At 43.5% G+C, this 144,179-nt stretch overlaps 2 protein-coding genes and 1 long non-coding RNA gene across 4 annotated transcripts; 2 read left to right on the forward strand and 1 right to left on the reverse strand.

Moving 5' to 3' along the window:
* The first annotated feature begins 5,635 nt into the window (after positions 1-5,635).
* On the forward strand, positions 5,636-7,035 carry gcnt3 (glucosaminyl (N-acetyl) transferase 3, mucin type). The gene has a single exon (XM_055910105.1). It carries the CDS (start codon positions 5,636-5,638, stop codon positions 6,959-6,961), a length of 1,326 nt encoding a protein of 441 aa, XP_055766080.1. The 3' UTR covers positions 6,962-7,035.
* A 2,876-nt stretch (positions 7,036-9,911) lies between these two features.
* On the reverse strand, positions 9,912-105,646 carry bnip2 (BCL2 interacting protein 2). 2 transcript variants are annotated; one of them, XM_055910114.1, is made up of 10 exons: positions 104,643-105,646; positions 94,885-94,980; positions 85,972-86,051; positions 78,281-78,475; positions 62,087-62,269; positions 56,078-56,180; positions 33,385-33,516; positions 25,129-25,215; positions 18,077-18,175; positions 13,544-14,384 (listed from the first exon to the last, which is right to left on the reverse strand). In XM_055910114.1, the coding sequence occupies exons 1-10, from the start codon at positions 105,020-105,022 to the stop codon at positions 14,327-14,329; spliced, it is 1,413 nt and encodes a 470-aa protein (XP_055766089.1). In that variant the 5' UTR covers positions 105,023-105,646; the 3' UTR covers positions 13,544-14,326. The 2 variants fall into 2 exon arrangements, with proteins under 2 accessions (XP_055766088.1, XP_055766089.1); XM_055910113.1 differs by lacking the exons at positions 18,077-18,175; positions 25,129-25,215; positions 33,385-33,516; ... (4 more) ...; positions 94,885-94,980; positions 104,643-105,646 and adding an exon at positions 17,378-17,587 and having other exon boundaries at positions 9,912-14,384.
* LOC129841820 (uncharacterized) lies at positions 57,062-57,764 on the forward strand. Its single transcript, XR_008757373.1, has 3 exons — positions 57,062-57,103; positions 57,322-57,379; positions 57,708-57,764. It is a non-coding gene; the product is annotated as an uncharacterized LOC129841820 (long non-coding RNA).
* Positions 105,647-144,179: the final 38,533 nt, after the last annotated feature.

Raw genomic sequence — 144,179 nt, forward strand, 5'->3', positions numbered from 1 at the left:
ATGGTAGTAGTAGTAGTACTAGTAGTAGTAGTAAGAGTAGTAATGCTAGTGGTAGTAGTAGTAATGGTAGTAGTAACGCTAGTGGCAGTAGTAGTAATGGTAGTAGTAACGGTAGTATTAGTAGTAGTAGTAGTAGTAATGCTAGTGGTAGTAGTAGTAATGGTAGTAGTAACGGTAGTAGTAGTAGTACTAGTAGTAGTAGTAGTAATGGTAGAAGTAGTAGTAGTAATGGTAGTAGTAATAGTAGTAGTAGTAGTACTCAGTAGTTTGCTGATGACACAACAGTGGTAGGCCTGATCACCAACAACAACGAGACAGCTTATAGGGAGGACGTCAGAGACCTGGCTGTGTGGTGCCAGCACAACAACCTATCCCTCAACGTGATCAAGACAAAGGAGATGATTGTGTACTACAGGAAAATGAGGACCGAGCACGCCCCCATTAACATCGACAGAGCTGTAGTGGAGCAGGTTGGGAGCTTCAAGTTCCTTGGTGTCCACAATAACAATAAAATAACATGGTCCAAGCACACCAAGACAGTTGTGAAGAGGACACGACAACACCTATTCCCCCCCAGGAGACTGAAAAGACTTGTCATGGGTCCTCAGATCCTCAAAAGGTTCTACAGCTGCACAATCGAGAGCATCCTGACTGGTTGCATCAATGCCTGGCGACCGCAAGGCACTTCAGAGGGTAGTGCATATGGTCCAGGATATCACCGGGGCCAAGCTTCCTGCAATCCAGGACCTCTATACCAGGCAGTGTCAGAGGAAGGCCCTACAAATGGTCAAAGACTCCAGCCACCCCAGTCATATACTGTTCTCTCTGCTATCGCACAGCAAGCGGTACCGGAGCACCAAGTCTAGGTCCAAGAGGCTTCTAAACAGCTTCTACCCCAAAGCCATAAGACATTGCCCCCCCCCCCCCCCCCCCCCCCCCCCCTTTTACGCTGCTGCTGCTACCCATATGTTCAGACATCATTTACCCATATGTTCAGACATCATTTACCCATATGTTCAGACTTCATTTACCCATATGTTCAGACTTCATTTACCCATATGTTCAGACTTCATTTACCCATATGTTCAGACTTCATCTACCCATATGTTCAGACTTCATCTACCCATATGTTCAGACTTCATCTACCCATATGTTCAGACTTCATCTACCCATATGTTCAGACTTCATCTACCCATATGTTCAGACTTCATCTACCCATATGTTCAGACTTCATCTACCCATATGTTCAGACTTCATCTACCCATATGTTCAGACTTCATCTACCCATATGTTCAGACTTCATCTACCCATATGTTCAGACTTGATTTACCCATATGTTCAGACTTCATCTACCCATATGTTCAGACTTGATTTACCCATATGTTCAGACTTGATTTACCCATATGTTCAGACTTGATTTACCCATATGTTCAGACTTGATTTACCCATATGTTCAGACTTGATTTACCCATATGTTCAGACTTGATTTACCCATATGTTCAGACTTCATTTACCCATATGTTCAGACTTCATTTACCCATATGTTCAGACTTGATTTACCCATATGTTCAGACTTCATTTACCCATATGTTCAGACTTCATTTACCCATATGTTCAGACTTCATTTACCCATATGTTCAGACTTCATTTACCCATATGTTCAGACTTCATTTACCCATATGTTCAGACTTGATTTACCCATATGTTCAGACTTGATTTACCCATATGTTCAGACTTGATTTACCCATATGTTCAGACTTGATTTACCCATATGTTCAGACTTGATTTACCCATATGTTCAGACTTGATTTACCCATATGTTCAGACTTGATTTACCCATATGTTCAGACTTGATTTACCCATATGTTCAGACTTGATTTACCCATATGTTCAGACTTGATTTACCCATATGTTCAGACTTGATTTACCCATATGTTCAGACTTGATTTACCCATATGTTCAGACTTGATTTACCCATATGTTCAGACTTGATTTACCCATATGTTCAGACTTGATTTACCCATATGTTCAGACTTGATTTACCCATATGTTCAGACTTGATTTACCCATATGTTCAGACTTGATTTACCCATATGTTCAGACTTGATTTACCCATATGTTCAGACTTGATTTACCCATATGTTCAGACTTCATTTACCCATATGTTCAGACTTCATTTACCCATATGTTCAGACATCATTTACCCATATGTTCAGACATCATTTACCCATATGTTCAGACATCATTTACCCATATGTACAGACATCATTTCAAACCATACGGATTAAGTTAAAAGAACAATCTAATGCAGTCTTCACCAACCTGTTAATCCTGATCGACTGGTTGATCTCCAAAGCATTTAGATTCGATTTCCAAACATTTCTGTTTTGTCTCACACTGTTGCTGGTAGATGTACCCGATTCAGCTGTCCTGCGTGCCGGGAAGGCAAATTGTTGTCCGATTTTGGACCATTTCATGTGTCTGAAGGTTCTAACTGCCTTTCCGGCGAGCCCAGCAAATCAAGTGCACTATAGGCCTAACGCTGGCCAATCGGATGGATCAGATGACCGTGTCTGCAGTAAAGTAGCAGGTATAAAAGAAAGCTACAGCAAAGTTGATACTGTGAGATTTCAAACCATGACTAGAGAGAGACTGTCAACGAATACAGCCAAGAGCGGCCGGTTTTATGTTTTTCTTACTCAGCACTGTCAACACTTTTATAAGCCATAAAATGTTTGTTCTTCCTACTTCCACTCGCGCTACAACCAGCACTGCAGCTTTAGTGAATTTGGAGGAAAATGCATCGATTGGCTTGTTGTTAGCGGGTCTTTTTTAATATCAAGGAATATTTCTCCTCCCATAGAAACATGCATGAGATGAATTTGTGCATGAGGAGACTCGAGTTTTGACATCAGCTGGAAGACGGTGTCCCTTTTCGGTCAGTGTCAGCGGAGGAAAGGGAGTGCGAAGGGACGTTGACAGATGGACCCTCAGTCTGCTGCTCTCTCCCTCCGCTGACACTGACCATCAGATGAGGCACCATCAGCCCAGTAAAATAAAAAGCTAATTATATAAATGTATGCTCACTCAGCTGTTCCTCACCAGTACGACAACAACGGATCATAAAGCCTACCTCACATTCCTATTTATAGATTTAAAAATGGTCCGAACAACAGGGCAATTCTAGCAAAGCCAATATGAGGTGACAATGTATTGGGCCTATAGCTTACGGCACAAACCTCATTGCTACAGTACTGTTTTTTAATAGGTTAATGTTGCATAGGCTTACGGTTTTTAAGTTGCATTTAAAACAATCTGAGTTGTAGTTTTTCGGCTTGCATTTTATCTCAGATAGTGATCTGGGCTCAGAAAAGGTTGGTGCCCACTGATCTGGACTCAGAAAAGGTTGGTGCCCACTGATCCGGACTCAGAAAAGGTTGGTGCCCACTGATAGTGATCTGGGCTCAGAAAAGGTTGGTGCCCACTGATAGTGATCTGGGCTCAGAAAAGGTTGGTGACCACTGATAGTGATCTGGGCTCAGAAAAGGTTGGTGACCACTGATAGTGATCCGGACTCAGAAAAGGTTGGTGACCACTGATAGTGATCTGGGCTCAGAAAAGGTTGGTGACCACTGATAGTGATCTGGGCTCAGAAAAGGTTGGTGACCACTGATAGTGATCTGGGCTCAGAAAAGGTTGGTGCCCACTGATAGTGATCTGGGCTCAGAAAAGGTTGGTGACCACTGATAGTGATCTGGGCTCAGAAAAGGTTGGTGACCACTGATAGAGATCTGGGCTCAGAAAAGGTTGGTGACCACTGATAGTGATGTGGGCTCAGAAAAGGTTGGTGACCACTGATAGTGATCTGGGCTCAGAAAAGGTCGGTGACCACTGATAGTGATGTGGGCTCAGAAAAGGTTGGTGACCACTGATAGTGATGTGGACTCAGAAAAGGTTGGTGCCCACTGATAGTGATGTGGACTCAGAAAAGGTTGGTGCCCACTGATCTGGGCTCAGAAAAGGTTGGTGCCCACTGATCTGGACTCAGAAAAGGTTGGTGCCCACTGATCTGGACTCAGAAAAGGTTGGTGCCCACTAATCTAAAGATCTGGGCTCAGAAAAGGTTGGTGACCACTGATAGTGATCTGGGCTCAGAAAAGGTTGGTGCCCACTGATAGTGATGTGGACTCAGAAAAGGTTGGTGCCCACTGATCTGGGCTCAGAAAAGGTTGGTGACCACTGATAGTGATGTGGACTCCGAAAAGGTTGGTGACCACTGATAGTGATCTGGGCTCAGAAAGGTTGGTGACCACTGATAGTGATCTGGGCTCAGAAAAGGTTGGTGACCACTGATAGTGATCTGGGCTCAGAAAAGGTTGGTGACCACTGATCTAATGATCTGGGCTCAGAAAAGGTTGGTGCCCACTGATCTGGGCTCAGAAAAGGTTGGTGCCCACTGATCTAGAGATCTGGGCTCAGAAAAGGTTGGTGCCCACTGATCTGGGCTCAGAAAAGGTTGGTGCCCACTGATAGTGATCTGGACTCAGAAAAGGTTGGTGACCACTGATAGTGATCTGGGCTCAGAAAAGGTTGGTGCCCACTGATCTAATGATCTGGGCTCAGAAAAGGTTGGTGCCCACTGATAGTGATGTGGACTCAGAAAAGGTTGGTGACCACTGATAGTGATCTGGGCTCAGAAAAGGTTGGTGACCACTGATAGTGATCTGGGCTCAGAAAAGGTTGGTGCCCACTAATCTAAAGATCTGGGCTCAGAAAAGGTTGGTGACCACTGATAGTGATGTGGACTCAGAAAAGGTTGGTGACCACTGATAGTGATCTGGGCTCAGAAAAGGTTGGTGACCACTGATAGTGATCTGGGCTCAGAAAAGGTTGGTGACCACTGATAGTGCTCTGGACTCAGAAAAGGTTGGTGACCACTGATAGTGATCTGGACTCAGAAAAGGTTGGTGACCACTGATAGTGATCTGGACTCAGAAAAGGTTGGTGACCACTGATAGTGATCTGGACTCAGAAAAGGTTGGTGACCACTGATAGTGATCTTGGCTCAGAAAAGGTTGGTGCCCACTGATCTAGTGACTTATTAAACACAGCAGACAACTGTAACACAGTAGATCATTGTTATTTAATCTGCTGCTGCTCATGGACATATTCTCCACTCTCACCTTTATATACATTATAGGTTACATTATATGTTACATGTTTTATTCTTAACCTATTGTTCACTGTTTCTAAACAGGTTCTAGAGAAGAAGGAAGAAGTTTATATTTCTGCTTATTCTACTTTACAGTTCCAGTATCAATGTGCTACTTCCGTGTCACGATGTTGATGAGGAAACTATCCACTTACAGGTGCCACATGTTGAGCCACTCCTAGTGTATACAGTAGGTTTCTGCCAACTCGTGAATACACCATGCCTATAAACCATGCCCACTAAAGTAAATGATCACACCTCTCCTTTTAACGTGTGAGAGATGCGTGTCATTTATTTGAGCTGAGGTCGAGGTGAGACACATTCAATTGAGCAGCAGTCTTCTTAGCTGTGGTCTCCATTGATACTAATATCAGATAAAGAATACTAACAAGACATCATAGAAAGAGAATACTTAGACTAGTAATGGCTGCAGTTTCCTTGTCCAGATCTCAGAGAGTGTTCAGGAACTTGTCTCTGATCCTATTGAGTGGATCAGTCTCTCTGCTCCTGTGGATGGCTCTCAGGCACCCGCCTGGCTCAGACAGGGGTCCTCTCCCCGCTCCGGAACTCCTCCCGTCGGACTATGCTGCCGACCTGCCGGCCTGCTCAGCCATCATCCGAGGAGACATGGAGGGTCCGGAGTGGGAGCAGCTCAGCCTCCTGCTGAAGACCAAGAAGAAGCAGCAGCTGCTGTCAGAGGAGTTCTACCACAACGTAACTCAGGACTGTCAGAGGTACGTTGCAGACAGAGGGTTCATCACCGTTCCTCTGAGCCAGGAGGAAAAGGAGTTCCCCATTGCCTACTCCATGGTCATCCACGAGAGGATCGAGATGTTTGAGAGGCTCCTGCGTGCCGTGTACACTCCTCAGAACGTCTACTGCGTCCACATCGACCAGAAATCATCCAAGGACTTCAGGAGTGCAGTGAGGGCTATCGTTTCCTGCCTACCCAATGTGTTTGTGGCCAGTAAGATAGAGAGCGTGGTCTACGCCTCCTGGTCCAGAGTGCAGGCTGACCTGAACTGTATGGAGGACCTGCTAAAGTCACCTGTCCAGTGGCGGTACCTTCTCAACACCTGTGGAACCGACTTCCCCATTAAGACCAACGCTGAGATGGTTCAGGCCCTCAAACTGCTGAACGGGAAAAACAGCATGGAGTCAGAGGTCACCAACGGCTACAAGAAGGGCAGATGGGAGTTCCACCACAACGTGACGGACACAGTGGTCAGGACAGCGGTTAAGAAGACCCCTCCACCAATCAACACCCCCATGTTCTCTGGCAACGCCTACTTCGTGGTATCCAGGGCCTTCGTCCGTCACGTGATGAAGAGTCAGGAAGTCCGGGTCCTGCTGGAGTGGGAGAAGGACACCTATAGTCCTGACGAACACCTGTGGGCCACTCTGCAGAGGATGCCCGCTGTCCCAGGCTCCAACCCCCCCAACAGTAAGTACCAGCAGTCGGATATGAACTCCATGGCCAGGGTGGTGAAATGGAGCTACCATGCTGGGGATGTGAGGAGCGGAGCCCCTTACCCACACTGCTCCGGGGCCTACAGGAGAGCTGTTTGTGTCTATGGAGCTGGAGACCTGCAGTGGCTCCTAAATCAACACCACCTTATCGCTAACAAGTTTGACCCCGAGGTGGATGATGTGGCGATCAGGTGTCTGGAGTCCTACCTGCGCTTTAAAGCAACGTACAGTCTATCAGTAAAGACAGTGGAATCTAGGAATACCTTACAAAAACTATGAAAGGTTGTAAATACAATAGTGTAGCTGTTTTTAACTCTTTAACTCTATTCTCAACCGGCTAGAGGGTGTTCTATTTCTGACGTTACTGTAAACTTCTGACGTTACTGTAAACTTCTGACGTTACTGTAAACTTCTGACGTTACTGTAAACTTGTGACGTTACTGTAAACTTGTGACGTTACTGTATACTTCTGACGTTACTGTAAACTTCTGACGTTACTGTAAACTTCTGACGTTACTGTATACTTCTGATGTTACTGTATACTTCTGACGTTACCGTAAACGTCTGACGTTACCGTAAACGTCTGACGTTACTGTAAACGTCTGACGTTACCGTATACTTCTGACGTTACCGTAAACTTCTGACGTTACTGTAAACTTCTGACGTTACTGTAAACTTCTGACGTTACTGTAAACTTCTGACGTTACTGTATACTTCTGACGTTACTGTATACTTCTGACGTTACCGTATACTTCTGACGTTACCGTATACTTCTGACGTTACCGTATACTTCTGACGTTACCGTATACTTCTGACGTTACCGTATACTTCTGACGTTACCGTATACTTCTGACGTTACCGTATACTTCTGACCGTATACTTCTGACGGTATACTTCTGACGGTATACTTCTGACGTTACCGTATACTTCTGACGCTACCGTATACTTCTGACGTTACCGTATACTTCTGACGTTACCGTAAACTTCTGACGTTACTGTAAACTTCTGACGTTACTGTAAACTTCTGACGTTACTGTATGAGGGTTGTAAATAAAATATTGTCGTTTTTTTTTTAATGTTGGGGTTGCACTGTATAGTTGTGATTGTATATTCCAGACATACGTCCTCCTGTAGTATTTATTTAGTACTCCATCTAGTCCAATGACCAGTGTCACTGAACACATCAATTCTGTAACAGTTATACCATCGTTATTACAGTTCTACATGTAGTCACCAATGCCGGGCTATTAAGTTTTATAACATTATATATACATACTGTGTGTATGAGGGCACGAAAAAACCTGTGTGTATATATGACTAGTGTGCCTGGAGTCTTTCACAATTTTTAGGGCCTTCCTCTGCACTACTGCCTGGTATGGCAACTGCTCGGTCTCCGACCACAAGGCACTACAGAGGGTAGTGCGTACGGCCCAGTACATCACTGGGGCCAAGCTTCCTGCCATCCAGGACCTCTATACCAGGTGGTATCAGAGGAAGACCATAACAATTGTCAAAGACTCCAGCCACCCTAGTCATACACGGTTCTCTGTGCTACCGCACGGCAAGCGGTACCGGAGCGCCAAGTCTAAAGAGGCTTCTGAACAGCTTCTACCCCCAAGCCATAAGACTGCTGAACATCTAATCAAATGGCTACCCAGACTATTTGCATTACCCCCCCCCCCCCCCATTTACACTGTTGCTACTCTGTTATTATCTATGCATAGTCACTAATAACTCTACCTACATGTACATATTACTTCAATTACCCTGACTAGCCCCCAGTATACAGACTCGCTATTGTTATTTTACTGCTGCTCTTTAATTATTTGTTTCTTTTATTTATTTATATTTTTCTTAAAACTGCATTATTGGTTAGGGGCTTCTAAGTAAGCATTTCACTGTAAGGTCTACACCTGTTGTATTCAGCATTTCACTGTAAGGTCTACACCTGTTGTATTCAGCATTTCACTGTAAGGTCTACTACACCTGTTGTATTCAGCATTTCACTGTAAGGTCTACACCTGTTGTATTCGGAACATGTGACAAATAAAAGCTGATTTGATTTATGTATTTAATATATACACACACACATATTTACACTGAACTATAAATAATATAAATGCAACAATGATTTTACTGAGGTACAGTTCATAGAAAGAAATCAGTCCATTGGAATCAACTCATTAAGCCCTGACCTATTGATTTCACATGGTGGGCAGCAACCATGGGTGCCCATCCAATCAGAATGAGTTTCCCCCCACAAAAGGGCTTTATTACAGACAGAAATAGTCTTCCGTTTCCTGAGGAGCCGGATGTGGATGTCCTGGGTTGGCGTGGTAACACGCTGCGGTTGTGAGGTTTGTTGGAAGTACTTCCAAATTCTCTAAAACGACATTGGGAGGCAGCTTATGGTAGAGAAATTAACGTTCAATTCTCTGGCAACAGCTCTGATGGACATTCCTGCAGTCAACATGCCAATTACACGCTCCCCCAAAACTTGAGACATTTGTGGCATTGTGTTGTGTGACATAACTGCACATTTTAGAGTGGCCTTTTATTGTCCCCAGCACAAGGTGCACCTGTGTAATGATCATGCTGTTTAATCAGCTTCTTGATATGACACACCTGTCGGGTGGATGTATTGTCTTGGCAAAGGAGAAATGCTCTCTAACAGATGTAAAATTTGTGCACACAATTTGAGGGAAATCATATTTTTGTGCGTCTGGAAAAGGTCTGGGATCTTGTATTTCAGCTCACGAAACCAACACTTTACCTGCTGCGTTGATATTCTTTGTTCAGGATATTTATATATAGATTGAGCAGAAATCTGCCATTCAGCATACGTCTTTATCCAAAGTGTCGTCCAGTCAGAAATGTTCTTATTAATTCAGAAGCAACTCATCTTCTCTGTGTTTTAATTAAAGCCTCTCTAATGTAAAACAATATCTTAAGTCACATCACGGTATTAAGGCAGCTTTTTCACTTGACTCTTCATTTAAGAGTCGTTTTTTGTTGGAACGATGCCATTTTTACTGTAGCATACCTTAGACATGATTGTAACTAATTTGAGTCAAACATGAAACTAAACCCAGTCTTACCATGTAATGTATTGTTAGTATAGTATAGTATAGTATATCATGTATTAACAATCTGTTTTGTATGCCAACTACTGTTGTAAGTATGTGTGTTCTGTTGTACCTGAAAATTCTTCCTAATGAATAAAGACACATTTGGATTTGGACATTTACTTTAGAGAAATAAATGTACAAGAAAGTCCCCTCCAAAAACACTTGACAAAAAAACCAACATTCTGATTGACAGTCAGACTGGTATCACATTCCAGGATCAACCAATATGTCTTTAGGTTCTCTGTTTTCACACGGTATACCTTGTCGTCGCTACAGACAGACATGAATCTGGTACTTCCAGACAGGGGACAGTAACTTTTTTCATGTAGGATTCTTTCAAAGACATTAGCAGTAAACCGTTTCCAGGTGATGCAAAACCTGCCGTAAAGCGTTTCCAGGTGATGCAAAACCTGCAGTAAAGCGTTTCCAGGTGCTGTGAAACCTGCTCTATTTAACATCACTCTGTGGGGGTCATGTGACCTAAAATAAGGATCAAATCAAAAACCCATAAAAATATATTAATCTTTGTCCTTTCTCACCTGTTGAATATAAATATATAAATGTAATGAAGAATAAGCATCAACCCTCAGTAACAGAGTGACTTAAATACATTGCAGATACAAAACGTAACTATGACAACATCTCTATGTTTGGCTTGATACATAAAAGTTACAGAGCAGAGACAGCAGGAGGTTACAGAGCACGGTGGAGAGATTGACCAGAGACAGCAGGAGGTTACAGAGCAGAGACAGCAGGAGGTTACAGAGCAGAGACAGCAGGAGGTTACAGACCAGAGACAGCAGGAGGTTACAGACCAGAGACAGCAGGAGGTTACAGAGCAGAGACAGCAGGAGGTTACAGAGCAGAGACAGCAGGAGGTTACAGACCAGAGACAGCAGGAGGTTACAGAGCAGAGACAGCAGGAGGTTACAGAGCAGAGACAGCAGGAGGTTACAGACCAGAGACAGCAGGAGGTTACAGACCAGAGACAGCAGGAGGTTACAGAGCACGGTGGAGAGATTGACCAGAGACAGCAGGAGGTTACAGAGCAGAGACAGCAGGAGGATACAGAGCAGAGACAGCAGGAGGTTACAGAGCAGAGACAGCAGGAGGTTACAGAGCACGGTGGAGAGATTGACCAGAGACAGCAGGAGGTTACAGACCAGAGACAGCAGGAGGTTACAGAGCAGAGACAGCAGGAGGTTACAGAGCAGAGACAGCAGGAGGTTACAGAGCAGAGACAGCAGGAGGTTACAGAGCAGAGACAGCAGGAGGTTACAGAGCACGGTGGAGAGATTGACCAGAGACAGCAGGAGGATACAGACCAGAGACAGCAGGAGGTTACAGAGCAGAGACAGCAGGAGGTTACAGACCAGAGACAGCAGGAGGATACAGACCAGAGACAGCAGGAGGTTACAGAGCAGAGACAGCAGGAGGTTACAGAGCACGGTGGAGAGATTGACCAGAGACAGCAGGAGGATACAGACCAGAGACAGCAGGAGGTTACAGAGCAGAGACAGCAGGAGGTTACAGAGCAGAGACAGCAGGAGGTTACAGAGCAGAGACAGCAGGAGGTTACAGAGCAGAGACAGCAGGAGGTTACAGAGCAGAGACAGCAGGAGGTTACAGAGCAGAGACAGCAGGAGGTTACAGAGCACGGTGGAGAGATTGACCAGAGAGAGAGAGTCGTAACAATGAGAAAGGGAGGAAGAGAGAGAGGGTCGTAACAATGAGAAAGAGAGAAAGAGAGAGAGGGTCGTAACAATGAGAAAGAGAGAGAGGGTCGTAACAATGAGAAAGGGAGAAAGAGAGAGAGGGTCGTAACAATGAGAAAGGAAGAAAGAGAGAGAGGGTCGTAACAATGAGAAAGAGAGAGAGGGTCGTAACAATGAGAAAGAGAGAGAGGGTCGTAACATTGAGAAAGGGAGGAAGAGAGAGAGGGTCGTAACATTGAGAAAGAGAGAGAGGGTCGTAACATTGAGAAAGAGAGAGAGGGTCGTAACAATGAGAAAGAGAGAGAGGGTCGTAACAATGAGAAAGAGAGAGAGGGTCGTAACAATGAGAAAGAGAGAAAGAGAGAGAGGGTCGTAACAATGAGAAAGAGAGAGAGGGTCGTAACAATGAGAAAGAGAGAGAGGGTCGTAACAATGAGAAAGAGAGAAAGAGAGAGAGGGTCGTAACAATGAGAAAGAGAGAGAGGGTCGTAACAATGAGAAAGAGAGAAAGAGAGAGAGGGTCGTAACAATGAGAAAGAGAGAAAGAGAGAGAGGGTCGTAACGATGAGAAAGAGAGAAAGAGAGAGAGGGTCGTAACAATGAGAAAGAGAGAGAGGGTCGTAACATTGAGAAAGGGAGAAAGAGAGAGAGGGTCGTAACAATGAGAAAGGGAGAAAGAGAGAGAGGGTCGTAACAATGAGAAAGGGAGAAAGAGAGAGAGGGTCGTAACAATGAGAAAGAGAGAGAGGGTCGTAACAATGAGAAAGAGAGAGAGGGTCGTAACAATGAGAAAGAGAGAAAGAGAGAGAGGGTCGTAACAATGAGAAAGAGAGAAAGAGAGAGAGGGTCGTAACAATGAGAAAGAGAGAAAGAGAGAGAGGGTCGTAACAATGAGAAAGAGAGAGAGGGTCGTAACATTGAGAAAGGGAGAAAGAGAGAGAGGGTCGTAACAATGAGAAAGGGAGAAAGAGAGAGAGGGTCGTAACAATGAGAAAGGGAGAAAGAGAGAGAGGGTCGTAACAATGAGAAAGGGAGAAAGAGAGAGAGGGTCGTAACAATGAGGAAGGGAGAAAGAGAGAGAGGGTCGTAACAATGAGAAAGGGAGAAAGAGAGAGAGGGTCGTAACAATGAGGAAGGGAGAAAGAGAGAGAGGGTCGTAACAATGAGAAAGGGTCGTAACAATGAGAAAGGGTCGTAACAATGAGAAAGGGAGAAAGAGAGAGAGGGTCGTAACAATGAGAAAGGGTCGTAACAATGAGAAAGGGTCGTAACAATGAGAAAGGGTCGTAACAATGAGAAAGGGAGAAAGAGAGAGAGGGTCGTAACAATGAGAAAGGGAGAAAGAGAGAGAGGGTCGTAACAATGAGAAAGGGAGAAAGAGAGAGAGGGTCGTAACAATGAGAAAGGGAGAAAGAGAGAGAGGGTCGTAACAATGAGGAAGGGAGAAAGAGAGAGAGGGTCGTAACAATGAGAAAGGGAGAAAGAGAGAGAGGGTCGTAACAATGAGGAAGGGAGAAAGAGAGAGAGGGTCGTAACAATGAGAAAGGGTCGTAACAATGAGAAAGGGTCGTAACAATGAGAAAGGGAGAAAGAGAGAGAGGGTCGTAACAATGAGAAAGGGTCGTAACAATGAGAAAGGGTCGTAACAATGAGAAAGGGTCGTAACAATGAGAAAGGGAGAAAGAGAGAGAGGGTCGTAACAATGAGAAAGGGAGAAAGAGAGAGAGGGTCGTAACAATGAGGAAGGGAGAAAGAGAGAGAGGGTCGTAACAATGAGAAAGGGTCGTAACAATGAGAAAGGGAGAAAGAGAGAGAGGGTCGTAACATTGAGAAAGGGAGAAAGAGAGAGAGGGTCGTAACAATGAGAGAGGGTCGTAACAATGAGAAAGGGAGAAAGAGAGAGAGGGTCGTAACAATGAGGAAGGGAGAAAGAGAGAGAGGGTCGTAACAATGAGAAAGGGTCGTAACAATGAGAAAGAGAGAGAGGGTCGTAACAATGAGAAAGGGAGAAAGAGAGAGAGGGTCGTAACAATGAGAAAGAGAGAGAGGGTCGTAACAATGAGAAAGAGAGAGAGGGTCGTAACAATGAGAAAGAGAGAGAGGGTCGTAACATTGAGAAAGGGAGGAAGAGAGAGAGGGTCGTAACAATGAGAAAGGGAGGAAGAGAGAGAGTCGTAACAATGAGAAAGAGAGAGAGGGTCGTAACATTGAGAAAGAGAGAGAGGGTCGTAACAATGAGAAAGAGAGAGAGGGTCGTAACATTGAGAAAGAGAGAGAGGGTCGTAACATTGAGAAAGAGAGAGAGGGTCGTAACAATGAGAAAGAGAGAGAGGGTCGTAACATTGAGAAAGAGAGAGAGGGTCGTAACATTGAGAAAGAGAGAGAGGGTCGTAACAATGAGAAAGAGAGAGAGGGTCGTAACATTGAGAAAGAGAGAGAGGGTCGTAACAATGAGAAAGAGAGAGAGGGTCGTAACATTGAGAAAGGGAGAAAGAGAGAGAGGGTCGTAACAATGAGAAAGGGAGGAAGAGAGAGAGGGTCGTAACATTGAGAAAGGGAGAAAGAGAGAGAGGGTCGTAACAATGAGAAAGGGAGTTAGAGGGTTGTAACAAAGTAACAGGGAGAATGGTCTCAGAAAGGTACTTATCTTCTCCTGCACCTGGGCTAGCTCTCTAAGTCTCTCCAGTTGCAACACACATTATCAACAGTAAAGGCTGATCAGCTGTGGTTCTGAACATTCGTCATCGGTCTGGAGCTGTGCAGAGCAGACAGACCAGAGCTAGCAAGCCGCCCAGGTAGTCTTACTCTGTCTCTGGCATGGCTGCCATCTCCACTCTGACGGGTTTCTCCTGGTCGAGCCTGTGGAGAGAGAATAATCGTCAGAGCTCTGGGACTGTAACCAAACCCCTAACCGACCTCCACTACATTAAGTAGAACACCGTGGGGACTGGAACCAAACCCCTAACCGACCTCCACTATATTAAGTAGAACACCGTGGGGACTGGAACCAAACCCCTAACCGACCTCCACTATATTAAGTAGAACACCATGAGGACTGGAACCAAACCCCTAACCGACCTCCACTATATTAAGTAGAACACCGTGGGGACTGGAACCAAACCCCTAACTGACCTCCACTATACTAAGAAGTAGAACACCATGAGGACTGGAACCAAACCCCTAACCGACCTCCACTATACTAAGTAGTAGAACACCGTGGGGACTGGAACCAAACCCCTAACTGACCTCCACTATACCAAGTAGTAGAACACCATGAGGACTGGAACCAAACCCCTAACCGACCTCCACTATATTAAGTAGAACACCGTGGGGACTGGAACCAAACCCCTAACTGACCTCCACTATACTAAGTAGTAGAACACCGTGGGGACTGGAACCAAACCCCTAAACGACCTCCACTATACTAAGTAGTAGAACACCGTGGGGACTGGAACCAAACCCCTAACTGACCTCCACTATACTAAGTAGTAGAACACCATGAGGACTGGAACCAAACCCCTAACTGACCTCCACTATACTAAGTAGTAGAACACCATGAGGACTGGAACCAAACCCCTAACTGACCTCCACTATACTAAGTAGTAGAACACCATGAGGACTGGAACCAAACCCCTAACAGACCTCCACTATACTAAGTAGTAGAACACCATGAGGACTGGAACCAAACCCCTAACAGACCTCCACTATACTAAGTAGTAGAACACCATGAGGACTGGAACCAAACCCCTAACTGACCTCCACTATACTAAGAAGTAGAACACCATGAGGACTGGAACCAAACCCCTAACAGACCTCCACTATACTAAGTAGTAGAACACCATGAGGACTGGAACCAAACCCCTAACAGACCTCCACTATACTAAGTAGTAGAACACCATGAGGACTGGAACCAAACCCCTAACAGACCTCCACTATACTAAGTAGTAGAACACCATGAGGACTAGAACCAAACCCCTAACTGACCTCCACTATACTAAGTAGTAGAACACCATGAGGACTGGAACCAAACCCCTAACTGACCTCCACTATAATAAGTAGTAGAACACCATGAGGACTGGAACCAAACCCCTAACTGACCTCCACTATACTAAGTAGTAGAACACCATGAGGACTGGAACCAAACCCCTAACCGACCTCCACTATATTAAGTAGAACACCGTGGGGACTGGAACCAAACCCCTAACAGACCTCCACTATACTAAGTAGTAGAACACCATGAGGACTGGAACCAAACCCCTAACTGACCTCCACTATACTAAGTAGTAGAACACCATGAGGACTGGAACCAAACCCCTAACTGACCTCCACTATACTAAGTAGTAGAACACCGTGGGGACTGGAACCAAACCCCTAACAGACCTCCACTATACTAAGTAGTAGAACACCATGAGGACTGGAACCAAACCCCTAACTGACCTCCACTATACTAAGTAGTAGAGCACCATGAGGACTGGAACCAAACCCCTAACTGACCTCCACTATACTAAGTAGTAGAACACCATGAGGACTGGAACCAAACCCCTAACTGACCTCCACTATACTAAGAAGTAGAACACCATGAGGACTGGAACCAAACCCCTAACTGACCTCCACTATACTAAGAAGTAGAACACCATGAGGACTGGAACCAAACCCCTAACTGACCTCCACTATACTAAGAAGTAGAACACCATGAGGACTGGAACCAAACCCCTAACTGACCTCCACTATACTAAGTAGTAGAACACCATGAGGACTGGAACCAAACCCCTAACTGACCTCCACTATACTAAGTAGTAGAACACCATGAGGACTGGAACCAAACCCCTAACTGACCTCCACTATACTAAGAAGTAGAACACCATGAGGACTGGAACCAAAAACCCTAACAGACCTCCACTATACTAAGTAGTAGAACACCATGAGGACTGGAACCAAACCCCTAACTGACCTCCACTATACTAAGAAGTAGAACACCATGAGGACTGGAACCAAAAACCCTAACAGACCTCCACTATACTAAGTAGTAGAACACCATGAGGACTGGAACCAAACCCCTAACTGACCTCCACTATACTAAGAAGTAGAACACCATGAGGACTGGAACCAAACCCCTAACTGACCCTCCACTATACTAAGAAGTAGAACACCATGAGGACTGGAACCAAACCCCTAACTGACCTCAAGGAGAACTTCAAGGAGAGCGGTTAAATTGTTGTGAAGAAGGCTTCAGGGCACCCAAGAAAGTCCAGCAAACGCCAGGACCGTCTCCTAAAGTTGATTCAGCTGCGGGATCGGGGCACCACCAGTACAGAGCTTGCTCAGGAATGGCAGCAGGCAGGTGTGAGTGCATCTGCACGGACAGTGAGGCGAAGACTTTTGGAGGATGGCCTGGTGTCAAGAAGGGCAGCAAAGAAGCCACTTCTCTCCAGGAAAAACATCAGGGACAGACTGATATTCTGCAAAAGGTACAGGGATTGGACTGCAGAGGACTGGGTTAGAGTCATTTTCTCTGATGAATCCCCTTTCCGATTGTTTGGGGTATCCGGAAAAAAGCTTGTCCGGAGAAGACAAGGTGAGCGCTACCATCCGTCCTGTGTCATGCCAACAGTTAAGCATCCTGAGACCATTCATGTGTGGGGTTGCTTCTCAGCCAAGGGAGTGGGCTCACTCTCAATTTTCCCTAAGAACACAGCCATGACTAAAGAATGGTACCAACACATTCTCCGAGAGCAACTTCTCCCAACCATCCAGGAACAGTTTGGCGACGAACTATGCCTTTTCCAGCATGATGGAGCACCTTGCCATACGGCAAAAGTGATAAGTGGCAGAGATATACTACATAGACTTACTCTTTAATGCAGTCTGGTATAGAGATATACTACATAGACTTACTCTTTAATGCAGTCTGGTATAGAGATATATTACATAGACTTACTCTTTAATGCAGTCTGGTATAGAGATATACTACATAGACTTACTCTTTAATGCAGTCTGGTATAGAAATAGACCTACTCTTTAATGCAGTCTGGTATAGAAATAGACCTACTCTTTAATGCAGTCTGGTATAGAAATAGACCTACTCTTTAATGCAGTCTGGTATAGAAATATACCTACTCTTTAATGCAGTCTTGTATAGAAATAGATCTACTCTTTAATACAGTCTGGTATAGAAATAGACTACATAGACTTACTCTAATGCAGTCTGGTATAGAAATAGACCTACTCTTTAATGCAGTCTGGTATAGAAATAGACCTACTCTTTAATGCAGTCTGGTATAGAAATAGACCTACTCTTTAATGCAGTCAGGTATAGAAATAGACTACATAGACCTACTCTTTAATGCAGTCTGTATAGAGATATATTACATAGACCTACTCTTTAATGCAGTATGGTATAGAAATAGAATACATAGACTTACTCTTTAATGCAGTCTGGTATAGAGATATATTACATAGACCTACTCTTTAATGCAGTCTGGTATAGAAATAGACTACATAGACTTACTCTTTAATGCAGTCTGGTATAGAAATAGACTACATAGACTTACTCTTTAATGCAGTCTGGAATAGAGACGTATTCCATAGGAACCAGTTCAGAAAGGTCTGTCAAGTTGAACACAAACTGGATCTTCTGGCTGAACTTTGAGCTGAAACAAGGAAAGCAGAAGACATTCAGGGTCTTTACTGTCCAACATCTTCATTATGAAAACACAGAGGCTGTACCTTATGAAAGGTTATTACCTATCGTAGGAAGGGTTTGATGAGGGTTATAACACATGACCACCTACCTTATAAAGGGTTTGGTGAGGGTTATAACACATGACCACCTCCCTTATAAAGGGTTTGGTGAGGGTTATGAAGTTATAACACATGACCACCTACCTTATAAAGGGTTTGGTGACGGTTATGAAGTTATAACACATGACCACCTACCTTATAAAGGGTTTGGTGAGGGTTATAACACATGACCACCTACCTTATAAAGGGTTTGGTGAGGGTTATAACACATGACCACCTACCTTATAAAGGGTTTGGTGAGGGTTATAACACATGACCACCTCCCTTATAAAGGGTTTGGTGAGGGTTATAACACATGACCACCTCCCTTATAAAGGGTTTGGTGAGGGTTATAACACATGACCACCTACCTTATAAAGGGTTTGGTGAGGGTTATAACACATGACCACATGACTAGTCACTCAACTGAGACTGCTCTTCTCTGTATCACGGAGGCGCTCCGCACTGCTAAAGCTAACTCTCTTTCCTCTGCTCTCATCCTTCTAGACCTATCGGCTGCCTTCGATACTGTGAACCATCAGATCCTCCTCTCCACCCTCTCCGAGTTGGGCATCTCCGGCGCGGCCCACGCTTGGATTGCGTCCTACCTGACAGGTCGCTCCTACCAGGTGGCGTGGCGAGAATCTGTCTCCTCACCACGCGCTCTCACCACTGGTGTCCCCCAGGGCTCTGTTCTAGGCCCTCTCCTATTCTCGCTATACACCAAGTCACTTGGCTCTGTCATAACCTCACATGGTCTCTCCTATCATTGCTATGCAGACGACACACAACTAATCTTCTCCTTTCCCCCTTCTGATGACCAGGTGGCGAATCGCATCTCTGCATGTCTGGCAGACATATCAGTGTGGATGACGGATCACCACCTCAAGCTGAACCTCGGCAAGACGGAGCTGCTCTTCCTCCCGGGGAAGGACTGCCCGTTCCATGATCTCGCCATCACGGTTGACAACTCCATTGTGTCCTCCTCCCAGAGCGCTAAGAACCTTGGCGTGATCCTGGACAACACCCTGTCGTTCTCAACTAACATCAAGGCGGTGGCCCGTTCCTGTAGGTTCATGCTCTACAACATCCGCAGAGTACGACCCTGCCTCACACAGGAAGCGGCGCAGGTCCTAATCCAGGCACTTGTCATCTCCCGTCTGGATTACTGCAACTCGCTGTTGGCTGGGCTCCCTGCCTGTGCCATCAAACCCCTACAACTCATCCAGAACGCCGCAGCCCGTCTGGTGTTCAACCTTCCCAAGTTCTCTCACGTCACCCCGCTCCTCCGCTCTCTCCACTGGCTTCCAGTTGAAGCTCGCATCCGCTACAAGACCATGGTGCTTGCCTACGGAGCTGTGAGGGGAACGGCACCTCAGTACCTTCAGGCTCTGATCAGGCCCTACACCCAAACAAGGGCACTGCGTTCATCCACCTCTGGCCTGCTCGCCTCCCTACCACTGAGGAAGTACAGTTCCCGCTCAGCCCAGTCAAAACTGTTCGCTGCTCTGGCACCCCAATGGTGGAACAAACTCCCTCACGACGCCAGGACAGCGGAGTCAATCACCACCTTCCGGAGACACCTGAAACCCCACCTCTTCAAGGAATACCTAGGATAGGATAAAGCAATCCTTCTGCCCCCCCCCCCCCCCTTAAAAGATTTAGATGCACTATTGTAAAGTGGTTGTTCCACTGGATGTCATTAGGTGAATGCACCAATTTGTAAGTCGCTCTGGATAAGAGCGTCTGCTAAATGACTTAAATGTAAATGTAATGACCACCTACCTTATAAAGGGTTTGGTGAGGGTTATAACACATGACCACCTACCTTATAAAGGGTTTGGTGAGGGTTATAACACATGACCACCTACCTTATAAAGGGTTTGGTGAGGGTTATGAAGTTATAACACATGACCACCTACCTTATAAAGGGTTTGGTGAGGGTTATAACACATGACCACCTACCTTATAAAGGGTTTGGTGAGGGTTATGAAGTTATAACACATGACCACCTACCTTATAAAGGGTTTGGTGAGGGTTATAACACATGACCACCTACCTTATAAAGGGTTTGGTGAGGGTTATAACACATGACCACCTACCTTATAAAGGGTTTGGTGAGGGTTATAACACATGACCACCTACCTTATAAAGGGTTTGGTGAGGGTTATAACACATGACCACCTCCCTTATAAAGGGTTTGGTGAGGGTTATAACACATGACCACCTACCTTATAAAGGGTTTGGTGAGGGTTATAACACATGACCACCTACCTTATAAAGGGTTTGGTGAGGGTTATAACACATGACCACCTACCTTATAAAGGGTTTGGTGAGGGTTATAACACATGACCATCTCCCTTATAAAGGGTTTGGTGACGGTTATGAAGTTATAACACATGACCACCTACCTTATAAAGGGTTTGGTGAGGGTTATAACACATGACCACCTACCTTATAAAGGGTTTGGTGAGGGTTATAACACATGACCACCTACCTTATAAAGGGTTTGGTGAGGGTTATAACACATGACCACCTACCTTATAAAGGGTTTGGTGAGGGTTATAACACATGACCACCTACCTTATAAAGGGTTTGGTGAGGGTTATAACACATGACCACCTCCCTTATAAAGGGTTTGGTGAGGGTTATAACACATGACCACCTACCTTATAAAGGGTTTGGTGAGGGTTATAACACATGACCACCTACCTTATAAAGGGTTTGGTGAGGGTTATAACACATGACCACCTACCTTATAAAGGGTTTGGTGAGGGTTATAACACATGACCACCTACCTTATAAAGGGTTTGGTGAGGGTTATGAAGTTATAACACATGACCACCTACCTTATAAAGGGTTTGGTGAGGGTTATGAAGTTATAACACATGACCACCTACCTTATAAAGGGTTTGGTGAGGGTTATAACACATGACCACCTACCTTATAAAGGGTTTGGTGAGGGTTATAACACATGACCACCTACCTTATAAAGGGTTTGGTGACGGTTATGAAGTTATAACACATGACCACCTCCCTTATAAAGGGTTTGGTGAGGGTTATAACACATGACCACCTACCTTAAAGGGTTTGGTGAGGGTTATAACACATGACCACCTACCTTAAAGGGTTTGGTGAGGGTTATAACACATGACCACCTACCTTATAAAGGGTTTGGTGAGGGTTATAACACATGACCACCTACCTTATAAAGGGTTTGGTGAGGGTTATAACACATGACCACCTACCTTATAAAGGGTTTGGTGAGGGTTATAACACATGACCACCTACCTTATAAAGGGTTTGGTGAGGGTTATGAAGTTATAACACATGACCACCTACCTTATAAAGGGTTTGGTGAGGGTTATAACACATGACCACCTACCTTATAAAGGGTTTGGTGAGGGTTATAACACATGACCACCTACCTTATAAAGGGTTTGGTGAGGGTTATAACACATGACCACCTACCTTAAAGGGTTTGGTGAGGGTTATAACACATGACCACCTACCTTATAAAGGGTTTGGTGAGGGTTATAACACATGACCACCTCCCTTATAAAGGGTTTGGTGAGGGTTATAACACATGACCACCTACCTTATAAAGGGTTTGGTGAGGGTTATAACACATGACCACCTCCCTTATAAAGAGTTTGGTGAGGGTTATAACACATGACCACCTCCCTTATAAAGGGTTTGGTGAGGGTTATGAAGTTATAACACATGACCACCTACCTTATAAAGGGTTTGGTGAGGGTTATAACACATGACCACCTACCTTATAAAGGGTTTGGTGAGGGTTATAACACATGACCACCTACCTTATAAAGGGTTTGGTGAGGGTTATAACACATGACCACCTACCTTATAAAGGGTTTGGTGATGGTTATGAAGTTATAACACATGACCACCTACCTTATAAAGGGTTTGGTGAGGGTTATAACACATGACCACCTACCTTATAAAGGGTTTGGTGAGGGTTATAACACATGACCACCTACCTTATAAAGGGTTTGGTGAGGGTTATAACACATGACCACCTACCTTATAAAGGGTTTGGTGAGGGTTATAACACATGACCACCTACCTTATAAAGGGTTTGGTGAGGGTTATAACACATGACCACCTCCCTTATAAAGGGTTTGGTGAGGGTTATAACACATGACCACCTCCCTTATAAAGGGTTTGGTGAGGATTATAACACATGACCACCTACCTTATAAAGGGTTTGGTGAGGATTATAACACATGACCACCTACCTTATAAAGGGTTTGGTGAGGGTTATAACACATGACCACCTCCCTTATAAAGGGTTTGGTGAGGGTTATAACACATGACCACCTACCTTATAAAGGGTTTGGTGAAGGTTATAACACATGACCACCTACCTTATAAAGGGTTTGGTGAGGGTTATAACACATGACCACCTACCTTATAAAGGGTTTGGTGAGGGTTATAACACATGACCACCTCCCTTATAAAGGGTTTGGTGAGGGTTATAACACATGACCACCTACCTTATAAAGGGTTTGGTGAAGGTTATAACACATGACCACCTACCTTATAAAGGGTTTGGTGAGGGTTATAACACATGACCACCTACCTTATAAAGGGTTTGGTGAGGGTTATAACACATGACCACCTCCCTTATAAAGGGTTTGGTGAGGGTTTATGAAGTTATAAAACATGACCACCTCCCTTATAAAGGGTTTGGTGAGGGTTATAACACATGACCACCTCCCTTATAAAGGGTTTGGTGAGGGTTATAACACATGACCACCTCCCTTATAAAGGGTTTGGTGAGGGTTATAACACATGACCACCTACCTTATAAAGGGTTTGGTGAGGGTTATAACACATAACCACCTACCTTATAAAGGGTTTGGTGAGGGTTATAACACATGACCACCTACCTTATAAAGGGTTTGGTGAGGGTTATGAAGTTATAACACATGACCACCTACCTTATAAAGGGTTTGGTGAGGGTTATAACACATGACCACCTACCTTATAAAGGGTTTGGTGAGGGTTATAACACATGACCACCTACCTTATAAAGGGTTTGGTGAGGGTTATAACACATGACCACCTACCTTAAAGGGTTTGGTGAGGGTTATGAAGTTATAACACATGACCACCTACCTTATAAAGGGTTTGGTGAGGGTTATGAAGTTATAACACATGACCACCTACCTTATAAAGGGTTTGGTGAGGGTTATGAAGTTATAACACATGACCACCTACCTTATAAAGGGTTTGGTGAGGGTTATAACACATGACCACCTACCTTATAAAGGGTTTGGTGAGGGTTATAACACATGACCACCTACCTTATAAAGGGTTTGGTGACGGTTATGAAGTTATAACACATGACCACCTCCCTTATAAAGGGTTTGGTGAGGGTTATAACACATGACCACCTACCTTATAAAGGGTTTGGTGAGGGTTATAACACATGACCACCTACCTTATAAAGGGTTTGGTGAGGGTTATAACACATGACCACCTCCCTTATAAAGGGTTTGGTGAGGGTTATAACACATGACCACCTCCCTTATAAAGGGTTTGGTGAGGGTTATAACACATGACCACCTACCTTATAAAGGGTTTGGTGAGGGTTATGAAGTTATAACACATGACCACCTACCTTATAAAGGGTTTGGTGAGGGTTATAACACATGACCACCTAGCTTATAAAGGGTTTGGTGAGGGTTATAACACATGACCACCTACCTTAAAGGGTTTGGTGAGGGTTATAACACATGACCACCTACCTTATAAAGGGTTTGGTGAGGGTTATAACACATGACCACCTACCTTATAAAGGGTTTGGTGAGGGTTATAACACATGACCACCTCCCTTATAAAGGGTTTGGTGAGGGTTATAACACATGACCACCTCCCTTATAAAGGGTTTGGTGAGGGTTATAACACATGACCACCTACCTTATAAAGGGTTTGGTGAGGGTTATAACACATGACCACCTCCCTTATAAAGGGTTTGGTGAGGGTTATAACACATGACCACCTACCTTATAAAGGGTTTGGTGAGGGTTATAACACATGACCACCTACCTTATAAAGGGTTTGGTGAGGGTTATGAAGTTATAACACATGACCACCTACCTTATAAAGGGTTTGGTGAGGGTTATAACACATGACCACCTACCTTATAAAGGGTTTGGTGAGGATTATAACACATGACCACCTACCTTATAAAGGGTTTGGTGAGGGTTATAACACATGACCACCTACCTTATAAAGGGTTTGGTGAGGGTTATAACACATGACCACCTCCCTTATAAAGGGTTTGGTGAGGGTTATAACACATGACCACCTCCCTTATAAAGGGTTTGGTGAGGATTATAACACATGACCACCTACCTTATAAAGGGTTTGGTGAGGATTATAACACATGACCACCTACCTTATAAAGGGTTTGGTGAGGGTTATAACACATGACCACCTACCTTATAAAGGGTTTGGTGAGGGTTATAACACATGACCACCTACCTTATAAAGGGTTTGGTGAGGGTTATAACACATGACCACCTACCTTATAAAGGGTTTGGTGAGGGTTTATGAAGTTATAACACATGACCACCTACCTTATAAAGGGTTTGGTGAGGGTTATAACACATGACCACCTACCTTATAAAGGGTTTGGTGAGGGTTATAACACATGACCACCTCCCTTATAAAGGGTTTGGTGAGGGTTATAACACATGACCACCTACCTTATAAAGGGTTTGGTGAGGGTTATAACACATGACCACCTACCTTATAAAGGGTTTGGTGAGGGTTATAACACATGACCACCTACCTTATAAAGGGTTTGGTGAGGGCCAGGAGGGTGCGGATAAACCAGGAGGGGTGGACGATAATCAACGACTTCAAATTCTTCCTTAACCTGAAAGAGGAGAAAGGGCATGTCCTTAGTGAACATCCCATTAGGGCAATGGGCATCGCCGGTAGCTAGGGCAATGGGCATCGCCGGTAGCTAGGGCAATGGGCATCGCCGGTAGCTAGGGCAATGGGCATCACCGGTTGCTAGGGCAATGGGCATCACCGGCTGCTAGGGCAATGGGCATCACCAGCAGCTTAGGCAATGGGCATCACCAGCAGCTTAGGCAATGGGCATCACCAGCAGCTTAGGCAATGGGCATCACCAGCAGCTTAGGCAATGGGCATCACCAGCAGCTTAGGCAATGGGCATCCCCAGCAGCTTAGGCAATGGGCATCCCCAGCTGCTTAGGCAATGGGCATCCCCAGCTGCTTAGGCAATGGGCATCACCAGCTGCTTAGGCAATGGGCATCACCAGCTGCTTAGGCAATGGGCATCACCAGCTGCTTAGGCAATGGGCATCACCAGCTGCTTAGGCAATGGGCATCACCAGCTGCTTAGGCAATGGGCATCACCAGCTGCTTAGGCAATGGGCATCACCAGCTGCTTGGGCAATGGGCATCACCAGCTGCTTGGGCAATGGGCATCACCAGCTGCTTAGGCAATGGGCATCACCAGCTGCTTAGGCAATGGGCATCACCAGCAGCTTAGGCAATGGGCATCACCAGCAGCTTAGGTCTGAATGCCAAATCTCTGAAAGGTGTAAGTAATATATATATTTTTTTATTTTTTATATGACCTTTATTTAACCAGGTAGGCCAGTTGAGAACAAGTTCTCATTTACAACTGTGACCTGGTCAAGAATAAAGCAAAGCAGTGCGACAAAAACAACACAGAGTTTCACATAAACAAACGTACAGTCAATAACACAATAGAAAAATCTATGTACAGTGTGTGCAAATGTAGAAGAGTAGGGAGGTAAGGCAATAAATAGGCCATAGTGGGGAAATAATAAAAATGTATCATGAACACTGGAGTGATAGATGTGCAGATGATGTGCAAGTAGAGATACTGGGGTGCAAAATAGCAAGAAGCTAAATAACAATATGGGGATGAGGTAGTAGGGTGTGCTATTTACAGATTGGCTGTTTACAGGTACAGTGATCGGTAAGCTGCTCTGACAGCTGATGCTTAAAGTTAGAGAGGGAGATAAGTCTCCAGCTTCAGTGATTTTTGCAATTCGTTCCAGTCATTGGCAGCAGAGAACTGGAAGGAAAGGTGGCAAAAGGAGGAGTTGGCTTTGGGGGTGACCAGTGAAATATATCTGCTGGAGCGCGTGCTACGGTTGGGTGTTGCTATGGTGACCAGTGAGCTGAGATAAGGCGGGGCTTTACCTAGCAAAGACTTATAGATGACCTGGAGCAAGTGGGTTAGTCGACGAATATGTAGCGAGGGCCAGCCAACGAGAGCATACAGGTCGCAGTGGTGGATAGTATATGGGGCTTTGGTGACAAAACGGATGGCACTGTGATAGACCGCATCCAGTTTGCTGAGTAGAGTGTTGGAAGCTATTTTGTAAATGACATCGCAGAAGTCAAGGATTGGTAGGATAGTCCGTTTTACGAGGGTATGTTTGGCAGCATGAGTGAAGGATGCTTTGTTGCGAAATAGGAAGCTGATTCTAGATTTAATTTTGGATTGGACATGCTTAATCTTGTCAATAGGGGGGCGCTGTTTTCACTTTGGAAACAATCGTGCCCAAATGAAACGGCCTCGTACTCTTTTCTAGATCATACAATATGCATATTATTATTACTATTGGATAGAAAACACTCAGAAGTTTCTAAAACTGTTTGAATTATGTCTGTGAGTAAAACAGAACTCATTTTGCAGCAAACTTCCATGTAGGAAGTGAAAAATCTGAAAACGAGGCTCTGTTTCAGGGCCTGCCTATTCAATTGCCTTATATTTTTCGATATGCATGCACTTCATACGCCTTCCACTAGATGTCAACAGGCAGTGGAATGTGGAATGGGGTGTCTAGCTTGATCTGAGGTCGAACAAGAGCTTTTGGAGTGGCAGGTCAGGAATTTCCTTTGTCTACCAAGGTGCGAAGTACCTCGATATTGTCTTCTGATAAGCGTTCGGTTTACACGGCGAATATCTCCGGCTCTGATTTTATTTGATACATGTGATAATAACATCGTAAAGTAGGTTTTTTCAACCGAGTTTTATCAGTTTATTCAACGTTTATTGGGACTTTGAGTTTTCCGTTCTTTGCGTCGAGAGAAGATGGGAAAGTTATCAAGCTTGGCTAGCATTGTGGCGCGAATTCGACAGAAGAAAAGGACATTCTAAAACCAAACAACGATTTATTCTGGACCAAGGACTCCTTGTACAACATTCTGATGGAAGCTCAGCAAAAGTAAGAACAATTTATGATGTTATTTCGTATTTCTGTGGAAAACGTTGATTCCTAATCTCCGCCGTTTTGGTGAGCGCTGTCTCGCAATAACGCAAGCTGTATGTTATGGTAAAGTTATTTTAAAAAATCGAACACGGCGGTTGCATTAAGAACCAGTGTATCTTTCATTTGCTGTACAACATGTATTTTTTAGTCAAGTTTATGATGAGTTCTTTGGTCAGATTAGGTGAGTGTCCAAAATAGCTCCGGACATTCTGGGGAAATGTTGCTACATATTCACAATGTATAACCACGGTTTGCAGCTCTAAATAAGCACATTTTCGAACAAAACATAAGTGTATTGTATAACCTGATGTTATAAGACTGTCATCTGATGAAGTTGTTCAAGGTTAGTGATTAATTTTATATCTTTTGCTGGTTTTTGCGAAAGCTACCTCTGCGGTGAATAAATGCGGTTGTGTGTTTGGCTATTGTGGTAAGCTAATATAATTCTATATTGTGTTTTCGCTGTAAAACACTTTTTAAAAAATCGGAAATATTGGCTGGATTCACAAGATGTTTATCTTTCATTTGCTGTACACCATGTATTTTTCATAAATGTTTTATGATGAGTATTTAGGTATTTCACGTTGCTCTCTGTAATTATTCTGGCTGCTTTGGTGATATTTTTGATGGTGGCTGCAATGTAAAACTATGATTTATACCTCATATGCACATTTTTGAACAAAACATACATTTATTGTATAACATGTTATAAGACTGTCATCTGATGAAGTTGTTTCTTGGTTAGTGACTAATTCTATCTATTTTGTCGGTTTTGTGAAAGCTACCTATGCGGTAGAAACATGGTGAAAATATGCGGTTGTGTGTTTGGCTATTGTGCTTAGCTAATAGAAATACATAGTGTTTTCGCTGTAAAACATTTTAAAAATCGTAAATGATGACTGGATTCACAAGCTGTTTATCTTTCATTTGCTGTATTGGACTTGTGATTTCATGAAAATTATATTATATGATATCCCTGTCCCGTTAGGCTAGGCTATGCTAGTCAGCTTTTTTGATGAGGAGGATCCCAGATCCGGGAGAGAGAAGTGGTAGATTAATGTGAGTCTGGAAGGAGAGTTTACAGTCTAACCAGACACCTAGGTATTTGTAGTTGTGCACACCTTTTCTCAATAGGGGGGCGCCATTTCGACTTTGTAAAAAATCGTTCCCAAATTAAACTGCCTCGTACTCAATTCTTGCTCGTACAATATGCATATTATTATTACTATTGGATAGAAAACACTCTCTAGTTTCTAAAACCGTTTGAATTATATCTGTGAGTAAAACAGAACTCATTTTGCAGCCAACTTCCTGTCAGGAAGTGAGAAATCTGAAATCGGGGGCTCTGTTCCAGGGTCAGTTTATTAATTTGCCTGTAATCTATGGGTCTACATGCACTGCATACGCCTTCCCCTAGATGTCAGTAAGCAGTGAGAATTGGAATGGGGTGTCTAGGTAGATCTGAGGCCGAACAAGAGCTCTTGGAACCGGGGGTGCAATCTTTTCAACGTTCGTCATGACGCGAGACAGACCTCAGGATTGCGTTCTGAAAAGCTGTTGTTATAGGCGTTAGATATATCCGGCTCTGATTTTATTCGATATACGTGTTAAAAACATCATAATGTAGTTATTTTAAACCGAGTTATATCAGTTTATATCAGTATATTGCGATTTTCGGGATTTTCTTTGTGCTGCGTTCTGGGGATTTGGACACGTCTGCACCACATGGCTAACGTTTGCTGCTAATTCCACAGTTGAAGACGACATTCTACAACCGAGCAATGATTATTCTGGACAAATGACAACTTGTACAAGATTCTGATGGAAGCTCATCAAATAGTAAGAACTATTTATGATGTTAATTCGTAATTTCTGTCGAAAAAGTTAAACTATTATTCCGCCATTAATTTTGGCGCGGTCTCGATTTAACGTACGCTGTATGTCGTAGTAACGTTAATTTAAAAAAACACAGTGGTTGCATTAAGAACTAATGTATCTTTCATTTGCTGTCCAACCTGTATTTTTTAGTCAAGTTTAGGATTAGTTACTGATTAGATTAGGTGCCTCTCCCAAGATTTCTCCCGACATTTTGTTTGCAGTTTGGCTACTATTCACAATGTATAACCACGATTTGTGCCGCTAAATATGCACATTTTCGAACAAACCATATATGTATTGTGTAATATGATGTTATAGGACTGTCATCTGAAGAAGTTTGAGAAGGTTAGTGAAAAAATTTATATCTTTTGCTGGTTTATTCGCTATCGCTAACGTTATGTTGAATGAATGGGGCTGTGTGGTAGGCTATTGTAGTAAGCTAATATAATGCTATATTGTGTTTTCGCTGTAAAACACTTAAAAAATCTGAAATATTGGCTGGATTCACAAGATGTTTGTCTGTAATTTGCTGTACACCGTGTATTTTTCATAAATGTTTTATGATGAGTATTTAGGTATTTCATGTTGGTTTCTGTAGTTATTCTAGCTGCTTTGGTGAGAGTTGTGATGGTGGCTGCAATGTAAAACTATGATTTATACCTGAAATATGCACATTTTTCTAACAAAACATATGCTATACAATAAATATGTTATAGGACTGTCATCTGATGAAGTTGTTTCTTGGTTAGTGACTATTTATATCTTTATTTGGTCGAATTTGTGATAGCTACCTATGCAGTAAAAAAATGGTGGGGAAAAAAAGTTGTCTTTTGCTATCGTGGTTAGCTAATAGAAATACATAGTGTTTTCGTTGTAAAACATTTTAAAAATCAGAAATGACGGCTGGATTCACAAGATGTGTATCTTTCATCTGGTGTCTTGGACTTGTGATTTCATGATATTTAGATGCTAGTATTTACTTGTGGCGCTATGCTAGGCTATGCTAGTCAGCTTTTTTACTGATGAGGGTGCTCCCGGATCCGGGATGAGTACCAAGTAGAATTAATGTGAGTCTGGAAGGAGAGTTTACAGTCTAACCAGACACCTAGGTATTTGTAGTTGTGCACATATTCTAAGTCAGAACCGTCCAGAGTAGTGATGCTAGTGGGGCGGGTGGGTAAGGGCAGCAATCGGTTGAAGAACATGCATTTAGTTTTACTATCAGTTGGAGGCCACGGAAGGAGTAGTGTATGGCATTGAAGATCGTTTGGAGTGTCCAAAGAAGGGCCAGATTATACCGGATGGTGTCGTCTGCGTAGAGGTGGATCAGAGAATCCCCAGCAGCAAGAGCGACATCATTGATATATACAGAGAAAAGAGTCGGCCCGAGAATTGAACCCTGTGGCACCCCCATAGAGACTGCCAGAAGTCCGGACAACAGGCCCTCCGATTTGACACACTGAACTCTATCTGAGAAGTAATTGGTGAACCAGGCGAGGCAATCATTTGAGAAACCAAGGATATTGAGTCTGCATATAAGAATGCGGTGATTGACAGAGTCAAAAGCCTTGGCCAGATCGATGAAGACGGCTGCACAGTACTGTCTTTTATCGATGGCGGTTATGATATCGTTTAGGACCTTGAGCGTAGCGGAAACCAGATTGCATAGTGGAAAAGAGGGTAAAACAGTAACTGGTCTACTGGGTAACAGGTCTACTGGGTAACAGGTCTACTGGGTAACAGGGTAACTGGTCTACTGGGTAACTGGTCTACTGGGTAACTGGTCTACTGGGTAACTGGTCTACTGGGTAACTGGTCTACTGGGTAACAGGTCTACTGGGTAACTGGTCTACTGGGTAACAGGTCTACTGGGTAACAGGTCTACTGGGTAACAGGTCTACTGGGTAACTGGTCTACTGGGTAACTGGTCTACTGGGTAACTGGTCTACTGGGTAACTGGGTAACAGGTCTACTGGGTAACTGGGTAACAGGTCTACTGGGTAACATAGTAACTGGTCTACTGGGTAACTGGTCTACTGGGTAACTGGTCTACTGGGTAACTGGTCTACTGGGTAACTGGTCTACTGGGTAACTGGTCTACTGGGTAACTGGTCTACTGGGTAACAGGTCTACTGGGTAACAGGTCCACTGGGTAACAGGTCCACTGGGTCATTGATCTACTGGGTAACAGGTCTACTGGGTAACAGGTCTACTGGGTAACAGGTCTACTGGGTAACAGGTCTACTGGGTAACAGGTCTACTGGGTAACAGGTCTACTGGGTAACTGGTCTACTGGGTAACTGGTCTACTGGGTAACAGGTCTACTGGGTAACAGGTCTACTGGGTAACAGGTCTACTGGGTAACAGGTCTACTGGGTTACTGGTCTACTGGGTTACTGGTCTACTGGGTAACTGGTCTACTGGGTAACAGGTCTACTGGGTAACTGGTCTACTGGGTAACTGGGTAACAGGTCTACTGGGTAACATAGTAACTGGTCTACTGGGTAACTGGTCTACTGGGTAACTGGTCTACTGGGTAACTGGTCTACTGGGTAACTGGTCTACTGGGTAACAGGTCTACTGGGTAACAGGTCTACTGGGTAACAGGTCTACTGGGTAACAGGTCCACTGGGTAACTGGTCCACTGGGTAACAGGTCTACTGGGTAACAGGTCTACTGGGTAACAGGTCTACTGGGTAACAGGTCTACTGGGTAACTGGTCTACTGGGTAACTGGTCTACTGGGTAACAGGTCTACTGGGTAACAGGTCTACTGGGTAACAGGTCTACTGGGTAACAGGTCTACTGGGTAACAGGTCTACTGGGTAACAGGTCTACTGGGTAACAGGTCTACTGGGTAACAGGTCTACTGGGTAACAGGTCTACTGGGTTACTGGTCTACTGGGTAACTGGTCTACTGGGTAACAGGTCTACTGGGTAACTGGTCTACTGGGTAACAGGTCTACTGGGTAACAGGTCTACTGGGTAACAGGGTAACAGGTCTACTGGGTAACAGGTCTACTGGGTAACAGGTCTACTGGGTAACAGGTCTACTGGGTAACTGGTCTACTGAGTAACTGGTCTACTGGGTAACTGGTCTACTGGGTAACTGGTCTACTGGGTAACAGGTCTACTGGGTAACAGGTCTACTGGGTAACTGGTCTACTGGGTAACTGGTCTACTGGGTAACTGGTCTACTGGGTAACTGGTCTACTGGGTAACTGGTCTACTGGGTAACTGGTCTACTGGGTAACAGGGTAACTGGTCTACTGGGTAACAGGGTAACTGGTCTACTGGGTAACAGGGTAACTGGTCTACTGGGTAACAGGGTAACAGGTCTACTGGGTAACAGGTCTACTGGGCAACAGGTCTACTGGGCAACAGGTCTACTGGGTAACAGGTCTACTGGGTAACAGGTCTACTGGGTAACAGGTCTACTGGGTAACAGGTCTACTGGGTAACTGGTCTACTGGGTAACAGGTCTACTGGGTAACAGGTCTACTGGGTAACTGGTCTACTGGGTAACAGGTCTACTGGGTAACAGGTCTACTGGGTAACAGGTCTACTGGGTAACTGGTCTACTGGGTAACTGGTCTACTGGGTAACTGGTCTACTGGGTAACAGGTTACCTGGACTACTCGGTAACAAAGTAACTGGTCTACTGGGTAACAGGTCTACTGGGTAACAGGGTACCTGGTCTACTGGGTAACAGGTCTACTGGGTACCATGGTAACAAAATAACTGGGCTACTGGGTAACAGGTCTACTGGGTACCAGAGTAACTGGGCTACTGGGTAACAGGTCTACTGGGTACCATGGTAACAAAATAACTGGGCTACTGGGTAACAGGTCTACTGGGTACCAGAGTAACTGGGCTACTGTGTCTCACCTGCGGTCGATCTGCTGGTAGCATTTCCTGAGCCAGCCCACACTGGGCATCTTCTTCCTGGACGTGGCACCGTTCAGATACACTATCATATAGTTCTCTGCTACCAAGAGCTCCAAAGTGCCGATCACATACCTGATAACAGAGAGGGGTGAGGGTTAGGTTACAGAGAGATAATTGTCCACATCGGTTCAGCTGTAGGAGATGTGAGTGTTAAATGTGTCAGGTCATTGACTGAATATAGGCCTACAGCCCTAGGGATCCACTGCATAATAACTATTCTATATAATAGGAGAAGCCTCGTACCTGGGATCCACTGCATAATAATATTACACTCTTCTACTACTGCTATACAGATACAGGCTACTACTACTACAGATACAGGCTACTACTAATACAGATACAGGCTACTACTACTACTACTAATACAGATACAGGCTACTACTAATACAGATACAGGCTACTACTACTACTACTACAGATACAGGCTACTACTACTACTACAGATACAGGCTACTACTAACACAGATACAGGCTACTACTACTATACAGATACAGGCTACTACTAATACAGATACAGGCTACTACTAATACAGATATAGGCTACTGCTATACAGATACAGACTACTACTACTACAGATACAGGCTACTACTAATACAGATACAGGCTACTACTAATACAGATACAGGCTACTACTACTACTACTACTACAGATACAGGCTACTACTACTATACAGATACAGGCTACTACTAATACAGATACAGGCTACTACTAATACAGATATAGGCTACTGCTATACAGATACAGGCTACTACTACTACAGATACAGGCTACTACTACTACAGATACAGGCTACTACTACTACAGATACAGGCTACAACTAATACAGATACAGGCTACTACTAATACAGATACAGGCTACTACTAATACAGATACAGGCTACTACTAATACAGATACAGGCTACTACTACTACTACAGATACAGGCTACTACTACTACAGATACAGGCTACTACTACTACAGATACAGGCTACTACTAATACAGATACAGGCTACTACTAATACAGATACAGGCTACTACTAATACAGACTACTACTACTACTACTGCTATACAGATACAGGCTACTACTACTATACAGATACAGGCTACTACTACTACTATACAGATACAGGCTACTACTACTACTATACAGATACAGGCTACTACTACTATACAGATACAGGCTACTACTACTACTATACAGATACAGGCTACTACTACTACTATACAGATACAGGCTACTACTACTACTACTATACAGATACAGGCTACTACTACTAATACTATACAGATACAGGCTACTACTACTATACAGATACAGGCTACTACTACTACTAAACAGATACAGGCTACTACTACTACTATACAGATACAGGCTACTACTACTACTACTACTATACAGATACAGGCTACTACTACTACTACTACTACTATACAGATACAGGCTACTACTACTACTACTACTATACAGATACAGGCTACTACTACTACTACTACACAGATACAGGCTACTACTACTACTACTACTATACAGACTACTACTACTACTACACAGATACTGGCTACTACTACTGCTATACAGATACAGGCTACTACTACTACTACACAGATACAGGCTACTACTATACAGATACAGGCTACTACTACACAGATACAGGCTACTACTACTACTACTACTATACAGATACAGGCTACTACTACTACTACTACTATACAGACACAGGCTACTACTACTACTACTATACAGACACAGGCTACTACTACTACTACTACTATACAGATACAGGCTACTACTACTACACAGATACAGGCTACTACTACTACACAGATACAGGCTACTAATAATACACAGATACAGGCTACTACTACTACTACTACTACACAGATACAGGCTACTACTACTACACAGATACAGGCTACTACTACTACTACTACTACTATACAGATACAGGCTACTACTACTATACAGATACAGGCTACTACTACTACTACTACTGCTATACAGATACAGGCTACTACTACTACTACTACTATACAGATACAGGCTACTACTACTACTACTACTACTACTACTATACAGATACAGGCTACTACTACTATACAGATACAGGCTACTACTACTATACAGATACAGGCTAATACTACTACTATACAGATACAGGCTACTACTACTACTATACAGATACAGGCTACTACTACTACTATACAGATACAGGCTACTACTATACAGATACAGGCTACTACTACTACTACTAATACAGATACAGGCTACTACTACTACTATACAGATACAGGCTACTACTACTACTATACAGATACAGGCTACTACTATACAGATACAGGCTACTACTACTACTACTACTAATACAGATACAGGCTACTACTAATACAGATACAGGCTACTACTAATACAGATACAGGCTACTACTACTACTATACAGATACAGGCTACTACTACTACAGATACAGGCTACTACTAATACAGATACAGGCTACTACTACTACTATACAGATACAGGCTACTACTACTACAGATACAGACTACTACTATACAGATACAGGCTACTACTAATACAGATACAGGCTACTACTAATACAGATACAGGCTACTACTAATACAGATACAGGCTACTACTAATACAGATACAGGCTACTACTACTACTATACAGATACAGGCTACTACTACTACTATACAGATACAGGCTACTACTACTACTACTACTACAGATACAGGCTACTACTACTACTACTACAGATACAGGCTACTACTACTACTACTACTACTGCTATACAGATACAGGCTACTACTACTACTACTACTACTATACAGATACAGGCTACTACTATACAGATACAGGCTACTACTATACAGATACAGTCTACTACTTATACAGATACAGGCTACTACTAATACAGATACAGGCTACTACTAATACAGATACAGGCTACTACTAATACAGATACAGGCTACTACTAATACAGATACAGGCTACTACTACTACTATACAGATACAGGCTACTACTACTACAGATACAGGCTACTACTACTACTATACAGATACAGGCTACTACTAATACAGATACAGGCTACTACTATACAGATACAGGCTACTACTAATACAGATACAGGCTACTACTAATACAGATACAGGCTACTACTACTACTATACAGATACAGGCTACTAATACTACTACTACAGATACAGGCTACTACTACTACTACAGATACAGGCTACTACTACTACTACTACTACTGCTATACAGATACAGGCTACTACTACTACTACTACTACTATACAGATACAGGCTACTACTATACAGATACAGGCTACTACTACTACTACTATACAGATACAGGCTACTACTAATACAGATACAGGCTACCACTAATACAGATACAGGCTATTTCTACTACTATACAGATACAGGCTACAACTACTACTACAGATACAGGCTACTACTACTACTACAGATACAGGCTACTACTACTACAGATACAGGCTACTACTACTGCTATACAGATACAGGCTACTACTACTACTACTACTACTACTTCTACTATACAGATACAGGCTACTACTATACAGTTACAGGCTACTACTAATACAGATACAGGCTACTACTACTACTACAGATACAGGCTACTACTACTACTACAGATACAGGCTACTACGAATACAGATACAGGCTACTACTACTACAGATACAGGCTACTACTAATACAGATACAGGCTACTACTACAGATACAGGCTACTACTACTAATACAGATACAGGCTACTACTACTACTACAGATACAGGCTACTAATACTACAGATACAGGCTCCTACTACTATACAGATACAGGCTCCTACTACTATACAGATACAGGCTACTACTAATACAGATACAGGCTACTACTAATACAGATACAGGCTACTACTACTACTATACAGATACAGGCTACTACTACTACAGATACAGGCTACTACTACTACTATACAGATACAGGCTACTACTAATACAGATACAGGCTACTACTATACAGATACAGGCTACTACTAATACAGATACAGGCTACTACTAATACAGATACAGGCTACTACTAATACAGATACAGGCTACTACTACTACTACTACTACTACTATACAGATACAGGCTACTACTACTATACAGATACAGGCTACTACTACTACTACTACTATACAGATACAGGCTACTACTACTATACAGATACAGGCTACTACTACTACTACTACTACTACTACTACTACTACTATACAGGCTACTACTACTACTACACAGATACAGGCTACTACTACTACTACACAAATACAGGCTACTACTACTACTACACAGATACAGGCTACTACTACTACACAGATACAGGCTACTACTACTACTACTATACAGATACAGGCTACTACTACTACTACAGATACAGGCTACTAATACTACAGATACAGGCTCCTACTACTATACAGATACAGGCTACTAAGACTACAGATACAGGCTACTACTAATACAGATACAGGCTACTACTAATACAGATACAGGCTACTACTAATACAGATACAGGCTACTACTAATACAGATACAGGCTACTACTACTAATACAGATACAGGCTACTACTACTAATACAGATACAGGCTACTACTACTACTACAGATACAGGCTACTACTACTACTACAGATACAGGCTACTACTACTACTACAGATACAGGCTACTATTAATACAGATACAGGCTACTATTAATACAGATACAGGCTACTACTACTACTACAGATACAGGCTACTACTACTAATACAGATACAGGCTACTACTACTACTGCTAATACAGATACAGGCTACTACTACTACTACTATACAGATACAGGCTACTACTACTACAGATACAGGCTACTACTACTACTGCTATACAGATACAGGCTACTACTAATACAGATACAGGCTACTACTACTACTACTACTACTATACAGATACAGGCTACGACTACTACTACTACTACTACTGCTATACAGATACAGGCTACTGCTAATTCTGCTATACAGATACAGGCTACTGCTACTACCACTACTACTGCTATACAGATACAGGCTACTACTAATACAGATACAGGCTACTACTAATACAGATACAGGCTACTACTAATACAGATACAGGCTACTACTAATACAGATACAGATACAAGCTACTACTACTACTACAGATACAGGCTACTACTACTACTACTATACAGATACAGGCTACTACTACTACTACACAGATACAGGCTACTACTACTACTACACAGATACAGGCTACTACTACTACACAGATACAGGCTACTACTACTATACAGATACAGTCTACTACTACTATACAGATACAGTCTACTACTACTATACAGATACAGGCTACTACTACTATACAGATACAGGCTACTACTACTATACAGATACAGGCTACTACTACTATACAGATACAGGCTACTACTACTATACAGATACAGGCTACTACTAATACAGATACAGGCTACTACTACTACTACAGATACAGGCTACTACTACTACTACAGATACAGGCTACTACTACTACTACAGATACAGGCTACTACTACTACTACTACTACTATACAGATACAGGCTACTACTACTATACAGATACAGTCTACTACTACTACTACTACTACTATACAGATACAGGCTACTACTACTATACAGATACAGGCTACTACTACTACTACTACTACTACTACTACTACTACTACTACTACTACTTTACAGATACAGGCTACTACTACTACTACACAGATACAGGCTACTGCTACTACCACTACTACTGCTATACAGATACAGGCTACTACTAATACAGATACAGGCTACTACTAATACAGATACAGGCTACTACTAATACAGATACAGGCTACTACTAATACAGATACAGATACAAGCTACTACTACTACTACAGATACAGGCTACTACTACTACTACTATACAGATACAGGCTACTACTACTACTACACAGATACAGGCTACTACTACTACTACACAGATACAGGCTACTACTACTACACAGATACAGGCTACTACTACTATACAGATACAGGCTACTACTACTATACAGATACAGTCTACTACTACTATACAGATACAGTCTACTACTACTATACAGATACAGTCTACTACTACTATACAGATACAGGCTACTACTACTATACAGATACAGGCTACTACTACTATACAGATACAGGCTACTACTAATACAGATACAGGCTACTACTACTACTACAGATACAGGCTACTACTACTACTACAGATACAGGCTACTACTACTACTACAGATACAGGCTACTACTACTACTACTACTACTATACAGATACAGGCTACTACTACTATACAGATACAGTCTACTACTACTACTACTACTACTATACAGATACAGGCTACTACTACTACACAGATACAGGCTACTACTACTACACAGATACAGGCTACTACTACTATACAGATACAGGCTACTACTACTATACAGATACAGTCTACTACTACTATACAGATACAGTCTACTACTACTATACAGATACAGGCTACTTCTACTATACAGATACAGGCTACTTCTACTATACAGATACAGGCTACTACTACTACTACAGATACAGGCTACTACTACTACTACAGATACAGGCTACTACTACTACTACAGATACAGGCTACTACTACTACTACAGATACAGGCTACTACTACTACAGATACAGGCTACTACTACTACAGATACAGGCTACTACTACTACAGATACAGGCTACTACTACTACAGATACAGGCTACTACTACTACTACTACTACTATACAGATACAAGCTACTACTACTACTATACAGATACAGGCTACTACTACTACACAGATACAGGCTACTACTACTACACAGATACAGGCTACTACTACTACTACTACTACTATACAGATACAGGCTACTACTACTATACAGATACAGGCTACTACTACTATACAGATACAGGCTACTACTACTACAGATACAGGCTACTACTACTACTACTGCTATACAGATACAGGCTACTACTACTACTACTACTACTATACAGATACAGGCTACTACTACTATACAGATACAGGCTACTACTACTACTATACAGATAAAGGCTACTAATACTACTATACAGATACAGGCTACTACTACTACTACTGCTATACAGATACAGGCTACTACTACTACTACTACTACTATACAGATACAGGCTACTACTACTATACAGATACAGGCTACTACTACTACTATACAGATAAAGGCTACTAATACTACTATACAGATACAGGCTACTACTACTACTATACAGATACAGGCTACTACTATACAGATACAGGCTACTACTACTACTACTATACAGATACAGGCTACTACTAATACAGATACAGGCTACTACTAATACAGATACAGGCTACTGCTACTACTATACAGATACAGGCTACTACTACTACAGATACAGGCTACTACTACTACAGATACAGGCTACTACTACTACTACAGATACAGGATAATACTATACAGATACAGGCTACTACTAATACAGATACAGGCTACTACTATACAGATACAGGCTACTACTAATACAGATACAGGCTACTACTAATACAGATACAGGCTACTACTAATACAGATACAGGCTACTACTACTACTATACAGATACAGGCTACTACTACTACTACTACTACTACTATACAGACTACTACTACTACTTTACAGATACAGGCTACTACTACTACTACACAGATACAGGCTACTACTACTACTACTATACAGATACAGGCTACTACTACTACTACTATACAGATACAGGCTACTACTACTACTACTACTATACAGATACAGGCTACTACTACTATACAGATACAGGCTACAACTACTACTACTACTACTACTATACAGACTACTACTACTACTTTACAGATACAGGCTACTACTACTACTACACAGATACAGGCTACTACTACTACTACACAGATACAGGCTACTACTACTACTACTACACAGATACAGGCTACTACTACTACTACTACACAGATACAGGCTACTACTACTACTACACAGATACAGGCTACTACTACTACTACACAGATACAGGCTACTACTACTACTACACAGATACAGGCTACTACTACTACTACACAGATACAGGCTACTACTACTACTACACAGATACAGGCTACTACTACTACTACTACACAGATACAGGCTACTACTACTACTACTACACAGATACAGGCTACTACTACTACTACTACACAGATACAGGCTACTACTACTACTACTACTACACAGATACAGGCTACTACTACTACTACTACACAGATACAGGCTACTACTACTACTACTACTACTACTACTATACAGATACAGGCTACTACTACTACTACTACTACTATACAGATACTGGCTACTACTACTACTATACAGATACTGGCTACTACTACTACTACTACTACTACTACTACTACTACTACTATTACACAGATACAGGCTACTACTACTACTACTACTACTATACAGATACAAGCTACTACTACTACTATACAAATACAGGCTACTACTACTACACAGATACAGGCTACTACTACTACACAGATACAGGCTACTACTACTACTACTACTACTATACAGATACAGGCTACTACTACTATACAGATACAGGCTACTACTACTACTATACAGATAAAGGCTACTAATACTAAAATACAGATACAGGCTACTACTACTACTATACAGATACAGGCTACTACTATACAGATACAGGCTACTACTACTACTACTATACAGATACAGGCTACTACTAATACAGATACATGCTACTACTAATACAGATACAGGCTACTGCTACTACTATACAGATACAGGCTACTACTACTACAGATACAGGCTACTACTACTACAGATACAGGCTACTACTACTACTACAGATACAGGATTATACTATACAGATACAGGCTACTACTAATACAGATACAGGCTACTACTAATACAGATACAGGCTACTACTAATACAGATACAGGCTACTACTAATACAGATACAGGCTACTACTACTACTATACAGATACAGGCTACTACTACTACTACTACAGATACAGGCTACTACTACTACTACTACTACTACTGCTATACAGATACAGGCTACTACTACTACTACTACTACTATACAGATACAGGCTACTACTATACAGATACAGGCTACTACTACTACTACTATACAGATACAGGCTACTACTAATACAGATACAGGCTACTACTAATACAGATACAGGCTACTACTACTACTACTACTACTATACAGATACAGGCTACGACTACTACTACTACTACTACTGCTATACAGATACAGGCTACTGCTAATTCTGCTATACAGATACAGGCTACTGCTACTACCACTACTACTGCTATACAGATACAGGCTACTACTAATACAGATACAGGCTACTACTAATACAGATACAGGCTACTACTAATACAGATACAGGCTACTACTAATACAGATACAGATACAAGCTACTACTACTACTACAGATACAGGCTACTACTACTACTACTATACAGATACAGGCTACTACTACTACTACACAGATACAGGCTACTACTACTACTACACAGATACAGGCTACTACTACTACACAGATACAGGCTACTACTACTATACAGATACAGGCTACTACTACTATACAGATACAGTCTACTACTACTATACAGATACAGTCTACTACTACTATACAGATACAGGCTACTACTACTATACAGATACAGGCTACTACTACTATACAGATACAGGCTACTACTACTATACAGATACAGGCTACTACTAATATAGATACAGGCTACTACTACTACTACAGATACAGGCTACTACTACTACTACAGATACAGGCTACTACTACTACTACAGATACAGGCTACTACTACTACTACTACTACTATACAGATACAGGCTACTACTACTATACAGATACAGTCTACTACTACTACTACTACTACTACTATACAGATACAGGCTACTACTACTATACAGATACAGGCTACTACTACTACTACTACTACTACTACTACTACTACTACTTTACAGATACAGGCTACTACTACTACTACACAGATACAGGCTACTGCTACTACCACTACTACTGCTATACAGATACAGGCTACTACTAATACAGATACAGGCTACTACTAATACAGATACAGGCTACTACTAATACAGATACAGGCTACTACTAATACAGATACAGATACAAGCTACTACTACTACTACAGATACAGGCTACTACTACTACTACTATACAGATACAGGCTACTACTACTACTACACAGATACAGGCTACTACTACTACTACACAGATACAGGCTACTACTACTACACAGATACAGGCTACTACTACTATACAGATACAGGCTACTACTACTATACAGATACAGTCTACTACTACTATACAGATACAGTCTACTACTACTATACAGATACAGGCTACTACTACTATACAGATACAGGCTACTACTACTATACAGATACAGGCTACTACTACTATACAGATACAGGCTACTACTAATACAGATACAGGCTACTACTACTACTACAGATACAGGCTACTACTACTACTACAGATACAGGCTACTACTACTACTACAGATACAGGCTACTACTACTACTACTACTATACAGATACAGGCTACTACTACTATACAGATACAGTCTACTACTACTACTACTACTACTATACAGATACAGGCTACTACTACTACACAGATACAGGCTACTACTACTACACAGATACAGGCTACTACTACTATACAGATACAGGCTACTACTACTATACAGATACAGTCTACTACTACTATACAGATACAGTCTACTACTACTATACAGATACAGGCTACTTCTACTATACAGATACAGGCTACTTCTACTATACAGATACAGGCTACTACTACTACTACAGATACAGGCTACTACTACTACTACAGATACAGGCTACTACTACTACTACAGATACAGGCTACTACTACTACTACAGATACAGGCTACTACTACTACAGATACAGGCTACTACTACTACAGATACAGGCTACTACTACTACAGATACAGGCTACTACTACTACAGATACAGGCTACTACTACTACAGATACAGGCTACTACTACTACTACTACTACTATACAGATACAAGCTACTACTACTACTATACAGATACAGGCTACTACTACTACACAGATACAGGCTACTACTACTACACAGATACAGGCTACTACTACTACTACTACTACTATACAGATACAGGCTACTACTACTATACAGATACAGGCTACTACTACTATACAGATACAGGCTACTACTACTACAGATACAGGCTACTACTACTACTACTGCTATACAGATACAGGCTACTACTACTACTACTACTACTATACAGATACAGGCTACTACTACTATACAGATACAGGCTACTACTACTACTATACAGATAAAGGCTACTAATACTACTATACAGATACAGGCTACTACTACTACTACTGCTATACAGATACAGGCTACTACTACTACTACTACTACTATACAGATACAGGCTACTACTACTATACAGATACAGGCTACTACTACTACTATACAGATAAAGGCTACTAATACTACTATACAGATACAGGCTACTACTACTACTATACAGATACAGGCTACTACTATACAGATACAGGCTACTACTACTACTACTATACAGATACAGGCTACTACTAATACAGATACAGGCTACTACTAATACAGATACAGGCTACTGCTACTACTATACAGATACAGGCTACTACTACTACAGATACAGGCTACTACTACTACAGATACAGGCTACTACTACTACTACAGATACAGGATAATACTATACAGATACAGGCTACTACTAATACAGATACAGGCTACTACTATACAGATACAGGCTACTACTAATACAGATACAGGCTACTACTAATACAGATACAGGCTACTACTACTACTACTACAGATACAGGCTACTACTACTACAGATACAGGCTACTACTACTACAGATACAGGCTACTACTACTACAGATACAGGCTACTACTACTACAGATACAGGCTACTACTACTACAGATACAGGCTACTACTACTGCTACAGATACAGGCTCCTACTACTACTACAGATACAGGCTCCTACTACTACAGATACAGGCTCCTACTACTACTACAGATACAGGCTCCTACTACTACAGATACAGGCTCCTACTACTACTACAGATACAGGCTCCTACTACTACAGATACAGGCTCCTACTACTACAGATACAGGCTACTACTACTACAGATACAGGCTACTACTACTACAGATACAGGCTACTACTAATACAGATACAGGCTACTACTAATACAGATACAGGCTACTACTAATACAGATACAGGCTACTACTAATACAGATACAGGCTACTACTAATACAGATACAGGCTACTACTAATACAGATACAGGCTACTACTAATACAGATACAGGCTACTACTAATACAGATACAGGCTACTACTAATACAGATACAGGCTACTACTACTACGAATACAGATACAGGCTACTACTACTACGAATACAGATACAGGCTACTACTACTACTACAGATACAGGCTACTACTACTACTACAGATACAGGCTACTACTACTACTACAGATACAGGCTACTACTACTACTACAGATACAGGCTACTACTACTACTACAGATACAGGCTACTACTACTACTACAGATACAGGCTACTACTACTACTACAGATACAGGCTACTACTACTACTACAGATACAGGCTACTATTAATACAGATACAGGCTACTATTAATACAGATACAGGCTACTACTACTACTACAGATACAGGCTACTACTACTAATACAGATACACGCTACTACTACTACTGCTTATACAGATACAGGCTACTACTACTACTACTATACAGATACAGGCTACTACTACTACAGATACAGGCTACTACTACTACAGATACAGGCTACTACTACTACTGCTATACAGATACAGGCTACTACTAATACAGATACAGGCTACTACTAATACAGATACAGGCTACTACTACTACTACTACTATACAGATACAGGCTACGACTACTACTACTACTACTACTGCTATACAGATACAGGCTACTGCTAATACAGATACAAGCTACTACTAATACAGATACAGGCTACTACTAATACAGATACAGGCTACTACTAATACAGATACAGGCTACTACTAATACAGATACAGGCTACTACTAATACAGATACAGATACAAGCTACTACTACTACTACAGATACAGGCTACTACTACTACTACTACTACACAGATACAGGCTACTACTACTACACAGATACAGGCTACTACTGCTACACAGATACAGGCTACTACTACTATACAGATACAGGCTACTACTACTATACAGATACAGGCTACTACTACTATACAGATACAGGCTACTACTACTATACAGATACAGTCTACTACTACTATACAGATACAGGCTACTACTAATACAGATACAGGCTACTACAGATACAGGCTACTACTAATACAGATACAGGCTACTACTAATACAGATACAGGCTACTACTACTAATATACAGATACAGGCTACTGCTATACAGATACAGGCTACTACTACTACAGATACAGGCTACTGCTACTACTGCTATACAGATACAGGCTACTACTAATACAGATACAGGCTACTACTAATACAGATACAGGCTACTACTAATACAGATACAGGCTACTACTACTACTATACAGATACAGGCTACTACTAATACAGATACAGGCTACTACTAATACAGATACAGGCTACTACTACTACTACTATACAGATACAGGCTACTACTACTACTAATACAGATACAGGCTACTACTACTACTAATACAGATACAGGCTACTACTAATACAGATACAGGCTACTACTAATACAGATAAAGGCTACTACTAATACAGATACAGGCTACTACTACTACTATACAGATACAGGCTACTACTAATACAGATACAGGCTACTACTACTACTATACAGATACAGGCTACAGATACAGGCTACTACTATACAGATACAGGCTACTACTACTACTACTACTATACAGATACAGGCTACAGATACAGGCTACTACTACTACAGATACAGGCTACTACTACTACAGATACAGGCTACTACTACTACAGATACAGGCTACTACTAATACAGATACAGGCTACTACTACTACTACAGATACAGGCTACTACTACTACTACAGATACAGGCTACTACTACTACTACAGATACAGGCTCCTACTACTACAGATACAGGCTCCTACTACTACAGATACAGGCTACTACTACTACAGATACAGGCTACTACTACTACAGATACAGGCTACTACTAATACAGATACAGGCTACTACTAATACAGATACAGGCTACTACTAATACAGATACAGGCTACTACTACTACTAATACAGATACAGGCTACTACTACTACTACTACAGATACAGGCTACTACTACTACTACTACAGATACAGGCTACTACTACTACTACAGATACAGGCTACTACTACTACTACTACAGATACAGGCTACTACTACTACTACAGATACAGGCTACTACTACTACTTTACAGATACAGGCTACTACTACTACTACTACACAGATACAGGCTACTACTACTACTACTACACAGATACAGGCTACTACTACTACTACTACACAGATACAGGCTACTACTACTACTACTACACAGATACAGGCTACTACTACTACTACACAGATACAGGCTACTACTACTACTACACAGATACAGGCTACTACTACTACTACACAGATACAGGCTACTACTACTACTACTACACAGATACAGGCTACTACTACTACTACTACACAGATACAGGCTACTACTACTACTACTACTACTACACAGATACAGGCTACTACTACTACTACACAGATACAGGCTACTACTACTACTACTACTACTACTACTACTACTACTACACAGATACAGGCTACTACTACTACTATTTTACAGATACAGGCTACTACTACTACTACACAGATACAGGCTACTACTACTACACAGATACAGGCTACTACTACTACTACTATACAGATACAGGCTACTACTACTACTACTACTACTATACAGATACTGGCTACTACTACTACTATACAGATACTGGCTACTACTACTACTACTACTACTACTACTACAGGCTACTACTACTACTACTATTACACAGATACAGGCTACTACTACTACTACTACTACTATACAGATACAAGCTACTACTACTACTATACAGATACAGGCTACTACTACTACACAGATACAGGCTACTACTACTACACAGATACAGGCTACTACTACTACTACTACTACTATACAGATACAGGCTACTACTACTATACAGATACAGGCTACTACTACTACTATACAGATAAAGGCTACTAATACTACAATACAGATACAGGCTACTACTACTACTATACAGATACAGGCTACTACTATACAGATACAGGCTACTACTACTACTACTATACAGATACAGGCTACTACTAATACAGATACAGGCTACTACTAATACAGATACAGGCTACTGCTACTACTATACAGATACAGGCTACTACTACTACAGATACAGGCTACTACTACTACAGATACAGGCTACTACTCCTACTACAGATACAGGATAATACTATACAGATACAGGCTACTACTAATACAGATACAGGCTACTACTATACAGATACAGGCTACTACTATACAGATACAGGCTACTACTAATACAGATACAGGCTACTACTAATACAGATACAGGCTACTACTACTACTATACAGATACAGGCTACTACTACTACTACTACTACAGATACAGGCTACTACTACTACTACAGAGACAGGCTACTACTACTACTACTACTACTACTGCTATACAGATACAGGCTACTACTACTACTACTACTACTATACAGATACAGGCTACTACTATACAGATACAGGCTACTACTACTACTACTATACAGATACAGGCTACTACTAATACAGATACAGGCTACTACTAATACAGATACAGGCTACTACTAATACAGATACAGGCTATTTCTACTACTATACAGATACAGGCTACAACTACTACTACAGATACAGGCCACTACTACTACTACAGATACAGGCTACTACTACTACAGATACAGGCTACTACTACTGCTATACAGATACAGGCTACTACTACTACTACTTCTACTATACAGATACAGGCTACTACTACTACTACAGATACAGGCTACTACTACTACTACAGATACAGGCTACTACTACTACTACAGATACAGGCTACTACTAATACAGATACAGGCTACTACTACTACAGATACAGGCTACTACTACTACAGATACAGGCTACTACTACTACAGATACAGGCTACTACTACTACTACAGATACAGGCTACTACTACTACTACAGATACAGGCTACTACTACTACAGATACAGGCTCCTACTACTACTACAGATACAGGCTCCTACTACTACTACAGATACAGGCTCCTACTACTACAGATACAGGCTCCTACTACTACAGATACAGGCTCCTACTACTACAGATACAGGCTACTACTACTACAGATACAGGCTACTACTACTACAGATACAGGCTACTACTACTACAGATACAGGCTACTACTACTACAGATACAGGCTACTACTAATACAGATACAGGCTACTACTAATACAGATACAGGCTACTACTAATACAGATACAGGCTACTACTAATACAGATACAGGCTACTACTAATACAGATACAGGCTACTACTAATACAGATACAGGCTACTACTAATACAGATACAGGCTACTACTACTACAGATACAGGCTACTACTACTAGGAATACAGATACAGGCTACTACTACTACGAATACAGATACAGGCTACTACTACTACGAATACAGATACAGGCTACTACTACTACTACAGATACAGGCTACTACTACTACTACAGATACAGGCTACTACTACTACTACAGATACAGGCTACTACTACTACTACAGATACAGGCTACTACTACTACAGATACAGGCTACTATTAATACAGATACAGGCTACTATTAATACAGATACAGGCTACTACTACTACTACAGATACAGGCTACTACTACTAATACAGATACAGGCTACTACTACTACTGCTAATACAGATACAGGCTACTACTACTACTACTATACAGATACAGGCTACTACTACTACAGATACAGGCTACTACTACTACAGATACAGGCTACTACTACTACTGCTATACAGATACAGGCTACTACTAATACAGATACAGGCTACTACTAATACAGATACAGGCTACTACTACTACTACTACTATACAGATACAGGCTACGACTACTACTACTACTACTACTGCTATACAGATACAGGCTACAGCTACTACTGCTATACAGATACAGGCTACTGCTACTACTACTACTGCTATACAGATACAAGCTACTACTAATACAGATACAGGCTACTACTAATACAGATACAGGCTACTACTAATACAGATACAGGCTACTACTAATACAGATACAGGCTACTACTAATACAGATACAGATACAAGCTACTACTACTACTACAGATACAGGCTACTACTACTACTACTACTACTACACAGATACAGGCTACTACTACTACACAGATACAGGCTACTACTGCTACACAGATACAGGCTACTACTACTATACAGATACAGGCTACTACTACTATACAGATACAGGCTACTACTACTATACAGATACAGTCTACTACTACTATACAGATACAGGCTACTACTAATACAGATACAGGCTACTACAGATACAGGCTACTACTAATACAGATACAGGCTACTACTAATACAGATACAGGCTACTACTACTAATATACAGATACAGGCTACTGCTATACAGATACAGGCTACTACTACTACAGATACAGGCTACTGCTACTACTGCTATACAGATACAGGCTACTACTAATACAGATACAGGCTACTACTAATACAGATACAGGCTACTACTAATACAGATACAGGCTACTACTACTACTATACAGATACAGGCTACTACTAATACAGATACAGGCTACTACTAATACAGATACAGGCTACTACTACTACTACTATACAGATACAGGCTACTACTACTACTATACAGATACAGGCTACTACTACTACTAATACAGATACAGGCTACTACTAATACAGATACAGGCTACTACTAATACAGATACAGGCTACTACTACTACTATACAGATACAGGCTACTACTAATACAGATACAGGCTACTACTACTACTATACAGATACAGGCTACAGATACAGGCTACTACTATACAGATACAGGCTACTACTACTACTACTACTATACAGATACAGGCTACAGATACAGGTTACTACTACTACAGATACAGGCTACTACTACTACAGATACAGGCTACTACTACTACAGATACAGGCTACTACTACTACAGATACAGGCTACTACTACTACTACAGATACAGGCTACTACTACTACTACAGATACAGGCTACTACTACTACTACAGATACAGGCTCCTACTACTACAGATACAGGCTCCTACTACTACAGATACAGGCTCCTACTACTACAGATACAGGCTACTACTACTACAGATACAGGCTACTACTAATACAGATACAGGCTACTACTAATACAGATACAGGCTACTACTAATACAGATACAGGCTACTATTAATACAGATACAGGCTACTATTAATACAGATACAGGCTACTACTACTACTACAGATACAGGCTACTACTACTAATACAGATACAGGCTACTACTACTACTGCTAATACAGATACAGGCTACTACTACTACTACTATACAGATACAGGCTACTACTACTACAGATACAGGCTACTACTACTACAGATACAGGCTACTACTACTACTGCTATACAGATACAGGCTACTACTAATACAGATACAGGCTACTACTAATACAGATACAGGCTACTACTACTACTACTACTATACAGATACAGGCTACGACTCTTACTACTACTACTACTGCTATACAGATACAGGCTACAGCTACTACTGCTATACAGATACAGGCTACTGCTACTACTACTACTGCTATACAGATACAAGCTACTACTAATACAGATACAGGCTACTACTAATACAGATACAGGCTACTACTAATACAGATACAGGCTACTACTAATACAGATACAGGCTACTACTAATACAGATACAGATACAAGCTACTACTACTACTACAGATACAGGCTACTACTACTACTACTACTACACAGATACAGGCTACTACTACTACACAGATACAGGCTACTACTGCTACACAGATACAGGCTACTACTACTATACAGATACAGGCTACTACTACTATACAGATACAGGCTACTACTACTATACAGATACAGTCTACTACTACTATACAGATACAGGCTACTACTAATACAGATACAGGCTACTACAGATACAGGCTACTACTAATACAGATACAGGCTACTACTAATACAGATACAGGCTACTACTAATACAGATACAGGCTACTACTACTAATATACAGATACAGGCTACTGCTATACAGATACAGGCTACTACTACTACAGATACAGGCTACTGCTACTACTGCTATACAGATACAGGCTACTACTAATACAGATACAGGCTACTACTAATACAGATACAGGCTACTACTAATACAGATACAGGCTACTACTACTACTATACAGATACAGGCTACTACTAATACAGATACAGGCTACTACTAATACAGATACAGGCTACTACTACTACTACTATACAGATACAGGCTACTACTACTACAATACAGATACAGGCTACTACTACTACTACTAATACAGATACAGGCTACTACTAATACAGATACAGGCTACTACTAATACAGATACAGGCTACTACTACTACTATACAGATACAGGCTACTACTAATACAGATACAGGCTACTACTACTACTATACAGATACAGGCTACAGATACAGGCTACTACTATACAGATACAGGCTACTACTACTACTACTACTATACAGATACAGGCTACAGATACAGGTTACTACTACTACAGATACAGGCTACTACTACTACAGATACAGGCTACTACTACTACAGATACAGGCTACTACTACTACAGATACAGGCTACTACTACTACAGATACAGGCTACTACTACTACTACAGATACAGGCTACTACTACTACTACAGATACAGGCTACTACTACTACTACAGATACAGGCTCCTACTACTACAGATACAGGCTCCTACTACTACAGATACAGGCTCCTACTACTACAGATACAGGCTACTACTACTACAGATACAGGCTACTACTAATACAGATACAGGCTACTACTAATACAGATACAGGCTACTACTAATACAGATACAGGCTACTACTAATACAGATACAGGCTACTACTAATACAGATACAGGCTACTACTAATACAGATACAGGCTACTACTAATACAGATACAGGCTACTACTACTACTAATACAGATACAGGCTACTACTACTACTAATACAGATACAGGCTACTACTACTACTACAGATACAGGCTACTACTACAGATACAGGCTACTACTACTACTACAGATACAGGCTACTACTACTACAGACACAGGCTACTATTAATACAGATACAGGCTACTATTAATACAGATACAGGCTACTACTACTACTACAGATACAGGCTACTACTACTAATACAGATACAGGCTACTACTACTACTGCTAATACAGATACAGGCTACTACTACTACTACTATACAGATACAGGCTACTACTACTACAGATACAGGCTACTACTACTACAGATACAGGCTACTACTACTACTGCTATACAGATACAGGCTACTACTAATACAGATACAGGCTACTACTAATACAGATACAGGCTACTACTACTACTACTACTACTATACAGATACAGGCTACGACTACTACTACTACTACTACTGCTATACAGATACAGGCTACTGCTACTACTGCTATACAGATACAGGCTACTGCTACTACTACTACTGCTATACAGATACAAGCTACTACTAATACAGATACAGGCTACTACTAATACAGATACAGGCTACTACTAATACAGATACAGGCTACTACTAATACAGATACAGGCTACTACTACTACTACAGATACAGGCTACTACTACTACTACTACTACTACACAGATACAGGCTACTACTACTACACAGATACAGGCTACTACTACTACACAGATACAGGCTACTACTACTATACAGATACAGGCTACTACTACTATACAGATACAGGCTACTACTACTATACAGATACAGTCTACTACTACTATACAGATACAGGCTACTACTAATACAGATACAGGCTACTACAGATACAGGCTACTACTAATACAGATACAGGCTACTACTAATACAGATACAGGCTACTACTACTACTATACAGATACAGGCTACTGCTATACAGATACAGGCTACTACTACTACAGATACAGGCTACTGCTACTACTGCTATACAGATACAGGCTACTACTAATACAGATACAGGCTACTACTAATACAGATACAGGCTACTACTAATACAGATACAGGCTACTACTACTACAGATACAGGCTACTACTAATACAGATACAGGCTACTACTAATACAGATACAGGCTACTACTAATGCAGATACAGGCTACTACTACTACTATACAGATACAGGCTACTACTACTACTATACAGATACAGGCTACTACTACTACTATACAGATACAGGCTACTACTACTACTAATACAGATACAGGCTACTACTAATACAGATACAGGCTACTACTAATACAGATACAGGCTACTACTACTACTATACAGATACAGGCTACTACTAATACAGATACAGGCTACTACTACTACTATACAGATACAGGCTACTACTATACAGATACAGGCTACTACTACTACTACTATACAGATACAGGCTACAGATACAGGCTACTACTACTACTATACAGATACAGGCTACTACTACTACTATACAGATACAGGCTACTACTAATACAGATACAGGCTACTACTACTACTATACAGATACAGGCTACAGATACAGGCTACTACTACTACTATACAGATACAGGCTACAGATACAGGCTACTACTATACAGATACAGGCTACAGATACAGGCTACTACTACTACTATACAGATACAGGCTACTACTAATACAGATACAGGCTACTACTACTACTATACAGATACAGGCTACAGATACAGGCTACTACTACTACTACTACACAGATACCAGCCGGTGGTCACTGCCTTCATAGGCCTACATAGCTAAGCCTAATAACAGCTAGCCGGTGGTCACTGCCTTCATAGGCCTGCATAGCTAAGCCTAATAACAGCCAGCCGGTAGTCACTGCCTAAAAGCCTAAAATATAAAATACCAGGTTTACTCAGGAGAAAAGTGATTTATTCTCGGGATTGAACATTTGTAAAATAGCGGGAAAATATGAAATATCTTTTTAGCATTGGTGTCCAAAAACCAATGTAAGTCAATATTCCGTTTCCCAGGGTTTGCACCAGGGTTTGCACCAGTAGGACTCACTTGAAGAGGTTGTCCATGATGTAGCGGTAGTTGGGTTGGTTGCTCTCAGGCATGTAACACACGGCAAACACTATGACGGCATTCAGGCCGTCTCCATAGTAACCTGGAACACATCACAGGTTCAAACACAACCTGCTCTGCATGGGACATTGTTACTGTAGGGTTATGGGTTAGGGGTCAGGGGTCAGGGGTTCAAACACAACCTGCTCTGCATGGGACATTGTTACTGTAGGGTTAAGGGTTAGGGGTCAGGGGTTAGGGGTCAGGGGTTACCTCGTGGTTGATGACCCTCTTGTAGGACTAGGGTTATGGGTTAGGGGTCAGGGGTTACCTCCTGGTTGATGACCCTCTTGTAGGACTAGGGTTATGTGTTAGGGTCAGGGGTTACCTCGTGGTTGATGACCCTCTTGTAGGACTAGGGCTATGTGTTAGGGGTCAGGGGTTACCTCGTGGTTGATGACCCTCTTGTAGGACTAGGGTTATGTGTTAGGGGTCAGGGGTTACCTCGTGGTTGATGACCCTCTTGTAGGACTAGGGCTATGTGTTAGGGGTCAGGGGTTACCTCGTGGTTGATGACCCTCTTGTAGGACTAGGGCTATGTGTTAGGGGTCAGGGGTTCCCTCGTGGTTGATGACCCTCTTGTAGGACTAGGACTAGGGGTCAGGGGTTACCTCGTGGTTGATGACCCTCTTGTAGGACTAGGGCTATGTGTTAGGGGTCAGGGGTTACCTCGTGGTTGATGACCCTCTTGTAGGACGAGGGCTATGTGTTAGGGGTCAGGGGTTACCTCGTGGTTGATGACCCTCTTGTAGGACGAGGGCTATGTGTTAGGGGTCAGGGGTTACCTCATGGTTGATGACCCTATTGTAGGACTAGGGGTCAGGGGTTACCTCGTGGTTGATGACCCTCTTGTAGGACTAGGGGTCAGGGGTTACCTCATGGTTGATGACCCTATTGTAGGACTAGGGGTCAGGGGTTACCTCCTGGTTGATGACCCTCTTGTAGGACTAGGGCTATGTGTTAGGGGTCAGGGGTTACCTCGTGGTTGATGACCCTCATGTAGGACTAGGGTTATGTGTTAGAGGTCAGGGGTTACCTCGTGGTTGATGACCCTCTTGTAGGACTAGGGTTATGGGTCAGGGGTTACCTCATGGTTGATGACCCTCTTGTAGGACTAGGACTAGGGGTCAGGGGTTACCTCGTGGTTGATGACCCTCTTGTAGGACTAGGGTTATGTGTTAGAGGTCAGGGGTTACCTCGTGGTTGATGACCCTCTTGTAGGACTAGGGCTATGTGTTAGGGGTCAGGGGTTACCTCCTGGTTGATGACCCTCTTGTAGGACTAGGGTTGTATGTTAGGGTCTGGGGTCAGGGGTTACCTCGTGGTTGATGACCCTATTGTAGGACTAGGGTTATGTGTTAGGGGTCAGGGGTTACCTCATGGTTGATGACCCTATTGTAGGACTAGGGGGTCAGGGGTTACCTCGTGGTTGATGACCCTCTTGTAGGACTAGGGTTATGGGTCAGGGGTTACCTCATGGTTGATGACCCTCTTGTAGGACTAGGACTAGGGGTCAGGGGTTACCTCGTGGTTGATGACCCTCTTGTAGGACTAGGGTTATGTGTTAGAGGTCAGGGGTTACCTCGTGGTTGATGACCCTCTTGTAGGACTAGGGCTATGTGTTAGGGGTCAGGGGTTACCTCCTGGTTGATGACCCTCTTGTAGGACTAGGGTTGTATGTTAGGGTCTGGGGTCAGGGGTTACCTCGTGGTTGATGACCCTCTTGTAGGACTAGGGTTATGTGTTAGGGGTCAGGGGTTACCTCGTGGTTGATGACCCTCTTGTAGGACTAGGGCTATGTGTTAGGGGTCAGGGGTTACCTCGTGGTTGATGACCCTCTTGTAGGACTAGGGCTATGTGTTAGGGGTCAGGGGTTACCTCGTGGTTGATGACCCTCTTGTAGGACTAGGGTTATGGGTTAGGGGTCAGGGGTTACCTCCTGGTTGATGACCCTCTTGTAGGACTAGGGCTATGTGTTAGGGGTCAGGGGTTACCTCGTGGTTGATGACCCTCTTGTAGGACTAGGATTATGGGTTAGAGGTCAGGGGTTACCTCGTGGTTGATGACCCTCTTGTAGGACTAGGGCTATGTGTTAGGGGTCAGGGGTTACCTCGTGGTTGATGACCCTCTTGTAGGACTAGGATTATGGGTTAGAGGTCAGGGGTTACCTCGTGGTTGATGACCCTCTTGTAGGACTAGGATTATGGGTTAGAGGTCAGGGGTTACCTCGTGGTTGATGACCCTCTTGTAGGACTAGGGCTATGTGTTAGGGGTCAGGGGTTACCTCGTGGTTGATGACCCTCTTGTAGGACGAGGGCTATGTGTTAGGGGTCAGGGGTTACCTCATGGTTGATGACCCTATTGTAGGACTAGGGGTCAGGGGTTACCTCGTGGTTGATGACCCTCTTGTAGGACTAGGGTTATGTGTTAGAGGTCAGGGGTTACCTTCGTGGTTGATGACCCTCTTGTAGGACTAGGGGTCAGGGGTTACCTCGTGGTTGATGACCCTCTTGTAGGACTAGGGGTCAGGGGTTACCTCGTGGTTGATGACCCTATTGTAGGACTAGGGTTATGTGTTAGGGGTCAGGGGTTACCTCATGGTTGATGACCCTATTGTAGGACTAGGGGTCAGGGGTTACCTCGTGGTTGATGACCCTCTTGTAGGACTAGGGTTATGGGTCAGGGGTTACCTCATGGTTGATGACCCTCTTGTAGGACTAGGACTAGGGGTCAGGGGTTACCTCGTGGTTGATGACCCTCTTGTAGGACTAGGGCTATGTGTTAGGGGTCAGGGGTTACCTCGTGGTTGATGACCCTCTTGTAGGACGAGGGCTATGTGTTAGGGGTCAGGGGTTACCTCATGGTTGATGACCCTATTGTAGGACTAGGGGTCAGGGGTTACCTCGTGGTTGATGACCCTCTTGTAGGACTAGGGTTATGTGTTAGAGGTCAGGGGTTACCTTCGTGGTTGATGACCCTCTTGTAGGACTAGGGGTCAGGGGTTACCTCGTGGTTGATGACCCTCTTGTAGGACTAGGGGTCAGGGGTTACCTCGTGGTTGATGACCCTATTGTAGGACTAGGGTTATGTGTTAGGGGTCAGGGGTTACCTCATGGTTGATGACCCTATTGTAGGACTAGGGGTCAGGGGTTACCTCGTGGTTGATGACCCTCTTGTAGGACTAGGGTTATGGGTCAGGGGTTACCTCATGGTTGATGACCCTCTTGTAGGACTAGGACTAGGGGTCAGGGGTTACCTCGTGGTTGATGACCCTCTTGTAGGACTAGGACTAGGGGTCAGGGGTTACCTCGTGGTTGATGACCCTCTTGTAGGACTAGGGTTATGTGTTAGAGGTCAGGGGTTACCTCGTGGTTGATGACCCTCTTGTAGGACTAGGGCTATGTGTTAGGGGTCAGGGGTTACCTCCTGGTTGATGACCCTCTTGTAGGACTAGGGTTGTATGTTAGGGTCTGGGGTCAGGGGTTACCTCGTGGTTGATGACCCTCTTGTAGGACTAGGGTTATGGGTTAGGGGTCAGGGGTTACCTCGTGGTTGATGACCCTCTTGTAGGACTAGGGTTATGGGTTAGGGGTCAGGGGTTACCTCCTGGTTGATGACCCTCTTGTAGGACTAGGGCTATGTGTTAGGGGTCAGGGGTTACCTCGTGGTTGATGACCCTCTTGTAGGACTAGGGCTATGTGTTAGGGGTCAGGGGTTACCTCGTGGTTGATGACCCTCTTGTAGGACGAGGGCTATGTGTTAGGGGTCAGGGGTTACCTCATGGTTGATGACCCTATTGTAGGACTAGGGGTCAGGGGTTACCTCGTGGTTGATGACCCTCTTGTAGGACTAGGGTTATGTGTTAGAGGTCAGGGGTTACCTTCGTGGTTGATGACCCTCTTGTAGGACTAGGGGTCAGGGGTTACCTCGTGGTTGATGACCCTCTTGTAGGACTAGGGGTCAGGGGTTACCTCGTGGTTGATGACCCTATTGTAGGACTAGGGTTATGTGTTAGGGGTCAGGGGTTACCTCATGGTTGATGACCCTATTGTAGGACTAGGGGTCAGGGGTTACCTCGTGGTTGATGACCCTCTTGTAGGACTAGGGTTATGGGTCAGGGGTTACCTCATGGTTGATGACCCTCTTGTAGGACTAGGACTAGGGGTCAGGGGTTACCTCGTGGTTGATGACCCTCTTGTAGGACTAGGGTTATGTGTTAGAGGTCAGGGGTTACCTCGTGGTTGATGACCCTCTTGTAGGACTAGGGCTATGTGTTAGGGGTCAGGGGTTACCTCCTGGTTGATGACCCTCTTGTAGGACTAGGGTTGTATGTTAGGGTCTGGGGTCAGGGGTTACCTCGTGGTTGATGACCCTCTTGTAGGACTAGGGTTATGGGTTAGGGGTCAGGGGTTACCTCGTGGTTGATGACCCTCTTGTAGGACTAGGGGTCAGGGGTTACCTCGTGGTTGATGACCCTCTTGTAGGACTAAGACTATGTGTTAGAGGTCAGGGGTTACCTCGTGGTTGATGACCCTCTTGTAGGACTAGGGTTGTGTGTTAGGGGTCAGGGGTTACCTCGTGGTTGATGACCCTCTTGTAGGACTAGGGTTATGTGTTAGAGGTCAGGGGTTACCTCGTGGTTGATGACCCTCTTGTAGGACTAGGACTAGGGGTCAGGGGTTACCTCGTGGTTGATGACCCTCTTGTAGGACTAGGGCTATGTGTTAGGGGTCAGGGGTTACCTCGTGGTTGATGACCCTCTTGTAGGACTAGGGCTATGTGTTAGGGGTCAGGGGTCAGGGGTTACCTCATGGTTGATGACCCTCTTGTAGGACTAGGGTTATGTGTTAGGGGTCAGGGGTTACCTCATGGTTGATGACCCTCTTGTAGGACTAGGGGTCAGGGGTTACCTCATGGTTGATGACCCTCTTGTAGGACTAGGGTTGTATGTTAGGGTCTGGGGTCAGGGGTTACCTCGTGGTTGATGACCCTCTTGTAGGACTAGGGTTATGGGTTAGGGGTCAGGGGTTACCTCGTGGTTGATGACCCTCTTGTAGGACTAGGGGTCAGGGGTTACCTCGTGGTTGATGACCCTCTTGTAGGACTAGGACTATGTGTTAGAGGTCAGGGGTTACCTCGTGGTTGATGACCCTCTTGTAGGACTAGGGTTGTGTGTTAGGGGTCAGGGGTTACCTCGTGGTTGATGACCCTCTTGTAGGACTAGGGTTATGTGTTAGAGGTCAGGGGTTACCTCGTGGTTGATGACCCTCTTGTAGGACTAGGACTAGGGGTCAGGGGTTACCTCGTGGTTGATGACCCTCTTGTAGGACTAGGGCTATGTGTTAGGGGTCAGGGGTTACCTCGTGGTTGATGACCCTCTTGTAGGACTAGGGCTATGTGTTAGGGGTCAGGGGTCAGGGGTTACCTCATGGTTGATGACCCTCTTGTAGGACTAGGGTTATGTGTTAGGGGTCAGGGGTTACCTCATGGTTGATGACCCTCTTGTAGGACTAGGGGTCAGGGGTTACCTCATGGTTGATGACCCTCTTGTAGGACTAGGGTTATGTGTTAGGGGTCAGAGGTTACCTTCGTGGTTGATGACCCTCTTGTAGGACTAGGGTTATGTGTTAGGGGTCAGAGGTTACCTTCGTGGTTGATGACCCTCTTGTAGGACTAGGGTTATGTGTTAGGGGTCAGGGGTTACCTCGTGGTTGATGACCCTCTTGTAGGACTAGGGTTATGGGTTAGAGGTCAGGGGTTACCTCATGGTTGATGACCCTCTTGTAGGACTAGGGTTATGGGTTAGAGGTCAGGGGTTACCTCGTGGTTGATGACCCTCTTGTAGGACTAGGGCTATGTGTTAGGGTCAGGGGTCAGGGGTTACCTCGTGGTTGATGACCCTCTTGTAGGACTAGGGCTATGTGTTAGGGGTCAGAGGTCAGGGGTTACCTCCGTGGTTGATGACCCTCTTGTAGGGTTCTATTGCCTTCATGTCGACTTTGTGTTCCTGGTCTCCTATACGGAACACTCTCCAGCGCCGCCCCACCTCCCGCTCCTCGGAGGCCGAGTACACCTGGACCGACTCCACCCCCTTCTGCAGAACCTCCGTGGTCTTGGGCTTCGGCAGGTCGTCTGAGAAGAGAGAGGTTCTTTTGAACTCATTTCCTACCTTCCCCTTTATCCAATAACACTCCATTTCTATTTGAAATTGTGGGGAATTATGACATGCTGAGTGCAACCAATAACCATTTAAATATAATATATGCCCCTGATCAACAGTAACGGCCAATCAGATGGACGATTCAGACAGTGATCATACGAACGGTACATCAAACATGCAACAATCAAGATGGAGGAATGATATAGAGGATGTGGTCTTCAGATGGTGGACAGACATGGTATTGGCGCTCAACACCTCACTACAGAGTAGACTGCCTTTTATTGAAGTCTAAGCCCTGTCTAAAGGGTATATGAAACATATAAAAATATATAATTTACGGCTATTAGCCCATACAAACGTATTGAATAAGATTCACTACATGGAACAACATAGTCCACCATAAACAATCTAAAGGAAGTTAGTTCTGTCCTAAATCTGAAAGATCAGGAAACATGCCTTTTTCTTTTTACATATATTTAACCCCTTACTTTTGTCACTAAAGTGTCTCCATATATCCTTCCATAAATGATTTCGACTGGTACCAGAGGACCTTCAGTCGAGTCTTGTGAGACCTGTGGGCGTCCTAGAGCAAGACATGTACGCGTTCCTGAGCGTCTCACCTTTCCACAGAGGGGTCATAGTGGTTTGTAGGCCAAATCGTTCGTCCGCTACAGACGATTTGGTGAGAAGACCCATTTTGGGGATGTCACACGGTCTGACAAACACAGCTCTAGCTCTGTCACCGCAAATGCTGAAGTGTTACAGAGGCAGATGTGGTGGATTGAGATACATCCAACACAAAACTAATCACTAGCTTAAACTGACTGGTTTTTACGGGATTAGATTTATGCTTCTACCTTCGGGGGTTAAACATCCGTCCTAGTACCAGCATGCAACAGCAAAACTACACTTACCCGTTCTCCTTTTAATATACGTCACATCATAGAAACATAGCTAAATAAGAATAAGAACATGACCAACAATGTACACAAAAATGACTCAAAACAGAAGAAATATCCCTTGATTTGTTCACCGTAAAACACAAAGAAAAAATATCCCTTGATTTGTTCACATAGTTGATGCAAAGAAACAAAGTACATTTGGTTGATTGACCAGGCAGTATGTCCATGAGACCTTACCACACTTGTTGTTGACCTGGGAACTGTTGCCAAGACAACAAGGGTAACAGTCCTTCCAGATGACAGAGGCCGGCAGCAGGGCGGAAACACAGAAACAACACAACACCATTTAAACCTGAACCATTTAACGACAGTTAACTGGCCCCATACAACTGTCAGGGTTAGGTTCAACCAATTAAACCTGACCCAGAACTATTGAACCAGGATTAGTGGAGTCAGCTCCTGGGATAGACTAGTGTCCTGTCCTGGGATAGACTAGTGTCCTGTCCTGGGATAGACTAGTGTCCTGGGATAGACTAGTGTCCTGGGATAGACTAGTGTCCTGGGATAGACTAGTGTCCTGGGATAGACTAGTGTCCTGGGATAGACTAGTGTCCTGGGATAGACTAGTGTCCTGGGATAGACTAGTGTCCTGGGATAGACTAGTGTCCTGGGATAGACTAGTGTCCTGGGATAGACTAGTGTCCTGGGATAGACTAGTGTCCTGGGATAGACTAGTGTCCTGGGATAGACTAGTGTCCTGGGATAGACTAGTGTCCTGGGATAGACTAGTGTCCTGTCCTGGGATAGACTAGTGTCCTGTCCTGGGATAGACTAGTGTCCTGTCCTGGGATAGACTAGTGTCCTGTCCTGGGATAGACTAGTGTCCTGTCCTGGGATAGACTAGTGTCCTGTCCTGGGATAGACTAGTGTCCTGTCCTGGGATAGACTAGTGTCCTGGGATAGACTAGTGTCCTGGGATAGACTAGTGTCCTGTGATAGACTAGTGTCCTGGGATAGACTAGTGTCCTGGGATAGACTAGTGTCCTGGGATAGACTAGTGTCCTGGGATAGACTAGTGTCCTGTCCTGGGATAGACTAATGTCCTGGGATAGACTAGTGTCCTGGGATAGACTAGTGTCCTGTCCTGGGATAGACTAGTGTCCTGGGATAGACTAGTGTCCTGGGATAGACTAGTGTCCTGGGATAGACTAGTGTCCTGGGATAGACTAATGTCCTGGGATAGACTAGTGTCCTGTCCTGGGATAGACTAATGTCCTGGGATAGACTAGTGTCCTGTCCTGGGATAGACTAATGTCCTGGGATAGACTAGCGTCCTGTCCTGGGATAGACTAGCGTCCTGGGATAGACTAGTGTCCTGGGATAGACTAGTGTCCTGGGATAGACTAGTGTCCTGGGATAGACTAGTGTCCTGGGATAGACTAGTGTCCTGGGATAGACTAGTGTCCTGGGATAGACTAGTGTCCTGGGATAGACTAGTGTCCTGGGATAGACTAGTGTCCTGGGATAGACTAGTGTCCTGGGATAGACTAGTGTCCTGGGATAGACTAGTGTCCTGTCCTGGGATAGACTAATGTCCTGGGATAGACTAGTGTCCTGGGATAGACTAATGTCCTGGGATAGACTAGTGTCCTGGGATAGACTAGTGTCCTGGGATAGACTAATGTCCTGTCCTGGGATAGACTAGTGTCCTGGGATAGACTAGTGTCCTGTCCTGTGATAGACTAGTGTCCTGGGATAGACTAGTGTCCTGGGATAGACTAATGTCCTGGGAGAGACTAATGTCCTGGGATAGACTAATGTCCTGGGATAGACTAGTGTCCTGTCCTGTGATAGACTAGTGTCCTGTCCTGTGATAGACTAGTGTCCTGGGATAGACTAGTGTCCTGGGATAGACTAGTGTCCTGTCCTGTGATAGACTAGTGTCCTGGGATAGACTAGTGTCCTGGGATAGACTAGTGTCCTGTCCTGTGATAGACTAGTGTCCTGTCCTGGGATAGACTAGTGTCCTGGGATAGACTAGTGTCCTGGGATAGACTAATGTCCTGGGATAGACTAGTGTCCTGGGATAGACTAGTGTCCTGGGATAGACTAGTGTCCTGGGATAGACTAGTGTCCTGGGATAGACTAGTGTCCTGGGATAGACTAGTGTCCTGGGATAGACTAGTGTCCTGGGATAGACTAGTGTCCTGGGATAGACTAGTGTCCTGGGATAGACTAGTGTCCTGGGATAGACTAATGTTCTGGGATAGACTAGTGTCCTGTCCTGGGAGAGACTAATGTCCTGGGATAGACTAGTGTCCTGTCCTGGGATAGACTAGTGTCCTGGGAGAGACTAATGTCCTGGGATAGACTAGTGTCCTGGGATAGACTAGTGTCCTGGGATAGACTAGTGTCCTGGGATAGACTAGTGTCCTGGGATAGACTAATGTCCTGGGATAGACTAGTGTCCTGGGATAGACTAGTGTCCTGGGATAGACTAGTGTCCTGGGATAGACTAATGTCCTGTCCTGGGATAGACTAGTGTCCTGGGATAGACTAGTGTCCTGTCCTGTGATAGACTAGTGTCCTGGGATAGACTAGTGTCCTGGGATAGACTAATGTCCTGGGAGAGACTAATGTCCTGGGAGAGACTAATGTCCTGGGATAGACTAGTGTCCTGTCCTGTGATAGACTAGTGTCCTGGGATAGACTAGTGTCCTGTCCGGGGATAGACTAGTGTCCTGGGATAGACTAGTGTCCTGGGATAGACTAGTGTCCTGTCCTGTGATAGACTAGTGTCCTGTCCTGTGATAGACTAGTGTCCTGGGATAGACTAGTGTCCTGGGATAGACTTATGTCCTGGGATAGACTAATGTCCTGGGATAGACTAGTGTCCTGGGATAGACTAGTGTCCTGGGATAGACTAGTGTCCTGGGATAGACTAATGTCCTGGGATAGACTAGTGTCCTGGGATAGACTAGTGTCCTGGGATAGACTAGTGTCCTGGGATAGACTAGTGTCCTGGGATAGACTAGTGTCCTGGGATAGACTAGTGTCCTGGGATAGACTAATGTTCTTGGATAGACTAGTGTCCTGTCCTGGGAGAGACTAATGTCCTGGGATAGACTAGTGTCCTGGGAGAGACTAATGTCCTGGGATAGACTAGTGTCCTGGGATAGACTAGTGTCCTGGGATAGACTAGTGTCCTGGGATAGACTAGTGTCCTGGGATAGACTAGTGTCCTGGGATAGACTAGTGTCCTGGGATAGACTAGTGTCCTGGGATAGACTAGTGTCCTGGGATAGACTAATGTTCTGGGATAGACTAGTGTCCTGTCCTGGGAGAGACTAATGTCCTGGGATAGACTAGTGTCCTGTCCTGGGATAGACTAGTGTCCTGGGAGAGACTAATGTCCTGGGATAGACTAGTGTCCTGGGATAGACTAGTGTCCTGGGATAGACTAGTGTCCTGGGATAGACTAGTGTCCTGGGATAGACTAATGTCCTGGGATAGACTAGTGTCCTGGGATAGACTAGTGTCCTGGGATAGACTAGTGTCCTGGGATAGACTAATGTCCTGTCCTGGGATAGACTAGTGTCCTGGGATAGACTAGTGTCCTGTCCTGTGATAGACTAGTGTCCTGGGATAGACTAGTGTCCTGGGATAGACTAATGTCCTGGGAGAGACTAATGTCCTGGGAGAGACTAATGTCCTGGGATAGACTAGTGTCCTGTCCTGTGATAGACTAGTGTCCTGGGATAGACTAGTGTCCTGTCCGGGGATAGACTAGTGTCCTGGGATAGACTAGTGTCCTGGGATAGACTAGTGTCCTGTCCTGTGATAGACTAGTGTCCTGTCCTGTGATAGACTAGTGTCCTGGGATAGACTAGTGTCCTGGGATAGACTAATGTCCTGGGATAGACTAGTGTCCTGGGATAGACTAGTGTCCTGGGATAGACTAGTGTCCTGGGATAGACTAATGTCCTGGGATAGACTAGTGTCCTGGGATAGACTAGTGTCCTGGGATAGACTAGTGTCCTGGGATAGACTAGTGTCCTGGGATAGACTAGTGTCCTGGGATAGACTAGTGTCCTGGGATAGACTAGTGTTCTGGGATAGACTAGTGTCCTGTCCTGGGAGAGACTAATGTCCTGGGATAGACTAGTGTCCTGTCCTGGGATAGACTAGTGTCCTGGGAGAGACTAATGTCCTGGGATAGACTAGTGTCCTGGGATAGACTAGTGTCCTGGGATAGACTAGTGTCCTGTCCTGGGATAGACTAGTGTCCTGGGATAAACTAGTGTCCTGGGATAGACTAGTGTCCTGGGATAGACTAGTGTCCTGGGATAGACTAGTGTCCTGGGATAGACTAGTGTCCTGGGATAGACTAGTGTCCTGTCCTGGGATAGACTAATGTCCTGGGATAGACTAGTGTCCTGGGATAGACTAGTGTCCTGGGATAGACTAGTGTCCTGGGATAGACTAGTGTCCTGGGATAGACTAATGTCCTGGGATAGACTAATGTCCTGGGATAGACTAATGTCCTGGGATAGACTAATGTCCTGGGATAGACTAATGTCCTGGGATAGACTAGTGTCCTGGGATAGACTAGTGTCCTGGGATAGACTAGTGTCCTGGGATAGACTAGTGTCCTGTCCTGGGATAGACTAGTGTCCTGGGATAGACTAGTGTCCTGGGATAGACTAGTGTCCTGGGATAGACTAGTGTCCTGGGATAGACTAGTGTCCTGGGATAGACTAGTGTCCTGGGATAGACTAGTGTCCTGGGATAGACTAGTGTCCTGGGATAGACTAGTGTCCTGGGATAGACTAGTGTCCTGGGATAGACTAGTGTCCTGGGATAGACTAGTGTCCTGGGATAGACTAATGTCCTGGGATAGACTAGTGTCCTGGGATAGACTAGTGTCCTGGGATAGACTAGTGTCCTGGGATAGACTAGTGTCCTGGGATAGACTAATGTCCTGGGATAGACTAATGTCCTGGGATAGACTAGTGTCCTGGGATAGACTAGTGTCCTGGGATAGACTAGTGTCCTGTCCTGGGATAGACTAGTGTCCTGGGATAGACTAGTGTCCTGGGATAGACTAGTGTCCTGGGATAGACTAGTGTCCTGGGATAGACTAGTGTCCTGGGATAGACTAGTGTCCTGGGATAGACTAGTGTCCTGGGATAGACTAGTGTCCTGTCCTGGGATAGACTAGTGTCCTGTCCTGGGATAGACTAGTGTCCTGTCCTGGGATAGACTAATGTCCTTGGATAGACTAATGTCCTTGGATAGACTAATGTCCTTGGATAGACTAATGTCCTGGGATAGACTAGTGTCCTGGGATAGACTAGTGTCCTGGGATAGACTAATGTCCTGGGATAGACTAGTGTCCTGTCCTGGGATAGACTAGTGTCCTGTCCTGGGATAGACTAGTGTCCTGTCCTGGGATAGACTAGTGTCCTGGGATAGACTAATGTCCTGGGATAGACTAGTGTCCTGGGATAGACTAGTGTCCTGGGATAGACTAGTGTCCTGGAATAGACTAATGTCCTGGGATAGACTAGTGTCCTGGGATAGACTAGTGTCCTGGGATAGACTAGTGTCCTGGGATAGACTAATGTCCTGGGATAGACTAATGTCCTGGGATAGACTAGTGTCCTGTCCTGTGATAGACTAGTGTCCTGGGATAGACTAGTGTCCTGTCCTGGGATAGACTAGTGTCCTGGGATAGACTAGTGTCCTGTCCTGTGATAGACTAGTGTCCTGGGATAGACTAGTGTCCTGTCCTGGGATAGACTAATGTCCTAGGATAGACTAATGTCCTGGGATAGACTAGTGTCCTGGGATAGACTAGTGTCCTGGGATAGACTAATGTCCTGGGATAGACTAGTGTCCTGGGATAGACTAGTGTCCTGGGATAGACTAGTGTCCTGGGATAGACTAGTGTCCTGGGATAGACTAGTGTCCTGGGATAGACTAGTGTCCTGGGATAGACTAGTGTCCTGGGATAGACTAATGTCCTGGGATAGACTAATGTCCTGGGATAGACTAGTGTCCTGGGATAGACTAGTGTCCTGGGATAGACTAGTGTCCTGGGATAGACTAATGTCCTGGGATAGACTAGTGTCCTGGGATAGACTAGTGTCCTGGGATAGACTAATGTCCTGTCCTGGGATAGACTAGTGTCCTGGGATAGATTAGTGTCCTGGGATAGACTAGTGTCCTGTCCTGTGATAGACTAGTGTCCTGGGATAGACTAGTGTCCTGGGATAGACTAATGTCCTGGGATAGACTAATGTCCTGGGATAGACTAATGTCCTGGGATAGACTAATGTCCTGGGATAGACTAATGTCCTGGGATAGACTAGTGTCCTGTCCTGTGATAGACTAGTGTCCTGGGATAGACTAGTGTCCTGTCCTGGGATAGACTAGTGTCCTGGGATAGACTAGTGTCCTGGGATAGACTAGTGTCCTGGGACAGACTAGTGTCCTGGGATAGACTAGTGTCCTGGGATAGACTAGTGTCCTGGGATAGACTAGTGTCCTGGGATAGACTAGTGTCCTGGGATAGACTAATGTCCTGGGATAGACTAATGTCCTGGGATAGACTAGTGTCCTGGGATAGACTAGTGTCTTGGGATAGACTAGTGTCCTGGGATAGACTAGTGTCCTGGGATAGACTAATGTCCTGGGATAGACTAGTGTCCTGGGATAGACTAGTGTCCTGGGATAGACTAGTGTCCTGGGAGAGACTAATGTCCTGGGATAGACTAGTGTCCTGTCCTGGGATAGACTAGTGTCCTGGGATAGACTAGTGTCCTGTCCTGGGATAGACTAGTGTCCTGGGATAGACTAGTGTCCTGGGATAGACTAGTGTCCTGGGATAGACTAGTGTCCTGTCCTGGGATAGACTAGTGTCCTGGGATAGACTAGTGTCCTGGGATAGACCAGTGTCCTGGGATAGACTAGTGTCCTGGGATAGACTAGTGTCCTGGGATAGACTAATGTCCTGGGATAGACTAGTGTCCTGGGATAGACTAATGTCCTGGGATAGACTAATGTCCTGGGATAGACTAGTGTCCTGGGATAGACTAGTGTCCTGGGATAGACTAGTGTCCTGGGATAGACTAGTGTCCTGGGATAGACTAATGTCCTGGGATAGACTAATGTCCTGGGATAGACTAATGTCCTGGGATAGACTAATGTCCTGGGATAGACTAATGTCCTGGGATAGACTAGTGTCCTGGGATAGACTAGTGTCCTGGGATAGACTAGTGTCCTGGGATAGACTAGTGTCCTGGGATAGACTAGTGTCCTGTCCTGGGAGAGACTAATGTCCTGGGATAGACTAGTGTCCTGTCCTGGAATAGACTAGTGTCCTGGGAGAGACTAGTGTCCTGGGATAGACTAGTGTCCTGGGATAGACTAGTGTCCTGGGATAGACTAGTGTCCTGGGATAGACTAGTGTCCTGTCCTGGGATAGACTAGTGTCCTGTCCTGGGATAGACTAGTGTCCTGTCCTGGGATAGACTAATGTCCTGTCCTGGGATAGACTAATGTCCTGTCCTGGGATAGACTAGTGTCCTGGGATAGACTAGTGTCCTGGGATAGACTAGTGTCCTGGGATAGACTAGTGTCCTGGGATAGACTAGTGTCCTGGGATAGACTAGTGTCCTGGGATAGACTAGTGTCCTGGGATAGACTAGTGTCCTGGGATAGACTAGTGTCCTGGGATAGACTAGTGTCCTGTCCTGGGATAGACTAGTGTCCTGTCCTGGGATAGACTAGTGTCCTGTCCTGGGATAGACTAGTGTCCTGTCCTGGGATAGACTAATGTCCTGGGATAGACTAGTGTCCTGGGATAGACTAGTGTCCTGGGATAGACTAGTGTCCTGTCCTGGGATAGACTAGTGTCCTGTCCTGGGATAGACTAGTGTCCTGGGATAGACTAATGTCCTGGGATAGACTAGTGTCCTGGGATAGACTAGTGTCCTGGGATAGACTAGTGTCCTGGGATAGACTAGTGTCCTGGGATAGACTAGTGTCCTGGGATAGACTAATGTCCTGGGATAGACTAATGTCCTGGGATAGACTAGTGTCCTGGGATAGACTAGTGTCCTGGGATAGACTAATGTCCTGGGATAGACTAATGTCCTGGGATAGACTAATGTCCTGGGATAGACTAATGTCCTGGGATAGACTAATGTCCTGGGATAGACTAATGTCCTGGGATAGACTAGTGTCCTGGGATAGACTAGTGTCCTGGGATAGACTAGTGTCCTGGGATAGACTAGTGTCCTGGGATAGACTAGTGTCCTGGGATAGACTAGTGTCCTGGGATAGACTAGTGTCCTGGGATAGACTAGTGTCCTGGGATAGACTAATGTCCTGGGATAGACTAATGTCCTGGGATAGACTAGTGTCCTGGGATAGACTAGTGTCCTGGGATAGACTAGTGTCCTGTCCTGGGATAGACTAGTGTCCTGGGAGAGACTAATGTCCTGGGATAGACTAGTGTCCTGGGATAGACTAGTGTCCTGGGATAGACTAGTGTCCTGTCCTGGGATAGACTAGTGTCCTGGGATAGACTAGTGTCCTGGGATAGACTAGTGTCCTGGGATAGACTAGTGTCCTGGGATAGACTAGTGTCCTGGGATAGACTAGTGTCCTGTCCTGGGATAGACTAGTGTCCTGTCCTGGGATAGACTAATGTCCTGTCCTGGGATAGACTAGTGTCCTGGGATAGACTAGTGTCCTGGGATAGACTAGTGTCCTGGGATAGACTAGTGTCCTGGGATAGACTAGTGTCCTGGGATAGACTAGTGTCCTGGGATAGACTAGTGTCCTGGGATAGACTAGTGTCCTGGGATAGACTAGTGTCCTGGGATAGACTAGTGTCCTGGGATAGACTAGTGTCCTGGGATAGACTAGTGTCCTGGGATAGACTAGTGTCCTGGGATAGACTAGTGTCCTGGGATAGACTAGTGTCCTGGGATAGACTAATGTCCTGGGATAGACTAATGTCCTGGGATAGACTAATGTCCTGGGATAGACTAGTGTCCTGGGATAGACTAGTGTCCTGGGATAGACTAATGTCCTGGGATAGACTAATGTCCTGGGATAGACTAATGTCCTGGGATAGACTAATGTCCTGGGATAGACTAATGTCCTGGGATAGACTAATGTCCTGGGATAGACTAATGTCCTGGGATAGACTAGTGTCCTGGGATAGACTAGTGTCCTGGGATAGACTAATGTCCTGGGATAGACTAGTGTCCTGTCCTGGGATAGACTAGTGTCCTGTCCTGGGATAGACTAATGTCCTTGGATAGACTAATGTCCTGGGATAGACTAATGTCCTGGGATAGACTAATGTCCTGGGATAGACTAATGTCCTGGGATAGACTAGTGTCCTGTCCTGGGATAGACTAGTGTCCTGGGATAGACTAGTGTCCTGGGATAGACTAGTGTCCTGGGATAGACTAGTGTCCTGGGATAGACTAGTGTCCTGGGATAGACTAGTGTCCTGGGATAGACTAGTGTCCTGGGATAGACTAATGTCCTGGGATAGACTAATGTCCTGGGATAGACTAGTGTCCTGGGATAGACTAGTGTCCTGGGATAGACTAATGTCCTGGGATAGACTAATGTCCTGGGATAGACTAATGTCCTGGGATAGACTAATGTCCTGGGATAGACTAATGTCCTGGGATAGACTAGTGTCCTGGGATAGACTAGTGTCCTGGGATAGACTAATGTCCTGGGATAGACTAGTGTCCTGTCCTGGGATAGACTAGTGTCCTGTCCTGGGATAGACTAATGTCCTTGGATAGACTAATGTCCTGGGATAGACTAATGTCCTGGGATAGACTAATGTCCTGGGATAGACTAGTGTCCTGTCCTGGGATAGACTAGTGTCCTGTCCTGGGATAGACTAGTGTCCTGGGATAGACTAATGTCCTGGGATAGACTAGTGTCCTGGGATAGACTAGTGTCCTGGGATAGACTAGTGTCCTGGGATAGACTAGTGTCCTGTCCTGGGATAGACTAGTGTCCTGGGATAGACTAATGTCCTGGGATAGACTAGTGTCCTGGGATAGACTAATGTCCTGGGATAGACTAATGTCCTGGGATAGACTAATGTCCTGGGATAGACTAATGTCCTGTCTAGGTTTATGTAACCAGGCAGTTAGCTGGATAGGTTTATGTAACCAGAGAATAAGTTGGATAGATATTTTTAACATGGCAGTTAGCGGGAGGGCCTTTTTCAACTCTAATGGCTAGGTTTGGATCCTCTGGGGTCCTAAAGCTGAGGGAGAACTTCACTGAGACTCACACACTACTACTATTGTCCCAGGTTAGGCCATACAAAGTCGATTTACTGTTTAACAGATTTATTTACTTTTAATTGCGGCGAGCGAGGATTTTTTTTTTTTAAGCATTATTAAAAAAACAAAAAAACAAAAAAAGTGTACCCCTTGTAAAAAATACTGAACAACCTCATTACCACGCCTAGCGACCTTACCAAGAGATTTGAGCTTTAATATAATGATTTTGAAATGACCAGTTTCAAATCAAATTGTTATTTGTCACATGCACCGAATACAACAGCGAAATGCTACTTACGAAGCCTTAACCAACAATGCAGAGTTAAAAAGAAAGATAAATATTAACTATATAAAAAGATAAATATTAACTATATAAAAAGGAACACCAAAACAATAACGATGTTACTGAACAAAAATATAAAATGTAACATGCAACAATTTCACTGAGTTACAGATCATAAGGAAATCAGTCAATTGAAATACATAAGGCCCTAATCTATGGATTTCACAAGACTGGGAACACAGATATGCATGTCTCTAATGCCTTGGATCAGAAAACCAGTCCGTATCCGCTGTGACAACCACTTGCCTCATGCAGCATGACATCTTCCCATAGCGTTGATCAGGATGTTGATTGGTGGCCTGTGGAATGTCGTCCCACTCCTCTTCAATTGGCTGTGAAGTTGCTGGATATTTGCCCTAACTGGAACACGCTGTCGTACATGTCGATCCAGAGCATCCCAAACATGCTTAATGGGCGACATGCAGGCCATGGAAGAACTGGGTCATTTTCAGCTTCCAGGAAATGTGTACATGCCGTCATTGTAAATAAGAATGTGTTCTTAACTGACTTGCCGAGTTAAATAAAGGTTAAATAAATACATTAAAATAATCATCATGATGCTGAAACATGATGGCGGTGGATGAAGGGCACGTCAACGGGCCTCAGGGTCGTCACGGTATCTCTGTTCTAACACAATTGCATTTTAAAAAGATGGCCATTTGAATGTTGTCCATAGCTTATGCCTGCCCATATCATAACCCCACCGCCACCATGGGGCACTCTGTTCAAATCGTTGACATCAGCGCGCCCCCACCTGACGGTAGAGTTGAGAGAACAGTTTTTGACTAGGGTGGCTGGAGTCTAACAATTTTTAGGGCCTTCCCCTGTCACCGCCTGGTATAGAGATCCTGGATGACAGGGAGCTTGGCCCCAGTGATGTACTGGGCCGTACCCACTACCCTCTGTAAGTGCCTTGCGGTCGGATGCCAAGCAGTTGCCATACCAGGCGGTGATGCAGCCAGTCAGGATGCTCTCGATGGTGCAGCTGTAGACCTTTTTGAGGATCTGAGGGTCCATGCCAAATCTTTTCAACCTCCTGACAGGGAAGAGGAGTTGTCGTGCCCTCTTCACTACTGTCTTGGTGTGTTTGGACCATGGTAGATCCTTAGTGATGTGGACACCGAGGAACTTGAAGCTCTCAACCCACTCCACTACAGCCTCGTCAATGTGAAAGGGGGCGTGTTTGGCCCTCCATTTCCTGTAGTCCACAATCCCTCCTTTGTCTTGCTCACATTTGAGGGAGAGGTTGTTGTCCTGGCACCACACTTCCAGGTTTCTGACCTCCTTCCTATAGGCCGTCTCATCGTCATTGGTGGTCAGGCCCACCACCGTCGTGTCGTCTGCAAACTTAATAATGGTGTTGGAGTTGTGTGCGGCCAGGGAGTACAGGAAGGGACTGAGCACGCACCTCCGAGGGGCACCCGTGTTGAGGGTCAGCGTGGGGGATGTGCTGTTGCCTACCCTGTCCACCTGGGGGGCTTTGTGCATGGTGATCTTAAGCTTGTGTGCGGCTGCTCGGCCATGGAAACCTATTTCATGAAGCTCCCGACGAGCAGTTCTTGTGCTGAAGTTGCTTCCAGAGGCAGTTTGTAACTCGGTAGTGAGTGTTGCAACCGAGGACTCGCTACACACTTCAGCACTCCCAAGCAATTACAGTTGACCGGCGAAGCTCTAACAGGGCAGAAATTTGACGAAGTGACTTTCTGAAAAGGTGGCATCCTATGACAGTGCCACGTTGAAAGCCAATGTGCTCTTCAGTAAGACCATTCTACTGCCAATGTTTGTCTATGGAGATTGAATGGCTGTATGCTCAACTTTATACATGTCAGCAATGGGGATGGCTGAAATAGCCAAATCCATTAATCTGAAGGAGTGGCCACACACTTTTGTATATATAGTGTACTTTGAACAAGGTTTCATTTTCAATTAATCGAAAATGTGAAAAGGCAATCCGCATAAAGGAAAAAAGGGCATTTTGAAACAAGGGATGAGCTTTTCTTTCATCTACTTGAGAACCATTTAAGGTTCAAGTAAACCTTGTGTATAAGTGAAGCTTTTAGAGAGAGGTTTGGTGCTTTTATACACTGCTCAAAAAAATAAAGGGAACACTTAAACAACACAATGTAACTCCAAGTCAATCACACTTCTGTGAAATCAAACTGTCCACTTAGGAAGCAACACTGATTGACAATAAATTGCACATGCTGTTGTGCAAATGGAATAGACAAAAGGTGGAAATTATAGGCAATTAGCAAGACACCCCCAATAAAGGAGTGGTTCTGCAGGTGGTGACCACAGACCACTTCTCAGTTCCTATGCTTCCTGGCTGATGTTTTGGTCACTTTTGAATGCTGGCGGTGCTTTCACTCTAGTGGTAGCATGAGACGGAGTCTACAACCCACACAAGTGGCTCAGGTAGTGTACACCTTTCTATAAGCCAAAAGAACAGAGGGTAAAGACGATTTATTCACTCGCCGCAGTTGTCTCATCAAGGTTACCGCGCGCCGGCCTCTATAGCACCGCCTTCTCCTTCTCCGAGGGGGATTTAGGTCCAGGATAATCAATATGTGACCCGTTTCAGGAAACGAGTTGTATGACGCGGGTCACTACTTCACACGAGAGACATTTGAATGTCTTTTTTTTTTTAATCAAAATGCGTTTTTTTTTTTTTTAAGAATTGTCTTCTGGAACACGTGAACTTTCATGTGCCTTAATAGCAAACTCGTATGCCATCTGTAAATACTAATAAAATTGTTAAATTACGAGGCTTTTTGGTTTAGCCACAGAAAAAGTCAGCAACCTTCCTGCTAGCCATGATTGGCTGAGATAATGAGTGGGCTGGACATGCCGAGAGAGGAGTTCGGATTGGTCTTCCATATAGAAGGCTTCTGTCTATTTGAGCTGGTTAGTATGTCTCACATACCTTTTTTAATTTTTTTAATTTTGTTTAGAAGTAGAACTGCATAAGTGTTGCTCTCCACTTTCTGGAGGACCGAGTTTGTAAATCAGTGGAATTAGAGTGTGATGAGAAAACACGAGGATCTGGATTACATCTTCAAACTAAGGGCAACCAACCGTGAGAAGAGAAGTGTCCAACCATGATGTATACGGCTACATTTTCAGATATTACACAATATTACACAAAAAGTTATTTCCTTTCCAAGTTAAAGTGTGCTGTTAGCTAGCTAGCTAACGTTACGTGTATGATCTTATTATTGGTATCTCAGAGGCATTTGCTTGGCTAGTTAAAGCCTGATGTTAGCTAGCTACATTGAAACTGATTGGTTATGCAAGTAACCATTTCGGGTACGTTCGTGAATTCAGTCTGGCCATGTACTCAGAATTCAGAGCACTCTCGTCTGAGTGTGCCAGAGCGCAGAATAACTGAAATTTACGAACGCTGAACACCCCTTAAATATGGCCAGTGTCAGTAAATGTGGGCAAAAAAGCGTAATTAAAATGATGCCAGCAGCACAGTTAGTCAAACGCCCTGGATAAAATGAAAACAGCCTGACCAGCTCTGCTAGGGCAGGTAAAATGGTCAGAACGGGGTGGTCAGAACGGGGTGGTCAGAACGGGGTGGTCAGAACATCTAGCCAGTTAGCTTGGGTGCTTGACTGCCGTTGGGAGGTCAGAGCGGGGTGGTCAGAGCGGGGTGGTCAGAACATCTAGCCAGTTAGCTTGGGTGTTTGACTGCCGTTGGGAGGTCAGAGCGGGGTGGTCAGAGCGGGGTGGTCAGAACATCTAGCCAGTTAGCTTGGGTGCTTGACTGCCGTTGGGAGGTCAGAGCGGGGTGGTCAGAGCGTGGTGGTCAGAACATCTAGCCAGTTAGCTTGGGTGCTTGACTGCCGTTGGGAGGTCAGAGCGGGGTGGTCAGAGCGTGGTGGTCAGAACATCTAGCCAGTTAGCTTGGGTGCTTGACTGCCGTTGGGAGGTCAGAGCGGGGTGGTCAGAGCGGGGTGGTCAGAGCGGGGTGGTCAGAACATGTAGCCAGTTAGCTTGGGTGCTTGACTGCCGTTGGGAGGTCAGAACGGGGTGGTCAGAGCGGGGTGGTCAGAACGGGGTGGTCAGAACATCTAGCCAGTTAGCGGGGTGCTTGACTGCCGTTGGGAGGTCAGAACGGGGTGGTCAGAGCGGGGTGGTCAGAACGGGGTGGTCAGAACATCTAGCCAGTTAGCTTGGGTGCTTGACTGCCGTTGGGAGGTCAGAGCGGGGTGGTCAGAGCGGGGTGGTCAGAGCGGGGTGGTCAGAACATGTAGCCAGTTAGCTTGGGTGCTTGACTGCCGTTGGGAGGTCAGAACGTTCAGATCAACGCTACACAAAAAGGCCAGGGTTGGGTGGCACTGGAGCATTATGTTACAACCACCTAATGTTATACAAGTACATCATGTGACAGGTCCATACCTTCCCATTCAAACTCATTACTGTTGTCAGATGGTGTGTCTATATCATCCAGGTCTAGCTCTGTACTCTCCTCATCCAGCTCATCAGACAGCAGAGATCCTTCACTCCGATCCAGAGTCAGGCTGATGTCTGGGGCAGCCAGCTTCTTCTTAGTCTTCTTACCACCACTCAGAGCAGAATAGCCCCCTGCAGAAGCTGGGAGAGGAGAGAGAAGTTAGATATAGGCTAGCCTAGATACCTTACCCCTCTCAGAAGCTAGAGAAAATATATACACATTACATAGCCTGCAGAAGCTGAAGAAAATAAACTCAGCAAAAAAAGAAACGTCCCTTTTTCAGGACCCTGTCTTTCAAAGATAATTTGTAAAAATCCAAATAACTTCACAGATCTTCATTGGAAAGGGTTTAAACACTGTTCAATGAACCATAAACAAACAATAAACAATTAATGAACATGCACCTGTGGAGGATCGTTAAGGCACTAACAGCTTACAGACGGTAGGCAATTAAGGTCACAGTTATGAAAACATAGGACACTAAAGAGGCCTTTCTACAGACTCTGAAAAACACCAAAAGAAAGATGCCCATGGTCCCTGCTCATCTGCGTGAACGTGCCTTAGGCATGCTGCAAGGAGGCATGAGGACTGCAGATGTGGCCAGGGCAATAAATTGCAATGTCCGTACTGTGAGACGCCTAACACCTTCCCCAAACCGGCTGCGGGCATGCGCCATCGTGCGCTATCGTGCATAAATGTATTTTGCCCCCCCACACCAAACGCGATCACGACACGCAGGTTAAAATATCAAAACAAACTCTGAACCAATGACATTCATTTGGGGACAGGTCGAAAAGCATTAAACATGTATGGTAATTTAGCTAGTTAGCTTGCACTTGCTAGCTAACGTTAATTTGTCCTATTTAGCTAGCTTGCTGTTGTCCTGGGATATAAACATTGAGTTGTTATTTTACCTGAAATGCTCAAGGACCTCTACTCCGACAATTAATCCACACATAAAACGGCCAACCGAATCGTTTCTAGGCATCCAGGCTTTTTCATCGTTTAAATTATACGGTGATCGCATCTAAACTTTTATTGTATTACCACGACTACCGGCAAAACAGTTAGTCTTTCTATCACCCACGTGGGTATAACCAATGTGGAGATGGCACGTGGGTACCTGCTTCTATAAACCAATGAGGAGATGGGAGAGGCAGGACTTGCAGCGCGATCTGCGTCAGAAATAGGAACGACATCTATTTTAGCCCTTGGTGTCGCAGACGCTCGTTGGCGCGCGCAAGCAGTGTGGGTACAATAATTGAATAACATGGATTTCTAAATTTATTTTGCGACGCACGCGACGTGTCCGGTCTGGTCAGCATGTAAGACAGGACTACAGGGAGACGGACAGCTGATCGTCCTCGCAGTGGCAGACCACGTGTAACAACACCTGCACAGGATCGGTACATCCGAACATCACACCTGCGGGACAGGTACAGGATGGCAACAACAACTGCCCGAGTTACACCAGGAACGCACAATCCCTCCATCAGTGCTCAGACTGTCCGCAATAGGCTGAGAGAGGCTGTACTGAGGGCTTGTAGGCCTGTTGTAAAGCAAGTACTCACCAGACATCACCAGCAACAACGTCGCCTATGGGCACAAACCCACCGTCGCTGGACCAGACAGGACTGGCAAAAAGTGCTCTTCACTGACGAGTCTCGGTTTTGTCTCACCGGGGGTGATGGTCGGACTCACGTTTATCGTCGAAGGAATGAGCGTTACACCGAGGTCTGTACTCTGGACCAGGATAGATTTGGAGGTGGAGGGTCCGTCATGGTCTGGGGCGGTGTGTCACAGCATCATCGGACTGAGCTTGTTGTCATTGCAAGCAATCACAATGCTGTGCGTTACAGGGAAGACATCCTCCTCCCTCATGTGGTACCCTTCCTGCAGGCTCATCCTGACATGACCCTCCAGCATGACAATGCCACCAGCCATACTGCTCGTTCTGTGCTTGATTTCCTGCAAGACAGGAATGTCAGTGTTCTGCCATGGCCAGCGAAGAGCCCGGATCTCAATCCCATTGAGCACGTCTGGGACCTGTTGGATCGGAGGGTGAGGGCTAGGGCCATTCCCCCCAGAAATGTCCGGGAACTTGCAGGTCCCTTGGTGGAAGAATGGGGTAACATCTCACAGCAAGAACTGGCAACTCTGGTGCAGTCCATGAGGAGGAGATGCACTGCAGTACTTAATGCAGCTGGTGGCCACACCAGATACTGACTGTTACTTTTGACCCCCCCCCCCCCTTTGTTCAGGGACACATTATTCCATTTCTGTTAGTCACATGTCTGTGGAACTTGTTCAGTTTATGTCTCAGTTGTTGAATCTTATGTTCATACAAATATTTACACATGTTCAGTTTGGTGAAAATAAATAGAGTTGACAGTGAGAGGACGTTTCTTTTTTTGCTGAGTTTATTTCCTTTTTAAATTTTGTTAATATTTGTCTTACTTTTTAACTCTGCATTGTTGTGAACGGGCTCATAAGTTGCATTTCACGTAAAGGTCTACACCTGTTGCATTCAGCATTTCACGTAAAGGTCTACACCTGTTCGGTGCATGTGACCAATAACATTTGATTCAATGTATTATTTGATTACATAGCCTGCAGAAGCTGGAGAAAAAGTATACACCACATGATCATAAGTATGTGGACACCTGCTGGTCAAACATCTCTTTCTAAAATCATGGGCATTAATATGGAGTTGGTCCCCCCTTTGCTGCTATAACAGTCTCCACCCTTCTGGGAAGTCTTTCCACTAGATGTTGAAAAATTGCTGTGGGGACTTGCTTCCATTCAGCCATAAGAGCATTAGTCAGGTCGGGCACTAAGTGGTTGGGCCTGCCTCGCAGTCAGCTTTCCAATTCATTCCAAAGGTGTTCGATGGGGTTGAGGTCAGGGCTCTGTGCAGGCCAGTAGATGACCTTATTCCACACCGATCTCAACAAAAATATTTCTTCACATTTACAAACAGTCCATTTTTTATTTTCCAACGGGGCTATACATTTGGGTGAGGTTTGAAACAAGTAGCATTGTTTAAATACAATTAAACCATCTAGTGTTCAGTGAATTAACAACACAACATCCAATCACATTAACCGTCACTCTCTTGCGGGAATTCCACTAACGGTCTGCATGTAGCTGCTCATTCCGTTCGCTCGAAAATGGATAAATGGTTAAAAAAAAAAAAGCCTGCGTATTACCAGCAGTACTACACCTGTCGACGACAAGTTGCTCTTCTTCCATGAGCAGATCCAATGCTAGCCCTCATACCACCCTCATGGAGTCTGTTTCTGACCGTTTCAGCAGACACATGCACATTTGTGGCCTGCTGGAGGTCATTTTGCAGGGCTCTGGCAGTAGACCTCCTTGCACAAAGGCGGAGGTAGCGGTCCTGCTGCTGGGTTGTTGCCCTCCTACGGCCTCCTCCACGTCTCCTGATGTACTGGCCTGTCTCCTGGTAGCGCCTCCATGCTCAGGACACTACGCTGATAGACACAGCAAACCTTTTTGCCACAGCTCGCATTGATGTGCCATCCTGGATGAACTGCACTACCTGAGCCACTTGTGTGGGTTGTAGACTCCGTCTCATGCAACCACTAGAGTGAAAGCACCGCCAGCATTCAAAAGTGACCAAAACATCAGCCAGGAAGCATAGGAACTGAGAAGTGGTCTGTGGTCACCACCTGCAGAACCATTCCTTTATTGGGGGTGTCTTGCTTAATGCCTATAACTTCCATCTGTTGTCTATTCCATTTGCACAACAACATGTGAAATTTATTGTCAATCAGTGTTGCTTCCTAAGTGGACAGTTTGATTTCACAGAAGTGTGATTGACTTGGAGTTACATTGTGTTGTTTAAGTGTTCCCTTTATTTTTTTGAGCAGTGTATATACACATTACATAGCCTGCAGCAGCTAGAGAAAATATATACACATTACATAGCCTGCAGAGCTAGAGAAAATATATACACATTACATAGCCTGCAGAGCTAGAGAAAATATATACACATTACATAGCTAGAGAAAATATATACACATTACATAGCCTGCAGAGCTAGAGAAAATATATACACATTACATAGCTAGAGAAAATATATACACATTACATAGCCTGCAGAGCTAGAGAAAATATATACACATTACATAGCTAGAGAAAATATATACACATTACATAGCCTGCAGAGCTACAGAAAATATATACACATTACATAGCTAGAGAAAATATATACACATTACATAGCCTGCAGAGCTACAGAAAATATATACACATTACATAGCTACAGAAAATATATACACATTACATAGCCTGCAGAGCTACAGAAAATATATACACATTACATAGCTGGAGAAAATATATACACATTACATAGCTGGAGAAAATATATACACATTACATAGCTAGAGAAAATATATACACATTACATAGCCTGCAGAGCTACAGAAAATATATACACATTACATAGCTACAGAAAATATATACACATTACATAGCCTGCAGAGCTAGAGAAAATATATACACATTACATAGCCTGCAGCAGCTAGAGAAAATATATACACATTACATAGCTGGAGAAAATATATACACATTACATAGCTGGAAAAAATATATACACATTACATAGCCTGCAGAGTTGGAGAAAATATATACATATTACATAGCCTGCAGAGTTGGAGAAAATATATACACATTACATAGCCTGCAGAGTTGGAGAAAATATATACACATTACATAGCCTGCAGAGCTAGAGAAAATATATACACATTACATAGCCTGCAGAGTTGGAGAAAATATATACACATTACATAGCTGGAGAAAATATATACACATTACATAGCCTGCAGAGCTGGAGAAAATATATACACATTACATAGCTGGAGAAAATATATACACATTACATAGCTGGAGAAAATATATACACATTACATAGCTGGAGAAAATATATACACATTACATAGCCTGCAGAGCTGGAGAAAATATATACACATTACATAGCTGGAGAAAATATATACACATTACATAGCCTGCAGAGCTGGAGAAAATATATACACATTACATAGCTGGAGAAAATATATACACATTACATAGCTGGAAAAAATATATACACATTACATAGCCTGCAGAGTTGGAGAAAATATATACACATTACATAGCCTGCAGAGCTAGAGAAAATATATACACATTACATAGCCTGCAGAGTTGGAGAAAATATATACACATTACATAGCTGGAGAAAATATATACACATTACATAGCCTGCAGAGCTGGAGAAAATATATACACATTACATAGCCTGCAGAGCTAGAGAAAATATATACACATTACATAGCCTGCAGAGTTGGAGAAAATATATACACATTACATAGCTGGAGAAAATATATACACATTACATAGCCTGCAGAGCTGGAGAAAATATATACACATTACATAGCCTGCAGAGTTGGAGAAAATATATACACATTACATAGCCTGCAGAGTTGGAGAAAATATATACACATTACATAGCTGGAGAAAATATATACACATTACATAGCCTGCAGAGCTGGAGAAAATATATACACATTACATAGCCTGCAGAGTTGGAGAAAATATATACACATTACATAGCTGGAGAAAATATATACACATTACATAGCTGGAGAAAATATATACACATTACATAGCCTGCAGAGTTGGAGAAAATATATACACATTACATTGCTGGAGAAAATATATACACATTACATAGCCTGCAGAGCTGGAGAAAATATATACACATTACATAGCTGGAGAAAATATATACACATTACATAGCCTGCAGAGCTGGAGAAAATATATACACATTACATAGCTGGAGAAAATATATACACATTACATAGCTGGAGAAAATATATACACATTACATAGCTGGAGAAAATATATACACATTACATAGCTGGAGAAAATATATACACATTACATAGCTGGAGAAAATATATACACATTACATAGCTGGAGAAAATATATACACATTACATAGCCTGCAGAGCTGGAGAAAATATATACACATTACATAGCTGGAGAAAATATATACACATTACATAGCCTGCAGAGCTGGAGAAAATATATACACATTACATAGCTGGAGAAAATATATACACATTACATAGCTGGAAAAAATATATACACATTACATAGCCTGCAGAGTTGGAGAAAATATATACATATTACATAGCCTGCAGAGTTGGAGAAAATATATACACATTACATAGCCTGCAGAGTTGGAGAAAATATATACACATTACATAGCCTGCAGAGCTGGAGAAAATATATACACATTACATAGCCTGCAGAGCTAGAGAAAATATATACACATTACATAGCTGGAGAAAATATATACACATTACATAGCTGGAGAAAATATATACACATTACATAGCTGGAGAAAATATATACACATTACATAGCCTGCAGAGTTGGAGAAAATATATACATATTACATAGCCTGCAGAGTTGGAGAAAATATATACACATTACATAGCTAGAGAAAATATATACACATTACATAGCTGGAGAAAATATATACACATTACATAGCTGGAGAAAATATATACACATTACATAGCTAGAGAAAATATATACACATTACATAGCTGGAGAAAATATATACACATTACATAGCCTGCAGAGTTGGAGAAAATATATACACATTACATAGCCTGCAGAGCTGGAGGTTTAATACCCTGACCTAGTGAGATATACACTGCTCAGAGACGAGCTTAAGGGAACACTTAAACAACACAATGTAACTCCAAGTCAATCACACTTCTGTGAAATCAAACTGTCCACTTAGGAAGCAACACTGATTAACAATACATTTCACATGCTGTTGTGCAAATGGAATAGACAACAGGTGGAAATTATAGGCATTTAGCAAGACACCCCCAATAAAGGAGTGATTCTGCAGGTGGTGACCACAGACCACTTCTCAGTTCCTTTCCTTCCTGGCTGATGTTTTGGTCACTTTTGAATGCTGGCGGTGCTTTCACTCTAGTGGTAGCATGAGACGGAGATGTGGCATCACATAACCCAGAGATGTGGCATCACATAACCCAGAGATGTGGCATCACATAACCCAGAGATGTGGCATCACATAACCCAGAGATGTGGCATCACATAACCCAGAGATGTGGCATCACATAACCCAGAGATGTGGCATCACATAACCCAGAGATGTGGCATCACATAACCCAGAGATGTGGCATCACATAACCCAGAGATGTGGCATCACATAACCCAGAGATGTGGCATCACATAACCCAGAGATGTGGCATCACATAACCCAGAGATGTGGCATCACATAACCCAGAGATGTGGCATCACATAACCCAGAGATGTGGCATCACATAACCCAGAGATGTGGCATCACATAACCCAGAGATGTGGCATCACATAACCCAGAGATGTGGCATCACATAACCCAGAGATGTGGCATCACATAACCCAGAGATGTGGCATCACATAACCCAGAGATGTGGCATCACATAACCCAGAGATGTGGCATCACATAACCCAGAGATGTGGCATCACAGCCAAATGAGGACATGAACAACATGTAACATCTGTGGTTTGGCGGATACTGATGAGCAGAGATACTGAATGGCGTTCTTACCAGACTGTCCTTCTCCAGAGCGTCCAGTGAAGAGATCTTCACCCAGCTGAATGTCCTCCTCTTCCTCCTCAGGTAGGGGCCTACAGACACACAACAACAGGTCATCTATAACCCTTCCTCCTCACACAACAACAGTAGAGGATATAGCTGCTATTACCACTACTAACTAACTGCTCGTTCAGTCTTGAAAGCATTATAATAACATATACACTACATAGACAAAAGTATGTGGACACCCCTTCAAATGAGTGTATTTGTCTACCATTGGGAGTAGAATGGCCTTACTGAAGCGCTCGGTGACTTTTCAAATGTATACCAACTGTGTTGTTATTGTGGAAACGTTTAGCAGCAACAACGGCTCAGCCGCAAAGTAGTAGGCCAGACAAGCTCACAGAACGGGACCGCCGAGGGCTGAAGCGTGTAGCGTGTAGCGTGTAAAAGCCATCTGTCCTCGGTTGTAACAGTATCAGTGTTCCAAACTGCCTCTGGAAGCAACGTCAGTTCAATAACCTTTTTGTCGCCCTTTAGTTCCAGTGAAGGGAAATCTTAACGCTACAGCATAAAATGACCTTCTAGATGATTTTGTGCTTCCAACTTAGTGGAAAGCCCTTTCATGTTTCAGCATCACAATGCCACCGTGCACAAAGCGAGGTCAATACAGAAATGGTTTGTCGAGATCGGTGTGGAAGAAGTTGACTGGCCTGCACAGAGCCCTGACCTTAACCCCATCAAACACCTTTGGGATAAATTGAAACGCCGACTGCGAGACCAGGCCTAATCGCCCAACATCATTGCCTCACTAAAGCTCTGATGGCTGAATGGAAGCAAATCCCTGCAGTAATGTTCCAACATCTAGTGGAAAGCCTTCCCAGAAGAGTGGAGGCTGTTATAGCAGTAATGTTCCAACATCTAGTGGAAAGCCTTCCCAGAAGAGTGGAGGCTGTTATAGCAGTAATGTTCCAACATCTAGTGGAAAGCCTTACCAGAAGAGTGGAGGCTGTTATAGCAGCAATGTTCCAACATCTAGTGGAAAGCCTTCCCAGAATATTGGAGGCTGTTATAGCAGCAATGTTCCTACATCTAGTGGAAAGCCTTCCCAGAAGAGTGGAGGCTGTTATAGCAGCAATGTTCCTACATCTAGTGGAAAGCCTTCCCAGAAGAGTAGAGGCTGTTATAGCAGCAATGTTCCAACATCTAGTGGAAAGCCTTCCCAGAAGAGTGGAGGCTGTTATAGCAGCAATGTTCCTACATCTAGTGGAAAGCCTTCCCAGAAGAGTGGAGGCTGTTATAGCAGCAATGTTCCTACATCTAGTGGAAAGCCTTCCCAGAAGAGTGGAGGCTGTTATAGCAGCAATGTTCCTACATCTAGTGGAAAGCCTTCCCAGAAGAGTGGAGGCTGTTATAGCAGCAATGTTCCAACATCTAGAGGAAAGCCTTCCCAGAAGAGTGGAGGCTGTTATAGCAGCAATGTTCCAACATCTAGTGGAAAGCCTTCCCAGAAGAGTGGAGGCTGTTATAGCAGCAATGTTCCAACATCTAGTGGAAAGCCTTCCCAGAAGAGTGGAGGCTGTTATAGCAGCAATGTTCCAACATCTAGTGGAAAGCCTTCCCAGAAGAGTGGAGGCTGTTATAGCAGCAATGTTCCAACAGCTGGTGGAAAGCCTTCCTAGAAGAGTGGAGGCTGTTATAGCAGCAATGTTCCAACATCTAGTGGAAAGCCTTCCCAGAAGAGTGGAGGCTGTTATAGCAGCAATGTTCCTACATCTAGTGGAAAGCCTTCCTAGAAGAGTGGAGGCTGTTATAGCAGCAATGTTCCAACATCTAGTGGAAAGCCTTCCCAGAAGAATGGAGGCTGTTATAGCAGCAATGTTCCAACAGCTGGTGGAAAGCCTTCCCAGAAGAGTGGAGACTGTTACAGCAGCAATGTTCCAACATCTAGTGGAAAGCCTTCCCAGAAGAGTAGAGGCTGTTATAGCAGCAATGTTCTAACATCTAGTGGAAAGCCTTCCCAGAAGAGTGGAGGCTGTTATAGCAGCAATGTTCCAAAATCTAGTGGAAAGCCTTCCCAGAAGAGTGGAGGCTGTTATAGCAGCAATGTTCCAACATCTAGTGGAAAGCCTTCCCAAAAGAGTAGAGGCTGTTATAGCAGCAATGTTCCAACATCTAGTGGAAAGTCTTCCCAGAAGAGTGGAGGCTGTTATAGCAGCAATGTTCTAACATCTAGTGGAAAGCCTTCCCAAAAGAGTAGAGGCTGTTATAGCAGCAATGTTCCAACATCTAGTGGAAAGCCTTCCCAGAAGAGTGGAGGCTGTTATAGCAGCAATGTTCCAACATCTAGTTGGAAAGCCTTCCCAGAAGAGTGGAGGCTGTTATAGCAGCAATGTTCTAACATCTAGTGGAAAGCCTTCCCAGAAGAGTGGAGGCTGTTATAGCAGCAATGTTCTAACATCTAGTGGAAAGCCTTCCCAGAAGAGTGGAGGCTGTTATAGCAGCAATGTTCTAACATCTAGGGGAAAGCCTTCCCAGAAGAGTGGAGGCTGTTATAGCAGCAATGTTCTAACATCTAGGGGAAAGCCTTCCCAGAAGAGTGGAGGCTGTTATAGCAGCAATGTTCTAACATCTAGGGGAAAGCCTTCCCAGAAGAGTAGAGGCTGTTATAGCAGCAATGTTCCAACATCTAGTGGAAAGCCTTCCTAGAAGAGTGGAGGCTGTTATAGCAGCAACGTTCCAACATCTAGTGGAAAGCCTTCCCAGAAGAGTGGAGGCTGTTATAGCAGCAATGTTCCAACATCAAGTAAAAGCCTTCCCAGAAGAGTGGAGGCTGTTATAGCAGCAATGTTCCAACATCTAGTGGAAAGCCTTCCCAGAAGAGTGGAGGCTGTTAAAGCAGCAATGTTCCTACATCTAGTGGAAAGCCTTCCCAGAAGAGTGGAGGCTGTTATAGCAGCAATGTTCCAACATCTAGTGGAAAGCCTTCCCAGAAGAGTGGAAGCTGTTATAGCAGCAATGTTCCTACATCTAGTGGAAAGCCTTCCCAGAAGAATGGAGGCTGTTATAGCAGCAATGTTCCAACAGCTGGTGGAAAGCCTTCCCAGAAGAGTGGAGACTGTTACAGCAGCAATGTTCCAACATCTAGTGGAAAGCCTTCCCAGAAGAGTAGAGGCTGTTATAGCAGCAATGTTCCTACATCTAGGGGAAAGCCTTCCCAGAAGAGTGGAGGCTGTTATAGCAGCAATGTTCTAACATCTAGGGGAAAGCCTTCCCAGAAGAGTGGAGGCTGTTATAGCAGCAATGTTCTAACATCTAGGGGAAAGCCTTCCCAGAAGAGTAGAGGCTGTTATAGCAGCAATGTTCCAACATCTAGTGGAAAGACTTCCTAGAAGAGTGGAGGCTGTTATAGCAGCAACGTTCCAACATCTAGTGGAAAGACTTCCCAAAAGAGTAGAGGCTGTTATAGCAGCAATGTTCCAACATCTAGTGGAAAGCCTTCCCAGAAGAGTGGAGGCTGTTATAGCAGCAATGTTCCAACATCTAGTGGAAAGCCTTCCCAGAATATTGGAGGCTGTTATAGCAGCAATGTTCCTACATCTAGTGGAAAGCCTTCCCAGAAGAGTGGAGGCTGTTATAGCAGCAATGTTCCTACATCTAGTGGAAAGCCTTCCCAGAAGAGTAGAGGCTGTTATAGCAGCAATGTTCCAACATCTAGTGGAAAGCCTTCCCAGAAGAGTGGAGGCTGTTATAGCAGCAATGTTCCTACATCTAGTGGAAAGCCTTCCCAGAAGAGTGGAGGCTGTTATAGCAGCAATGTTCCTACATCTAGTGGAAAGCCTTCCCAGAAGAGTGGAGGCTGTTATAGCAGCAATGTTCCTACATCTAGTGGAAAGCCTTCCCAGAAGAGTGGAGGCTGTTATAGCAGCAATGTTCCAACATCTAGAGGAAAGCCTTCCCAGAAGAGTGGAGGCTGTTATAGCAGCAATGTTCCAACATCTAGTGGAAAGCCTTCCCAGAAGAGTGGAGGCTGTTATAGCAGCAATGTTCCAACATCTAGTGGAAAGCCTTCCCAGAAGAGTGGAGGCTGTTATAGCAGCAATGTTCCAACATCTAGTGGAAAGCCTTCCCAGAAGAGTGGAGGCTGTTATAGCAGCAATGTTCCAACAGCTGGTGGAAAGCCTTCCTAGAAGAGTGGAGGCTGTTATAGCAGCAATGTTCCAACATCTAGTGGAAAGCCTTCCCAGAAGAGTGGAGGCTGTTATAGCAGCAATGTTCCTACATCTAGTGGAAAGCCTTCCTAGAAGAGTGGAGGCTGTTATAGCAGCAATGTTCCAACATCTAGTGGAAAGCCTTCCCAGAAGAATGGAGGCTGTTATAGCAGCAATGTTCCAACAGCTGGTGGAAAGCCTTCCCAGAAGAGTGGAGACTGTTACAGCAGCAATGTTCCAACATCTAGTGGAAAGCCTTCCCAGAAGAGTAGAGGCTGTTATAGCAGCAATGTTCTAACATCTAGTGGAAAGCCTTCCCAGAAGAGTGGAGGCTGTTATAGCAGCAATGTTCCAAAATCTAGTGGAAAGCCTTCCCAGAAGAGTGGAGGCTGTTATAGCAGCAATGTTCCAACATCTAGTGGAAAGCCTTCCCAAAAGAGTAGAGGCTGTTATAGCAGCAATGTTCCAACATCTAGTGGAAAGTCTTCCCAGAAGAGTGGAGGCTGTTATAGCAGCAATGTTCTAACATCTAGTGGAAAGCCTTCCCAAAAGAGTAGAGGCTGTTATAGCAGCAATGTTCCAACATCTAGTGGAAAGCCTTCCCAGAAGAGTGGAGGCTGTTATAGCAGCAATGTTCCAACATCTAGTTGGAAAGCCTTCCCAGAAGAGTGGAGGCTGTTATAGCAGCAATGTTCTAACATCTAGTGGAAAGCCTTCCCAGAAGAGTGGAGGCTGTTATAGCAGCAATGTTCTAACATCTAGTGGAAAGCCTTCCCAGAAGAGTGGAGGCTGTTATAGCAGCAATGTTCTAACATCTAGGGGAAAGCCTTCCCAGAAGAGTGGAGGCTGTTATAGCAGCAATGTTCTAACATCTAGGGGAAAGCCTTCCCAGAAGAGTGGAGGCTGTTATAGCAGCAATGTTCTAACATCTAGGGGAAAGCCTTCCCAGAAGAGTAGAGGCTGTTATAGCAGCAATGTTCCAACATCTAGTGGAAAGTCTTCCCAGAAGAGTGGAGGCTGTTATAGCAGCAATGTTCTAACATCTAGTGGAAAGCCTTCCCAAAAGAGTAGAGGCTGTTATAGCAGCAATGTTCCAACATCTAGTGGAAAGCCTTCCCAGAAGAGTGGAGGCTGTTATAGCAGCAATGTTCCAACATCTAGTTGGAAAGCCTTCCCAGAAGAGTGGAGGCTGTTATAGCAGCAATGTTCTAACATCTAGTGGAAAGCCTTCCCAGAAGAGTGGAGGCTGTTATAGCAGCAATGTTCTAACATCTAGTGGAAAGCCTTCCCAGAAGAGTGGAGGCTGTTATAGCAGCAATGTTCTAACATCTAGGGGAAAGCCTTCCCAGAAGAGTGGAGGCTGTTATAGCAGCAATGTTCTAACATCTAGGGGAAAGCCTTCCCAGAAGAGTGGAGGCTGTTATAGCAGCAATGTTCTAACATCTAGGGGAAAGCCTTCCCAGAAGAGTAGAGGCTGTTATAGCAGCAATGTTCCAACATCTAGTGGAAAGCCTTCCTAGAAGAGTGGAGGCTGTTATAGCAGCAACGTTCCAACATCTAGTGGAAAGCCTTCCCAGAAGAGTGGAGGCTGTTATAGCAGCAATGTTCCAACATCTAGTGGAAAGCCTTCCCAGAAGAGTGGAGGCTGTTATAGCAGCAATGTTCCAACATCTAGTGGAAAGCCTTCCCAGAAGAGTGGAGGCTGTTAAAGCAGCAATGTTCCTACATCTAGTGGAAAGCCTTCCCAGAAGAGTGGAGGCTGTTATAGCAGCAATGTTCCAACATCTAGTGGAAAGCCTTCCCAGAAGAGTGGAGGCTGTTATAGCAGCAATGTTCCTACATCTAGTGGAAAGCCTTCCCAGAAGAATGGAGGCTGTTATAGCAGCAATGTTCCAACAGCTGGTGGAAAGCCTTCCCAGAAGAGTGGAGACTGTTACAGCAGCAATGTTCCAACATCTAGTGGAAAGCCTTCCCAGAAGAGTAGAGGCTGTTATAGCAGCAATGTTCCTACATCTAGGGGAAAGCCTTCCCAGAAGAGTGGAGGCTGTTATAGCAGCAATGTTCCTACATCTAGTGGAAAGCCTTCCCAGAAGAGTGGAGGCTGTTATAGCAGCAATGTTCCTACATCTAGTGGAAAGCCTTCCCAGAAGAATGGAGGCTGTTATAGCAGCAATGTTCCAACAGCTGGTGGAAAGCCTTCCCAGAAGAGTGGAGACTGTTACAGCAGCAATGTTCCAACATCTAGTGGAAAGCCTTCCCAGAAGAGTAGAGGCTGTTATAGCAGCAATGTTCCTACATCTAGGGGAAAGCCTTCCCAGAAGAGTGGAGGCTGTTATAGCAGCAATGTTCTAACATCTAGGGGAAAGCCTTCCCAGAAGAGTGGAGGCTGTTATAGCAGCAATGTTCCTACATCTAGGGGAAAGCCTTCCCAGAAGAGTGGAGGCTGTTATAGCAGCAATGTTCCAACATCTGGTGGAAAGCCTTCCCAGAAGAGTAGAGGCTGTTATAGCAGCAATGTTCCAACATCTAGTGGAAAGCCTTCCCAGAAGAGTGGAGGCTGTTATAGCAGCAATGTTCCTACATCTAGGGGAAAGCCTTCCCAGAAGAGTAGAGGCTGTTATAGCAGCAATGTTCCAACATCTAGTGGAAAGCCTTCCTAGAAGAGTGGAGGCTGTTATAGCAGCAACGTTCCAACATCTAGTGGAAAGACTTCCCAAAAGAGTAGAGGCTGTTATAGCAGCAATGTTCCAACATCTAGTGGAAAGCCTTCCCAGAAGAGTGGAGGCTGTTATAGCAGCAACGTTCCAACATCTAGTGGAAAGACTTCCCAAAAGAGTAGAGGCTGTTATAGCAGCAATGTTCCAACATCTAGTGGAAAGCCTTCCCAGAAGAGTGGAGGCTGTTATAGCAGCAATGTTCTAACATCTAGGGGAAAGCCTTCCCAGAAGAGTGGAGGCTGTTATAGCAGCAATGTTCTAACATCTAGGGGAAAGCCTTCCCAGAAGAGTGGAGGCTGTTATAGCAGCAATGTTCTAACATCTAGGGGAAAGCCTTCCCAGAAGAGTAGAGGCTGTTATAGCAGCAATGTTCCAACATCTAGTGGAAAGCCTTCCTAGAAGAGTGGAGGCTGTTATAGCAGCAACGTTCCAACATCTAGTGGAAAGCCTTCCCAGAAGAGTGGAGGCTGTTATAGCAGCAATGTTCCAACATCTAGTGGAAAGCCTTCCCAGAAGAGTGGAGGCTGTTATAGCAGCAATGTTCCAACATCTAGTGGAAAGCCTTCCCAGAAGAGTGGAGGCTGTTAAAGCAGCAATGTTCCTACATCTAGTGGAAAGCCTTCCCAGAAGAGTGGAGGCTGTTATAGCAGCAATGTTCCAACATCTAGTGGAAAGCCTTCCCAGAAGAGTGGAGGCTGTTATAGCAGCAATGTTCCTACATCTAGTGGAAAGCCTTCCCAGAAGAATGGAGGCTGTTATAGCAGCAATGTTCCAACAGCTGGTGGAAAGCCTTCCCAGAAGAGTGGAGACTGTTACAGCAGCAATGTTCCAACATCTAGTGGAAAGCCTTCCCAGAAGAGTAGAGGCTGTTATAGCAGCAATGTTCCTACATCTAGGGGAAAGCCTTCCCAGAAGAGTGGAGGCTGTTATAGCAGCAATGTTCCTACATCTAGTGGAAAGCCTTCCCAGAAGAGTGGAGGCTGTTATAGCAGCAATGTTCCTACATCTAGTGGAAAGCCTTCCCAGAAGAATGGAGGCTGTTATAGCAGCAATGTTCCAACAGCTGGTGGAAAGCCTTCCCAGAAGAGTGGAGACTGTTACAGCAGCAATGTTCCAACATCTAGTGGAAAGCCTTCCCAGAAGAGTAGAGGCTGTTATAGCAGCAATGTTCCTACATCTAGGGGAAAGCCTTCCCAGAAGAGTGGAGGCTGTTAAAGCAGCAATGTTCTAACATCTAGGGGAAAGCCTTCCCAGAAGAGTGGAGGCTGTTATAGCAGCAATGTTCCTACATCTAGGGGAAAGCCTTCCCAGAAGAGTGGAGGCTGTTATAGCAGCAATGTTCCAACATCTGGTGGAAAGCCTTCCCAGAAGAGTAGAGGCTGTTATAGCAGCAATGTTCCAACATCTAGTGGAAAGCCTTCCCAGAAGAGTGGAGGCTGTTATAGCAGCAATGTTCCTACATCTAGGGGAAAGCCTTCCCAGAAGAGTAGAGGCTGTTATAGCAGCAATGTTCCAACATCTAGTGGAAAGCCTTCCTAGAAGAGTGGAGGCTGTTATAGCAGCAACGTTCCAACATCTAGTGGAAAGACTTCCCAAAAGAGTAGAGGCTGTTATAGCAGCAATGTTCCAACATCTAGTGGAAAGCCTTCCCAGAAGAGTGGAGGCTGTTATAGCAGCAATGTTCCAACATCTAGTGGAAAGCCTTCCCAGAAGAGTGGAGGCTGTTATAGCAGCAATGTTCCAACATCTAGTGGAAAGCCTTCCCAGAAGAGTGGAGGCTGATATAGCAGCAACTCCATATTGATGGCCATGATTTTGGAATGAGATGTTGGATGAGCAGGTGTCCACATACTTTTGGTCATGTAGTGTACAAGACTAGTACCCAGAAAAGAGAATAGTGCCTGGAGATCAGAGGGTTTTATGGGTATTGACTGAGGTGTCTATAATGACCACAGCTAAAGTCAGGTTGTTAGCCTGGTTGTGGGGAGACGCGTTACCTGGGGAAGTCCTCGTCCTGCCACTCCTCTTTAAGTTCCACCCCCTCCATGCGGAGACGAGCATCGGTGGTCGCCACAGACTCCTGGCGCTCCAGACTGCAGAGAGACAGACAGGTCAGAACAGTTTAATGTTCCAGACTGCAGAGAGACAGACAGGTCAGAACAGTTTAATGTTACAGACTGCAGAGAGACAGACAGGTCAGAACAGTTTAATGTTCCAGACTACAGAGAGAGAGACAGGTCAGAACAGTTTAATGTTACAGACTACAGAGAGAGACAGACAGGTCAGAACAGTTTAATGTTACAGACTGCAGAGAGACAGACAGGTCAGAACAGTTTAATGTTACAGACTGCAGAGAGAGAGAGACAGGTCAGAACAGTTTAATGTTACAGACTGCAGAGAGAGAGAGACAGGTCAGAACAGTTTAATGTTACAGACTGCAGAGAGAGAGAGACAGGTCAGAACAGTTTGTTACAGACTGCAGAGAGAGAGAGACAGGTCAGAACAGTTTAATGTTACAGACTGCAGAGAGAGAGAGACAGGTCAGAACAGTTTAATGTTCCAGACTACAGAGAGAGAGAGACAGGTCAGAACAGTTTGTTCCAGACTGCAGAGAGAGAGACAGGTCAGAACAGTTTAATGTTACAGACTGCAGAGAGAGAGACAGGTCAGAACAGTTTAATGTTACAGACTACAGAGAGAGAGACAGGTCAGAACAGTTTAATGTTACAGACTACAGAGAGAGAGACAGGTCAGAACAGTTTAATGTTACAGACTGCAGAGAGAGAGAGACAGGTCAGAACAGTTTAATGTTCCAGACTGCAGAGAGACAGACAGGTCAGAACAGTTTAATGTTACAGACTGCAGAGAGAGAGAGACAGGTCAGAACAGTTTAATGTTACAGACTGCAGAGAGAGAGACAGGTCAGAACAGTTTAATGTTACAGACTGCAGAGAGAGAGAGACAGGTCAGAACAGTTTAATGTTACAGACTGCAGAGAGAGAGACAGGTCAGAACAGTTTAATGTTACAGACTGCAGAGAGAGAGAGACAGGTCAGAACAGTTTAATGTTACAGACTGCAGAGAGAGAGAGACAGGTCAGAACAGTTTAATGTTACAGACTACAGAGAGAGAGACAGGTCAGAACAGTTTAATGTTACAGACTGCAGAGAGAGAGAGACAGGTCAGAACAGTTTAATGTTACAGACTGCAGAGAGAGAGAGACAGGTCAGAACAGTTTAATGTTACAGACTACAGAGAGAGAGAGACAGGTCAGAACAGTTTGTTCCAGACTGCAGAGAGAGAGACAGGTCAGAACAGTTTAATGTTACAGACTGCAGAGAGAGAGACAGGTCAGAACAGTTTAATGTTACAGACTACAGAGAGAGAGACAGGTCAGAACAGTTTAATGTTACAGACTACAGAGAGAGAGACAGGTCAGAACAGTTTAATGTTCCAGACTGCAGAGAGAGAGAGACAGGTCAGAACAGTTTAATGTTCCAGACTGCAGAGAGACAGACAGGTCAGAACAGTTTAATGTTACAGACTGCAGAGAGAGAGAGACAGGTCAGAACAGTTTAATGTTACAGACTGCAGAGAGAGAGACAGGTCAGAACAGTTTAATGTTACAGACTGCAGAGAGAGAGAGACAGGTCAGAACAGTTTAATGTTACAGACTGCAGAGAGAGAGACAGGTCAGAACAGTTTAATGTTACAGACTGCAGAGAGAGAGAGACAGGTCAGAACAGTTTAATGTTACAGACTGCAGAGAGACAGACAGGTCAGAACAGTTTAATGTTACAGACTGCAGAGAGAGAGACAGGTCAGAACAGTTTAATGTTACAGACTGCAGAGAGAGAAAGCGGGTCATCATTTCATCCCAGTTGAATATTCTTTCAAAAGACCTCTGTATTCCAGTCAGTGAATTAGGTTCATGAGCAGCAAACCAAGGAGTCAGAGATAATCTGACACAGAAAGCGTAATAAGACAATCATTTATCTGTGCTGTGAAGCTCAATATCCTAGACATGACCTCAGTTCATCCTACAACAGACGTAAATAAGAGATCCCCCACCCAACTGCTGCAACAGAACCTCAATAGATGCTTTGTGCGCGTGTGGCCGTGTGTGGCCTTGCGTGTGTGGCCTTGCGTGTGTGGCCTTGCGTGTGTGGCCTTGCGTGTGTGGCCTTGCGTGTGTGGCCTTGCGTGTCAACAGTCATGGTCATTCCCCCTCAACAGTCATGGTCATTCCCCCTCAACAGTCATGGTCATTCCTCCTCAACAGTCATGGTCATTCCTCCTCAACAGTCATGGTCATTCCTCCTCAACAGTCATGGTCATTCCTCCTCAACAGTCATGGTCATTCCTCCTCAACAGTCATGGTCATTCCCCCTCAACAGTCATGGTCATTCCTCCTCAACAGTCATGGTCATTCCCCCTCAACAGTCATGGTCATTCCCCCTCAACAGTCATGGTCATTCCCCCTCAACAGTCATGGTCATTCCCCCTCAACAGTCATGGTCATTCCCCCTCAACAGTCATGGTCATTCCCCCTCAACAGTCATGGTCATTCCCCCTCAACAGTCATGGTCATTCCCCCTCAACAGTCATGGTCATTCCCCCTCAACAGTCATGGTCATTCCCCCTCAACAGTCATGGTCATTCCCCCTCAACAGTCATGGTCATTCCCCCTCAACAGTCATGGTCATTCCCCCTCAACAGTCATGGTCATTCCCCCTCAACAGTCATGGTCATTCCCCCTCAACAGTCATGGTCATTCCCCCTCAACAGTCATGGTCATTCCTCCTCAACAGTCATGGTCATTCCTCCTCAACAGTCATGGTCATTCCTCCTCAACAGTCATGGTCATTCCTCCTCAACAGTCATGGTCATTCCCCCACATCCAGGGTCCAAAATTAACACCCGCCAAGCGCCAAATGTGGGTAGATTTTCCGTTTGGCGAGTAAATCCCAGAAGGCTATCCGCCACACTGGCGGGTAAATGTTTGTACCAAAATAGTAGTGTAAAATATCTGGCATGATGGCTCAGAGGAAATGACTCATGTTTGCCAGTCAGAGACTGTCACTAGTGCTCTTAGTTTTGCTGCACTGTTTACCGTACGGGACTTCAGCTACTCGACATCGCTCACTTTTAAAAAAAATATATATTTGACCTTTATTTAACTAGGCAAGTCAGCCTAGGAACAGTGGGTTAACTGACTTGTTCAGGGGCAGAACGACAGATTTGTACCTTGTCAGCTCGGGGATTCGAACTTGCAACCTTTCGGTTACTAGTCCAACGCTCTAACCACTAGGCTACCCTGCCACCCTTAACTTGCCACGGGTCTGCTGCTAGCTACCGTTCATTGAACAGCTGTTGTGGTGACATTTACCTGGAGTAAGCCAACCTTTGAAACAAAAACCCACTGACAGAAAAGGAGGACAAATCACATATAAAAATAAAGTTGTGTGAGAAATGGAGGTTTGAAGATACAGGAGTTTCTTGAGGCTGGCTACAGTATGATGCGGAGGCTGTGGTAAATGAGTTGTTATGCGTGTTGCCAGTATGCTGAAGATAAAAGCAGAAACAACTTATTGGTCATGGGAAATAAACCGATGAAGCTAGAGTACATTCGTGACCATGAACACAACGAGTGTCACATTGCCTGCGTGTCTCTGTGACCCGGGCTCAATCGCAGCCTCTCCCTCTTGACACCCTCTGTGACGGCGCTAATGGAAATGTCAGAGCAGACCAGCACGGAGATAAAGATACTGTTTAGGACTGTACCAGCCACTGGCAAGAAGGCCAGACCACTTTCTGACTTGGAGTGGATGTGTGAGTAAGTGAAACTGCTGTTGGTCTTGTAGAAAGACTAGTACTGTCGTAGATAGTTTTAACAAGTCTAGCAGACGTGGTCTAGTATTGTATGTTATTTCTCAGCTCTTGATAAGCTTTGGTTCACCTCAAAATAGTGTATAAATACTAGGGCTGGGCGATATGACCAAAACCTCATATCCCGATAACAATACATATCACGATAACAATACATATCACGATATAGAACATTTTCTGTAAATTCAATGAATAAATAGTTGATATAAAATGGCCACATGTAAAGGCCTATTACTCATTACATTTTGAATTAAACTCAACAAATTTAAGGTAGTTACTCATATTTGATTATTTCTCCTTTTATTTAGAACCTTTGTGAAAATGTTCAATTAAGCATGTAACAAAATATAAAATATGAATGTATAAAACCTAAAAAGGTAAATAGAAAATTATTATAGGCCTAAAATATATATTTTTGGGGGGCTTGCCTGTTTTGCATGTTATTCTGGCATTAATACGTGTCACATAACAATTTGCATTTGGTATCTTGGGTTGAGTGTTAGCACCAACTCACGAAAGCCCCGTTTCTCCACCGTGTAAATTGGGGCCTTGTCTTTACAGATGTAAGTTGTAACGGCAGCTGTTATCTCCTTCCATCTTCGTGATTCTTTGCCATACGGTGTGCCGGGGACATAAGCCTCCTGCAACGTCATCCGTAGACTCTCGTCATCCGTAGACTCTTTCCGTACTGAGTCACATGATTCTTGCTTAGGTGGTAAAAGAGGTTAGTTTGAGTCTGTTGTCGGGGCCGGCCTGCTGCATATTTTGCAGAGGATGGTTATCAGGTCCGTGTCAGACTTTCCATACCACGTCCATGTGACCGAAGTAGCCCACCTTTTAGGTGTGAGCTCCGTGTCACGTTCACTCTCCTCCATGTTTGTTTGTGTTGCAAATTTCCTTCCACCCGGCACGTGGAAGAACGCAAAGCGTTGTCCAATTGACAAAAAATATTGCCGTAAAGAATGTAATTTGCGACAATGAAATAAACAATAGAGCATAATATTAAACGATAGACGTTTTACTATCGTCACACGATATATATATATCGTCATATCGCCCAGCCCTAATAAACACCATAACATTATAGGCCTACTGATGCTGACATGGCTCTCCATGCTTTCCTATGGCTCTGTAACATTCTATTTTAATGACTGTCTCCAGATGCTGTTTCCATTCTAAAGCATTGTGACACAATTGACTTCACCAGCCTTACAGTGTTGATCCTTACGTAAACAAAGGCTAGGAGGCGAATTTAGAACAATCAACTGCCAGCTATACTGGACAACAGGATTGTATATTTAATTGTTATTGAATTCATTTGTTTGATTTTTGCAACTTGGATGAAAAACCAAAAGGAATCGCTGTCGTCAACATACAGAAATGAGAAGCCAAAGAGTTTATGCAATATGGCGGTAGAGAGAAACAACTTCAGAGAGGATCTGAAAAATACCACATTTCTCTCCATCGTGTCAGGTGGCTCTACAGACAGTTCTGTGAAAGAGGAGGAGTTAGTTTATGTCAGATTCTGTCACATGGGCAAGATCGAGTCGAAGTTTGTTGGCATCAAGTCGGTGGAGAAGGCAGACGCACATAAGCAACGTCATTCAGCGCCATCATGGAGGGAGTGTGTGATGAGTGGGGGAGCAAGTCGGTCGCTCTGGGAACAGATGGAGCTGCTGTGATGACCGGAGCCAACGATGGTGTGGTCAGCCGGCTAAAGGGGGACAGGGCCTACAGACAGGGCCTACATCATCAGCATCCACTGTATGGCACACCGCCTTGAACTGACCTGTTCTGACGCCATCCCGTCCAATGGGATGTTTCAGAAAGTAGGAGACCTCCTCGGTGGGCTCTACACCTTCTACCAGTCCAACGGGATGTTTCAGAAAGTAGAAGACCTCCTCAGTGGGCTCTACACCTTTTACCAGTCCAACGGGATGTTTAAGAAAGTAGAAGACCTCCTCTGTGGACTCTACACCTACCAGTCCAACGGGATGTTTCAGAAAGTAGAAGACCTCCTCGGTGGGCTCTACACCTACCAGTCCAACGGGATGTTTCAGAAAGTAGGAGACCCTCTCAGTGGGCTCTACACCTACCAGTCCAACGGGATGTTTCAGAAAGTAGGAGACCTCCTCGGTGGGCTCTACACCTTCTACCAGTCCAACGGGATGTTTCAGAAAGTAGAAGACCTCCTCGGTGGGCTCTACACCTACCAGTCCAACGGGATGTTTCAGAAAGTAGGAGACCTCCTCAGTGGGCTCTACACCTTCTACCAGTCCAACGGGATGTTTCAGAAAGTAGAAGACCTCCTCGGTGGGCTCTACACCTTCTACCAGTCCAACGGGATGTTTCAGAAAGTAGGAGACCTCCTCGGTGGGCTCTACACCTTCTACCAGTCCAACGGGATGTTTCAGAAAGTAGAAGACCTCCCCAGTGGGCTCTACACCTTCTACCAGTCCAACGGGATGTTTCAGAAAGTAGAAGACCTCCTCGGTGGGCTCTACACCTACCAGTCCAACGGGATGTTTCAGAAAGTAGGAGACCTCCTCGGTGGGCTCTACACCTTCTACCAGTCCAACGGGATGTTTCAGAAAGTAGGAGACCTCCTCGGTGGGCTCTACACCTTCTACCAGTCCAACGGGATGTTTCAGAAAGTAGGAGACCTCCTCAGTGGGCTCTACACCTTCTACCAGTCCAACGGGATGTTTCAGAAAGTAGAAGACCTCCCCAGTGGGCTCTACACCTTCTACCAGTCCAACGGGATGTTTCAGAAAGTAGAAGACCTCCTCGGTGGGCTCTACACCTACCAGTCCAACGGGATGTTTCAGAAAGTAGAAGACCTCCTCAGTGGGCTCTACACCTTCTACCAGTCCAACGGGATGTTTCAGAAAGTAGGAGACCTCCTCGGTGGGCTCTACACCTTCTACCAGTCCAACGGGATGTTTCAGAAAGTAGGAGACCTCCTCGGTGGGCTCTACACCTTCTACCAGTCCAACGGGATGTTTCAGAAAGTAGGAGACCTCCTCAGTGGGCTCTACACCTTCTACCAGTCCAACGGGATGTTTCAGAAAGTAGGAGACCTCCTCAGTGGGCTCTACACCTTCTACCAGTCCAACGGGATGTTTCAGAAAGTAGAAGACCTCCTCAGTGGGCTCTACACCTTCTACCAGTCCAACGGGATGTTTCAGAAAGTAGGAGACCTCCTCAGTGGGCTCTACACCTTCTACCACACCAGTCCACTGAACAGGGCAAACCTGGTAAACAGCTGCCAGGCTCTTGGACACACAACACTGGTGCTCACCAGAATTGGAGGGACCCGATGGGTAGGACACCTACTGCGTACACTGGACCACTTCCTGTGAGGTTACCAGGGGCGTGTCCAGCAACCGGAACAGGTAGTGGCTCTAGATTGCTATGCTAAGTACTTCAAAAGTCCTCATCAATATGTAATGTCCAGTAAATAAGAACAAACACTGCAACTCCCCCTACGGTAATTTCACCTCAACAGTCAAGGCGCTCCCCCCTACGGTCATTACCCAGAAACGGTCACACCGCTCCCCCTACGGTCATTACCCAGAAACGGTCACACTGCTCCCCCTACGGTCATTACCCAGAAACGGTCACACTGCTCCCCCTACGGTCATTACCCAGAAACGGTCACTCTGCTTCCCCCTACGGTCATTCCCCCACAACAGTCACTCTGCTCCCCCTACGGTCATTACCCCACAACAGTCACTCTGCTCCCCCTACGGTCATTCCCCCACAACAGTCACACTGCTCCCCCTACGGTCATTACCCCTCAACAGTCACATTGCTCCCCCTACGGTCATTACCCAGAAACGGTCACACTGCTCCCCCTACGGTCATTACCCAGAAACGGTCACATTGCTCCCCCTACGGTCATTACCCAGAAACGGTCACATTGCTCCCCCTACGGTCATTACCCAGAAACGGTCACATTGCTCCCCCTACGGTCATTACCCAGAAACGGTCACATTGCTCCCCCTACGGTCATTACCCAGAAACGGTCACACTGCTCCCCCTACAGTCATTACCCAGAAACAGTCACACTGCTCCCCCTACGGTCATTACCCAGAAACGGTCACACTGCTCCCCCTACGGTCATTACCCAGAAACGGTCACACTGCTCCCCCTACGGTCATTACCCAGAAACGGTCACACTGCTCCCCCTACGGTCATTACCCAGAAACGGTCACATTGCTCCCCCTACGATCATTACCCAGAAACGGTCACACTGCTCCCCCTACGGTCATTCCACCAAAACAGTCACGCAACTCCCCCTACGGTCATTATCCTGAAACGGTCACGCCACTCCCCCTACGGTCATTCCACCAAAACAGTCACGCCACTCCCCCTACGGTCATTCCACCAAAACAGTCACGCCACTCCCCCTACGGTCATTATCCTGAAACGGTCACGCCACTCCCCCTACGGTCATTCCACCAAAACAGTCACGCCACTCCCCCTACGGTCATTATCCTGAAACGGTCACGCCACTCCCCTACGATCATTACCCCTCAGTCTTTACTCGGCCTCCACACCAATGTATTTATTCATCACTGCTACAGTCAGTGCTCTGTTCTTACTGTTGTTTTTTTTATTACCATTTTCATTATTTCATTTAACTTAGTCCTGCATGTTGGAGCTCGGAGCATAAGATTTTCACTGTACCCTGCAATCATACCTCAACCCTGTACACGTGACTATTAAACACTGTAGCCTGCAGTCACACCTGACACCCTGCACATGTGACTATTAAACACTGTAGCCTGCAGTCACACCTGACACCCTGTACACGTGACTATTAAACACTGTAGCCTGCAGTCACACCTGCAACCCTGTACATGTGACTATTAAACACTGTAGCCTGCAGTCACACCTGCAACCCTGTACACGTGACGATTAAACACTGTAGCCTGCAGTCACACCTGACACCCTGTACACGTGACGATTAAACACTGTAGCCTGCAGTCACACCTGCACATGTGACTATTAAACACTGTAGCCTGCAGTCACACCTGCAACCCTGTACACGTGACTATTAAACACTGTAGCCTGCAGTCACACCTGACACCCTGTACACGTGACTATTAAACACTGTAGCCTGCAGTCACACCTGACACCCTGTACACGTGACTATTAAACACTGTAGCCTGCAGTCACACCTGACACCCTGTACACGTGACTATTAAACACTGTAGCCTGCAGTCACAACTGCAACCCTGTACATGTGACTATTAAACACTGTAGCCTGCAGTCACACCAGGAAGAGAATGACTCAACCATGACAGCCTCTAATGTGATTCTCTAAAACTAACTGTATAAATGCTGAGTAAATGACAGTTCAGTCCACCAATGAATGAACTTAATGAAGTCAGAGACCTGTTTATTCAGCAGGCCTAATGTTATACACAGCAAGAGAAATCAGTGGTAGACAGAGTAAACTGATGCTGTCCACAGTGGTAGTATGTAGTAGTATTGCTCATTTTGTGTATGTTGTCTTGTTCTTCTATCCTCGTGGGGACATGAAATCCCCAAAGGTCCCCACAAGAATAGTAAAACAAGGAAAATCATCCCTGTGGGTTTACGGTTAGGTTTACAATTAGAGTTAGAGTTTGGGTTTAGGGATAGGAGTTAGGTTTGGGGAAAATAGGATTTTGAATGGATGTGTGTTGGTAACATGCATAATATTGATGCCATCACACTGACAACAAAGGACCTCAGCACAATAACATTGATAATAAGCAGCTCTAGGCAGACTGCAGTCTTCCTGTATAAATATCGCCATACAACTTTTCTAACTAAAGTGTACAAAATAGCACAGTGGTGAGAAGTAAGCTCATACCTTCCATTATGTCCAGAGGTTGAATATGTCTGGGGTATTCTGACGGGAGTGGAGCATGGCATCACATCATGTTCTTCTCCATGGTCTGGAGTCACCGTTTCCTGCGGCGGACCTCCTGTTTGGGTTGGCCTCTGTAGCGCTGCTCCTGCGGCCTCTTCGCCATTTTCCAATGAAAGCTCTGTGCTGCTGTTTTGCAGCTCTTCTAAATCTTCTTCCTCTTCTCCTCCTCCCGAAGACGAAGGGCTCGGAGTGTCCCTGATATGTCCCCCCAGGCTCTCATAAATCCTGGGTGTGTCGAGGTCTGGACTATTGTTCAGACTCATAACGTTATCACCCGTAGCCTTCAGCACTACCTCACTCTCGATCATATCTGTAGCCATCACAGCTGCTTCCTTTCAAACAGGGTCTGGACAAAAGAGGGTCTGGATCAAACGCTTCAAACCCAAAAGCAACAGTTTATGAATATGAGATTCCTGCTGGCTTGTTAGCTGATAACTTTAGTAGTAGCTAAATACAAAAACAAGTCATACATTCACTATTATTTTCTTTGAAGTTAGTTGTGAAAGTGAGTGAGCCAGGTTTAAAGAAACGACGTAACTAAGTTAGCTAACTTCCTAGCTAACAACCAGCTAGCCGCTAGCCCGCTAGCCACCAGTAGGACTTGGCTTTGTGGCCGAGCAGTGCGTAGTCAACTTTTCCCCTTCCTTCCTCCGTTGGACTCCAGCAAAAGCTAATGCTAACCACAATGCTAGTTAGTTAGCCAACTGTCCTTAGCAGCGCCAACTTAAATAAAGTGGATTTGACGATGTCTTGCGAGCCATGAAGACCGAATCAAACACATTCAATCGCTTCCCGTTAGATGTTTAGCATGATACACCTTGATTTCCCGACGGTTCATAATGTTATCTCTACTCTTTTCGTTGGAGAGGTCCAATCTGTCACTGGTCTTCTCTCCCCGTTATTAAGATACACGTCTCCCTCTCTCCCTCAGAGCTGACAAATTCCCCCACAATGCCCTCTGTTGGTTACGGCCAGTGTTTCACCAAACTCCCCGAGTAGGTTAACCTCTGCAGGTCCAATTATTTGATGTATTCAATTTACATGTATTTTTATTTTAGTCATTTAGTAGACGCTCTTGGAGTATGAGGTATAATACCCATACAACCTAGCGGTCAAACTAGGAAATGGTTTCAATCGGTTTTTCCACCATTAATGTTTCCCACAGGGGATTGTAGGAACACTTCCATGTACTGTATGATTTGTCATTTTGATTTCCGAGTCAAAACGGAGAATGGAAAAACCACACATTTTTCATTTTCTGTTTCTGAATTAGAAAAACAACCCTTACAAAAATGTCCCACAGGATTCCTGCACGATTCTTCTGCAAGAGTCCCACAGGAAATCCCACAGGATTTTCATGATCATTTTCCTGTCAGACAACCATCAGGATTCCTGCAGGAATGGTTTTGCAGGACCAATCCTGCAGGAGTCTTACAATTCCTACAGGAATCATACACATAATACCTGCATTCTAATAATTTTTCTCATAGGACTAACCTACATGAGCAATACTGCACAATCATTTTATTTCTGCAGGATTGAAACTCAAATGTTTCCACCTCTACCAAGGATCATATCACCTCTACCTTACCTGACACCCTAGACCCACTCCAATTTACATACCACCCCAGTAGATCCACAGATGATGCAATCACCATCACACTGCACACTGCTCTATCCCATCTGGACAAGAGGAATACCTATGTAAGAATGCTGTTCATCGATTACAGCTCAGCCTTCAACACCATGGTACCCTCCAAGCTCATCATTAAGCTCGGGGGCCCTGGGTCTGAACCCCGCCCTGTGCAACTGGGTCCTGGACTTCCTGATGGGCTGCCCCCAGGTGGTGAAGGTAGGAAACAACACCTCCACTTCACTGATCCTCAACACTGGGGCCCCACAAAGGGTTCAGCCCCCTCCTGTACTCCCTGTTCACCCATGACTGTGTGGCCACGCACGCCTCCAACTCAATCATCAAGTTTGCAGATGGCACAACAGTAGTAGGCCTGATTACCAACAATGACGACACAGCCTACTAGGGAGGAGGTGAGGGCCCTGGCAGAGTGGTGCCAGGAAAATAACCTCTCCCTTAATGTCAACAAAATGAAGTAGCTCATCGTGGACTTCAGGAAACAGCAGCGGGTGCACGTCCCTTTCCACATCAACGGGACAGCAGTGAAGAAGGTGAAAAGCTTCAAGTTCCTCGACGTACACATCACAGACAATCTGAAATGTTCCAACCACACAGACAGTGTGGTGAAGAAGGCGCAACAGCCCCTCTCCAACCTCAGAAGGCTGAAGAAATTTGGCTTGACCCGTTAGACCCACAAACTTTTACAGATGCACAATCGAGAGCGTCTTGTCAGGCTGTTTCACCGCCTGGTACGGCAACTGCTCCGCCCTCAACCGCAAGGCTCTCCAGAGGGTAGTGAGGTCTGCACAACGCATCACCGGGGGCAAACTACCTGCCCTCCAGGACACCTACACCACCCGATGTCACAGGAAGGCCAAAAAGATCATCAAGGACAACAACCACCCAAGCCACTGCCTGTTCACCCCGCTATCATCCAGAAGGCGAGGTCAGTACAGGTGGATCAAAGCTGGGACAGGGAGACTGAAAAAACTGCTTTTATCTCAAGGCCATCAGACTGTTAAATAGCCATCACTAGCCAGCTACCACCCGGTTACTCAACCCTCCACCTCAGAGGCTACTGCCTTATATACATAGACATGGAATCACTGGCTGCTTTAATAATGTATCACTGGTCACTTTAATAATGTTTACATACTGCTTTACTCATTTCATATGTATATACTGTATTTTGTTCTACTGTATTTTAGTCAATGCCACTCCACTCGTCCTAATATTTATATATTTCTTAATTCCATTATTTTACTTTTAGATGTGTGTGTATTGTTGTGAATTGTTAGATATTACTGCACTGTTGGAGCTAGGAACACAAGCATTTCACTACACCCGCAATAACATCTGCTAAACATGTGTATGTGACCAATACAATTTGATTTGATTTTGTAATTCCTGCAGTAGACCTATACGGTATATATATACTTTATATAGATAGGGAAAAAAGCCAACACTGCATCAAAAGTCAGATTAATGAGGGCAACTTTTATTAAATCAGCTAATTCAACATGTGTGTCTGAGTGTTTGTCCACCAGCCATCCAGTCACATAGCACAGCAGTTCCTAGGAGACCAAAATGAAACTGGAATATTGGTTTTGGGCCTTGATCCATTTTTTTTTGTAAAAGTGTAAAAAAAAAAAGAAGCAGCAATTCCTGATTAATCATCCCTTATCTATATTTCATGTCACAAAAGTACATTTTAATGATGTATCACTTTTCTTTAATATGCAATGTCCAGACACATATCCCCCATGAGGCCTCTGTTATGATCCTGGTGAAGAAATATAAGATCATTAATTTGTATTCAAACTGAAATATGGGCTATCCAAATAGGGTCCAGGATAAATACATATTTTCAACATTGGCCAGAGTCATAATGACATTTAACGTATTCTGTACCTGAGCTTGAAGTGGGCAGAGCTGGTTTTTATGATGTTGTGGGTGAACCTCATTCATGCCTCTGGTAGTGTGTAGGTATTGCTATGTGGAATACTGGGGGCAAATACACAATAAAAAGAAAACTCCATAAATCAACTGACAAAAGGAATTGATTAGTTTGACTTATTCTTTTGACACACATTTACATTTTATCCAAGATCTCACATACAATTTGGTCTGAATCCAATCCACCATGACCACAACACACTCACCTGGAGGGAGGGGTCAGTCCTTTTACCTCCATGTGCTCCAATCAACCATGACCACAACACACTCACCTGGAGGGAGGGGTCAGTCCTTTTACCTCATGTGCTCCAATCAACCATGACCACAACACACTCACCTGGAGGGAGGGGTCAGTCCTTTTACCTCCATGTGCTCCAATCAACCATGACCACAACACACTCACCTGGAGGGAGGGGTCAGTCCTTTTACCTCCATGTGCTCCCATCAACCATGACCACAACACACTCACCTGGAGGGAGGGGTCAGTCCTTTACCTCCATGTGCTCCAATCAACCATGACCACAACACACTCACCTGGAGGGAGGGGTCAGTCCTTTTACCTCATGTGCTCCAATCAACCATGACCACAACACACTCACCTGGAGGGAGGGGTCAGTCCTTTTACCTCATGTGCTCCAATCAACCATGACCACAACACACTCACCTGGAGGGAGGGGTCAGTCCTTTACCTCCATGTGCTCCCATCAACCATGACCACAACACACTCACCTGGAGGGAGGAGTCAGTCCTTTTACCTCATGTGCTCCAATCAACCATGACCACAACACACTCACCTGGAGGGAGGGGTCAGTCCTTTTACCTCCATGTGCTCCAATCAACCATGACCACAACACACTCATCTGGAGGGAGGGGTCAGTCCTTTTACCTCCATGTGCTCCAATCAACCATGACCACAACACACTCACCTGGAGTCCCCCCCCCCCCCCTCCCCCCCCAATTGTTTTAAATAAGAAAGGAAGAAGATATACCGTCTGTAGTTTTGGACAGCAGATGGACCAATCCAGGGGTCAGGAAGTAGTGGATTAGGGTGCTTTGGAATTGAAGAAGGTCTCCTGAGATAGTCTGGAGAAGGAGTGGGGTCGAGTGGTCAGGTGTTTTCCTGGTTGGATGTCACAAGTTGCAGGACTTCATCTGGAATGAGGAAGGAGAAACAGATGTTAAACCAGAGAAAGACGGTGGGTGGGTTTGGGACTGATCAACCGTCATGAGGTTTAGTGGGGGAGCTGTGAATGCTATCAGCTTTCTATAGAGAAGTGGGAGTGATTTCTATTTGTATTTATTATGGATACCTATTAGTTCCTGCCAAAGCAGCAGCAACTCTTCCTGGGGTTTATTATGGATCCCCATTAGTTCCTGCCAAGGCAGCAGCTACTCTTCCTGGGGTTTATTATGGATCTCCATTAGTTCCTGCCAAGGCAGCAGCTACTCTTCCTGGGGTTTATTATGGATCCCCATTAGTTCCTGCCAAAGCAGCAGCTACTCTTCATGGGGTTTATTATGGATCCCCATTAGTTCCTGCCAAGGCAGCAGCTACTCTTCCTGGGGTTCCAGCATAATTAAGGCAGTTTATACCATTTTAAAAACATTAAAATACATTCACAGATTTCACAACACCCTGTGTCCCCCAGGCCCCTACTCCACCACTACCACATATCTACAGTACTAAAATCCATGTCTGTGTGTGTGTATAGTGCGTATGTTATCGTGTGTGTGTCTGTGCCAATGTTTGTGTTGCTTCACAGTCCCCGCTGTTCCATAAAGTGTTTTTTAATGTTTTTAAAAATCTGATTCTACTGCTTGCATCAGTTACTTGATGTGGAATAGAGTTCCATGTAGTCATGGCTCTATGTAGTACTGTGGAATAGAGTTCCATGTAGTCATGGCTCTATGTAGTACTGTGGAATAGAGTTCCATGTAGTCATGGCTCTATGTAGTACTGTGGAATAGAGTTCCATGTAGTCATGGCTCTATGTAGTACTGTGGAATAGAGTTCCATGTAGTCATGGCTCTATGTAGTACTGTGGAATAGAGTTCCATGTAGTCATGGCTCTATGTAGTACTGTGCACCTCCCATAGTCTGTTCTGGACTTGGGGACTGTGAAGAGACCTCTTGTGGAATGTCTTGTGGGGTATGCATGGGTGTCCCAGCTGTGTGCCAGTAGGTTAGAAAGACAGCTCGGTTCATTCAACATGTCAATACCTCTCATAAATACAAGTAGTGATGAAGTCAATCTCTCCTCCACTTTCAACCAGGAGAGATTGACATGTATTTTATTAATATTAGCTCTCTGTGTCATCAAGGACCAGCCGTGCTGCCCTGTTCTTAGCCAATTGCAATTTATCTGTCCTTTTTTGTGGCGCTTAACCACACGACTGAACAGTAGCCCAGGTGCGACAAAACTAGGGCCTGTAGGACCTGCCTTGTTGATAGTGTTGTTAAGAAGGTAGAAACTAGGGCATGTAGGACCTGCCTTGTTGATAGTGCTGTTAAGAAGGTAGAAACTAGGGCCTGTAGGACCTGCCCTGTTGATAGTGTTGTTAAGAAGGTAGAAACTAGGGCCTGTAGGACCTGCCTTGTTGATAGTGTTGTTAAGAAGGTAGAAACTAGGGCCTGTAGGACCTGCCTTGTTGATAGTGTTGTTAAGAAGGTAGAAACTAGGGCCTGTAGGACCTGCCTTGTTGATAGTGTTGTTAAGAAGGTAGAAACTAGGGCCTTTAGGACCTGCCTTGTTGATAGTGTTGTTAAGAAGGTAGAAACTAGGGCCTGTAGGACCTGCCTTGTTGATAGTGTTGTTAAGAAGGTAGAAACTAGGGCCTGTAGGACCTGCCTTGTTGATAGTGTTGTTAAGAAGGTAGAAACTAGGGCCTGTAGGACCTGCCTTGTTGATAGTGCTGTTAAGAAGGTAGAAACTAGGGCCTGTAGGACCTGCCTTGTTGATAGTGTTGTTAAGAAGGTAGAAACTAGGGCCTGTAGGACCTGCCTTGTTGATAGTGCTGTTAAGAAGGTAGAAACTAGGGCCTGTAGGACCTGCCTTGTTGATAGTGTTGTTAAGAAGGTAGAAACTAGGGCCTGTAGGACCTGCCTTGTTGATAGTGTTGTTAAGAAGGTAGAAACTAGGGCCTGTAGGACCTGCCTTGTTGATAGTGCTGTTAAGAAGGTAGAAACTAGGGCCTGTAGGACCTGCCTTGTTGATAGTGTTGTTAAGAAGGTAGAAACTAGGGCCTGTAGGACCTGCCTTGTTGATAGTGTTGTTAAGAAGGTAGAAACTAGGGCCTGTAGGACCTGCCTTGTTGACAGTGTTGTTAAGAAGGTAGAAACTAGGGCCTGTAGGACCTGCCTTGTTGATAGTGTTGTTAAGAAGGTAGAAACTAGGGCCTGTAGGACCTGCCTTGTTGATAGTGTTGTTAAGAAGGTAGAAACTAGGGCCTGTAGGACCTGCCTTGTTGATAGTGCTGTTCGTGATAGGTCAATAGGGCAGTTTTCCAAAACCCCGGTCTAACAGACAAACACAACACGCACCAACATTCTATCTCTGCTAAGAGACCAAGTCCTCAACTGGCAGCTTCATTAAATTGTACCCGCAAAACACCAGTCTTAATGTCAACAGTGAAGAGGCGACTCCGGGATGCTGGCCTTCTAGGCAGAGTTCCTCTGTCCAGTGTCTGTGTTCTTTTGCCAATCTTAAGCTTTTATTTTCATTGGCCAGTCTGAGATATGGCTTTTTCTTTGCAACTCTGCCTAGAAGGCCAGCATCCCGGAGTCGCCTCTTCACTGTTGACGTTGAGACTGGTGTTTTGCGGGTACAATTTAATGAAGCTGCCAGTTGAGGACTTGTGAGGCGTCTGTTTGTCAAACTAGACACTCTAATGTACTTGTCCTCTTGCTCAGTTGTGCACCGGGGCCTTCCACTACTCTTTCTATTCTGGTTAGAGCCAGTTTGCTCTGTTCTGTGAAGGGAGTAGTACACAGTGTTTTACAAGATCTTCAGTTTCTTAGCAATTTCTTGCGTGGAATAGCCTTCATTTCTCAGAACAAGAATAGACTGGCGAGTTTCAGAAGAAAGTTCTTTGTTTCTAGCCATTTTAGCCTGTAATCGAACCCACAAATGCTGATGCTCCAGATACTCAACTAGTCTAAAGGCCAGTTTTATTGCTTCTTTAATCAGCGCAACGGTTTTAAGCTGTGCTAACACAATTGCAAAAGGGTTTTCTAAGGATCAATTAGCATTTTAAAATGATAAACTTGGATTAGCTAACACAACGTGCCATTGGAACACAGGAGTGATGGTTGCTGATAATGGGCCTCTGTACGCCTACAGTGGTGAGAACAAGTATTTGATACACTGCCGATTTTGCAGGTTTTCCTACTTACAAAACATGTAGAGGTCTGTAATTTTGATCATAGGTACACTTCAACTGTGAGAGACGGAATCTAAAACAAAAATCCAGAAAATCACATCGCATGATCTTTAAGTAATTAATTTGCATTTTATTGCATGACATAACTATTTGATATATCAGAAAAGCAGAACTTAATATTTGGTACAGAAACCTTTGTTTTCAATTACAGAGATCATACGTTTCCTGTAGTTCTTGACTATTTTAAAGGGAATACTCAACGGTGATTATCTCTCTCTCTCTCAATTCAAAGGGGCTTTATTGGCATGGGAAACATATTTTAACATTGCCAAAGCAGGTGGAATAAACTATCACAAATGAACAGTTCGCTCTCTCTCTCTCTCTCTCTACAACCCTCACAGATCACTCACAGATAGTATGTAGGCTGTTGTGTGGTATTATCTCTCTCTCTCTCTCTACAACCCTCACAGATCACTCACAGATGGTATGTGGGCTGTCGTGTGGTATTATCTCTCTCTCTCTCTCTCTCTCTCTACAACCCTCACAGATCACTCACAGATGGTATGTAGGCTGTTGTGTGGTATTATCTCTCTCTCTCTCTCTCTACAACCCTCACAGATCACTCACAGATGGTATGTAGGCTGTTATGTGGTATTATCTCTCTCTCTCTCTCTCTCTACAACCCTCACAGATCACTCACAGATGGTATGTAGGCTGTTGTGTTGTATTATCTCTCTCTCTCTCTCTACAACCCTCACAGATCACTCACAGATGGTATGTGGGCTGTTGTGTGGTATTATCTCTCTCTCTCTCTCTACAACCCTCACAGATCACTCACAGATGGTATGTTGGCTGTCGTGTGGTATTAACTCCCTCTCTCTCTCTCTCTCTCTCTCTCTACAACCCTCACAGATCACTCACAGATGGTATGTGGGCTGTTGTGTGGTATTATCTCTCTCTCTCTCTCTACAACCCTCACAGATCACTCACAGATGGTATGTGGGCTGTTATGTGGTATTATCTCTCTCTCTCTCCAAGATACATTAGAGGATGTTGATTTGCTGTTGGCACCAACCCATGCTGACATGCTGCCAAGTTAACTACTTCATCTCTCTCATACTAAACTTTGCTCACTCTTGTTCAACTGCCCTTTGATTAAATCGGTTTAATTACATGTTTAAATTTGGTTCAGGTGTGGTTTTTACTGACCGTTGACAGATGGCACCTGTCTGGAGAGATGTGGGTAGATGGGTGTACATGGGCTAGGATTGGTTGAAGAAAATCCCTCTCCTCCTACCTCCATTCCTTCTCTTAATAAAAGTGAATGTAATTGCTGCAATTCACCTGTGATCCAAAATCAAATAAAATTGAATATTTGATGAGGTACATCTATTCACTACTTGCCAAATGCGGTCACCAACCACTTCTGCTAGCATTTCCTGTTTTAAGGCCTGTTAAAAAAAATTAAGGTGAAGCACTTTGGATGAAGTGTCAAAATGTGACAATGGCTGTGTTATTATGTTACTGTATGTGTTGTTACTGTATGTGTTGTTACTGTGTTGTTGCTGTATGTGTTGTTACTGTATGTGTTGTTGCTGTATGTGTTGTTACTGTGTTGTTGCTGTATGTGTTGTTGCTGTATGTGTTGTTGCTGTATGTGTTGTTACTGTATGTGTTGTTACTGTATGTGTTGTTGCTGTATGTGTTGTTGCTGTATGTGTTGTTACTGTATGTGTTGTTACTGTATGTGTTGTTGCTGTATGTGTTGTTGCTGTATGTGTTGTTGCTGTATGTGTTGTTACTGTATGTGTTGTTGCTGTATGTGTTGTTACTGTATGTGTTGTTACTGTATGTGTTGTTACTGTATGTGTTGTTGCTGTGTTGTTAGTGTATGTGTTGTTGCTGTATGTGTTGTTGCTGTATGTGTTGTTGCTGTATGTGTTGTTGCTGTGTTGTTAGTGTATGTGTTGTTGCTGTGTTGTTAGTGTATGTGTTGTTAGTGTATGTGTTGTTGCTGTATGTGTTGTTGCTGTGTTGTTGCTGTGTTGTTACTGTATGTGTTGTTGCTGTGTTGTTAGTGTATGTGTTGTTAGTGTATGTGTTGTTGCTGTATGTGTTGTTGCTGTATGTGTTGTTGCTGTGTTGTTGCTGTGTTGTTGCTGTATGTGTTGTTGCTGTATGTGTTGTTGCTGTATGTGTTGTTGCTGTATGTGTTGTTGCTGTATGTGTTGTTACTGTATGTGTTGTTACTGTATGTGTTGTTACTGTATGTGTTGTTAGTGTATGTGTTGTTACTGTATGTGTTGTTAGTGTATGTGTTGTTAGTGTATGTGTTGTTACTGTGTTGTTGCTGTATGTGTTGTTGCTGTGTTGTTGCTGTATGTGTTGTTACTGTATGTGTTGTTACTGTGTTGTTGCTGTATGTGTTGTTACTGTATGTGTTGTTAGTGTATGTGTTGTTGCTGTATGTGTTGTTGCTGTATGTGTTGTTGCTGTATGTGTTGTTGCTGTGTTGTTAGTGTATGTGTTGTTGCTGTGTTGTTAGTGTATGTGTTGTTAGTGTATGTGTTGTTGCTGTATGTGTTGTTGCTGTGTTGTTGCTGTGTTGTTACTGTATGTGTTGTTGCTGTGTTGTTAGTGTATGTGTTGTTAGTGTATGTGTTGTTGCTGTATGTGTTGTTGCTGTATGTGTTGTTGCTGTGTTGTTGCTGTGTTGTTGCTGTATGTGTTGTTGCTGTATGTGTTGTTGCTGTATGTGTTGTTGCTGTATGTGTTGTTGCTGTATGTGTTGTTACTGTGTTGTTACTGTATGTGTTGTTGCTGTATGTGTTGTTGCTGTATGTGTTGTTACTGTATGTGTTGTTGCTGTGTTGTTAGTGTATGTGTTGTTGCTGTATGTGTTGTTAGTGTATGTGTTGTTGCTGTGTTGTTACTGTATGTGTTGTTGCTGTATGTGTTGTTGCTGTATGTGTTGTTGCTGTATGTGTTGTTAGTGTGTTGTTACTGTATGTGTTGTTACTGTGTTGTTACTGTATGTGTTGTTGCTGTATGTGTTGTTACTGTGTTGTTGCTGTATGTGTTGTTACTGTATGTGTTGTTACTGTATGTGTTGTTACTGTATGTGTTGTTACTGTATGTGTTGTTGCTGTATGTGTTGTTGCTGTATGTGTTGTTGCTGTAGGTGTTGTTGCTGTGTTGTTGCTGTATGTGTTGTTACTGTATGTGTTGTTACTGTATGTGTTGTTACTGTATGTGTTGTTACTGTATGTGTTGTTACTGTATGTGTTGTTGCTGTATGTGTTGTTACTGTATGTGTTGTTACTGTATGTGTTGTTGCTGTATGTGTTGTTACTGTATGTGTTGTTACTGTATGTGTTGTTGCTGTATGTGTTGTTACTGTATGTGTTGTTGCTGTATGTGTTGTTACTGTATGTGTTGTTGCTGTACGTGTTGTTGCTGTATGTGTTGTTGCTGTATGTGTTGTTGCTGTATGTGTTGTTACTGTATGTGTTGTTACTGTATGTGTTGTTACTGTATGTGTTGTTACTGTGTTGTTAATGTATGTGTTGTTGCTGTGTTGTTACTGTATGTGTTGTTGCTGTATGTGTTGTTACTGTGTTGTTGCTGTATGTGTTGTTGCTGTGTTGTTGCTGTATGTGTTGTTGCTGTATGTGTTGTTACTGTATGTGTTGTTACTGTATGTGTTGTTACTGTATGTGTTGTTAGTGTATGTGTTGTTACTGTATGTGTTGTTAGTGTATGTGTTGTTAGTGTATGTGTTGTTACTGTGTTGTTGCTGTATGTGTTGTTGCTGTGTTGTTGCTGTATGTGTTGTTACTGTATGTGTTGTTACTGTGTTGTTGCTGTATGTGTTGTTACTGTATGTGTTGTTAGTGTATGTGTTGTTGCTGTATGTGTTGTTGCTGTATGTGTTGTTACTGTATGTGTTGTTACTGTATGTGTTGTTGCTGTATGTGTTGTTACTGTATGTGTTGTTACTGTGTTGTTGCTGTATGTGTTGTTAGTGTATGTGTTGTTGCTGTATGTGTTGTTACTGTGTTGTTGCTGTATGTGTTGTTGCTGTATGTGTTGTTAGTGTATGTGTTGTTGCTGTATGTGTTGTTAGTGTATGTGTTGTTGCTGTATGTGTTGTTAGTGTATGTGTTGTTGCTGTATGTGTTGTTACTGTATGTGTTGTTACTGTATGTGTTGTTGCTGTATGTGTTGTTACTGTATGTCTTGTTACTGTGTTGTTGCTGTATGTGTTGTTAGTGTATGTTTTGTTGCTGTGTTGTTACTGTATGTGTTGTTACTGTAGGTGTTGTTGCTGTAGGTGTTGTTACTGTAGGTGTTGTTACTGTATGTGTTGTTACTGTAGGTGTTGTTGCTGTAGGTGTTGTTGCTGTATGTGTTGTTACTGTATGTGTTGTTGCTGTATGTGTTGTTGCTGTATGTGTTGTAACTGTATGTGTATGTGTTGTTACTGTAGGTGTTGTTGCTGTAAGTGTTGTTGCTGTATGTGTTGTTACTGTATGTGTTGTTACTGTATGTGTTGTTACTGTATGTGTTGTTAGTGTATGTGTTGTTAGTGTATGTGTTGTTGCTGTATGTGTTGTTGCTGTATGTGTTGTTACTGTATGTGTTGTTGCTGTATGTGTTGTTGCTGTATGTGTTGTTACTGTATGTGTTGTTACTGTATGTGTTGTTGCTGTATGTGTTGTTGCTGTATGTGTTGTTACTGTATGTGTTGTTACTGTATGTGTTGTTGCTGTATGTGTTGTTGCTGTATGTGTTGTTGCTGTATGTGTTGTTACTGTATGTGTTGTTGCTGTATGTGTTGTTACTGTATGTGTTGTTACTGTATGTGTTGTTGCTGTATGTGTTGTTGCTGTGTTGTTAGTGTATGTGTTGTTACTGTATGTGTTGTTGCTGTATGTGTTGTTGCTGTATGTGTTGTTGCTGTATGTGTTGTTGCTGTATGTGTTGTTGCTGTATGTGTTGTTGCTGTATGTGTTGTTACTGTATGTGTTGTTGCTGTATGTGTTGTTGCTGTATGTGTTGTTACTGTGTTGTTACTGTATGTGTTGTTGCTGTATGTGTTGTTAGTGTATGTGTTGTTACTGTATGTGTTGTTGCTGTATGTGTTGTTGCTGTATGTGTTGTTGCTGTATGTGTTGTTGCTGTATGTGTTGTTGCTGTATGTGTTGTTGCTGTATGTGTTGTTGCTGTATGTGTTGTTACTGTATGTGTTGTTGCTGTATGTGTTGTTGCTGTATGTGTTGTTACTGTGTTGTTACTGTATGTGTTGTTGCTGTATGTGTTGTTACTGTGTTGTTACTGTATGTGTTGTTGCTGTATGTGTTGTTGCTGTATGTGTTGTTACTGTATGTGTTGTTGCTGTGTTGTTAGTGTATGTGTTGTTACTGTATGTGTTGTTGCTGTATGTGTTGTTGCTGTATGTGTTGTTGCTGTATGTGTTGTTACTGTATGTGTTGTTGCTGTATGTGTTGTTGCTGTATGTGTTGTTAGTGTGTTGTTAGTGTATGTGTTGTTGCTGTATGTGTTGTTACTGTATGTGTTGTTGCTGTATGTGTTGTTGCTGTATGTGTTGTTGCTGTATGTGTTGTTAGTGTGTTGTTACTGTATGTGTTGTTACTGTATGTGTTGTTGCTGTATGTGTTGTTACTGTATGTTTTGTTGCTGTATGTGTTGTTGCTGTATGTGTTGTTGCTGTATGTGTTGTTAGTGTATGTGTTGTTGCTGTAGGTGTTGTTGCTGTAGGTGTTGTTGCTGTATGTGTTGTTGCTGTATGTGTTGTTACTGTATGTGTTGTTGCTGTAGGTGTTGTTGCTGTATGTGTTGTTAGTGTGTTGTTACTGTATGTGTTGTTACTGTATGTGTTGTTACTGTATGTGTTGTTACTGTATGTGTTGTTGCTGTATGTGTTTTTACTGTATGTGTTGTTACTGTATGTGTTGTTGCTGTATGTGTTGTTACTGTATGTGTTGTTACTGTATGTGTTGTTACTGTATGTGTTGTTGCTGTATGTGTTGTTGCTGTATGTGTTGTTACTGTATGTGTTGTTACTGTGTTGTTAATGTATGTGTTGTTGCTGTATGTGTTGTTGCTGTATGTGTTGTTACTGTATGTGTTGTTACTGTGTTGTTAATGTATGTGTTGTTGCTGTATGTGTTGTTGCTGTATGTGTTGTTGCTGTATGTGTTGTTACTGTATGTGTTGTTACTGTGTTGTTAGTGTATGTGTTGTTAGTGTATGTGTTGTTACTGTATGTGTTGTTGCTGTATGTGTTGTTACTGTATGTGTTGTTGCTGTATGTGTTGTTGCTGTATGTGTTGTTGCTGTATGTGTTGTTGCTGTATGTGTTGTTGCTGTATGTGTTGTTACTGTATGTGTTGTTGCTGTATGTGTTGTTGCTGTATGTGTTGTTACTGTATGTGTTGTTACTGTATGTGTTGTTGCTGTATGTGTTGTTGCTGTATGTGTTGTTGCTGTATGTGTTGTTACTGTATGTGTTGTTGCTGTATGTGTTGTTACTGTATGTGTTGTTACTGTATGTGTTGTTGCTGTATGTGTTGTTGCTGTGTTGTTAGTGTATGTGTTGTTACTGTATGTGTTGTTGCTGTATGTGTTGTTGCTGTATGTGTTGTTGCTGTATGTGTTGTTGCTGTATGTGTTGTTGCTGTATGTGTTGTTGCTGTATGTGTTGTTACTGTATGTGTTGTTGCTGTATGTGTTGTTGCTGTATGTGTTGTTACTGTGTTGTTACTGTATGTGTTGTTGCTGTATGTGTTGTTAGTGTATGTGTTGTTACTGTATGTGTTGTTGCTGTATGTGTTGTTGCTGTATGTGTTGTTGCTGTATGTGTTGTTGCTGTATGTGTTGTTGCTGTATGTGTTGTTGCTGTATGTGTTGTTGCTGTATGTGTTGTTGCTGTATGTGTTGTTACTGTGTTGTTACTGTATGTGTTGTTGCTGTATGTGTTGTTGCTGTATGTGTTGTTACTGTATGTGTTGTTGCTGTAGGTGTTGTTACTGTATGTGTTGTTGCTGTATGTGTTGTTGCTGTATGTGTTGTTACTGTGTTGTTACTGTATGTGTTGTTGCTGTATGTGTTGTTACTGTGTTGTTACTGTATGTGTTGTTGCTGTATGTGTTGTTGCTGTATGTGTTGTTACTGTATGTGTTGTTGCTGTGTTGTTAGTGTATGTGTTGTTACTGTATGTGTTGTTGCTGTATGTGTTGTTGCTGTATGTGTTGTTGCTGTATGTGTTGTTACTGTATGTGTTGTTGCTGTATGTGTTGTTGCTGTATGTGTTGTTAGTGTGTTGTTAGTGTATGTGTTGTTGCTGTATGTGTTGTTGCTGTATGTGTTGTTACTGTATGTGTTGTTGCTGTATGTGTTGTTGCTGTATGTGTTGTTGCTGTATGTGTTGTTGCTGTATGTGTTGTTAGTGTGTTGTTACTGTATGTGTTGTTACTGTATGTGTTGTTGCTGTATGTGTTGTTACTGTATGTTTTGTTGCTGTATGTGTTGTTGCTGTATGTGTTGTTGCTGTATGTGTTGTTACTGTATGTGTTGTTGCTGTATGTGTTGTTACTGTATGTGTTGTTGCTGTATGTGTTGTTGCTGTATGTGTTGTTGCTGTATGTGTTGTTGCTGTATGTGTTGTTACTGTATGTGTTGTTGCTGTATGTGTTGTTACTGTATGTGTTGTTGCTGTATGTGTTGTTGCTGTATGTGTTGTTGCTGTATGTGTTGTTGCTGTATGTGTTGTTAGTGTGTTGTTACTGTATGTGTTGTTGCTGTATGTGTTGTTGCTGTATGTGTTGTTACTGTATGTGTTGTTGCTGTATGTGTTGTTGCTGTATGTGTTGTTGCTGTATGTGTTGTTAGTGTGTTGTTACTGTATGTGTTGTTACTGTATGTGTTGTTGCTGTATGTGTTGTTACTGTATGTTTTGTTGCTGTATGTGTTGTTGCTGTATGTGTTGTTGCTGTATGTGTTGTTACTGTATGTGTTGTTGCTGTAGGTGTTGTTACTGTGTTGTTGCTGTATGTGTTGTTAGTGTATGTGTTGTTAGTGTATGTGTTGTTGCTGTATGTGTTGTTGCTGTATGTGTTGTTGCTGTATGTGTTGTTAGTGTATGTGTTGTTGCTGTAGGTGTTGTTGCTGTAGGTGTTGTTGCTGTAGGTGTTGTTGCTGTATGTGTTGTTGCTGTATGTGTTGTTGCTGTATGTGTTGTTGCTGTATGTGTTGTTACTGTATGTGTTGTTGCTGTATGTGTTGTTGCTGTATGTGTTGTTACTGTGTTGTTACTGTATGTGTTGTTGCTGTATGTGTTGTTAGTGTATGTGTTGTTACTGTATGTGTTGTTGCTGTATGTGTTGTTGCTGTATGTGTTGTTGCTGTATGTGTTGTTGCTGTATGTGTTGTTGCTGTATGTGTTGTTGCTGTATGTGTTGTTGCTGTATGTGTTGTTGCTGTATGTGTTGTTACTGTGTTGTTACTGTATGTGTTGTTGCTGTATGTGTTGTTGCTGTATGTGTTGTTACTGTATGTGTTGTTGCTGTATGTGTTGTTACTGTATGTGTTGTTGCTGTATGTGTTGTTGCTGTATGTGTTGTTACTGTGTTGTTACTGTATGTGTTGTTGCTGTATGTGTTGTTACTGTGTTGTTACTGTATGTGTTGTTGCTGTATGTGTTGTTGCTGTATGTGTTGTTACTGTATGTGTTGTTGCTGTGTTGTTAGTGTATGTGTTGTTACTGTATGTGTTGTTGCTGTATGTGTTGTTGCTGTATGTGTTGTTGCTGTATGTGTTGTTACTGTATGTGTTGTTGCTGTATGTGTTGTTGCTGTATGTGTTGTTAGTGTGTTGTTAGTGTATGTGTTGTTGCTGTATGTGTTGTTGCTGTATGTGTTGTTACTGTATGTGTTGTTGCTGTATGTGTTGTTGCTGTATGTGTTGTTAGTGTGTTGTTACTGTATGTGTTGTTAGTGTATGTGTTGTTACTGTGTTGTTGCTGTATGTGTTGTTAGTGTATGTGTTGTTGCTGTAGGTGTTGTTGCTGTAGGTGTTGTTGCTGTAGGTGTTGTTGCTGTATGTGTTGTTGCTGTATGTGTTGTTGCTGTATGTGTTGTTACTGTGTTGTTACTGTATGTGTTGTTGCTGTATGTGTTGTTACTGTGTTGTTACTGTATGTGTTGTTGCTGTATGTGTTGTTGCTGTATGTGTTGTTACTGTATGTGTTGTTGCTGTGTTGTTAGTGTATGTGTTGTTACTGTATGTGTTGTTGCTGTATGTGTTGTTGCTGTATGTGTTGTTGCTGTATGTGTTGTTACTGTATGTGTTGTTGCTGTATGTGTTGTTGCTGTATGTGTTGTTAGTGTGTTGTTAGTGTATGTGTTGTTGCTGTATGTGTTGTTGCTGTATGTGTTGTTACTGTATGTGTTGTTGCTGTATGTGTTGTTGCTGTATGTGTTGTTAGTGTGTTGTTACTGTATGTGTTGTTAGTGTATGTGTTGTTACTGTGTTGTTGCTGTATGTGTTGTTAGTGTATGTGTTGTTGCTGTAGGTGTTGTTGCTGTAGGTGTTGTTGCTGTAGGTGTTGTTGCTGTATGTGTTGTTGCTGTATGTGTTGTTGCTGTAGGTGTTGTTGCTGTATGTGTTGTTAGTGTGTTGTTACTGTATGTGTTGTTACTGTATGTGTTGTTACTGTATGTGTTGTTACTGTATGTGTTGTTGCTGTATGTGTTTTTACTGTATGTGTTGTTACTGTATGTGTTGTTGCTGTATGTGTTGTTACTGTATGTGTTGTTACTGTATGTGTTGTTACTGTATGTGTTGTTGCTGTATGTGTTGTTGCTGTATGTGTTGTTACTGTATGTGTTGTTACTGTGTTGTTAATGTATGTGTTGTTGCTGTATGTGTTGTTGCTGTATGTGTTGTTACTGTATGTGTTGTTACTGTGTTGTTAATGTATGTGTTGTTGCTGTATGTGTTGTTGCTGTATGTGTTGTTGCTGTATGTGTTGTTACTGTATGTGTTGTTACTGTGTTGTTAGTGTATGTGTTGTTACTGTATGTGTTGTTGCTGTATGTGTTGTTACTGTGTTGTTGCTGTATGTGTTGTTGCTGTGTTGTTACTGTATGTGTTGTTAGTGTGTTGTTAGTGTATGTGTTGTTGCTGTATGTGTTGTTGCTGTATGTGTTGTTACTGTATGTGTTGTTGCTGTATGTGTTGTTGCTGTATGTGTTGTTAGTGTGTTGTTACTGTATGTGTTGTTAGTGTATGTGTTGTTACTGTGTTGTTGCTGTATGTGTTGTTAGTGTATGTGTTGTTGCTGTAGGTGTTGTTGCTGTAGGTGTTGTTGCTGTAGGTGTTGTTGCTGTATGTGTTGTTGCTGTATGTGTTGTTGCTGTATGTGTTGTTACTGTATGTGTTGTTGCTGTAGGTGTTGTTGCTGTATGTGTTGTTAGTGTGTTGTTACTGTATGTGTTGTTACTGTATGTGTTGTTACTGTATGTGTTGTTACTGTATGTGTTGTTGCTGTATGTGTTTTTACTGTATGTGTTGTTACTGTATGTGTTGTTGCTGTATGTGTTGTTACTGTATGTGTTGTTACTGTATGTGTTGTTACTGTATGTGTTGTTGCTGTATGTGTTGTTGCTGTATGTGTTGTTACTGTATGTGTTGTTACTGTGTTGTTAATGTATGTGTTGTTGCTGTATGTGTTGTTGCTGTATGTGTTGTTACTGTATGTGTTGTTACTGTGTTGTTAATGTATGTGTTGTTGCTGTATGTGTTGTTGCTGTATGTGTTGTTGCTGTATGTGTTGTTACTGTATGTGTTGTTACTGTGTTGTTAGTGTATGTGTTGTTACTGTATGTGTTGTTGCTGTATGTGTTGTTACTGTGTTGTTGCTGTATGTGTTGTTGCTGTGTTGTTACTGTATGTGTTGTTACTGTATGTGTTGTTACTGTATGTGTTGTTGCTGTGTTGTTGCTGTATGTTATTGTTGCTGTATGTGTTGTTAGTGTGTTGTTACTGTATGTGTTGTTGCTGTATGTGTTGTTACTGTATGTGTTGTTACTGTATGTGTTGTTACTGTGTTGTTGCTGTATGTGTTGTTGCTGTGTTGTTACTGTATGTGTTGTTGCTGTATGTGTTGTTGCTGTATGTGTTGTTACTGTATGTGTTGTTGCTGTATGTGTTGTTGCTGTGTTGTTACTGTATGTGTTGTTAGTGTATGTGTTGTTGCTGTATGTGTTGTTAGTGTATGTGTTGTTGCTGTATGTGTTGTTGTTGTATGTGTTGTTACTGTATGTGTTGTTACTGTATGTGTTGTTGCTGTATGTGTTGTTAGTGTATGTGTTGTTGCTGTATGTGTTGTTGCTGTGTTGTTACTGTATGTGTTGTTACTGTATGTGTTGTTACTGTATGTGTTGTTACTGTATGTGTTGTTACTGTATGTGTTGTTACTGTGTTGTTGCTGTATGTGTTGTTGCTGTATGTGTTGTTGCTGTATGTGTTGTTACTGTATGTGTTGTTACTGTGTTGTTGCTGTATGTGTTGTTGCTGTATGTGTTGTTGCTGTATGTGTTGTTGCTGTATGTGTTGTTACTGTATGTGTTGTTACTGTATGTGTTGTTGTTGTATGTGTTGTTACTGTATGTGTTGTTAGTGTATGTGTTGTTACTGTGTTGTTGCTGTATGTGTTGTTGCTGTATGTGTTGTTGCTGTATGTGTTGTTGCTGTATGTGTTGTTACTGTATGTGTTGTTGCTGTATGTGTTGTTACTGTATATGTTGTTACTGTGTTGTTGCTGTATGTGTTGTTGCTGTATGTGTTGTTGCTGTATGTGTTGTTGCTGTATGTGTTGTTACTGTATGTGTTGTTACTGTATGTGTTGTTGTTGTATGTGTTGTTACTGTATGTGTTGTTAGTGTATGTGTTGTTACTGTGTTGTTGCTGTATGTGTTGTTACTGTGTTGTTGCTGTATGTGTTGTTGCTGTATGTGTTGTTACTGTATGTGTTGTTGCTGTATGTGTTGTTACTGTATGTGTTGTTACTGTATGTGTTGTTGCTGTATGTGTTGTTGCTGTGTTGTTACTGTATGTGTTGTTAGTGTATGTGTTGTTGCTGTATGTGTTGTTAGTGTATGTGTTGTTGCTGTATGTGTTGTTGTTGTATGTGTTGTTACTGTATGTGTTGTTAGTGTATGTGTTGTTACTGTGTTGTTAGTGTATGTGTTGTTACTGTATGTGTTGTTGCTGTATGTGTTGTTAGTGTATGTGTTGTTACTGTATGTGTTGTTGCTGTGTTGTTACTGTATGTGTTGTTACTGTATGTGTTGTTGCTGTGTTGTTACTGTATGTGTTGTTACTGTGTGTGTTGTTGCTCTATGTGTTGTTGCTGTATGTGTTGTTAGTGTATGTGTTGTTAGTGTATGTGTTGTTAGTGTATGTGTTGTTACTGTATGTGTTGTTGCTGTGTTGTTACTGTATGTGTTGTTCCTGTGTTGTTACTGTATGTGTTGTTACTGTATGTGTTGTTACTGTATGTGTTGTTACTGTGTGTGTTGTTGCTCTATGTGTTGTTGCTGTATGTGTTGTTAGTGTATGTGTTGTTGCTGTATGTGTTGTTGCTGTATGTGTTGTTACTGTATGTGTTGTTGCTGTATGTGTTGTTGCTGTATGTGTTGTTACTGTATGTGTTGTTACTGTATGTGTTGTTGCTGTGTTGTTGCTGTATGTGTTGTTACTGTATGTGTTGTTACTGTATGTGTTGTTACTGTATGTGTTGTTACTGTATGTGTTGTTGCTGTATGTGTTGTTGCTGTATGTGTTGTTGCTGTATGTGTTGTTACTGTATGTGTTGTTACTGTGTTGTTACTGTATGTGTTGTTACTGTATGTGTTGTTGCTGTATGTGTTGTTGCTGTATGTGTTGTTGCTGTATGTGTTGTTACTGTATGTGTTGTTGCTGTATGTGTTGTTACTGTATGTGTTGTTACTGTGTTGTTACTGTATGTGTTGTTGCTGTATGTGTTGTTGCTGTATGTGTTGTTACTGTATGTGTTGTTACTGTGTGTGTTGTTGCTGTATGTGTTGTTGCTGTATGTGTTGTTACTGTGTTGTTAGTGTATGTGTTGTTACTGTATGTGTTGTTAGTGTATGTGTTGTTGCTGTATGTGTTGTTGCTGTATGTGTTGTTACTGTATGTGTTGTTAGTGTATGTGTTGTTGCTGTATGTGTTGTTGCTGTATGTGTTGTTGCTGTGTTGTTGCTGTATGTGTTGTTGCTGTATGTGTTGTTGCTGTATGTGTTGTTACTGTATGTGTTGTTGCTGTATGTGTTGTTACTGTATGTGTTGTTACTGTATGTGTTGTTGCTGTATGTGTTGTTACTGTAGGTGTTGTTGCTGTATGTGTTGTTAGTGTATGTGTTGTTACTGTGTTGTTACTGTATGTGTTGTTGCTGTATGTGTTGTTGCTGTATGTGTTGTTACTGTATGTGTTGTTGCTGTAGGTGTTGTTGCTGTAAGTGTTGTTGCTGTATGTGTTGTTGCTGTATGTGTTGTTACTGTATGTGTTGTTACTGTATGTGTTGTTGCTGTATGTGTTGTTACTGTGTTGTTGCTGTATGTGTTGTTGTTGTATGTGTTGTTGCTGTATGTGTTGTTACTGTATGTGTTGTTGCTGTATGTGTTGTGTTGTTGCTGTAAGTGTTGTTGCTGTATGTGTTGTTGCTGTATGTGTTGTTGCTGTATGTGTTGTTACTGTGTTGTTGCTGTATGTGTTGTTACTGTGTTGTTGCTGTATGTGTTGTTACTGTGTTGTTGCTGTATGTGTTGTTACTGTATGTGTTGTTGCTGTGTTGTTGCTGTAAGTGTTGTTGCTGTATGTGTTGTTGCTGTATGTGTTGTTACTGTATGTGTTGTTGCTGTGTTGTTACTGTATGTGTTGTTACTGTGTTGTTGCTGTATGTGTTGTTACTGTGTTGTTGCTGTATGTGTTGTTACTGTGTTGTTGCTGTATGTGTTGTTACTGTGTTGTTGCTGTATGTGTTGTTACTGTATGTGTTGTTGCTGTGTTGTTGCTGTAAGTGTTGTTGCTGTATGTGTTGTTGCTGTATGTGTTGTTACTGTATGTGTTGTTGCTGTGTTGTTGCTGTAAGTGTTGTTGCTGTATGTGTTGTTGCTGTATGTGTTGTTACTGTATGTGTTGTTGCTGTGTTGTTACTGTGTTGTTACTGTGTTGTTGTTGCTGTATGTGTTGTTGCTGTATGTGTTGTTACTGTATGTGTTGTTACTGTATGTGTTGTTGCTGTATGTGTTGTTACTGTGTTGTTGCTGTATGTGTTGTTGCTGTATGTGTTGTTAGTGTATGTGTTGTTGCTGTATGTGTTGTTACTATATGTGTTGTTACTATATGTGTTGTTGCTGTATGTGTTATTACTGTATGTGTTGTTAGTGTATGTGTTGTTACTGTATGTGTTGTTACTGTATGTGTTGTTACTGTATGTGTTGTTACTGTATGTGTTGTTACTGTATGTGTTGTTGCTGTATGTGTTGTTGCTGTATGTGTTGTTACTGTATGTGTTGTTGTTACTGTATGTGTTGTTACTGTATGTGTTGTTGTTACTGTATGTGGTGTTACTGTATGTGTTGTTACTGTATGTGTTGTTACTGTATGTGTTGTTGCTGTATGTGTAATAAGATATCTAATATTCTGAAATCTGATATAGGTTGAAGTAACCATTATTAATCCTGTGTCATGTCTGAAATAAGTTTGAATTGTACTGTATTTACAGAATAACCCGTGTAGTAAACATCTTCGTCCACTAGATGGCAGTAATCTGCCGCCACCTTCAAAGTGGTCTAATGTGAGTTCTTCAAGTACTGTGCAAATGTTCAAATTCATGAAATTCCCTGAATGTTGCTTTAATGGATACTATAAATGGCTGGCTGGGATCCAGACACAGTTAGCTAACCCTAACCCTAACCCTTTCGGTTACTGGCCCAATGCGCTAACCACTAGGCTACCTGCCACCCCAAAGCTGCAGGAGGAACAGTTGAATCTGGAGCAGCAGCACGACTAGGTGGACTAGGGACAGCAAGGAGAGGGGAGGGAGAGGGTGAGAGAGAGAATTAGAGGGAGCATACTTAAATTCACACAGGACACCGGAAAAGACAGGAGAAATACTCCAGATATAACAGACTGACCCTAGGCCCCCGACACAAACTACTGCAGCATAAATACTGGAGGCTAAGACAGGAGGGGCCTGGAGACACTGTGGCCCCGTCCGACGATACCCCTGGACAGGGCCAACCAGGCAGGATATAACCCCACCCACTTTGCCAAAGCACAGCCCCCACACCACTAGAGGGATAGCTTCAAACCACCAACTTACTACCCTGAGACAAGGCTGAGTGTAGCCCACAAAGATCTCCCCCACCGCACAAACCCGAGATCATTCCATAAAAGGGAACACTATGGAAGAAGCCCTGCCTCCAGCTGTTTGCATAGAAATTCTAGAGACAATAAGGAGGCCAGCGTCTTGTGACCATAGCATACGTGTAGGTATGTACGGCAGGACCAAATTACTGCTAACCTACAAAATAATGCTTTGTAGGTTAGCAGTAATACCTTGAAATCAGCCCTAGTCTTAACAGGAAGCCAGTGTAGAGAGGCTAGCACTGGAGTACTATGATTACATTTCTTGGTTCTAGTCAGGATTCTAGCAGCCGTATTTAGCACTAACTGAAGTTTATTTAGTGCTTTATCCGGGTAGCCGGAAAGTAGAGCATTGCAGTAGTCTAACCTAGAAGTGACAAAAGCATGGATTCATTTTTCATTATTTTTGGACTCCCTTATGTTCTGTCTGAGTTTAAAAGTAAAACATTTGCCACCATCAGCTTCCTTATGTCTGAAAACACAGACTTCCAGGGAGGGCAATTTTGGTGCTTCACCATGTTTCATCGAAATGTACAGCTGTGTATCGTCTGTATAGCAGTGAAAGTTAACATTATGTTTCCAAATGACATCACCAAGAGGTAAAATATATAGTGAAAACAATAGTGGTCCTAAAACGGAACCTTGAGGAACACCGACACGTTTTTCAGAAGACAAACCATCCACAAAGACAAACTGATATCTTTCCGACAGATAAGATCTAAACCAGGCCAGAACTTGTCCGTGTAGACCAATTTGGGTTTCCGATCTCTCCAAAAGAATGTGGTAATCGATGGTATCAAAGGCAGCACTAAGGTCTAGGAGCATGAGGACAGATGCAGAGCCTTGGTCTGACGCCATTAAAAGGTAATTTACCACCTTCACAAGTGCAGTCTCAGTGCTATGATGGGGTCTAAAACCAGACTGAAGCATTTCGTATACATTGTTTGTCTTCAGGAAGGCAGTGAATTACAGCACAACAGCTTTTTCTTAAATGTTCAAGAAGAATGGGCCGATAGTTTTTATATTTTCTGGGTCAAGGTTTTGCCTTTCCAAGAAAGGCTTTATTACTGCCACTTTTAGTGAGTTTGGTACACATCCGGTGGATAGGGAGCCATTTAATATGTTCAACATAGGAGGGCCAAGCACAGGAAGCAGCTCTTTCAGTAGTTTAGTTGGAATACGGTCCAGTATGCAGCTTGAAGGTTTAGAGGCCATGACTATTGTCATGAATGTGTCAAGAGATATAGGATTAAAAAAACATGAGCATCTCCATTGATCCTAGGTCCTGGCAGAGTTGTGCAGACTCAGGACAGCTGAGCTTTGGAGAAATAAGCAGATTCAAAGAGTCCGTAATTTGCTTTCTAATGATCATGATCTTTTCCTCAAAGAAGTTCATGAATTTATCACTGCTGAAGTGCAAGCCATCCTCACTTGGGTAATGCTGCTTTTTATTTAACGTTGCGACAGCATCAAAAAGAAATGTAGGATATTTCTTCTTCTCCTCAATTAAGTTGAAAAAATAGGCTGATCGAGCAGCAATGAGGGCTCTTCGATACTGCATGGTAATGTCTTTCCAAGCTGATCCTTGGTTGGGGGTCTAAGCAGATTATTTGTTGCGAATGCAAACGTAATAAATTGGTGGTTCGACAGTCCAGGATTATGAGGAAAAATATTAAAATCCACAATATTTATTCCACGGGACAAAACTAGATCCAGATTATGACTGTGGCAGTGAGTAGGTCCGGAGACATGTTGGACAAAACCCACTGAGTCGATGATGGCTCCGAAAGCCTTTTGGAGTGGGTCTGTGGACTTCTCCTATCTTCTAAATTCTATCTTTTGGGAGGGGCAGAAAACAGTTTTCAACCAGCGATTGAGTGCTGAGACTCTGCTGTAGAGCTCGTCACTCCCCCTAACTGGGAGGGGGCCAGAGACAATTACTCGATGCCGACACATCTTTCTAGCTGATTTACACGCTGAAGCTATGTTGCACTTGGTGACCTCTGACTGTTTCATCCTAACATCGTTGGTGCTGACGTGGATAACAATATCTCTATACTCTCTACACTCGCCAGTTTTAGCCTTAGCCAGCACCATCTCAGATTAGCCTTAACGTCGGTAGCCCTGCCCCCTGGTAAACAGTGTATGATCGCTGGGTGATTCGTTTTAAGTCTAATACTGCTCGTAATGGAGTCGCCAATGACTAGGGTTTTCAATTTGTCAGAGCTAATGGTGGGAGGCTTCGGCGTCTCAGACCCCGTAACGGGAGGAGGAGAGACAAGAGAAGACTCGGCCTCTGACTTCGGACTCGTTGCTTAATGGGGAGAACCGGTTGAAAGTTTCTGTCGGCTGAATGAGCGACACCAGTTGAGCATCTCGACAGCATTTCCTTCCAGAAGTCTTGAGAAAGTTGTCCGGCTGCGGGGACCGTGCGAGGGCATTTATACTACTATCTGTACTTACTGGTGGCACAGACGCTGTTTCATCCTTTCCTACACTTAAATTGAATTTACCACAGGTGGACTCTAAATGAAGTTGTAGAAACATCTCAAGGATGATTAATGGAAACAGCTCAGTTTCGAGTCTCATAGAAAAGGGTCTGAATACTTATGTAAATAAGATATTTCTGTTTTATTTTAATTTCATAAATTAGCAAAATATTCTAAAACCTGTTTTAGCTTCGTCATTATGGATATTGTGCGTAGATTGATGAGGAAAAACATACTTTTCATCAATTGAATGCACTGCATATACTTTCATTTACAATCCTAATACTGTATATTATACAGTATATTTTCTTGAATAAAATAAATTATTTTTTATTCAAAAATAGATATTTATTATTGTATCATGATATATTCTTTGCATAATTTTGAGTGGTTGTCTATGGTCCTATAGCAGCAACATAAACCCAATGTCTCTGTTCAGTGAATTGACATGGCAGAGCCATAACAGTTTAATGTCTTCCTTTTGGTTGAGTGGCTCTGAGCACACCAGCGTGCATAATTACCAGCGAATGTGACGTCCCCCGAGTCAGCCTGTCGTCTTTATTAGTTGTAATGCTGCAATGTTTTAATTGGCCGCTTTATTGTTGACCAAATTAGAGAACATGATATACTAGAATTTTTTTCAAATGACCTTGTATATTGTAAATAAAAGCCTCTGAGAGAGGTGAGCACCAGAACATCCTGTCTGTCTCCTCACTGTCCAATCCGCCACACCAGAACATCCTGTCTGTCTCCTCACTGTCCAATCCGCCACACCAGAACATCCTGTCTGTCTCCTCACTGTCCAATCCGCCACACCAGAACATCCTGTCTCTCTCCTCACTGTCCAATCCGCCACACCAGAACATCCTGTCTCTCTCCTCACTGTCCAATCCGCCGCACCAGAACATCCTGTCTGTCTCCTCACTGTCCAATCCGCCACACCAGAACATCCTGTCTGTCTCCTCACTGTCCAATCCGCCACACCAGAACATCCTGTCTCTCTCCTCACTGTCCAATCCGCCACACCAGAACATCCTGTCTCTCTCCTCACTGTCCAATCCGCCACACCAGAACATCCTGTCTCTCTCCTCACTGTCCAATCCGCCACACCAGAACATCCTGTCTGTCTCCTCACTGTCCAATCCGCCGCACCAGAACATCCTGTCTGTCTCCTCACTGTCCAATCCGCCACACCAGAACATCCTGTCTGTCTCCTCACTGTCCAATCCGCCACACCAGAACATCCTGTCTCTCTCCTCACTGTCCAATCCGCCACACCAGAACATCCTGTCTCTCTCCTCACTGTCCAATCCGCCACACCAGAACATCCTGTCTGTCTCCTCACTGTCCAATCCGCCGCACCAGAACATCCTGTCTCTCTCCTCACTGTCCAATCCACCACACCAGAACATCCTGTCTCTCTCCTCACTGTCCAATCCGCAGCACCAGAACATCCTGTCTGTCTCCTCACTGTCCAATCCGCCGCACCAGAACATCCTGTCTGTCTCCTCACTGTCCAATCCACCACACCAGAACATCCTGTCTCTCTCCTCACTGTCCAATCCGCCACACCAGAACATCCTGTCTCTCTCCTCACTGTCCAATCCGCCACACCAGAACATCCTGTCTCTCTCCTCACTGTCCAATCCGCCACACCAGAACATCCTGTCTGTCTCCTCACTGTCCAATCCGCCGCACCAGAACATCCTGTCTCTCTCCTCACTGTCCAATCCGCCACACCAGAACATCCTGTCTCTCTCCTCACTGTCCAATCCGCCACACCAGAACATCCTGTCTGTCTCCTCACTGTCCAATCCGCCACACCAGAACATCCTGTCTGTCTCCTCACTGTCCAATCCGCCACACCAGAACATCCTGTCTGTCTCCTCACTGTCCAATCCGCCACACCAGAACATCCTGTCTGTCTCCTCACTGTCCAATCCGCCACACCAGAACATCCTGTCTCTCTCCTCACTGTCCAATCCGCCACACCAGAACATCCTGTCTCTCTCCTCACTGTCCAATCCGCCACACCAGAACATCCTGTCTCTCTCCTCACTGTCCAATCCGCCACACCAGAACATCCTGTCTGTCTCCTCACTGTCCAATCCGCCACACCAGAACATCCTGTCTGTCTCCTCACTGTCCAATCCGCCACACCAGAACATCCTGTCTGTCTCCTCACTGTCCAATCCGCCGCACCAGAACATCCTGTCTTTCTCCTCACTGTCCAATCCGCCGCACCAGAACATCCTGTCTCTCTCCTCACTGTCCAATTCGCCACATCGATGACGTTGTCCCCACAGTGACCGTACGTACATACCCCAACCAGAAGCCATGGATTACAGGCAACATCCGCACTGAGCTAAAGGATAGAGCTGCCGCTTTCAAGGAACGGGACTCTAACTTGGAAGTTTAGAAGAAATCCCGCTATGCCCTCCGATGAACCATCAAACAGGCAAAGCTTCAATACAGGACTAAGATCGAATCATACGACACCGGCTCCAAACCTCTTCGGATGTGGCAGAGCTTACAAACCATTACAGACTACAAAGGGAAGCACAGCCGAGAGCTGCCCAGTGGCACGAGCCTACCAGACGAACTAAATTACTTCTATGCTCACTTCGAGACAAGTAACACCAAAACATGCATGAGAGCACCAGTTGTTCCGGAAGACTGTGTGATCACGCTCTCCGCGGCCGCTGTGAGTAAAACCTTTAAACAGGTCAACATTCATAAGGCCACAGGGCCAGATCCAGGACGTGTACTCCGAGCATGCGCTGACCAACTGGCAAGTATCTTCACTGACATTTTCAACCTCTCCCTGTCTGAATCTGTAATACCAACAAGTTTCAAACAGACCACCATAGTCCCTGTGCCCAAGAACACAAGGTAACCTGCCTAAATGACCACCGACACGTAGCACTCACATATGTAGCCATGAAGTGCTTTGAAAGGCTGGTCATGGCTCACATCAACACCATTATCCCAGAAACCCTCGACCCACTCCAATTTGCATACCGCCCCAACAGATCCACAGATGATGCAATCTCTATTGCACTCCACACTGCCCTTTCCTACCTGGACAAAAGGAACACCTATGTGAGAGTGCTGTTCATTGACTACAGCTCAGCGTTCAACACCATAGTGCCCTCAAAGCTAATCACTAAGCTAAGGACCCTGGGACTAAACACCTCCCTCTGCAACTGGATCCTGGACTTCCTGACCGCCCCCAGGTGGTAAGGGCAGGTAACAACACATCCGCCACACTGATCCTTAACACGGGGGCCCCTCAGGGGTGCGTGCTCAGTCCCCTCCTGTACTCACTGTTCACCCATGACTGCATGGCCAGGCACGACTCCAACACCATCATTAAGTTTGCCGATGACACAACAGTGGTAGGCCTGATCACCGACAACGATGAGACAGCCTATAGGGAGGAGGTCAACGACATGGCAGTGTGGTGCCAGGATAACAACCTCTCCCTCAACGTGATCAAGACAAAGGAGATGATTGTGGACAACAGAAGGAGGACCGAGCAGGCCCCCATTCTCATCGACGGGGCTGCTGTGGAGCAGGTTAAGAGCTTCAAGTTCCTTGGTGTCCACATCAACAACAAACTATCATGGTCCAAGCACACCAAGACAGTCATGTAGAGGGCACGACAACACCTATTCCAACTCAGGAGACTGAAAATATTTGGCATGGGTCCTCAGATCCTCAAAAAGTTCTACAGCTGCACCATCGAGAGCATCTTGACTGGTTGCATTACCGCCTGGTACGGCAACTGCTTGGCCTCGACCGCAAGACACTACAGAGGGTAGTGGGTGCGGCCCAGTACATCACTGGGGCCAAGCTTCCTGCCATCCAGGACCTCTATACCAGGCGGTGTCAGAGGAAGGCCCTAAAAATTGCCAATGACTCCAGCCACCCTAGTCATAGACTGTTCTCTCTGCTACAGCACGGCAAGCAATACCGCAGTACCAAATCTAGGTCCAAAAGGCTTCGTAACAGCTTCTTCCCCCAAGAAATAAGACTGCTGAAAAGCTAATCAAATGGCTTACCGAACAATTTGCATTGACACACCCCTCCCTTTTTTTATGCTGCTGCTACTCACTGTTTATTATCTCTGCATAGTCACTTTACCCCTACCTACATGTACACTGCTGCTACTCACTGTTTATTATCTCTGCATAGTCACTTTACCCCTACCCATATGTAAATTTTACCTCAATTACCTCGACAAACCTGTACCCCCTGTATATAGCCTCATTACTAACCTGTACCCCCTGTATATAGCCTCATTATTAACCTGTACCCCCTGTATATAGCCTCATTATTAACCTGTCCCCCCTGTATATAGCCTCATTATTAACCTGTCCCCCTGTATATAGCCTCATTATTAACCTGTCCCCCTGTATATAGCCTCATGTTGAAACCTCACTAATCCTGATCTACATGTTAAAACCTCACTAATCCTGATCTACATGTTGAAACCTCACTAATCCTGATCTACATGTTAAAACCTCTTCATCCAACCTCACTAATCCTGATCTACATGTTAAAACCTCACTAATCCTGATCTACATGTTAAAACCTCACTAATCCTGATCTACATGTTAAAACCTCACTAATCCTGATCTACATGTTAAAACCTCACTAATCCTGATCTACATGTTGAAACCTCACTAATCCTGATCTACATGTTAAAACCTCTTCACCAACCTCACTAATCCTGATCTACATGTTAAAACCTCTTCATCAACCTCACTAATCCTGATCTACCTGTTAAAACCTCTTCATCAACCTCACTAATCCTGATCTACCTGTTAAAACCTCACTAATCCTGATCTACATGTTGAAACCTCTTCATCAAACCTCACTAATCCTGATCTACATGTTAAAACCTCTTCATCAAACCTCACTAATCCTGATCTACATGTTGAAACCTCACTAATCCTGATCTACATGTTGAAACCTCACTAATCCTGATCTACATGTTAAAACCTCTTCATCCAACCTCACTAATCCTGATCTACATGTTGAAACCTCTTCATCAAACCTCACTAATCCTGATCTACATGTTTAAACCTCACTAATCCTGATCTACATGTTGAAACCTCAAAAATCCTGATCTACATGTTGAAACCTCACTAATCCTGATCTACATGTTAAAACCTCACTAATCCTGATCTACATGTTAAAACCTCACTTATCCTGATCTACATGTTGAAACCTCTTCATCAAACCTCACTAATCCTGATCTACATGTTAAACCTCTTCATCAAACCTCACTAATCCTGATCTACATGTTAAAACCTCACTAATCCTGATCTACATGTTGAAACCTCACTAATCCTGATCTACATGTTAAAACCTCTTCATCCAACTTCACTAATCCTGATCTACATCTTGAAATCTCACTAATCCTGATCTACATCTTGAAATCTCACTAATCCTGATCTACATGTTGAAATCTCACTAATCCTGATCTACATGTTGAAACCTCTTCATCAAACCTCACTAATCCTGATCTACATGTTGAAACCTCTTCATCAAATCTCACTAATCCTGATCTACATGTTGAAACCTCACTAATCCTGATCTACATGTTGAAACCTCACTAATCCTGATCTACATGTTGAAACCTCACTAATCCTGATCTACATGTTGAAACCTCACTAATCCTGATCTACATGTTAAAACCTCTTCATCAAACCTCACTAATCCTGATCTACATGTTAAAACCTCACTAATCCTGATCTACATGTTGAAACCTCACTAATCCTGATCTACATGTTGAAATCTCTCTAATCCTGATCTACATGTTCAATCAATCAATCAATTTTATTTTATATAGCCCTTCGTACATCAGATAATATCTCGAAGTGCTGTACAGAAACCCAGCCTAAAACCCCAAACAGCTAGAATGCAGGTGTAGAAGCACGGTGGCTAGGAAAAACTCCCTAGAAAGGCCAAAACCTAGGAAGAAACCTAGAGAGGAACCAGGCTATGAGGGGTGGCCAGTCCTCTTCTGGCTGTGCCGGGTGGAGATTATAACAGAACTATGCCAAGATGTTCAAAAATGTTCATAAGTGACAAGCATGGTCAAATAATAATCATGAATAATTTTCAGTTGGCTTTTCATAGCTGATCATTAAGAGTTGAAAAACAACAGGTCTGGGACAGGTGGCGGTTCCATAACCGCAGGCAGAACAGCTGAAACTGGAATAGCAGCAAGGCCAGGCGGACTGGGGACAGCAAGGAGTCACCACGGGCGGCAGTCCCGACGCATGGTCCAGGGCCCAGGTCCTCCGAGAGAAAGAAAGAGAGAAGGAGAAAATTAGAGAGAGCCAAGATTTTCAAAATGTTCATAAATGACAAGCATGGTCAAATAATAATCAGGAATAAATCTCAGTTGGCTTTTCATAGCCGATCATTAAGAGTTGAAAACAGCTGTTTTCAGACAAATGTTGAAACCTCTCTAATCCTGATCTACATGTTGAAACCTCACTAATCCTGATCTACATGTTGAAACCTCACTAATCCTGATCTACATGTTAAAACCTCTTCATCGAACCTCACTAATCCTGATCTACATGTTAAAACCTCACTAATCCTGATCTACATGTTAAAACCTCACTAATCCTGATCTACATGTTGAAACCTCTTCATCAAACCTCACTAATCCTGATCTACATGTTGAAACCTCACTAATCCTGATCTACATGTTGAAACCTCACTAATCCTGATCTACATGTTAAAACCTCACTAATCCTGATCTACATGTTGAAACCTCACTAATCCTGATCTACATGTTGAAACCTCACTAATCCTGATCTACATGTTGAAACCTCACTAATCCTGATCTACATGTTAAAACCTCACTAATCCTGATCTACATGTTGAAACCTCTCTAATCCTGATCTACATGTTAAAACCTCACTAATCCTGATCTACATGTTGAAACCTCTTCATCAAACCTCACTAATCCTGATCTACATGTTAAAACCTCAGCCAATCTCTGGATGCCTTTCAACGTAATAGAGACATTAAACTGGGACTTTTTACAAGATTAACTCAATAAATCTGAATAAATTAACAAGGCATTACTAAAACTTCTACATAACATTTGCATAGTGTGTTTAATGAATATGCAACAGCAAGTGAAAAGGTCTGCTCCTGTGAACCCCGTGAATTATTATAACTCCTCCCAGCATGTTTCTTACATAATGCTCTCATTTGTACGTCATTGAGTTGGCTAATTCTAACTCTAGTAATTAAGACTTTTCGTTTTTAATTAAGTTTGTGTTACACCCATCCTGCCAGTAACAAGGAGGCTCCTAATAATTAAATTGACTAACCAGTTAGAGGGATAATAACTCCTGGGAAGATATTACATGACTATGATTATTAATTCAACTGGCTCACTTATTATTAACTACTGTCCTGCTGCTGGGCAGAATACTGTCTCTGACTAGAGAGTGTCCCAAATGGAACCCTATTCCCTATGTAGTGCACTACGTTTGACCAGAGCCCTATTCCCTATATAGTGCACTACTTTAGACCAGAGCCCTATTCCCTATATAGTGCACTACTTTAGACCAGAGCCCTATTCCCTATATAGTGCACTACTTTAGACCAGAGCCCTATTCCCTATATAGTGCACTACTTTAGACCAGAGCCCTATTCCCTATTATAGTGCACTACTTTAGACCAGAGCCCTATTCCCTATATAGTGTACTACTTTAGACCAGAGCCCTATAGAACCCTATTCCCTATATAGTGCACTACTTTAGACCAGAGCCCTATTCCCTATATAGTGCACTACTTTAGACCAGAGCCCTATAGAACCCTATTCCCTATATAGTGCACTACTTTAGACCAGAGACCTATAGAACCCTATTCCCTATATAGTGCACTACTTTAGACCAGAGCCCTATAGAACCCTATTCCCTAATAGTGCACTACTTTAGACCAGAGCCCTATATAACCCTATTCCCTATATAGTGCGCTACTTTAGACCAGAGCCCTATTCCCTATATAGTGGTACTACTTTAGACCAGAGCCCTATTCCCTATATAGTGCATTACGTTTGACCAGAGCTGAAACAGGATACCATTTGCGAGGCATCCTTGAAGGTGTCAGTTTAGTTTTGTGTTAATCATGTTGACACCTATGATACGTCTTATTGGTGTGTCTTTATTGGTCTGTATTACATGAGTGTGTTTGGGGCCTGGAGAAGTTCATAGATGGACGTAAACATAGTGATGATTGAACGGCACAAATATTATATTCACATCAGAGGATTGAGTTGTATAACGTAGCAGAGCCGAGTTAGGGCATTACCTCTCAGTAAAGATTTTTACCAAACACCTGTATGTGTTAAACACTTTATTGTGAAACGGATCGCGAAAACCCCTTTGATAATGGAAACCAGGGGCGCATCCCCCCACACATTCTAATATTGCCCCCCCCCCCAAAGAAAAGTGGCATCGGTGTGCTTTAGGACCATGCGGATGCCTCCGAGCCGTCGGGATGGCAGTTCATCAAATCAAATCAAATGTTATTTGTGACATACACATGGTTAGCAGATGTTAATGCGAGTGTAGCAAAATGCTTGTGCTTCTAGTTCCGACAATGCAGTAATAACCAACGAGTAATCTAACCTAACAATTCCACAACTACTACCTTATACACACAAGTGTAAAGGGATAAAGAATATGTACATGTACATATGTACTCTGGCCCCCGAATGGTGGAACAAACTCCCTCACAACGCCAGGACAGCGGAATCAATCACCACCTTCCGGAGACACCTGAAACCCCACCTCTTTAAGGAATACCTAGGATAGGATAAAGTAATCCTTCTGACCCCCCCCCTCCCCCTTAAAAGATTTAGATGCACTGTTGTAAAGTGGCTGTTCCACTGGATGTCATAAGGTGAATGCACCAATTTGTAAGTCGCTCTGGATAAGAGCGTCTGCTAAATGACTTAAATGTAAAATGTAAATGTACATAAAGATATATGAATGAGTGATGGTACAGAACGGCATAGGCAAGATGCAGTAGATGGTATCGAGTACAGTATATACAGTGGGGAGAACAAGTATTTGATACACTGCCGATTTTGCAGGTTTTCCTACTTACAAAGCATGTAGAGGTCTGTAATTTTTATCATAGGTACACTTCAACTGTGAGAGACGGAATCTAAAACAAAAATCCAGAAAATCACATTGTATGATTTTTAAGTAATTAATTAGCATTTTATTGCATGACATAAGTACTTGATTTAGGAACTCTCGGACACCACAGAGCAGATAGGCAGTGTGAAGGCAAAGCTTCTTCTTCTTCTTCTTCTTTGTAAAAGCAAGCAAATCAGAAATTGGCTGCTCTTAATTTGACTGATGTAGCTGGCAAGGTAACTGCTGTTTGACTTAATAACAGAATGTGTTTTCTGTATTCCCAGTGCTGAGCTAGTAGTGTGGCTGACATGTAATGTTAGCCATTGTTTCATCCCCTCTCGACTGACATTTTGTCTGAAGAGAATGAACTAGCTAGCTAGCTAGTAGCTACAGCAGCCAGTTTAGCTTTAGCCTCTAGCTATCTGTCATGTAGTAGTATCTAACAGCTGTATGGAAAATGTTTTGTGGTCTTTTTTTATCCAATTTCAACAGAAGTTAAATGAACTTGGCTAGTTTTCGCCAGTTGATATACCATCACAGCTAGCCAAAAATGTTAGCTAGCTAGCTCACAAACTTTTGTTCAATCACACTAGACCTGAATCAAACTATGAAACCAGCGGTCAAACGATTGAAAAATGACATTCTGAAATTTTTGGACTAGTAATTATTTCGCTATTTATTGCCTTGCATGCTGTATATAGACTTTTCTACTGTGTTATTGACTGTATGTTTGTTCATCCCATGTGTAACTCTGTTGTCACGTTCCTGACCTGTTTTCTGTTGTTTTTGTATGTGTTTAGTTGGTCAGGGTGTGCGTTGGGGTGGGCATTCTATGTTATGTGTTTCTATGTTGGGTTCAATGTGTTGCCTGATATGGTTCTCAATTAGGGGCAGGTGTTTGACGTTTCCTCTGATTGAGAACCATATTAAGGTAGGCTGTTCTCACTGTTTGTTTGTGGGTGATTGTTCCTGTGTCTGTGTATGTCGCACCACACGGGACTGTTTCGTTTGTGTTCGTGTATGTGTTCGTTCCTGTTCGTGCGTTATGTTATCTCGTTCAGGTTTGTTCACATCGTTTCTTGTTTTGTAGCTTATTCAAGTGTATTTCGTGTCAGTGTTCGTCTTGTCAATTTAATTAAATCATTATGTCTACATACCTCGCTGCATGTTGGTCCGATCCTTGCTCCTCCTCGTCTGAGGAGGAGAACGACTTAGACGAACGTTACATCTGTGTTGTTGTCTGTGTTGAACTGCTTTATTCTTGGCCAGGTCGCAGTTGCAAATTAGAACTTGTTCTCAACTGGCCTACCTGGTTAAATAAAGGTGAAATAAAAAAATAAAATAAAAAATCTTGGCTACTGTTGCATCAATATGTTTTGACAGTTTTCAATCCAGTGTAACTCCAAGCAGTTTAGTCACCTCAACTTGCTCAATCTCCACATTATTTATTACAATATTTAGTTGAGGTTTAGGGTTTAGTGAATTATTTGTCCCAAATACAACGCTTTAAGTTTTATAAATATTTACGGCTAACTTTTCCTTGCCACTCACTCTGAAACTAACTGCATCTCTTTGTTGAGTGTTGCAGTCATTTCAGTCGCTGTAGTAGCTGACCTGTATAGTGTTGAGTCATCCGCATACATAGACACACAGGCTTTACTCAAAGTCAGTGGCATGTCATTAGTAAAGATTGAAAAGGCAAGGGGCCTAAACAGCTGCCCTGGGGAACTCCTGATTCTACCTGGATTATATTTGAGAGGCGTCCATTAAATAAAACCCTCTGTGTTCTGTTAGACAAGTAACTCTTTATCCACCATATAGCAGGGGGTGTAAAGCCATAACACATTATAGCAGGGGGTGTAAAGCCATAACACATTATAGCAGGGGGTGTAAAGCCATAACACATTATAGCAGGGGGTGTAAAGCCATAACACATTATAGCAGGGGGTGTAAAGCCATAACACATTATAGCAGGGGGTGTAAAGCCATAACACATTATAGCAGGGGGTGTAAAGCCATAACACATTATAGCAGGGGATGGAAAGCCATAACACATTATAGCAGGGGGTGTAAAGCCATAACACATTATAGCAGGGGGTGTAAAGCCATAACACATTATAGCAGGGGGTGTAAAGCCATAACACATTATAGCAGGGGGTGTAAAGCCATAACACATTATAGCAGGGGATGTAAAGCCATAACACATTATAGCAGGGGATGTAAAGCCATAACACATTATAGCAGGGGGTGTAAAGTCATAACACATTATAGCAGGGGTGTAAAGCCATAACACATTATAGCAGGGGGTGTAAAGCCATAACACATTATAGCAGGGGGTGTAAAGCCATAACACATTATAGCAGGGGGTGTAAAGCCATAACACATTATAGCAGGGGGTGTAAAGCCATAACACAATATAGCAGGGGGTGTAAAGCCATAACACTCTCTGTATTCTGTTAGACAGGTAACTCTTTATCCACATTATAGCAGGGGATGTAAAGCCATAACACATTATAGCAGGGGGTGTAAAGCCATAACACAATATAGCAGGGGGTGTGAAGCCATAACACATTATAGCAGGGGGTGTGAAGCCATAACACATTATAGCAGGGGGTGTAAAGCCATAACACATTATAGCAGGGGGTGTAAAGCCATAACACATTATAGCAGGGGGTGTAAAGCCATAACACAATATAGCAGGGGGTGTAAAGCCATAACACATTATAGCAGGGGGTGTAAAGCCATAACACATTATAGCAGGGGGTGTAAAGCCATAACACATTATATCAGGGGGTGTAAAGTCATAACACATTATAGCAGGGGATGTAAAGCCATAACACAATATAGCAGGGGGTGTAAAGCCATAACACATTATAGCAGAGGGTGTAAAGTCATAACACATTATAGCAGGGGGTGTAAAGCCATAACACATTATAGCAGGGGGTGTAAATCCATAACACATTATAGCAGAGGGTGTAAAGCCATAACACATCATAGCAGGGGGTGTAAAGCCATAACACATTATAGCAGGGGGTGTAAAGCCATAACACATTATAGCAGGAGGTGTAAAGCCATAACACATTATAGCAGGGGGTGTAAAGCCATAACACATTATAGCAGGGGTGTAAAGCCATAACACAATATAGCAGGGGGTGTAAAGCCATAACAAATTATAGCAGGGGGTGTAAAGTCATAACACATTATAGCAGGGGGTGTAAAGCCATAACACATTATAGCAGGGGGTGTAAAGTCATAACACATTATAGCAGGGGGGTGTAAAGCCATAACACATTATAGCAGGGGGTGTAAAGCCATAACACATTATAGCAGGGGGTGTAAAGCCATAACACATTATAGCAGGGGGTGTAAAGCCATAACACATTATAGCAGGGGGTGTAAAGTCATAACACATTATAGCAGGGGGGTGTAAAGCCATAACACATTATAGCAGGGGGTGTAAAGCCATAACACATTATAGCAGGGGGTGTAAAGTCATAACACATTATAGCAGGGGGTGTAAAGCCATAACACATTATAGCAGGGGGTGTAAAGTCATAACACATTATAGCAGGGGGGTGTAAAGCCATAACACATTATAGCAGGGGGTGTAAAGCCATAACACATTATAGCAGGGGGTGTAAAGCCATAACACATTATAGCAGGGGATGTAAAGCCATAACACATTATAGCAGGGGGTGTAAAGTCATAACACATTATAGCAGGGGGTGTAAAGCCATAACACATTATAGCAGGGGGTGTAAAGCCATAACACATACATTTTTTCCAGCAGCAGACTATGATCAAGAATGTCAAAAGCTGCACTGAAGTCTAACAAGACAGCCCCCACAATAATTTGTTCATACATTTCTCTCAGCCAATCATCATGTCACGGCCGTTGAAGGAAGTGGACCAAAGCGCAGCGTGATGAGCGCACATATTCCTTTTATTAAGAAAAGACGCAGACAAAAACAGTAAACAATAGCGTGAAGCTTAAGGGCTATGTGCCACAAAGTTAACTTCCCCCAACGAAAGGAGGCAAAAGGGCTGCCGAAGTATGGTTCCCAATCAGAGACAACGATAGACAGCTGTCCCTGATTGAGAACCATACCCGGCCAAAATATAGAAATACAAAATCATAGAAAACAAAAACAGAATGCCCACCCCAAAATCACACTCTGACCAAAACCAAATAGAGACATTAAAAGGCTTTTCAAGGTCAGGGCGTGACACATCAGTGATTTGTGTAAGTGCTGTGCTTGCTGAGTGTCCTTTCCTATACACATGCTGAACGTCTGTTGTCAGTTTGTTTCTGGTCAAACACAATTGTTTCCAGAAGTTTACTAAGGGTTGGTAACA

This window comes from Salvelinus fontinalis, unplaced genomic scaffold (assembly GCF_029448725.1).
Source record: "Salvelinus fontinalis isolate EN_2023a unplaced genomic scaffold, ASM2944872v1 scaffold_0001, whole genome shotgun sequence".
NCBI classification, from domain to species: Eukaryota; Metazoa; Chordata; class Actinopteri; order Salmoniformes; family Salmonidae; genus Salvelinus; species Salvelinus fontinalis.

What these genes read in the sequence shown, in the direction of transcription:
- bnip2 (XM_055910113.1), bottom strand. Translation starts at nt 14,073, where the DNA reads ATGTTACGACCCTCTCTCTCTTCCTCCCTTTCTCATTGTTACGACCCT.
- gcnt3 (XM_055910105.1), top strand. Translation starts at nt 5,636, where the DNA reads ATGGCTGCAGTTTCCTTGTCCAGATCTCAGAGAGTGTTCAGGAACTTG.